We start from the raw sequence: 144179 nt of genomic DNA, 5'->3' as shown, positions 1-144179 counted from the left end.
TATTCATTTCCTGGGGCTGTCATGACAAACTACCACAAACTGGATGGCTTACAACAGCATAAATTTATTCCCTCACAATTCAAGAGATCAGAAGTCTGAAATCAAGAGGCTGTCAGGGTTGGTTCCTCCTGGAGGCTCTGAGGGCGAACCTATTCCATGCCTCTCTCCTGGCTTCTCGTGATGCTGGCAGTCTTTGGTGACCCTTGGCTTCCAGCTGCATCGCTCTAATCTTTGCTTCTGTCATTACATGGCCTTCTTCCCAATATGTGTCTCTGTGTGTCCTCCTCTTCTTATAAGAACACCAGTCATTGCATTTAGGGTCCACCCTAACCCAGTAGGACCTCATCTTAACTTAAGGACTTATATCTGTTAAGACCCTATTCCCAATAAGTTTACATTCTGAGTTCCCAGTGCACATGAATTTTGAGGGAACACTATTCAACCCACTATAGAGGTGGAGGCATGGATATGGAATGTGGCATTCCCTGACTTAATTGATCAGAGATCCCTTTCTTCACAGAAGAGCTCATCGCGCAGACTTAGCTGACTATAGAAACCATCCTAGATGTATGATTATTGACTTTCCTCTGAGAGTTTTCTGAAATGGCACTCTACAAGCTCATTTTGTAGCCCTTTCCAAAGTGACCCCAAGTCTCACGTGTAATTGTTTATCAGAGTGAAAACTTTTAGCCTAAGGCTGAATCTGGCCTCAGATATATTTAATTTGGTTTTCTCATAAGAGTACATGGAGAAGTAGCTCCATTTCCAGGTGAGGATTTGATATGATTATGTATTTGGGATGATTGATATTTTAAAGAAGCTCGAAAAAGGTACTAGTTCCCATTTTTTCTTTGCATGAAAATCTAAACCCTAGGAGTTCACTGTTAATCCACCAATGAGACTGGAATGATATCTAATATAAACCAAAATGACTGGATTAGAGAAAGGCAAGTTTGAATATCTAACATCCGTTTTTTGAAATAGAACAGATGACTGCTTCCCAGATCCAAGGAACTGTGTTCCTAGAGCACTAAGACGTAGTGTTCAGGAACCCTTGAAACTTTTCCTGAGTTAGGAACTGTCTTGGGAATACAAGGTTTATTCTACTTAGTCATCCCCAATCATATAAATTAATAAAATTAATATAAATTAAACATTAATTAAATATAATATAAATTAAATGTAAATTAATAAAAATTTTTATTGGTATAATTGTAGATTCACATGCAGTTGTAAGAAATAATACAGAGAGATTCCCTGTACCCTTTATTCAGTTTCCCCTTAATGTAGCATTTTGCAAAAAACTTTAGTACAATATCACAACCAAGGTATTGACTTTGATAAAATCCACCAATCTTATTCAGGGTTCCCCAGCATTACTTGTACTCATTTGTGTGTGTGTGTACATGTGTATGTATTTAGCTCTATGGAAATTTATTATAAGGGTAGGTTCGTGTATCTATGCCACAGCCAAAACACAGAACAGTTCTATCACCTCAAGAAGCCCTCATATTCCTCATTTTGTACACACACTTTGAATTTAAATTCTCCCAGCAAATTTTCCTAAGTCATCTACGCTCATGGAACCCTGGAAATTATTCTGCTCGCAATGAACAGCTCCTACACGAATTGGCTGGTTAGGAGTGCTAGTCAGCAGTTGTGCAACATCACAAAGTCAAACTGGGCAGCAGACGAGGCAAACCCATGCCCTTGACCTCTTTAGCATCAGGCACTAAGTAACCGAGCTAACAGGCCAGAGACAAGGACTTCATTTCAAATAACAAATTAACAGTTTCCCATAACTCCATTAATGCATGGCTGTGATCCCATGAAATTGCATCTCTGACAAACTGGCTGCACTAAAATTTACTCTATGTAAAATGATTGTGCTAATTACTTTCTCTTTATGCTTTTATAATCGGCTGGCTGGCAATAACATTTGCAATGTAGTCATGCACTAATGAGAAAAGCCATCCAATCTTATGCTGCAGGTCATTAGTAAATGGCTTCAGGGGTCAAAGGCTAACGTCCCTCTTTGGTGCAGTTGAAGAGGCTCGTGGAGCAGACGTGTCTTCTTTTTTTGAAGCCTCAGATGCTAAACAAATCTGGATATTGATAGAAGAGTTTGTCAAGGCCTGGGGCCTTTCATAAGTACTCTTAACCTTTCCTTCTTTAGAAACGGGCTCAGAAACATTATGAAGTTGACAGTTTCTCTTAGTTGTTCTCCATGTTCCATTCCATTCTTCCTCTTCCTCCCCTCAAAACACACACAGACACACACATCACACACACACACACACACCCACCCGTAGAAGAGTACAGTGCTGGCTTGCTATTTTAGATCCTGACTACTTTTTACTAATGATTCTCAACAGGAATGTTATTGTCCAATATAGTATTTGACAACCTTGTTGGGGCATATTTTTGGACTTCACAATGAAAATGGACTAGGGCCAGGGATACCAGACATCCTGCAATGCGTGGGGCAGTGATGCACATCAATCAATTGCTCCCCATCCCTTGATTCTTTCAGATGCCCCACTTGTCATTCATATAGATGAAAAATCTGGTTATAATGATCTGAATCTGGAACTGAACTTCATTAGTCTTAGGAACATGAAGTACTTTTGCCTGGTTTTAATAGATACTGACTTTTCCAGGAACATGATTGCTGTGTATAAGGACAAATGGTTGCATTTTGCCTTGTTTTGGAATTTAGTTGTTCAATGTTTTGGGAAACTCACCTTACAATGACCATGGTTGTTGAGGTATTTAAGTTGGTAACTTAGCACCTTTGTATCAGTCAGCATTTGGAGCTGTCACTCTCACAGTGATTCTGGGCATGTGTGCTGACTACTTCACTACACCTTCTAGTCTAGCAGTGCCTGAGCAGTGAATACATCTCATCTTACTCAAGGTTGCTTTTTCAATTTCTTTTTTCCTAAAGGTGTAGGAAATGTGTGTAGATAGGGTATATTATCATTAAATTTTGTCTTGGGATGGCAAAAGGGGTTTTACAAAATATTTAAAATTAATAAAGGTGTTGGACTTTGTAGCAATAAGAACCACTGCTTTAGAAGGACCATGTAAGAAATGATAATAATAATAATAATGACCTCCTTTTTACCAAGATCTTCTCACTTGGGTTGCTCTGACAGCTGCCAGACAGGTTCTTCAACTTCTAGTCTCATCTCCCTCCAAGCCCCTTCCGCTCAGCTTTCAAGTGCTCTTTCTGAAATGAAAATCAGATCATGTCACCTCCCTGCTTTCTGATACTTCATCACCTTTAAGTGTTCTTAACCCAGGGTCTTCACCAGGATAGAATTATATCGTAATACAATTGGGTTCCTTTGTAATCTTATGTATTGCATTTTACACATACAAAAACATTTTTCTGAACATGGCCACAGATTTCATCAGACTTCCAAAGGGATCCATGGCACACAAAAGGGTAAGCATCTAGATCAAGTTCAATCCTTTGTATGTATAAATGCCCTTAGTAGTCCTGTCTTGCTCAGCTGCCCAACTTCATTTCGCTTCCCTCTTCCTCACTCATCCTCTCCTTCCCCACCATGCACACTTGGATATTACCAGTCGGTCCTTAGGAGACATATTCTTGAAACTTTTACATATTGGTTGGGTTGTAGGCTTTGAAATGCTCTCTTCATTGCCCTCACCTGCCTCAAGTGTCAAGCCTGTGTGACAACACTTGGGGAAGACTTCCCTCACCCGTCTCAAGACTCTAAGAAGCAACTCCCTCCACCCACGCAGCACCTGGTGTAGATTGTGATCAGACTGTGACCACAGTGTTTCATAATCATTGATTTCCAAGGTAGTTTCCCCAACAGACATTCAGCTCCTTGATGTCAGAGTTCATGTCTTCTGACTCTGGTATCCTCTGTGCCTAGGAAACTGCCTGCATGTAGTAGATGCATAATAAAAGGTGGTCAAATGACTGTGTACATACATTAATTTGGGTTAAGATATGCCACAGCTCCTTTGACATAAGGTGAGGCTGATCAGGGAAGGGAGTTTGAGACTGCCGACTACAGACTGTGGGAAAGCCGCAGAAATGCCTCTGCTGCCTGGTAGTGATAATGTCATTTCCAAACTTTAGCTGGTGGATTTCTTTCCTCTGATATTTTGATATTTTATTCCTTCCCCTCCATCCTCTCCTCCTTGGCTGAAACTTTTCTCTGTTCCACCAGGGGAAGGGAAAGGAGGAAGTGTGGGAGGAATCCAGGGAGAAGACTAAGGCCATATAGAACTTCACTGTGTAACGTCGCAAATCTTTACCTGTGGGATTCATGGAGAAGGGTGGCTTTTTACTGGTAATCAGGGGAAGATCTGGGCTTTGTATCTATTGACCTGGGATGAAACCAAGGCAGCGTGCAGTGATGCAGGCACTCAAAAGCTAAGAGAAATGGGGAGAAGAAATCCCCAGGAATCAGCAGAAGCTAAAGTGAGAGTTCTGGGCTTCCATTAACTCTTTGAATTGATGTTTTAGTCAATCTTAACCAGATCTGAAAGGGGTAAGGAATCCTCCTTGACGTCTGGGTTGTACCCTAAAAGATGCACTTATAATAATGTCCTTCAAATGCATGGTCAGAACAAAGGATTGAAGTCTCTTTGGCACTTGTCCTTATACTTTCCTCAAAGGTTTTTACTGCTGATCTCTAAAGAGAAACTCACCAAGTAGACTATTTCCTCACTGGGTTAGTCAGGGAAAGGCTAAGCTGCTCTTACAGAGACTCAACAATAATTCAGTGGCTTAAAAAAGAGAGAAGTTGGGGCCAGCCCCGTGGTCGAGTGGTTAAGTTCTCCTGCTCTAGTTCGGCAGCCCAGGGTTTTGCTGATTCGGATCCTGGGCGCGGACATGGCATTGCTCATCAGGTCATTGTGAGGTGGCGTCCCATATAGCACAACCAGAGGCACTCACAACTAGAAGATACAACTATGTACCAGGGCACTTTGGGAAGAAGAAGATGAAAAAATAATTGGCAACAGATGTTAGCGCAGGTGCCAATCTTTACAAAACAAAAAAGAGCAGTTGATTTTTCTCACATGGAACAGTTTGGGGTGGATGTGTGAGGTTCCTGGGCAGCTCTGTGGCAGAGATCATTCTAAGAAGGAGTCCATAGACTTCTTTTCATCTGGTTTCTCTGACCACGTTGTTCACTGCTCCTCAAACTTCAACAAGCAGGTGGATCGTTGGGGAGCTTGTTAAATGCAATTTCTGATTCTGAGATGAGACCTAAGGCTCTGCATTTCTGGTAAGCTCTGAGAGTAGCAAGGCCAGAAGGCATTGTTCTCTTTACTTGCCCGAGTTTGGGCCTTTAGCTTGTGCTGAGATGGCAGTGTGGAGGCGCCCATGTGCCAGGTTTCAAGGACGGGCCTGAAAGTGGCACATCACACCTCTGCTCATATTTCACCAGTAAGAAGCTGGTTATGTGGCCACACCTGGGCAAGGGAGCCCTGGAAACGTAGCCCTAGGTGGTCATCCATGGGCCCCTATGTTCTGTGACTTGGGAGAAAGGGAGAAGAGATGCTGGTGGGCAACCAGTAGATTCTGTTACATCATCTCTGCTGAATCCTTCCCTCTTAGCCAATTCTGGGGAGTCATTACATAGAGCAACTAGCCTCCATTTTCTCAACTATGGTGTCATAATGTGCTGGTTACTAATAATTGGTAGCATATAAGAGTATCCAAGTTTAAGAACACACCTAAATTCATATATGCAAACCCATGTTTTTTCTTAGAAGAATCATAAGCTATGTCTCTTTAGATAGAAGGAAAATGGGTAGAGTTGGAGGTAGTGTGCCAGCAAAACCATATATGAGCCTTTCCCATTCATTTGACAAATATTTGAACACTTACTACTTGAAAATCTCTGTACTTGGTGCTGGGAATGTAGTGCTGAATGCGACAGGTACAGGAGGCAGGCTTGAGTGGTAGTTGAGGGTGTTTACTCAGTAAACTGTCTGCCTGATTTCAAATTCAATCTCTACCACTTAACTTTGGTCAAATGAGTTGCCCTCACCTCCCCTGTCTATACAATGGTGTCATCCTGGTGTCTCCTTGGTTCTTATGAGGATTCCATGAGATAATGTATTAGTGACTCTTATTATTATGGCTGTCCTTGGGAAGCTTACACTAACATTCTTCGTCATATGTGTCCCTGCAGAAAATAACCTGAGGATCACTGCTCTAGATATTGTAGCGACCTGGACCCAAGAAGTTATGCACCCCCATTAAAGTGAAGAGTGGGAGTGGGTTGGCTCTAAGATACAGCTTGATCTCACTTTCCATTATTTCCATTTAGGGAAAAAGGGTCACTTTAGCAGGAAGAGATTCCGTCTAACCAGTCGCCTTCAACTTTCTTTCTTTGATGAGGTGTAAACATTTTGTCAATCCTTTCACATCCCCTGAGTTTTGTTTCCGATGTTGGAGATTGCTCCATCAACCATACAATAAGCTTACTAGTAGCTGGTGGTCTTTCATTTCTTCTATATCTCTGAAGAATTTCCTCTTATTTACAGGAGCGAAGTGACCTTAACTTGCAGAGGTTTTCACATCCATTAGAGCTCAAGGCTCCTTTATGCCACCCTCTCTCACACTGCCACAGCTCTTACTTAGAATTCTGTACTATACTTCCTTTTATATATTAACTCCAGTGATTTGGAATTGTCATTTGGACTGAAGTTGCAAAATAAGGCATAGTGTCATTACAGGTGGCTTTTAAATGGAATGCTTCAAAATCATGTGTCAATTTTCAGGCTGCTTGGTAATTTTCTGATTTGTTTTTTAACTTACCTAGAAAATAGGAAAAAATGTCAAAGGAGTTTAGAGGTACATGTTGGACACTGTCTTTTATGGACTACTCACTCCTGTGACAATCTGATGGATTTCATGGACTCCTTCCCCAGAAATATATACACATGCAGCAAAATCTATAAATTTACATAAAATTCCAGGGGTTTCACAGATCTCTTTAAGTCTATGCACTCCTGGCCAAGAAAATATCAAAATAGAACATCCTTGGAAATACAACGTTAATGGCAAATACATAAAATATTTGAGCCCATACGTCAAAGGTTTTATTTTAAACAAAACAAGTCAATATGGATTTCATTGAATTAACTGTCAACATTTCTTTCAGTCATATTTTTAAACAGCTCTTCAAAAGCCATTTTTATTAACTGGGCCCCATTAAATACCATTCTGCCATTTTAAATTTCTGTTCAACTATAGGGCCAATCACCAGTGTTGTTGTACAGTATTACACATGATAACATTGCCAGCTCCATTAATAAATGTATTAACAGCTTGCATACTGGCTCATTTAATTGACTCACTCTGTTGCATTTCCTGGATTGTCTTCCCATCATCCGTGCCTTTAATCAAATGGAGAAAGCCTCGTTTACGCAGATCAACACTCAGAAGTCTTTAAGCTTGTGTCAAAACTTATTGACGTTTTGTTTTTATATATTTTCTTGTCCACGCTCAAAGGAGTAGATGTTATTTTGACCTCCTACAGTGGAAGTTGCCTGCAGAGTGTTTTTTCTCGGGTTTTGTGTTCTGAAAGCTGGAGCAAGGGAATTATGTTGGAGGTAGGGGAGGTGAGAGTGTGAGAGCGAGCAAAGCAGTAGAACAGAGATTTCACCAAGAACTAGGGGGGTCTGTATGGCCTTTGGCCCCTGTTGTTACCTCCCTCTCAGTAGCCTGGAGGGGAGACAGGAACTTGGATGCTGAGCGGAGGGGAGTTGGAAGTGCATGGCTGCTTGGTCTGTCTTCCATAAGGATGGGTTTAGGACTCCCAGATGTCTGCCCTGGACACAGTTGGGCTTTAAGGGACCATGTGCATGTTAGCAGTGACTCCCCAGAACCCAAACCAGAGGCCTTGCGAGAACGTCTTCCTCATGCCTGGGACATTCACAGGGCTCTTGGGAGAAAGAGTCCGAATAATGACCACCACTGAATTTCCTGCCAGACCAGCCATGAGGGTAGCATGAGGTGTCAGAATCAGGCATACTGTAATTTCAAGAAAATAAGGTTCTATGGCATACCCTGCACACTTGTCTACGCAGTAAGATTCACATACATTCAGAAGACTCAGATGCCAGTCCTGCCTTCATGGAGCTCACAGTGAGGTGAGAGAAGTAAGACATAAACACAGTGCTGACATAGGCAGCAATGAGGAATTACAGAAATTCAGAAGAAGGAAAATAATTTGTTGGAGGGGATGGGGAAAGGTTTCATGAAAGAAGTGGTTTCTTGAGCATACTTTGAAAAACTGATACAATTTAGATGTGTGAAAAGGAAGAAGACGTCTTTTCAAGTGCAGAGAATAACGGGAGCGAAGCATAAAGAGGGGCATTGTGAAGACTAAGAGAGTAGTTTGGTTAAATTATGAGTTGCAACAAGGGGACAAGTGTACAATATCCTTGGCAAGATAGGCTGGGACCACGCTAAAGATTTTTAGAGGAGATAGAATGCTCTAACAGAAAGACAGATAGGGGATCAATATCTTGTAGTCTATATGGCCTTGGGTAAGTTTCTTAATCTCTTTGAGTCTCAGTTTTCTTTATCTGTGGAGTGGAGATAATATTACCTTGCAGGATTGTGCTTAGATAGCTTCCATTTATTGAGCACCAAGGTACCTGTGTCTGGCATGTACGGGTGCTCAATAAAAGTGGCTGATATTATATTATATTATGTTCTATTATATTGCATTGTATTGTATTGCACTACATTACATCACATTATGTTATACTGTATCACCACTCAGTTGCTCAGCCATTCAGAGTGTGAGGAATCTATAGTACATACTTTACTAGTACTAGACTTTTCTAGGGCTCACCCAAATTTCTACTTCTTTCCTCCTGAGTACATAACTCCCTGAAATTAGGTATGGGCATGTGACTTGCAATTATCAATGAAATATGAGTGAGAATAATGTGCTGCTTATGTATAGAAGCCTTTAAGGGATGGTGCACCAGCCTCTATTCTCTCTGTCTCTGTTGTAGAAAACCATGAAGACTTGTTTTGAGACAGTGGTATCAGATGGTGTTGGAGCTTCTAGCATCTTGAGTCCCTGAGTAATTATTATGAGCAGAGTCCTCTGCTCCTGCTGACCGCTGTAGACATGTAGTACGAGAGAGGTATTGTTTTAAGTCACGGAGATTTCCGCATCTGAAAATCCTGCCTTCATGGACCTCTTTCTATTGCATCAAGCTCATTCTTTAAGCAGTTCTTGTGTTAATTCCAAAACCCACTAGTTTCACCATTCTTCTTTCTTTCTTTTTAGCTATAAACCTAGTCTGTTTCTTTTTTGTCCATTGGTCTGTCCATAGCAAAAACAATTGAACATGAATCCCATATCACTAAGAGAAGTACTATTTATCCAAAACAAAATGATAATAATCATAGCATTTATGGAATGCTTACGACATAGTAGGCATATCTCAACTAAGAACTTCCCATATGTCAGCTTAGTTAATCTTCACAACGCCCTGTGGAAAAGTACAGCTATTCTCCCTATTTTATAGATTTTACAGAAACTGAGGCACAAAACCGATAACACTGTTAGGAAGAGGGGTGGTCAGAACTCAAACCCAGGGATTCTGACTCTGCAGCCCCCACTCTTAAATGCTGCATCGCACTACATCTCTTCAGGGCCCAGCTGTTATTTTATCCAAAGAATTTCTTTATTCGTGCACCCCTCTCAGGATGTCAATACAATCAGTCAAGCGACGAGTATTTGCTGGTTATCTCTCTCCATGTCTTTTTCTCTTTCTTTTCTTCCACAGATATTATTAAGCATCTACCATGGATTCATATATAGGAAGTGATATTTTTAAAGTCTCTAAGAAATCATAATCCAATTGAAGAAACTTCTGTGAAGTTTAATGACATTATTGGAGAGTAATAGAATTCTAAATATACAGTGAAGTGCTAAATTATTTGGTACAGCCTCTCTGAATGAGCTGGAGAAGAGGAGATCCCTGTGGCCTGGAGTAAGCAGGGCATGCTTCCCAGATCTGGGTCTTGAAGGATGGGTGGGAATTGGACAGTAGAAGGGAGAGAGGAGTCATAGGTGGAAATTAAGTTGAATCTGTGATTGATAAATGGATAATCGGAGGAGTTTTTGCTGAGAAAACATGATGGTAGTTAACTCTCTCAGCCAGCAGATGTGCTTGTAGAACTATTTCTTTGAAACTACTTTTCACTGTATCTTAAAATAACAACAAGGCCCCAAATTATAGATACAGAAATTATAGAAATAGAACTCAGGAAGACAGATTTTTATGGGAAAGTATTATTCACAGGGAGTTAAAAGCTTTTATGCTTTATAGAAGCTCTTAGGTTGAAGCAAATCTAGTGTTCATTTATAGCCTAACTCACTTATGCATCACTGGGAGATTTTTGCAAATGTAACCTCGATTCTGCCTTCCCTTGAACTCTGAGAATACCCCAGGCTGTATTTGTTCATAAAGGTGAATTTCTTTTTGAAGAGCAGTTTGATGTAATTTTTGTTTTTCAGGAAGCCTATTACTATGCGTGTATAATTTGCAAGCATCCAGGGCTCTGTTTTCTCCTTCTGTAATGAGAGAACTGTGCAGTCATCTGTGCTTCTCTGACTGCCTCATTCTCAACCACAGTCACGTTTTTGGAAAGAAAAAGCAGCCACAGTTGGAAGCAAAATCTCTTTTTTGCTACCTACCAAGATCTGCTGCCATTTACCACTTAATCCAGTTGTTTCTCATGATCCAAGTGTATTTACTGAATCACCAGCCAGGATCCAGTAAGCCACCTCTTTCAATGCCCTACTTTTATTGAGTTTAGAATGGCGCAGGGTTCCTGGAAACTATCTGATCTAACTGCTTTATTTTATAGGGGGTACTCCAAAGTCAGGGAGAGGTAGGCAACTGCTTGCCCACAGCTAGTAGTGACAGAGATGAGGACCTGGCTCTCGGGCCACCAGCCCAGTCTTGCCTGCGTCACCTGGTGAGACTGTGCTCTGAGAATTGGGGAGGGATTAATGACTGATTGGTTGTTAAAGACTTCCACAGAAAAGATAACACAGAGCAAGCAGATTATGCAGTCAGTAGTTTTCTTTGTCTGATCCTTCTGCAAATCAAGCCTTTTTTCTCTTGATGGCTTCTCTGTGGAGACGCAGGCCCAGGCTCTTAGAGGAATAGATACAGCTTTGCACAAAACAAAATATTAATCAACAAGTGCCTACCAAGCATGGACTCTGTCCCTGGCTCTCTGTCAGGTGCTACGAGTCATGTAGAAGGACAAACCATGGCCCTGGCTCGAAAGTGTGGTATGATGTCATTCAAGGAGGCACAACTAAGCAATAGCAAGGAAGAGCACATGAGTGACAAGGTGGGTGCCTTCAGAGGGGAAGATCGGTGTGGTGGGACTGGAAGCAGCTAGGGAACCTTCATGGAAGGAGTCGGACTTGAGTGGTATCTACTGACAAACATGTGAAGAGAGTACTAGGGTGCCCCACACATTTTCTCTCTCTAGGCTCCATCATCTCCATGTCTACACACACTCATCTATGTTCATAATTTTCCAGAGCAGCCTTGGTTTCAGCTAATTTAAATCCATTAAACTATGTAACTTTTTGTCAACCCAAACATCATTTAATTTTTAATACGATTTAAGACTTTCCATATACAGTCAAAAGAAGAAAATCCTTTGTCAGAACAAATAGGACGTATCCTTTTGTTTAGAGAACATGGTTGCAGTCCTCATTATTTGCTTTTACTATTTTTTAATTCTAATGTCTTAACATTTTTACAGCATTTTATAGTTTGCAGTGTGATTTCTCAAACATTATTTTGTTTGATCATAAAAACAAACTGTAAGGAAGTAGGATGTTGTTCATATTCCTGTTTTAGAGATGAGGAGACTGAGGCTCAGTGAGGCAAAGTGCTTTGCTCACATTTACATCACGAGCAGAAACAACAGGCTGTGACTGTAGACTCTGCGTTCCAGGCTGGGGCTCTTTTTCTCAACCTACTTGGTTAATCGTTTTAGTTGGTGTTTTATTCTGTGGTTCTTATTCTCTATTTCCTTGAAGAATGCCATAAAGGTTGAACCAGCCAACATGGTAGTGTCTTCATAGTACTATTCAATACCCTAGTACTGTATACTACCATGGTACCATAACTATTCAACACTTTTCCAAGTCTAGATGTGCCAATGAAACTTTCAGAATGACAAGAGTTATTATTAGTTCCAGCCCTGATTTTTGGTTGACTTTAGACTACCATGAAATGATCCTTTATTGTAAACTTCTTTTCAGTTATACTGAATCCAAGTATGGATTCCGATTGTAAATTTTCCCATTGTTTCTCATTTTATTGTTTTTACTCAGGCTCCTAGGAAATTGAAAAAATACACATCACTTTTTATATTCATGGCAGATGGTGGAATATTTTTATAGTTTTCAAAAAACATCACCACTGCTACTTTCCGCAATGGTCGACATTACAGAAATGTGATGTCTGAAACGTTTTAAAATTAACATCACAGAAGAATGTGTGCGTTTTCGATGTTCCCTATCATGTTTGATCTCTGAAGGCAATTTTTTCTCTTGTGACAAATTTATGAAATAGATTTCTTGTTTATTTTTCAAGGCCGGTGAGTGCCATAATTCACTTCTTTTATACAGAGCCCTAACCTAGACACTTTTTTGTGTGTGTGGTTTGTGTGTGTGGAGTGAGGGCTAGAAGAGAAATTGAAGACTTGGTCACTATTCTTGGAGAATGGCCATTCTAGTTGGCGCGACAGAATACACCCTTTGGCCAGTGGCATAAGAATCAATAATTGCTACTCTATTCACTTAGGTAGAATTCATTCAGTCTTTCAAAATATAAGACTAAGGCCGTTCTGTGTGACAAAAAGGCATAGACAATGTTTTCTTTGACCTCTTTGTGCCTCCACTCTGGCTGGGGAGACTTCTTGTTCAGTTCACGAATACTTATAATATAAGGCAATGTGGAAGGAGAGAGCAATTCTGACCTCTATTCATGAAGAATTTCTAGGAAAAGCTCAGATTTGAAAAGCGTCTTGAAGAATGGATAGGCTTTTTGATAAGTGGATTTGGAAAAAAATGTGCTGGCATATAGAAAGAATGAATGAATGAGCAAATGCTAGAATATCCAAGTATGCTCTGAGGCCAACGGGACTGAGACACAAGGTGTATGTGAGGGCAGGGGTGGGAGAGAATATCGGATACTAGAACTTTTGCTGCTTAGAGCTTTCTATTACCATTTGTGACTTTGCTGTCATCAAAAAGCAACGACTACATTTATTGTCTGCTTTATTTTTTTTAAATTTTTAATTTTTGGTGAGGAAGATTAGCCTGGAGCTAATGTCTGTTGCCAATTTTCCTCTGTTTGCTTGAGGAAGATTGTTGTTGAGCTAACATCTGTGCCCATCTTCCTCTATGTCGTGTGTGGGATGCCACCATAGCGTGACTTGATGAGCGTTTTGTAGGTCCGTGCCCAGAACCCGAACCGGTGAACCCCAGGCCACTGAAGTGGAGTGCACGAACTTAACCACTATGCCTCTGGGCTGGCCCCTGCCTGCTTTATTTTTTAAGGAAATTGTTGCCCAGATAAGCTGATTAGTTTGAGGATGGGTTGTGAGGGCTTGAATGACGGCTGGCACATATTTTTTGTGCTTACATTTTAGACTCAAATGATTCTCTTCATTTATCCATCTACCTGAAAAAGCTTCCAATATCCCAGAAACATCTCTCTTTATGGCCAAACACAAAAACAAGTTTTAATGTTTCCCTTTGAAAGATTTCCATTCTGGTCAAAGAACAGTGTGCTGGTGACACGCTGGGTTTTAACGATGCGTATGTGAAGGTTAAGTGTCAGCACGAACTTTTACAGGTGAGCAACATCCGGCTAGCATTCTGGATACCTGCAGGCATTGCTTCTGTCCAGTCACTGCCCATACCGGTCAGTTTTAAAATATTTTTAATTTCTCCCTCAAGTATAGGCATAAGTGAAATACTTTCTACTACTCTGGGCCCAAAACGTTCATTTTTTAAAATGCTGGGTTGGTGATATGTACTGTTACAATAAATGAGAATAATTTTTCTTAAAATTCTGATTGCCCTCTGAGTAAATGCATTAGAAATTCATAATGGTGAAATTGTGCCTGACACTTGGACGTTGCAAGCAGATTGTAAATTTCTTTTAGGATAATGTGACTAAGATGAGACAAACTGAAGTAGCCTCTCCCATGTCTATGACCTGGTACATGATGTTTGAGGCCCTGGAACCAGACTGACTGAGTTCAAATTCTGACTCTGCCATTTGTTAGCCATGTGAACTTGGGCAAGTTCCTTAATTGCTCTGTAAAATGAGTATAACAATTGCATATACTTAAAATTGTTCAGAGGATTAAGTAATTTAATATGAGGAAATCCCTTAGAGTACCTTCTGCTACATAGTAAGAGCTCAATAAATGTCAGTAAGTACCATTCTTATGATTACGTTTATTTATTTGGAATACAACTGGGAAGCACATTGCTCTAAAATACACACACATATAGAGGAGGAACAGAGAATATTTGTTTCCTTATGATACCTTTTATAATTACACCATCATTCTTGTTATACTCAAAGATCTTGATTACCAAAAATTGCTTACCTTTTTACTGAAATTCCCTGAATGAAAGTGAAGAGCTGCTTTTCTAATCTCACCCTCTGTCCTCTACTTCCTGTGGGTGATGACAGCTTGATATTGTGCAAGGTTGCTGTCTCACACTCAGGGGCTTAAACTGTCTCCTCGTTGTTGTGTTGTCGCTGCCCAAATGTGACAAGGAGTCTTCCCACCTTGAAGAGAGTAAGCTGTAATGCTGTCTGCCAGCCTGTTGTGACACAGAATGTGGCTGATGAGGGACACACCGGGCTCTGAAGGAAGAGCAAGCTACCGGGCCAAACATCAAGAACCCATTCTGTGGCAATAGGCAAAGGAGGTTTTCAAGTTTTCCTGAATGTATTAGAGCAAAGCCAACCCTCCTTGGAAACCAGGTGATAAAAATTCAGTCTTCAGACTAAGCTTCAGTAAACTCACAGAATTTAAGGTTTCTACTGAAAGGATGAGTATTCTAGGCAGAAAGAACTGATTTTGCAAAGATGCTGAAATGTGGTATGTTTGGGGCCTGCAAGGACTTCAGTGTGGTTGGAGCATAGACTTAAAGACTCAGAGGGAGGCAGGAGCCAGTTTGGAAGGTAGACAGGGGAGGTTCAGGAATAGCAACACTACTAGATATTAACTGAACACCGACTATATGCCAGGGGCTGCATCAGTAAATAAAGGGGGCACAACCTCTTGTTTTCACCAAGCTTATGGACCTTGAAGGACCTTGATAAGCAGGCTCAGCAGTTTGGATTTTGTTTTGCAGATTATGGGGAATGATGGAAGCATTTTAAGTGATGGTATGACATGATTAGAAAAGCATTTTGAAAAATCGCTCTGATGAAGGGGCAGCCAATGGAAGTCTTGTTGGAATGACTCTGCAAATGTCCGCCCAAAAGATGGCAAAGGCCTAAAAAGGCAGTCATGCAAAGCAGAGATATTTAGGAAGCAAAATTGATGGGATTTGATGACCAATTTTAAGTGGGTAGTAAGGTAGAGGGAGAGGGATAAGATAACTCTCAAGATTCTACCTTTGACAACTGATTATATATTGAACAAACATGAAGAATCAGTGACACTTAAAGCTTCTAGAAGCCCAGAACAGAGCCTGTTGAAGAAGATGTACTCAGTAATGCTGGCTGCATTAAACAACTTGTCCACTGCTTGACCCAGAGTAGGTGCCTAATACCTATTAGTAGAGGGAAAGATGATACTCCATGTTTATTACATTTCAGCAGTTCTACTTCAACCAAGGACAAAACCTAAGCACCATATCCCAATATTTAAGAATGAAACAATGCAGTAAGAAGAGAATTTGAAGACATGATCATTATTCTTGAAGAGTGTACAATCCATTTGGAAAGATACAATATACCCATTGGCAAGTGGCATAAGAACCAATGGCCACTACTCTCTATGCACTTGGTAGAATTCAATCGGTCTTGCAAAATATGAGTAAGGTTCTTCCATGTGACAAAAAGCCACAAATACACTGAGTACTTGTAGGAGCTCAGCATCTATTAATTAGATCTACATTTAAATCTACTCAGTATTGCAACTGTTTCATTTTAGACTTTGCCCCAAAGGGTAGCGTTTCAGTCTCGTCTTCTGGGCTGGTATACTTGCTAGTTCCTGGTACTTTTCTTACTTGGACTGTTACACGTCTTCTACCTGGAATGCTAGCCAATATTGCTATCTTGCTTTAGAGTTCACAAAGTCCTTTCAACATTTGCTGGTTACCTTGCCACTCATTTGACAATTTTTCACTGTCTGGTGATATCTTTCCATCATTTTGTTGTGTTTACTTTTCAAAATTTTCTTGTTATTGGCTTTTCACATGTTATCTTCTATTCATACTCAGACAAATCAATTTTCCTTGAAGTCAGGGGCATTCATTATATAAAAGGAATCAATCTTGGGTGCCCAAGATTGAGCAGGTGATTGCTCAATTTCTTCATTTGTCCAAGATTTCTAGAACTTTCTGAACTTTTCTATAATGCTACAGTTTAAATTATAAGCTTCTGTGCTACCAGGCGGCAGAGACTTTATCTCACTCAACTTGGGGTGGGGGGGATGCCCCTGCATCTCAGGTCTACAGGAGCTCATTGGGTCCTCACTGGCGTTTTCCTACAGTGGCATCTTCTGAGGTGTCCACTGTCCTATTTGGTCTTGAGTTTGCCAATTTGCATAGGTCGTTGCTGCCTCTTCTTTCACACTCTTCTTTAAGACCCTCACGTCTGGCAATTGCCCTGAACTGGACGTGGGATCCAAGCTTCTGTCTTTCATCGTGATAGCATTTCTATCAAGCCTCCAGCCTTGCCTATGGGTGGTAATCAAGGCAGATCACGAAACTCCCTTTCTCAGGGACCCAGAATTGGGTAAATACATGTTGCTTTGTTTTTGACTTTTTGTTTTCTCTACTGGGGGAAGCTATATTTAGTCTTTGGGGCTCTAAGCCCTTCTCTGATTTGTCAGCTTTCTGATTTGGATAGTATTTATGCTCTGAGTTCTGTTTGTTTACATTCAAGGGCTTGGCTTTTGAAATTCTACGGAACCAACTCCCTTTTCCTTCCTCCACTTTCTGTAGCATTGTCCACTTCCTGAGGTATGAATTCAGAGGGCTTCAAATTGGGGAAGGGAGCCAGGTGTACTTGGAAATAGAGATTTTAAAAAAGTCTTGATTCATATATCAATACTGTAGTATCTTGCCCACTTATCTTCCTCCTCTCTATTCCAAAAAACACTGGGTTGGTGATTAGGAGGGAATCTAGACACGGTGATGGGTTGATTGTCACACTCCAGCATCTTTATCAAGTTGATCTTTTATAAGACCCACAGAAGTGGTTTTCAAGTGCTGACGATTTTCAGAGACTCTCTAGGAGATCTGACTCAGATTCATGGAGAGGGGCTGGAGATCGAGGAATTTGTTTTTTAAAAACATCTTCCTAGGTCTAGATTAGTCATTCTCAAGCTTTGGCATGCATCAGAATCCTCTAAGGGTTTGTGGAAGCAGATTCCTGGGCCACACCCCCAGGTTTCTGATCCAGTAGACATGGGGTAAAGCCTGAGATTTTGCATTTCCAACCAGTTCCCAGGGATGCTGCAGCTGTTGCTGGTCTGGGGACCCCAATTCAAGAACCGCTGCTCTAACTGAATGGTTCTCACACTTCGCTGAATTTTGGAATGATCTGGTTAGCTTTAAAAAATCTCAGTGCGGAGACTACACCCCATTCCAAGTCTATCACAAACTCTGGGGGTGGGAACCAAGCATCAGTCACAGTCAAAGCTTCCCAGGAGATTCTGATGTTCCCCCAAACCGAGCACCAGTTCTCTAATCCTTTGATCTCAAACTCTAAATCTCAAACTCACATCACCTGGGCATTTAGATCAAATGCAGATTCTGATTTGGTAGGTCTAAGGTGGAGCTGAGATGGGGCATTTCTTTCATTTCTATTTCTTCAGATAAAATTTATGACCAAAAAATGCACTACTTTTAAGTGAAGTTTGATGAATTTTGACAAATGTGTACACCTGTGTCGGCACCACCGCAATCAAGGTATAGAACATTTCTGTTACTCTAAAAAGGCTCCCCATGCCCTTCACAGACAATTCCCCCATTCCTCAGGCAATCACTAATCTGCTTTCTGTCACTACAGATTAATCTTGCCTGTTCTAGAATTTCACATAAAATGGAATTATATGGTATGTATTCTTTTATGTCTAGCTTTTTTTGCTTGCTCAAGAGAGAGTCTTCACTTCTAATAAGTTCTCAGTTATGTAGACCACATTTGCTTCTCCAAAGCAAGGCACTTAAGGATTTTGGTAGGAATTTTTGACTTGCAGCATTTAGTCTAGAGATTTAAGCCTGACTGGTATTTCTCAAATAAGGTGTATTAAAATGACTTTTAAGTTTTAAGATCAAATATTCAACATCAGAGGCTGCGAACAGTAGGATTTCTCAGACCTACTGAATCAGAATCTGCTTTTTAACTAAATGTCCAGGTGGTGTGAGTACTCACTGAAGCTTGAGAATCAAAGAATTAGAGAACTGGTGCTCAGTTTAGGGGCACAATGGAATCATCTGAGAAGCTTTGACCGTGACTGATGCCTGGTTCCCACCCCCAGAGATTGTGATAGGTTTGGTTTGGGTTGTAGTCTCAGCATTGAGATTTAATAAGGAAACCAGTCAGGTGCAGCCTGTCACAGGCATGAGACCCCTGGGAGAAGAGCAGGGAGATGAGTGTTGCAGGAGGGGCCAGAGGGGGCACAGCAGGGGTGTGGTGGGTCAGGAGGTAGAGGTCTGGTGCCCCTGGAGTTACGCAGGCTCTGCACCCTCACATGGCATAGGCTTGCCTTATTTTTGCTTTTATGCCCCTACATCCAAATGATAAGGTGCTTCTTCTCTTGACTTTGACAATTTGGGGAATTGCAAAGCTCAGGAGAAGGTAAGATAAGATGCCCGCAACTGCGTTTTAGAGAAACGATGTGTAATATCCACTTTATGACATCTAAATGAGGTCTTTCTCGGCTGTTCCCCTGGGTTAGCCCACTGCTAACTTTAATGCATCCACAGGCTTGGACTCGTCTTGAATCATGTCACCAAATTTAAAGAATACTTTGTTTGTTTTTATCTATCGTGTCCCTTGTTAGATGAGAGTATATTTTATATTTCTTATTAAATAGCAACAGTTATTTCTGAAGGTTGATAATTTATAGCTTCACTACTAGGAAAAAACTGAAGGGTGTTGGTGGAAGAAATAAGCCTTTTGTTTTATTATGCTCTGGGAACTGATTATGGGTGTAAAAAAATAAAACAACTCATACATCCACCAGAGCTTATTGTATTATCAGGTAATACACCTGCCTCTCTGATAAATAGGACTCAGTAGAACAGTTAATAAAAGCCTAAGAGTTATTTGGTGCAGAAATACACAGTATAAAGCTACTCAAACGGAGTCTACAGTGATTTTTTTCATCATGAGAAGGCCTTGAAATTTGAACAGTAGTTAAAGGTGGTGCTTTCCTCATCACAAAAACAGAGGGAGGACATTACCTCTTCATGTGGACTCTTTCTGGGAATCTAAGTCTAAGGTGTTGTATACTTTTGCAAACACACAAAAATAAAAATCCTCCCCCCCCCCACCCAATCACACTCATGTTCGGCTTTGCATTTTTACAGAGCTCTTCCATGCGTGTGATCTCTGGATTCTCACAATAACTGTGTACATTAGGCTGTACAGGCACCGTCTCCATTTGGCTGATGGAGACGTGAGGCCTGGAGACATGGAGGGACTTACCCAAGCCCACAAGCCACTGTGGGAGAAGCTGGCTCCAGAACTCTACGGCCAGCCAGTATGTCCATAATGTCTGGAAAAAATATGTTTGTGATGAACTCAAAATATGTTTGTGATGTTGTGTTTTATAAAATGGTAGATCGCAGAGTGCTTGACCTGGAAGTAACAACCAAAGATCACTGTGATATTCTCCTTGCCAGCAGGCAATGCCTGTCTACACCACTCAGGATGCCACTGTCGACTCAGCTGTGGAGGAGATGGAGTTCTGGTGATGCTTGGTCTCTTTCAGTGACTCATTTTAGTTTTCACTTCTTTTCTTTTGTTACTAAGATGACAATAAGGCCGCCTTCAGACCTAATGGGTAAGGGACTCCACAGCTCCAAAGGTGCTCCACCTGCCCTGTTGCTTTAATCTACAGTACAGCTCCTCAAAGTGAACACTATTGTTTGTGCCCCTTTGACAGATGTGGAACCCAGAGCTGGAAGAGGTCAAGTGACTTGCCTAGGGTGCGCAGGAAAATGCCTGGTGTTCACCTTGGAGCTTTCTGTCTACAAACCTTATGCTCTTTCCACTTCCAGGCTTTGGTTTCTGTTTTTTTAGTTATTGCTTCCTTTTTACTTCTTTGTTTTGCTTTTAATCTAAACAATGCCAACCTTAAGTTCATTATTTGAGGAATGTCTTTCCTGCTGATGATGTTTTTCTTTCTTCCTGATCTTGTGGCCTACACAGGAACAGTTTCATGGCGTACAAGTGGCAACTGTTACATTAGTCACTAAAGGAAAAATAAAATTTTAATTTGAAGTGTAAACATATGCTTGGAAATGCCAACTAGATCTTTTGAAAAAGAGGCCTGAGTGTGGAAGGGCACACTGTGCCTTCTCAAAGGGCAGGCTGGAGCTGAGCACTTGTGCAACAATGTCACCGTCAGTGTTCTACTCTTACCATGAAAGTAAGTTACCTTGATGTCCTGTGGTATTTAAACACTCAATTCAATTCTGGAAACATATTCTTTTTTTGTTTTTAATTAATTAATTTATTTTCGGATGCACATCATAATGTATTTCAAATTCTGTGTAGATTGCATCATGTTCACCACCTGAAAACTAATTATAATCCATCCCTTCACATGTGAGCCTAATCACCCCTTTTGCCCTCCCCCCTCCCACCTTCCCCCATGGTAACCACCAATCCAATCTCCAATGCTATGTGCTTGTTTGTTATTGTTTTTATCTTCTGCTTATGAGTGAGATCATATGGTATTTGACTTTCTCCGTCTGCCTTATTTCACTCAGCATAATACCCTCAAGGTCCATCCATGTTGTCACAAATGTCTGGATTTCATCATTTCTTATGGCTGAGTAGTATTCCATCGTGTATAAATACCACATCTTGTTTATCCATTCGTCCCTTTGTGGGCACCTAGGTTGCTTCCAAGTCTTGGCTATTGTGTATAATGCTGCAATGAACATAGGGGTGCAAGTTTCTTTATGTCCTTGTGTTTTTCTGAAAATCTTATCATCAGTCTAGAATTCCGTTGGGTAACAGGTGGCACCCAATCTATACATTTCAATCACTTGCACAAATTCCATATAGTAGAAAGAGCGCTGGCTTGGAAGTTGGGAGATCTGGAATCATGTTTGGCTTCTGAAGCTCTGTGATTTTTGATATGTCACTTGCCAGCTTTGGGCCTTAATTTCTGTGAGGTCACTTCATCCCTTAGCAAGTGGTGGTTTGGGATTGCTATTGCCTTAGCCTGTCTTCTGGGCCTAGAAAGGACGTAGGGGCCTGAAGCATGTGCCTCTGGGTGAGTGGAGGGTCAGTTCTGGAAAGAAGTATCATGAGGAAGTGCATGGTTGGAGTCAACATAAATAGTTTACAAACAACCTGCCTATCATGAAAGTTGAGAGGGAGGGAGAGAGAAGCTGAGGAAGGGAGAGAGAGAAAGAGAAAAACTGTATGGAAAGAGCAATTGAAGGGATTCAAATGAAGTTAAGATTAGAATTTTTCCCTGAGATGAGGTGGAAGTGGTTGTGATGGAATTTGTGGCATTATGAAAGCCATTGGTGTGGCAATGAGTTCTTTAAAGGAGATGGAGTTGGCATTTTCCCCATCTGTGAAACAAGAAAGTACACAGCCATTTCATTTGCAAGTACTAAAAGCTCTGATGATACCAACTGTTGGTAACACGTGGAACAAGAGTAACTCATACGCTGCTTGTAGAAGTGTAAATTACTACAGTCACTGACATTGTCTAGTAAAATTGAAAATATGCATGCCCTATGACTAATTCTGCTCCTAAAGAAACTCCTGCAAATGAGCACAGGGCTAGATGTATAAGAATGTTCATTGCAACAGACTGTTCTTAATAGCCATAAATTGGAAAAGAAATGTCTATCATTAGTGGAATGACTGTCATTAGTAGAATGAACGCAGTGCTATAGTCATAGGATGGATTATGCTATAGAGTTATGGAAATGGATGACACGAACGTGCAGAGATCTTATAGACACAACGTTGAACAAAATAAGTAAGATTTGTCTATATTTAGAGTTTGGAGGAAAAGGCAAAACTAAACTATATTTCTTAGAGATGCAAAGCATACAGAGTCAACAAAACCATAAATAAAAGCCAAGAAATAATTATTTATAAAAGTTAGGATATTGATTACCTCTAGAGGGAGGGATTGATGTTCATCAGAGAGGGACATGCCAGATGGCCTCTGGCAGCTGGTAATGCACCTGTTTTGTGGTTACCTGGATATACACATGATATGTTCATAGTCTTTAAGACCTATGTATATGTTTGATGTCTTCTTCTCTGTATTTGGTATACTAACCTTCCAGAGAGAGAGACTAGTAATTGCCTTTAAGTGTGTATATTCATGTGTATGTATATGTATGCACTCATTGACTAGCCAAAGTTCTTTAATGGTCTCAGGGTCATTATTCCCCATATCTACACTTTCTGTACAAGATGAAAGGTGAAGATATAAAATGTGTTAGAGACTGGCTGAAGACACACGGATCCAAAATATTTTGTAGAGGTTTGTTTTTTAATGTCAATGTTTTCAATATACTTTTGTTGCCATTTTCGTTTTCTATAAAGTAGAGAGAAGATAGAAAAGCCTGGATAATGCTAAACTCTGATTATTAGATTACTAGAATCTTAGACTTAGAAGTAGATGACCAAAAAATGTGTTGCTCAAAACTGGACACTTTTAAAAGTGAAGGTGGCACTATGAATTGGGCTTACATCTCAACTAATTATATTATTAATTAATTATGTCTCACAGGGCTGAGACATAAACCAGAACTGTCTGTAGCAAATGGGCTTTTATGCTTACCCCAACTAGAGATTCTATTCTGTGGAGATTCTATTGTCTGAACTCACATGAGGGAAAAGTTCTCTTTAATCAAACAAGAAGAATGATTTTCTCAAAGAATATAGCAGACAGAGCTCCTGAAGGAAGATGCTTGTTTGTCCCCACACTACTCCCAGAATTATCAGCTCTGATTCCCATTGTGATTATTGTGCTAGACTACTTGTATTCGTCTCCTAGAGCTATCGAAACAAAGTACCAGGAACTAGGTGGTTTAAAACAACAGAAATTTATTGTCTTATGGATATGGAGGCTAGAAGTCCGAAATCAAGTTGCTGTCAGGGCTGTGCTCTGTCCGAAGCCTCTAGGGAAGGAACTTTCCTTGCCTCTTCCAGGTTTTGCTGGCCTCAGGTATTCCTTAGCTTGTGACAGCATCACTCCAATCTCTACCTCTGTTTACACATGATCTACTTTCTCTATGTCTCTCTCTCCACATGATACTCTCTTCTTATAAGGACATCAGTCATACTGGATTAGGGCCCCCTCTAATGACCTCATCTTCTGTTGATTACATCTGCAAAGATCTTATTTCCAAATAAGGTCGCATTCACAGGAACTAGGGGATAATACTTCAAGGTATCTTTTGAGGGGACACAATTCAACCTATAACATTATCCTTTCCTGAACAAAAACTTTTTTCTTTTTTGCTCTTTTCTTTTTAGCACAAACTTAGATGGACCAGTATTTCAAAAGGAACTTTAGTGAAATTTAAGTGGGGAAATAACAGCACTATTTCCAAAGAACTATTTTCAGTGAAAGCAGCAAAGAGTCCTTTATGTCAAGATAATCAGATTACCAGGGATAATGTCAGGGATGTTCGCTGCACTCTTGCCACCTGAGCTTCTGTCTGTTTCATAGATGAGACCCGTGGGAGCCATCTTGTTTTTCTAAGACTAGAAGCTCTTGTTCCTTGATGTATCACCCTATTCACAGTCAAATCCCAACTTCCCCAAACTAATTCTTTTTTTCTCTTTCAAATAGTCTTTTCCAACTAAGGACATCCCACTGAGTTCTAGGGGAGAAATCTGTCTAGGTTACCATTAATTGACACACATAAATCCAAAGTGGATGATTTTGCTTTTCCTGACTCAGGTCCTTCTGAAGAATTCTGAGATAATATCCTCTGTTTTTTTTCTCTTCTTTCTTCACCAACCCCGACAGAGAAAAGTTTATAGTATAATATTACAGAACAGTAGGCTCCCTGTTATCTGATGCAATTGGGACTGGTATTTGCAATTCTAAAAAGGGAGTTAGATTATAAAAATTATATACGTATATACACACACATGATTTTAAGATAATTATGCAAATATATGTTAATTTTATAAAATACAGAATTTTACCTTGTTTAGAAGAAGTAACCTAATTTTTATAGTAGAGTTCAATACTTTTTAAAAATTATGATAATGTCAACTCAGATTGTTCAAGATGAAAACTAATTCCTATGTATCTTTATTTATTGTATTAATAATTTTTGGCTGTAATATTGATCCTGCATCTCTTATCCTCCTCCATATTCCTCATCTTTAGATCTATTTGTTCCTGTCATGGACAGTATAATTTCTGTATCATCCATAATTTTACTTTTAAACATATAATCTCCATTAATCATTTGTTGTTTGTTATCTGCCTTCAATAAGTCACATATCAGGTCAACTACTCTCAAATTTCTCCCTCTTAGTGCTGAATAAATGAATGTCATGTCTTTTTTTTTAAACATAAAAGTTACCCATCACTGACTATAAAACTTTTAGTTCTGACAATTTTTTGACATATGAATAGTCTTTTGATTATGTGGCCATGGATTTGCTGGTTGGAGTTCCACTTCATCTTTATTGCATTTAACAGACTCGTAATGCACCTTCATTATTTACAATTTGGATTATAAAGTGGGTCTAGATTAATAATATTGTCAACATCAATTTCCTGGTTTTGACAATGTACCATGATAATGTAAGCTATTATCATTGGGGAATTGGGTGAAGGGTACATGGGAATACTCTGTACTATTTTTGAAACTTCTTGTGAGTCAAACTATTTTAAATAAAAATTAAGAAAGTAGAGGGGCTGGCCCGGTGGTGCAGTGGTTAAGTTTGCACATTCTGCTTCAGGGGCCCTGGATTCACTGGTTTGGATCCCGGGTGTGGACCTATGCACCCCTTGTCAGACCATGCTGTGGCAGGCATCCCACATATAAAGTAGAGGAAGATGAGCACGGATGTTATCTCAGGGCCAGTCTTCCTCAGCAAAAAGAGGAGGATTGGTAGCAGATGTTAGTTCAGGGCTAATCTTCCTCAAAGAAAAAAAAAATTTAAGACAGTGGATTTAGAACTTGAAGCCTCATGTGAAGACATTTGAGTGAAGTATTCTTCTGAGTTTTTATGTTTTACACTAAAACTTTTAGAGTTGTCTAATTATACCTATTTCAACAACACCCTTTAGAATCTCACCTTTATTTTATTGTAGACACTTAACTAAGCATTTAACTTAATTTCTGAGAAAAAACTCTATTTTCCCACTCACTAGAGCAAAATGAAAATTAAAGGCTGTAATTATAGCCATAATCACAACTCGTGTAAATAGGATTACAAACAAGCAGAACTCAGCATATAGCCAAGCATGGGGCTGGAGAACTGAGATCTTCTTGGAATGCTATGGCTTGCTGTAGGAATCCATCCACATTTTTTCTGGAGCTAATAGAGAGTATAAATTTATCCCGCAAGCTGATTACATGAAGACAGTTAAGAACACTTCTACTCTATCACAAGTGCATAATCATTCGATAGCAATTCCCTCATACCCCTCTCACAGACGAGGAAATTAAGGCCTCAAGAGTAATAGTGGCTGCCTACAGACATAGCTACTTAGAGGCAGCACTGAGCTTAGAATAGATTTTTCCAGTCTCCTAGTTCATGAATATTCCCATGCTGGTGTCCTTTTAAGGTCCTGACTGAACATTCAGGCAGGAAGTATGGGACTCTAATTGACTGAATTAGGTTTGTAGACTGGATGACAACACCGATTTCAGCTTGAGGAAATTCGTAAAATTTTTATTTTTTTGGCTCAAAGGCATGGTTTTTCGTGCTTGATCTTAAAAACTGTGTTCAAGTTTGAAAGCTTAGACACTCCAGAAAACTCTTCTCGTCACACTGAGAAAGAATGTTAAGCAGGTTGGAAGTCCTTCCGACCTCCACGTCAGTTACTCTGGTCTCCTTTCCCTGAACATGAAGCTTCTCTTGCAGAAATGAATTACTTCTTGGGAGGTTTTAGTCCCATTTCGTCTTAATAGGCTTTACACACTAGCTTCTCCAAGCTGTCAACTTTCTCTTTCTGAGAGTCTGCAGGAAGAAGAGTGACGGGGCAGGGAATGGGTGAAATCTTGGGGAAGTGTATGAAAAAGTTACAGGCCAATACTTGTGTTTGCAAAACAAGATTTTGCTTTCCCTTCCAGAGGAATTTTGTAAAAACCAATGATATTTTACCCGAGAACAACATACAGAACGTTTTTACCAACAACAGCATATGTAGAGCTTCCTGTTTATTTTTAGCATTGCCCTGACCTGTTTGCACAAGGATTAAACATCATCCAAAAGTGAACAATCCAGCCCATTATCCAGATGGTCTGAGCATCTGGATGGAGAACAGAACACTTTTCCAAGATTTTATGTATTAAACTAGCTTAATACTAAACTAAAACTAGCTTAAACTAGCATCCTACCAGATAAAATTATTCTAGAGAACTACAATTTAAGAAGAATTTAATGGTTCTCTACTGCGAGACTTCTAAACCTTGATGACACCGAGGTTCATTTGGGGTCTGTAAGAAGAGACTGAACTATAAAGACTCCTCAGTTACATACGGTCAGGAAACTCTTTGAAATCAGTGAACATCTCTTAGGATTAATATTGCTCAGAGATTAGTTTAGGAAATGCTGATTTTCAAGCAACTTCAAGGGAAATGTTTTTCCCCCACTCTGACCTGATTCTTTAAGCCAATGCCTCAAACAGAGTTGGAGACCCAAAAACCTTGGAAATTATTTTCACTGTTATTCCTTCAATATCATTCTCAGGAAAAGTAAGTCATTATTTCTCACTAGCCCAAATGCCACCACTACTTTTGTGATCTACTTTTTTGTGACTTCTGGTTAATTAGATACTACACTTAATTTGATGTGGTGGTTCATCAGTCTAATATTTCCCTTTAAAAAATTACCTCTTAAGTGATAATATTTTCATACTCAGAAACTCACCCCACCTTGTAACTTATTTTAAAGATATTGTACATATATTTGCCAGAGTCTTTTAGGAAAAGATAATAAAAGTGTGCCCTAGTAGAAATGGGCTTGAATCTTTATAGTGATACTGGGGGAGGATAGTAATGAGCTCGATCTTGTCTATTAGGTGTTACCTCATGAAGTTATGTTGTGGCAGAGTAGTGGTGGAGCTAGAGGTTATGGTTTGACAGGTCCTACCATAACAGAGCATAATATAAAAAGATCATGCTGCATTTGCTTTTGCTTTGTCGGTTCCCATCATTTCTGAGAGTTACCTATAATAATGTATAGTTGTTGACATTGTAACTCTCTCGCAGTATAGGTGAAATAATGAGAGTGGTGAAACAAATAAAGTGTTTGGCATAGAGTCGACACTAAATAAGATGTTTAGCACCTGAAAAAATTAATACGCTATAAAGAACCAGCAGTACTCTTCTTGTGGTCCAGAGGGTCCTTACTTATATTGGGGAAGTACATTTTAAAAACTGCTGGGTCCACAAGAACAGCTTTGACATGCACTGAGAAAGGTGGTTTTAATTAAGGCTTTGATGCTTCATCATCTGAACTTTGTTTATTGCTTCATGGCTCTGATTTATGAAGAGCCAGGGATAAATAAATTCTTAAATGTAAAGCTTGAGTTGGAAGAATTAGAAGGAAAATTAATTTTAAAGCGGAACCAGGAGCATAAACATATTTGCTTCTGTCTGGAACCAAATATAAACTTGGTTTCCATTTACGAAGAAACCAAGGCTGTTGCTACATAATGCCGACACCATTGCCCGTCTGTCAGCATGACACTAGGACAACTGGACGTCTGGCTAAGCTTAAAACAATTCCGGCTGACTCAGTCCATACATGCGATATGAAGACCACTAGAAGCAAAAGTAGCACTCATTCAATATTACAGGTTATCTTAACAGCTCTGTACCAAAGCTTGTCTGATTTGATTCTCTGTGATGTTTAAAACGTCCAAACTCACTGAGATTTATTAAAAGTTGACTACTTGCTTGTAGCCTATTTCTAGACACTCTCTGAGTCCCAAGAAAAATGCTTATACACTTAAGTTATTCAAGAAAACTAACCCTATATGTTATAACCCTAGAAAAAGATGTGTGTGTGTGTGTGTGTGTGTGTGTGTATGTGTATGTGTGTGTGTTTGTAGGGTAAATGAAGGATAAAGCTCAAGAGGCAGGATCCTTTCTAACAGAATCTGAGTCTAGGCTTTTTCCATGGTTCTGCCTTGAATTCAGCCTCTCTGGTTATCTCTGAGGTGTTTTTCTCTCAACAGCAGAATTTTCCCTTGGTTTCCACAGTGCTTAAAAATTCATTCTCAAGACAAGAGACAATAAGTGTTGGCGAGGATGTGGATTATAGGGAACCCTTGTGCTCTGTTAGTGGGCATGCAAACTGGTGCAGCTAAAATGGAAAACAGTATGGAGGTTCCTCAAAAAAATTAAAAATAGCATTTCCATAAGATCCTGCAATCCCAATTTTGGGTATGTATCCGAAGGAAATGAAAACAGAATATCAAAGAGATATCTGCAGTCCCATGTTCATTGCAGCATTATTCACAATAGCCAAGATATGGAAACAACCTAAGTGTCTGTTAACGATAAATGGATAAAGAAGATATGGTACACACACACACACACACACACGCGCGCGCGCACAATGGAATATTATTCAGTCATGAGAAAGAAGGAAATCTTGACACTTGTGGAACCTAAAAAAAAAGTCAAACTCATAGAAACAGAGATTAGAAAAGTGATTTCCAGGGGCTGAGAGGTGGGGGAATAGGGGAAGGTTGGTAAAGTGGTACAAATTTCAGCTACAAGATGAATAGGGTCTGAGGATCTAACGTATCAGGTGGTGACTATAGTTGATGATACTGGATTGTATAATTGAAGTTTGCCAATAGAGTAGAACTTAAATGTTATCACCAAAAAATCACACAAAAAAAGATAAATATGGGAGGTGATGGGTGTGTTAATTAACTAGATGGGGGGAACACTTTCACAATGTGTACGTGTATCAAACCATCACAATGCAAATATCTAACAATTTTGTCTGTCAATTATACCTCAATAAAACTAAAAAAAAGAATCCTAAGGGAAATCCTGTTAACGTATTTTCTTTCCAGCTGGACTGTTGTCTTAACCAAGGCTGCTGTCTTAACCAGCTTTGTGTCTTCAGTGATGAGCATGCTCCATGTGCTCAACAAACCTTGCTGCATGAATGAACAGGCGGATTGCTGGGCAGTTGGAGAATGGTCACTCCCTTCTATGTGATGACAACTGCTTTCCCCACCGACCCTTTAGACTGATGTTTCTCTAACCTTGCAGTGGTTGGATGGGGCACCTGCATCTGAATCATTTGGGGACTTTCTAAAAATGCGTATTCCAACTGAAACAGAATCTTGGAGGTTGGGCCTCAGAACCCTGCATTTTAGCTTTGGTAAGTTGCCAGGCTATTGTCACACATGTTGAGATTGACAACCACCCAGTGAGATTGACAACCACTGTCTTAGTGGTTACATAGCTCCACAAGACATCTTATGGTCACAAAGCTTTCTTTCATCAATGAAACAACTTGCAGAGTCGGCTTTTTGAGTGTTAAATCTTCTACATTTGCTGCCATCGGAAGAGAGAGGGTGATCTTGTTACTGGCTCTTAGTTAATATCAGCCCTGATATTGACTCCCCTACAGTGAACCCAGCATATATAGGTTAAAACTAAAAGCACGCATGCCCAGGTCCCTGGTTCCTTAGTTACACTCATAGGTAAAGGCTTGTTTCTTTAACCTCTGACCTCCTGAGCTTTACAACCAAATAGCAGTTACAAATTGTTAAAGTCCAGATGGCCTCACACTGGGATCCCACTAAAGTTATGGCTAAAATCCCAGGACCTTTAAGTTCTTTTACAGAGAAAATAATGTCCAGAGGATATCAAGAGACTGAAGCTTCCCAGGCCCAACTCCTCGGCTCCCTGACATCAGAGTCTACCCTCTACTGTGGAGACAAACAGCCAAGGATGTTTGGCTCATCTGAGAAACCCTTTGTCTCCTCCGCTGGAAGCAGCCCCAGACACAGGCTGATGGAAAAATGCTGACCAGGAAGGCCATGGCCCCCTCCTCTACCTAAAAGCCCCAAATAAAAACCCCTATCTGTTTCTTAATGTAAAGAAAGCAATTTTGGGGGTGCTGTTCCTTGCTTTGCTCCCTCTGCCTGGCAAAGTAAAGCGTGTCCTTTTTCTCCCAAGGCTCTATTCTTGTTATTTGGATGGGCATCGGGTTCAGAAACTGAACTTTGAGTAACAATCTCACAGCTGTAATATCCTTCAGTTGGGAATCACAAGCACATGTGATCTGTGATTAAATCCTATGAACAAAGTTCTGGCTTCTATTTTAATACAAAACATTACCAAATAGTTACAAAATGAAATAATTTAAAATCCCAGTGTTTTAAAAAAATTAATGTATTTAACTTAATAAATAGAAAGTCTCTAGTACACATATGCATTTTTCCCTAATTAGTTGACTTCTTTTTATCAAAGTGAAACGTATATGATTTGAAATAGTGCAGAAGAGCTCAATAAAACACTCAACCTCTTCTGTCTCTACACAGTGTCACTTCCCAGAGAACATCCCTTTTAACTATTTCTTCTTTTAGGTCTGATGTTACCTCTACATATTGGCTAGGATGTGTTTATCCACAAGTAACAGAAAACCCAACTAAAGAGTCTTCAACAATTAGATATTTATTATCGCACTTCAAAAAAAGACTGAACACAGGCTGTTCTAAGTCTTATTCAGCAGTTAAACAACTTGAAAAATGATTCCATCTCTTTCTAGTTTCCAGTTTTCTTATGTTTAATTCATTGTTTTTTCTGCATTTTGCATGTTACCTCATGGTCATGAGATAGCTGCTGCTACTCCAATATCATGTATATGTTCCAGGAAGGAAGAAGAACAAAGAATTCTTATCCTACATCTGAGACTTCTATTGGGAAGCCCATTGTTTATTAGGAGAACTTCATTGGACTTCCTCTTCTGTATCATCAGCTAGAACTGACCCAAATGTCCTCCTCTAGCTGGGACAATCTTGACTTCAGAGGGAACTTATTAAAAGGTGATCTTTACAGTAGGCCTCCTCAAGTGCAGAAAAGGGAGGGTTTTATTCAGAGTGGTGAAATCTACCCTAGCTACCTGATTCTCCTTTGGGCAGTTCATTCAAATTACTCAAATTTGGAGAGGAATTCTCTTGTTCTTGGTAGGAAGTATTTCTCATAGGAATACAATGTTAGGTAGAAAGCACAGACAGAGCATTGTGTGTGTGTGTGTGTGTGTGTGCATGCACACACAAGTTTGCGTGCGTGTACAAGGGGATAGATAGTACGGATTGCTGACTAATACTGTGTGGCTGGTAGATAGAGTCTCAGTGTCCCCTCCTCTGGGCAGTCTTTCTCACTCCTTTTCTCCATTGCCCTTGCAACAGATTCAAGGAGAATTTCAAGGCAAACTCAGTGTCTGGAATTGCCATGGGCTTCTGCAGGGTAGATGGGCCCTTTCTCTTGGAAAAGGTCTTCCTGCTCATTCTGGGCTTCCTAGTTACTGTCTGCCCACCCCAAGGTTTCTATCCTCTGTCTGCCTTTTAGGAATTTGTTAACTTGTCTTGTTTGCTGATGGTCTCCCTCTCATTCCAGTTGTGTTTGGTTTTCCATCACTTTCATTTTACTAGAGTCCAAGAGGAAGCCGATATGAAAGCTTTTGTGCTAATTTCACTTTGAAACTTGTATTATTTTTCAACTCTTTATATACATACTTGGCCTTTCCTTCTCTCACAGCAACTTATGGTTTTAGACTAAGAAAAAAGTTTTCTGCTTCTTTCCATAGCCTTGATTTCCTTAACTTTTATTTTCACCCCAGGTAACTTGTCTTTTTCATCTCACCTACTGCAATGTGCTTATGTTACTCCCCACTAGAAATTTCTTCAATGATCTGTGTGGCCTGCTTGACAAAGTCCAGACCACACAGCTGACCTGTGCCCATCTCTCCAGTCTCATCTCTTGTATTTCTGAGCACTCACTCTGCTCTCAGGACAAATTAACTTGATCGTCTTCTCCCCAATGTGCCTTGCTGTCTCTTACTCAGTGTGTTGTCACACTAGCCTTGAAGGGTGCCCACCCTCCTCTCCAGCCTCCCCGTTACCTCCCTGCTGGGTGACTCCATGTCCATTAAGTGCTTGTGAAGGTCTCTTTTCTTTGAGAGTAAGGCCTCTTCTCCTCTATGTACCCATGGCATCTTGTACTTTATAGCATTTGTCATGTTTTGAAAAATTGTTCATGTTTTCCTTCCTGGGGCTATGCCTTCTCTTTCTATTCCTCTTCCTAGCTCAGGGAAAGATACAGCGTGTGCTTCCTAAATGTTCATAGAATAAATTAACGGTTGCATTCAAATTTCCTTCCCAGACAGTTGCATCCCTGCTCAAACTCCAGATATTTCACTCAGCTAAGGGCATATGCCTCAGCGTTTTCTTAGCTCTGCCTCTGAGTTATCTGAAAATACCACCAGTGGAAACCCAGAGCAACCTTACCATTTGTCTTCATTGCTTCCTAGTGACATCTCTCCATCACTGCCGTCATTACACGGGACTTAACCTTTATAGGAGGAACACAGGGTAACCCTCATTCATCTTTAACTCCTTTATTTAATCTGCCTGAACTGATCACATTTGCTTATTAAAGTACAGAAGGAATAATAGGTTTTTGCGGGTCTTAGAGTCATGGACATGTTGAGCTTCATGGTTCCTTAGAAATTAACCAGAATAAGCATTTCATCCAGGGATGAGGAGACTCTGTGTGACCCAAGAGGAGAGGGGCAGTGCTGCTCAGGGTCACGCAGTGGGGTCAGCAGTAGAATTTGAATTAGCATCTGGCTTTCCAGATATACAATTTAGTGAGTGCTTTTCTGGTGTGTCTAAGTGCACACACACACACACACACAGACATACACACACAGAGATAGAGAGGGTTTTCCAGTTATAGAATTCCTTTTACTAAAACAGAAAATTAAACAAAATTTTAACTACTTAGTTCTAACCTGTTTGAATTTATAAAGCTCTTTGACATTTTTTTGTTTGTAGGTCTTCCAACAGGGTTTTTAGAGGGCAGCATTAGCAATGTTCCTGGGGAAATTCTTCATTATGTGGGATTGTCCCAAGCACTGCAGACCATTTGGCATCCTTGGTCCCCTCCCACTAAAATGTCAGTAATGCTCCTTAGATGTTGTGATTACCTAAAAAACGCCTGCCTACATTTCCAAATATCCTGTACGCAGGCAGTATCGCCCAGTTGAGAGACACTTTGTGATTTTCAGAGCATAAGAAGTAGAGAGGGCTGGTTTATGCTGATTTGCCTGGGGTGAAAACTTTTGCCTGGAGAGACCAGTTAACTGTCCTGAACCCATGGACAGGGCTGTTCGTAACACTGGGACCAGACCTTTGTTCTTGTTGCCACTGGTCTATGCTGGTTCCATCAGACAACTGACTTATTTCCAACGTAACCCATACTACCGCCCACTCAGAGATATCCATGCTTGACCAGGAATCATCAGCGTGAGGGAGAGATGAGAGGGGGAATCAAGATGCTGAGGCCCAGAAAGGAAGGACACAGGAGGGAGAGTGGGTCAGGCCGTAAAATCCCACAAGCAAGGAAAGCACAACCTGCAGGAACCTTTCCTGTTGCTAAAATTCCCCGAAGGTCTGAGAAGGGTGGAACATGCCAAATCTGAGTAAGAAACATTTTTTAAAATGCAAATTGAGTGAACCTTGTCAATGTTAACTGATAGGAAAGGCAGGATATGGCTTCTGCAGTGCATTGCTCTGTTCAAATTTTCTTAATGAGTTCTCTTCGTGATTGGGTTGCTGGATTAGAAATGCCAGTCATTTCCATAGGGGTGGAAACCAATGTATCGCTCTCAGTGGAGGTGGGGATCTGTGACTATTTAAACAGGGAATTTGGTGGGGAGCTGGCATAAGGCCTGGGAAGTGCTGTTATTGCTCAAAGAACCTGGAAACTGCAGAAAAAGCCTGGAGTTTGTCCAAGGATAACATGACAGGGCATTTCAGTCCTGTTTGATATACTTGAAAGGGAGGAGGTGGCACACAGCCTGCTACAGGGCAGTACGGTTTGGTGTTGGAGGACACCAGGGTGGGGCTGGATGGGAGGACATTGTTTGGGAGATTCTGCCTTTTTTTAACTCTTTCCTTTACTTGAAGCATCTCATGTCCCCGTGAATCTGTCTCTCTGTCTATCCCATTCCTTTCCTAGGTGAAGCATTTAACTCTTTCAAAGTCAATCGATTAGGGGTATGTGTGTGCGTGTGTGAAAATGGTAACCTTAAAGAGTTGCTGTGAGAATGAAATAAAATAAAAAATATGAAGTGTCTGTCTCTGTTGCCACACAGCCCCTGGACCAGGAAGACAGACTGCCTGGTTTTGAACCCCAGTTCAGCTTTGCCACTTATTAGCTCTCTGACCCCGGGTAAGTTACTGAAACTTTTTGCATTTTAGTTTCCTCACCTGTAAAATGTGAATAATAATAGTAGCATAGGGATGAAGTGAAGATTAAATGAATTAGTATTTAAGAGATCTTAACAATATTTATCAGGTCTTTGTTAAAGGAATTAATACATGATGTACATAGTAAGCATTATATTTAGTATTTGTTAAATACACACAATAAGATAGAGAAAACTTCTCTCTATTCACTTATTTTATTACTTCTCCTTGTTGCAATTCTTCAAACAAAAATTCCATGTTGGGTTCTGTTTAGATGATAACTGTGGCTAAATATCGGAAGAGTGATAAAGGGAAAAAACAAAAAGAAAAAGGATAGAGCAGGAAAGATTGGCCAGCTGTGGCTTGAATCATACCATATGCCTCGAGTCATCTGAGATGATGGAAATAAACTCATGATACACCAGGATTTTAGATATAGATGTTTAGGTCAAGATAGAAGAGCGGGATGAGGCATGCATGGCCAGGAAGTCCAGAGACCAGAGTGGGGACTGAAGGATGTTGGGTTAGGAGAGACCACCTGACTATTTTCTGAAGGGTTTTGGGAAACATGACTGTCTATTTGTAAGGAATTCTACCCAAAGTGCAGGACCCAGTCTGGAAGAACCTAGTAAACATGTTTCTGATGTTCTTTGTCTCACTATTGTTAGGCTTTTGCACATGGAGGAGACACCCATCCTGTCCGGAGAGAGGCCAGGAGCTAATTAAAAATGAGCCAAACAGGTATGGGCTTCAAAGTCTGCACCAGGTGCTTTATAATTATCTTGTACAGGGAGGGAAGAGAATGGACTTGTCCTGGGGCTCAGCTGTGTGGAAACACTTTACTTACACCATGAGGTGGAGTGGATGTGGAATGTTTGTACTAACATTGTGCAAACTGAGGTCCAGAGACGTTAAGTGAAGCGTCTTGCCTAAGGTCTCACAGATGTAAGATGAGACCCAATTCTATCTGACTCAAAAGTCACATGGTTTTTTTAGAGTAAATTTTTTATTTTAGAGTAGTTTTAGAATTCCAGAAAAGTTGAAGATAGCACAGAAAGTTTCCATATACCCCATTCCCAGTTTCCTCTATTATTAACACTTTACTTAGTATAGTACATTGATCACAATTAATGAACCAATATTGATACATTATTACAAAATTCATATTCATTCAATTTCTTTGGTTTTACTTAATGTTCTTTTTCTGTTCCAGGATCCCATCCAGGATATCGTATTTACATTTAGTTGTCATGTCTTCTTAAATTCTTCCTGGCCATGACAGTTTTTTAGACTTTCCTTGTTGATGACCTTGACGGTTTTGAGGAGTACTAGTCAGACATTTTGTAGAATATCCCTCAATTGGGATTTTTCTTACGTGTTTTCTCATGGTTAGACTGGGATTTGGGGGTTTGGGGAGGCAAACTACAGAGGTAAGGTGCCATTCTCATCACCTCTTATCAAGGGTGCATGTTATCAACATGACTTATTACTGTTGAGCTTGCCCTTGATCACCTGACTGAAATAGTGTTTGTCAGGTTTCTCTACTGTAAGGTTACTCTTCCCCCTCCTTTTCATACTGTATTCTTTGGAAGGAAGTCACTACTTACTGGAAGAAAAAAACTCCCATACTTAAAGAGTAGGACTTATGTTCCACCTTCTTGAGAGCCAAGTATGTACATAAATTATTTGGACCTCTGCACAGGAGATTTGTCTGTTCTCCCCAATTATTATTTTACTTAATCACTTATTTTTATCAGTGTAGACTCATGGATATTTATTTTATACTTTGGGTTGTAGGTAAATACTGCTTTATTTCATTGCTTTTTCAGTAGGTTTTATTGCCCTTTTGACATACCTCCATCATTGTGGGGTTTCTTTTTATTTCTTTACTTTCTAGCACTACAAGATGTTCCAGGCTCTTCTTATATATTTTCTGACCCATTCCTAGAATCACCCATTTCTCCAAAAAGCCCTGGTCTTTTTGTTAGGCGATGATATTAGAAACCGAGATCTGGATGCTGGGTGTGCTCATTGCTACTAGGGTTGTGTTGTTTCTAGGTCATCTCAGCTGGCAGAGCAAAGAAATATATGTGTATATACTAACCTATTTATATATACACACACACGTGCATATATATATATACATATATATATATAAATACTTTTGTATGTAATCATCTGTATATATTAAGCCAAATATGAGTTTGCACTAATGTCTCCCACTAATCTATTACCACATGGATCATTCTAGCCTTCTCTCCTTCCTTATCTGAAACCTCCCACTCCAACATGAGAAATCTAGCTCCCACTATGCTCCATTCATTTCCTTAAAGGTTCACTTCCAGTGTGCATGTCTAGTGGTTTCAGAATCGTTAACTTGTATCGCCATGGGAAATAAATTTGTCAACTAGAGTTCGGTGCTTATGGGCAGTTCCTTTTGCCTTTAGTTTGCGTACTCTATTCATTTCCAAAATTTCTTAAGTCAACACCTCTCCTCCATCTCCTTCAGTAAGATTGTTTCACACATTTGTAACACAGTTAGATTTTTTGTCACATCTGCATTCTATCTTTAGATCCCCCATCATCCTAAATTACTATTTTTTTACTTGCATACATTAAAGTTCACTCTTCATATCTTAAAGTTCTATGGCTTTTGATAAAAGCATAGTCATGCATCCACAACTGCAATATCATACAGAATAGTCTCACCATCCTAAAAAATGCCCTGTGCCTCACCTGCTTAACCCTATCCTCCCGCTTGCCCACTGCCTCAAACCCCTGGCAACCACTGATTTGTTTATCATCTGTATGGTTTTGCCTTTTCTAGAATGCCATATAAATGGAATCCTACAGTATGCAGTCATTCAGACTGGCTTCGTTCACTTAGCAGTATGCTTTTAAGATTTGTACACATATTTGTGTGGCTTGATAGCTCATTCTTTGTTATTGCTGAATAGCATTCCTTTGTATGCATGTACCATAGTTTATTTAACCATTCACCTATTGGAGGACATCTTGGTTGCTTCCAGTTTTGGGAAATTATGAATAAAGCTGCTATAAGCATTTGTGTGCTGTTTTTTTGTGTGGATCTAACTCTTCAAATCAGCTGGGTAAGTACCCGGTAGGGCAAATGCTAGATTGTATGATAAGACTATGTTTAGCTTTGTAAGAACTTGGAAAACTACTTTCCAGATTAGCTTTACTATTTTGTGTCTCCACCAGCAATGAAAGAGAGTTCCCATTGCTCTGCATCCTTGCCAGTAATTGGTATTGCCTACTGTTTGGATTTTAGCCATTCTAATAAGTATGTGGTGGTATCTCATTATTGTTTAAATTGGCATTTCCCTAATGACAATTGATATAAAGCATTTTTTCATATGCAGTCTCATGCTTATTTAAACTATGCTTTCTTACTAGGAGTTGGGAAAGGGGCTCTGTGGCCAGGTGGTTGAGCTACATCTAGGATGGTTGGTATCTGGACATTCAGATAAGTTTCCAAAGTTTGCAGGAAGTCATGAGGATGTGTTTCAGAAGCTGGCAACAGGAAGGCATGTGGGCAGAGCAGTGGTTGGGGTAGTTGCACCATCCTGAGTAAAGAGTCAGCACTCAGGTAGGGAACAGGCAGGCATCTTTCAGGGATCCGTTCTGTCTCTTCCTCTTGTACCACATGCACTTTCCTTTTCCTTCTCCTTCTTAGCAGCTTTATGGAAGTATAATTGTCATACAATAAGCTGCTCCAATTTGAAATGCACAATTTAGTAAATTTTGCCATATATATGTCTGTGAAACGATCACCATGATCAAATAATGAATGTATCTATCACTTCCAAAAATTTCCTCATGCTTCTTCTTACATCTCCCTCATACCCCTTCTCTGCCCCTCCACATGGGCACCAGCTTGCCTACTTTCTGTCACTATAGATTAGTTAGTATTTTCCAGAGTTTTATACAAATGGAATTATGCAGTGTGTACTTTTATTTTCTGGCTTCTTTTACTCACTATGATTATTTTGAGAATCAGCTATGTTCTTGCATATATCAATAATTCATCCTTTTTTATTTCCTGTTGTATGGGTCATGCCATAATTTGTTTATCCATTCACAAATTGGCAAACAAATCGATAAACAAATGGATTTGTTTGTCCATTATTGATGGACATTGGGGTTGTCCCAGTTGGAGCTCTTCCAAATAAAGCTTCTGTGAACATTAGTGTATAAGTCTTTATATGAATATGCAGTCATGTGCCGCATAATGTTTCCGTCAATGGCGTATTGTATATACAATGATGGTCCCATAAGATTAGTACCATATATAGCCTATATATGTAGCAGGCTATTTCATTTAGGATCATGTAAGACACGCTGCGATATTCACACAATGACAGTATTGCCTAATTACTCATTTCTCAAAACATATCCTCATCTTTAAGTCACACATGACTGTATGCTTTCATTTCTCTTGTGTAAATACTTAGAAGTGGAATGGCTGAATCATATGGTAGGTATATGCTTAACTTTTTAAGAAACTGCCAAACTGTTTTCTGAAGTGATTGTGACATATTACATCCCCACTAGCAGTGTATGAGACTTGCTGTTCCTCCACACACTTACTAAAGCTTAGAGTAATTATTTGCTTTAAATTTTAGTCATTATGATAGGTGTATCTCATTGTGGTTATAATGTTGAACATCTTTTCATGTGTTTCTTTGCCATCTGTATATCTTTTTTAGTGAAATGTCTGTTCAAACCTTTTGACTAATTTGAAAAATTGCGTTGTTTGCTTTCTTATTAATGAGTTTTGAGGGTTCTTTATATATTCTAGACACAAGTTCTTTATCACAGATATGCTTTTTTGCTTTTTAAGCATTTTCTCCCAGTCTGCGGCTTGTCTTTTCATTATCTTAAAAGATTCTTTTGAAGAGAAAAGTTGAAAATTCTGATGAAGTCAAATTTATCAATTTGTTCTTTTATGGATCATGTTTTTGGCTATGTATCTAAGAAATTTTTGCCTATTCTAAGGCCACAAATATTTTCTTCTGGAAGTATTGTGGTTTTAAGTTTTATATTTAGGTGCACGACTAATCTCAAACTAATTTTTCTATATGATGTGAGGTATGGATCAAAGTTGCTGTTTTTGCACATGGATATTCAATTGTTCCAGCAGCATTTGCTGAATAGATGATCCTTTCTCCACTGAATTGCCTTTGGTCCAAAATCAGTTTGACATTTGTCAAAAATCACTTTTCCATGTTTGTGTGGGTCTAATTCTAGACCATTCTGTTCCATTGAGCCATTTGTCTATCTTTATGCCAATATTACACTGTTGTCATTTCTACAGCTTTGTAATGTCTTGAAATCAGATAGCATTAACCCATCAGCTTTGTTCTTTTCCACACCTCTCTTTTAGCATGTAACCCACTATAGTGCCATCACTCATAGACACAACTATTTCACCTCGTAGACCAGGCCTCCTTGTACGCAGAAAGCAGACTTACTCATTTTTTAAAATATGAACTAGACCATGTCACTCCTTCGCTCAACTTTCCATTGACATCTAGTCACGCTTACACAGGGGCAGATCATAGAGGGACCTATTGGCTAAGGTAAGGACTTTGGATATTATTCTATTTCTTCAATTTCACCTACTACCACTCTCCAGCCACACTAGTTTCTTTACTGCTACTTCACACATACCAAACACGTTCTCATCTCAGAGACTTTGCACTCCCGTCACCCTCTGCCTGGAAAGTTCTTCTCCCAAGAGTCACATGACTCGTCCTTTCTTTTCACTCAAGTCTGCTCAAATGTACCCATGTAACAAAGGCCTATCCTGACTCCGTTCTCTGGAGTGCCTTTTCTGTCATCTCTTTCCCTCACCCTGATTTGATTTTCTTCAGAGCTCTCTTCTCTATCTGACATGACACGTTTTATTACATATGTATTAGTTTTTTTGAAGTCTATTTCCCTCACTAGATAGTGAAATTTCTATGAGGGAAGGACTTTTGTCTGCTTTTTTTTTTTTTCTTTCTTCTCTGTATCCAACATTTGAAACTGTGACTGGACATTGTGGATACTTGAAAAATAAATCTTTGTCGCTCATTTCTTATAGTATAGTGCCTGGTGGACAACAAAGTGTGCAGAAAAGATTTAGATAGTGATTCCGACTGCTATCCTTAGAAAGTTCTGCTTGCAGGGTTGGCCCTCGGCTGGTATCTGGAAATTTGGATTTCAAGAGGGCTCCACCATTCTCAGAACTGATAAGAATGGCTCACTGAGTCTCAACTGTTTATACAAACAATGTGGTTTATGCTGAACACATGCTTTCCTTCTGAGAGTCTGGAATTTTGACACATACTTGGCAGAGGGTACCTGCAGAACCAGCTCATAGTAAAAGCCCTGGACACTGAGACTCCAATGATTTCCCTGGTAGACAACATTTCACATGTGCTCTTGTACCTCAATGCTGGAAGAATTAAGCATGTCCTGTGTGACTCCACAGAAAAAAGACTGTTGGTAGCTTGAGCCTGGTCTCCTCTGGACTTTACCCCATACGCCTTTTCCCTTTCCTGATCTGGCTTGTATCCTTTCACAGTAGTAAATCATAGTCATGGGTACGACTCTCTGCTGAGTACTGTGAGAAGTTCTCCTGCGGACTCACTGAAACTGGGGGTGGCCTTAGGGCCCCCCAACACAGAAAGGAGTTTTTTAAAATAAAAATTGAACAAATGCTCAACATTAAGAAGCTTTTTCAGCAAGAGACAGGCACCCAGTCAGAGACACTGGGGCTCAGGAGCAGCTCTGCTGTCACTGGAAGGTCTCAGGAATGCAAGGTGAGACCCTAGTCTCAGATGATCTAGGACACTTGGCAGGGTGCTGGATGTTCTGGAGTGGTAGTGTAGTGAGCTTGGCTGCTGGTTCCAGATTCTATGCAGCTAAGAGGATGAGTTCACGTGAAATGAGAGTTTTACGTGTGAGCTATCATTTAAGGAGCAGTATGTGAAGGTAGACTGCAAGGTTGACTTTGCAGAGCTGCTGGCCACGTGCTGTGGATTTCGGGTCTTCATGCATCCTTCTCATAGAGGCTAAGTGTTCACTGGAGCCTCACAGGACCAAGTGTCATGTAGGGACTAAGGGTACCAGCTGTGAGATGTGGGTATAGAGGAAGAAACTGAAGTCAGGGCAGCAACCCAACTCTGGGGAAACACTCCAGATAAATAGAAATCTGGGTCTTTCAGGGATGTCAACCATTCCAGGAATCAGTATAGTGACCCATACCTCTTCCACTGGTCCCCAGTATCAGTTGCCCCTTCCTTCTTTACCCTCACGGGGGGCTTAATGAATCACTGTCTTCTCCTTTCTACTGAAATTCAAATGTCCACATATAAAACTTTCACATAGGTTGATCTAACTTTCAGCATTGCAGGAGGAATTCAGGTTGCAGGATCCTGTGTGGTGATGGAGCTGGATCCAAGAAGGGGAGAACTTCTTGGTTAGAAGGCTTGGGGGCCAGTGTGTCTTGGTCTCTCCAAAGTTGTTCTGTGTGATGCTCAGCAATGGCTTATTCCCTACTCCCTCTTTTTCTGCCCTGAGGACTGAGAAATCCTTCTGTTGAGATGGCAGAGCCATCAGATCCAAGCATCCTGGATCACGACGTTGCTGCATGGAGGCCAGATGCCCTAGAAAACATCCCAGTCCTGAAATAGACTTTTGGAGGAGTAAAAAATAATGTTTTGATGGATAGTTGTGGAGTTTGTTACCCAGCATAGCCTATCCTAGCCTGAGTAAAATAACTATTTTTCCCAATCTGTTCTGCTCCCTGTCCTCTCGCCCCTACTTCACTTTCCTAAACCATGCTAAGTACTACCCTACTCTAATTCAATTGTCAAATTTTAGCCATTTTAACTAAGCTTTCCATTAACTCCTTTGTCATGAGGACTTAAGGAAGGGATTTTATTATAGTAGAACGCATCTTTTGCTTAATTAACACTAAAAACTTTTTAAAATCACAAATTAGATTCCTTGAGTCCTGTGAATGACTGCTTAATTAACCCACAAAGCCATTGTACCCTTTCGAGTCAGGAAAAGTCCCCAGGAATGTCATTATGCTACAGAGGACAGCTTACTTTCTCTACCATTTGTCCACATTACTGATCCATCCATCATCTTTTCACATTATCCGTCCATCATCTACCCAAAATGGGGAAAAGTGCCATCACCAAATTTGGTTCCTCTATTTTAATGTCTTTCTTAGCCCATTTTTCAGGGAGCTCCTTTTCAAATGCTAACAACTATAGATTAGCTTTAATAGCCTCTCTCATTAATTGTCTGACCAGAGTGAAAATATGTCTTGAGAGACAGATTTTGCTTCCACACGCCTCTGATAATGTCAAGGCCTTATGCGAGATCTTGAGCACTGCGGCCGACCCCAGAATACAAATTGCTCTTTCCGAGGTATTTGACTCTGTTCTTAGAGTAACTATCATCTCAGTATGTCAATTTTGACATTTCAGTTAGTAGGCACTGCACATTTTTTATAAGGTGGGGAATTATGAATGGTATGTAAGGGGAGACACAGAAATATCACCCAATGTCACTTACGTCTATTCCATCAAAAGGATGGGCAGCAATCTATCATGGAATAGTTAAGTGTCCTCCTGCCAGGGGTGAAAACTGAGACAGCAGGAGCAGTGTTAAACCAGATGACCCCTTGAGGCACTGTTCTCTTCTATAAGCTATAAACTATATTTCAGAGCTGGAAGTACCATTTCAGATAATCTCTTTATATACGAGGAAACCAAGACCCATTGGGGTGATAGCAACTCTTCAGGTGAGGTGAGTTCAGAATCTGGATTTTCATTCACCACTTAGTGACTTTGATCACCTGCCATGCACCAGGCTGGGGCTGCCATGTGAAAAACATAGCATTCCTGACCACATGGAGCCTGTGCCTGGTTTTCCATTCATGTCTCTACTCATATCACAACAAATTGTTTCAATTTTGGAAGTGGCTTCACTTCCAGACTATTCTTAACTCTGACATGCAAGAGTGGCCTAATGTTTTTTGCATTTTGATCTGCTTCCTTCAAAAAAATACACTCCTTTAGATTAAGTATTTTCCCTCCAACTGATCTTATTTATCAATGCAGCTGTTCTTAGGGGAGACAATATATAAAATCCTTACCCCCTTGTCCATTGGTTTCCCATATCATTTTTATAGATGAGAAAACGGAGGCTCAGAGAGCTTAAATTACACACCCATTTCCCAGAACTAGTAAGTGTGTGAGTTGGTCAATGCCTACCTGACTGATTCTAAAGCCTTCACCACTTCTCTTTAAACTACTTTAATATTTTGCTTGCATATTTTTGGATCATACTCTAGAAAATCATACTAAATATAGAATCTGCTTCTTCCCTTAAATTCTTTTTTTCCGAGGCAATTGCATTAGTTCTAGTTAACTTTGGGAAATAGATTCAATGAAATGTTAGAGGTACTAATTCCTCTCCAGGTAGAAAAAGATCGTTTTATGGTAGAAGGCCAGTGAGTGTTGGAAGCCTAGGATTTAAAATCTGTGAGTAAGAGGGATGAACAAGAAGGTCAGATATTTGTTTGAGAACTAGCCTCAGCGAGTGAATTCTGAATGGCACAATGAGGCCTGTTGCTATGACACCAAATAATTCCATATTCAGTGCAATGGAATCCCCATTTGTGTTCTTAAAAAATTAAAGCAGTTTTATGGATATTAAATGTTTAAGTGGCTTCAGCAGCTAGAAAGAAAAATTGTCTTATGAATAAAATAAGCCAATGCCTGATTGCCTGCATGGAAAGTATTTGAAAAACGTGTTTGCAGAGTTCGGGGCTGGGTAGCTTTTGTTTTATGGTGTGCAGAGATAGGAGGCACGGATGAGTGAATGTATAAATGATTGTAGGCAAACCACAGAATGTAAAATTGTGGGAGGGAAATTAAATGTACTTCAACACATTTTTCCGGAGCACTTATGATGAGCCCAGCGACATGCAGGGCTCTTGGAGCGCGCAGAAGCAGCCTCTGGCGTGGTGTCTGGCTGCATTCTTCCTTCATTTGTGTATTAGCTGGGATGACGCTAACATGTTTGGCTACGTATCAAACAAACTCCAAGATTCCAACATTTTAACACAGCAGATTTTTTTTATTAGGTTTATTGAAGAATAATTTATATGCAGTAAAATTCACCTTTTTTAAGTGTACAATTCAACAAGCTTTGATAAATATTTACAGCTATGTACTCGCCATGACAATTAAGATATAGAACATTTCTATCACCCCAAAAAGTTCCCTTGTGGCCCTTTAGAGTTAATCCCTCCACCTCCAGAAACTGACAACTACTGCTCTGACTTCTGGTTCCTATGGTTTTGCCTTTTCCAGAATATTATATTAATATTATATTCAAGTTAATATTACACTAACTAATATTAAGCTAATGGACTCATTCAGTATACAGTAGTCCCCCCTTATCCATGGGGGATAAGTTTCAAGAACCCCAGTGGATGCTTCAGTCCACAGATAGTACTGAACCCTATATAATCTACTATTTTTCCTATACATATATATTTGAGGTGCAATAGCAAAACCAGCATGAATTTCTTTTTCCTTCTTCACAATTTCACGGATAGAAAATTTGTCCTTGCGCTAGATCTTAGCAACCTCAGCCTACAATTGTTTTTCTTTCCTTATTAAGTTGAGAATTTTCACATATTCACTTAAAGAAAGCTCTTTAAGGCTTCTCTTTGGCGTGTTCAAATTGCCAGCATCTCTACTCTTGCACTTTGCGGCCGCTATTAGGGAAATAAAGATTACTTGAATACAAGCACTGCTATACCATGACAGTTGATCTGATAACCAAGATGGCTACTAACTGACTGACAGGCAGGTAGTGCATACAGTGTGGATCTGCTGAATAAAAGGATGATTCATGCTCTGAGCAGGATAGAGCAGGACAGTGTGATATTTCATGTGCAATTTAAAACTTATTAACTGTTTATTTCTGGAATTTTCCATTTAATATTTTCAGACCATGGTTGGCGTCAGGTAACTGAGATAAGGGGGAGTATTGTATAGTTGTTTTGTGTCTGCCTTTCTTACTTAGCATAATGCTTTTTGAGATTCATCCGTGTTGCTGCATATGTCATTAGTACATTTCTTTTCATTGCTGAGTAGTATTCCATTTGATATACCATGATATATTTATCCATATACTAGTTCATGAACATTTGGATTATTTCCAGTTTTTAGCTATTATGAATAACACTCCTATAAACAGTCATATATAAATCTTTGTGTGGATAATAAAGTTTTATTTCTTACGTACGTAGGTGTTCCGTGTGGGTTTCCTGGGTACACAAACAGCTTTTTTTCCCCCTTGTGGAAACTTGGGAATCTAGACTTCTTTCGTCTTGTGGCTCCCTAACCGCCTAAGGCCTTACTTTCTTTGCAGTTGTTGAATGAGGAAGGGAGCTGCTTCTACTACTCCAGCCCGGAAAGAACACACCTTACGTCTGCTTATACTCCACTAGTAAGAAATAGACACGTGGCCGCCGCGGGATGCAAGGGGGCAGAGAACGTTAGTCCCGCGAACAACTCTATATTATGGACAGAGGTGCATATGGTTTTGGTGGACTGATATCTGTTGATAAGACAATTTGTTTGTTCAGTAAATATTTATTGAGAGGCTGCCAAATACCAAGCACTGTGCTAGGTGCTGAAGGTAAAACAATGACAGAACAAATAAGCAAACAAGTAAACAAAACCCCAAAACAATAAATCCAGATAGATCTCAAGGAACTATGATGTGTTTCTATATCCAGAAAAAAGTCAATAGGAATAAAAGTGCCACATCAGAATAATGGGATGTGGGATATGTATGAGAATTATAAGACAACAGATGAAGGAAAAATCATGGCAAGTGGGTCAGGGAAATACCCCTGGAGGAGGTAAGATTTCATCTGGACTTGTAAGGACGTTAGAAATGTGGGTAGGTGGCTGGGTGTGGAGTGGGAACTTTGAAAGAAGTAAATGATCCAAAAAAGGGAATGGAGGAAGAAACATGACTTGGGTATGCCTTGCTTGAGGTGGGTAAAGGCATTTTCCCGAATTCTCTGTTTTGTTAAGATGTCCACATGCTGACCTTTAGGCCACAGTACAAAGCTCATTTAAATTGCTTTCTATGGAAGTGCTACTCAATCTGACTCTTTTAATGGCTGCTGCTCTGTTTTATTGATGGTGATTGAATGTTTAACATGTGGAATTGCATACCCCATGGTGGTGAAGTTTTTCGTAAATTGAATAAGTAGTCCTATTGCCTAGTGGGTGTTTTCTATATATTAATAGAATTAAACAAATTAAGCTAGCAAGAAAGGAAGTTGCTTTTTTTCCTCTTACAGAACAATTTGAAGAGAGATCATGCCGATTACAAATTAGACCATTCACTGTTTAAATCTGGAGATTTATTAGTATGGTTGATCTCATATGTCATCATATTATTCTAGATGCAGTGCGAGAAGCAGAAACCTCTGATAGGTGCTTGAGGCATGACAAGGTTTAATACAGGAAATTAGGTGCTTATAAAATTGTTCAGATGGCTGTAGGAGCAGCAATCTGGGGACATCACTGTAGCCGTGACTTGGAAGTCACGAAACTACTGCTTCTAATGCAGCCTTAGCTGCTGCCCCCATGACTCCAGCAGGTGACAGAAAGTGGACCCTGGAGTTCAGCATCTACTTGCAGCATCCAAAGAATGACGCCATCTTCGTTTGCCTTCCAAATCTTGCATGCGTTTATCTCACTCTCAGAGCCTGTATTTTGTCCACATTCCTGGATCTAAGGGAGTCTAGGAAATGTAAATTTTAGTCTTTCATGCTTGGGATTTAGGGTGGATGCAGACGGGGGTGGCCATCATTGCCAAGCAGCAATAGACAACACTTAGTTCAATTGTCATATGTATTTTTCTCATTGCCTGACTTCTCCTGTGTCTTCCTTTATGGTAATTAAAGAGAAAGATTTTTATACAAAAATATCATTGAAAAAGACATATTAAAGACATTATATTATTACTTTAAGTTTGAAATCTCTTGTATTTATATTTGATTACATTCTTATAAAAACCAGTATTAGGGGCAGGCCTGGTGGCATAGTGGTTAAGTTTGCGTGCTTCGTTTTGGTGGCCCAGGGTTCACAGGTTTTGATCCAGGGCACAGACATAGCACAGCTCGTCAAGCCATGCTATGGCAGCATCCCACATAGAGTAGAGGAAGATTGGCAGATGCTAGCTCAGTGACAATCTTCCTCAAGCAGAAAGAGGAAGATGGGCAACAGATTTTAGCTCAGGACCAATCATCCTCATACACAAAAAATCCCACCCCAAAACCCCAGTATTAAAAGTAATAACTATTCTGAATTTCCCATGGAAAGAATACTGTATAATATCAGATCTTCTGCGTCCTGGACACACTGGTCTTCTCATGCATTGACTCAGTGGGTCTCCTCACACATCTTTGCTGAGTCTTCTCCAAATCATTTTAAATCAACAATTATTAAGATATAGATATTTTACTGAATATTCAGTTGTAAGATGGGGAAGAGGATTCATATTACACGCTATTTAATAAAATTGCTTGTTAAATCTCTGTCTTCCCATCGAGTTCCTCTTCCTAGCCTGCTTCCCTCCTTCCCTGGGGACCTGAGAAATTCTCTCTATTGCGTGATGTAGCCAACACCCTCAGTCTACCTACCTATACCACTCAAGAAAACCTGGATAGTTAACCGAACGGTCATCAATCGTTCCTTGAGCACAGCCTCTTGCCAGGAAGGTGGGCAGATAATGGAGAGAGGTTTCTGTTTACCTTGCACTCTTAAGTGTTCACCCAACAAAGTAGTATATCCTTATAGAGAAAGTCTGTCCTAAGAAAATATATTTTATTTCTTTTATGGCCGATATTATAAGATTTCTTTTCCCCTCTAGAACAAAGATCTCATAGTCAACATTGTGGAGAAATGATCACAAATTATAATTAACAATACACTAAAAATTATATGGCATAAAGCTTTTTAGAGTATACATTAAGTAAGACAATGCAAAAGTAATTAAAATATGGTTTAACTTAGATACTGTGACATATTTATATTTAATGCTTCTCAGGTTTAAAGCATGTTTATGCCCCTGATCCTATTTGGACGCAACAATGGTGTTATAAACTCACAGGTCTTATATTCTTACTAAAATGCTGTGCTTTGGAATTCTGAGTTCTGAGGCTACAAAAATTATGGCCAACTTATTTCCTTTGTTGTTTACTATGGAGTATTACAAGGTACATTCTCTACATATTTCTTCTTTATATATTGTATCTGATAATCTCAACCCCACCCAGTTCCATAAAAATAATGATAATAATAAAAACGCCCAACTATGAGTGCCTACTTTGTGCCCTTTGATTTATAGACATTATTAGAATCCTCAGGATATTACAAGATAGACCATACAGTGTATTTATGTACGTGTGGAGGATTATTTAACTTTTCCCAGACCAGAAAATTAGTAAATATTGGGCATACCATTCAAACCCAGAGTTTTTGCTCTTTCCTTTCTATCTTATTTCTCAGATCCTATAAGCAGAATCCAGACCCACAATGGTTCAGTTTATTTCAAGAAATAGTTATGGGATAGCAGCAAAGCTTACCTAATGTGTGGGGCCCAGTTTGAAATGAAAATGCAGGGCTCTTTGTTAAATTATTAAGATTTCAAGACAGCAGAGCATTAAACCATGTGCAGGGTCCTTCCAAGCACGGAGCCCTGTGTGACGACAGCACAGCCTGTATGCACGCCCATGAGCTGGCCCTGGGTCTTGGCTTACATGACAGCCACTGTGCCAGGTTCTGTGGAAATAAGACGGAAATAAGAAATCATCCTCCTACTTGAGAAGCTTCCAATCAGGGGAGGTTGAGGGGAGTTTCTGTTTTGGAATTGGCTACAGAGTCAGCATCGTATTCTTTTGAATATCCTCAGAGGTGACAAATCTTCTCTTTCTGAGGGCTAAGATTTCTTGAAATAGCAGAACTCACACTGCTCCAAGCCTTGTCAATAACTGGAAAGAACAGCCTGGGTAATTAGTAATGAAGCCTTAGGTTCAAAACAAAATGTGACTCTGAAGAAGGAAGCCTGATTTTCTTCCGAGGCCCTTGAACTAATGCTGGGTATACGTTCGATAAAAAGGCTCCAGAAATATTGGCACATGAGCATTCTCAGAACAGGCAGTCTGTGTTGAAAGCCATGCTGATTTGTCTCTGCTAGTTGGCAGCAGAAGTTAAAAAATATTATCAGTTTCAACACCTTAAAGTCACGCTTTATATGCTGGGGAGATTGTTCCCCTGGTATTTTCCTTTTAGAAAAATTTCCCCTTTACTTAGCACTACGAGTTGTGATAATCAAGCTTCATTAGAGTCTGGTAATATTGCAAACACGAGTTCAGGAACAAAGATCAATGTGTGAATCTTGCGAAATGGTGAAATGATAGAGTTGGATAGCATCCTTCCAAATCATCCGGGCTTTGGAGACTGTCTCTGTCTCACTAACGAGGTCATGAGGATCAAATGAGATGTGTTTGGTGATGTGCCTTGTAAAGTGGAGACCTAGAGAAATATAAGGAATTATGTAGCCTCTTCTCATTTTATGGAGAACAAAACTCATCTCTCTGGGTTTCGTCATCTGTCTTCTGACTCTTTGTTCCTCAAGGTCAAGCTTTTACTGGCTGTGTCCTGCTCAGCAGTAAGGGCTGGGCACTTACTTATAACCCAGACGCTATCTTCTCCCCACTCCAGGAGCGGGGCCCCGTTTGTTTTCTGGGTGATGAATTGGACCTGCCTAATCCCTTGGCTTCCTCACTTTCTTCCCCTGAGTTACAGGCTGGATGACTTACATTTATGGATTGGGTTAGCTATGAACAAGGTGTGTGCTGGGAAAATGAAATGAAGAATGGTCTCAATTATTCCGGTGTTTGTTTTCCCACCCAGGCAAGGGAGAACAGTTCCTCTAAATAGGTAGGGCCATCACCAGTAGCTTGGGCAGCTGTCAATTTTAATCAGTCTGTGATGCAGGGTCTGTCTGTAAACGGCTACAACCTGAGTCTCATGCCAGCCAGGGAATTCCAAAATAATCACTCACCATCACTCCAATGATGTGGTTCTCTCGCTGTCTCTTTCACTCTTGATCTCTTTCTCTCTTTATGTAAACACTTCGTCTAAAACAGTATGGACCAAATGACCAAGACCGTTCTTGTGTTTTCTTTTTGAATGTGTGTGTGCACGTTTGCGTGTGTGTGCATGTGTGTTGCTATGATGTTCATTGTCTGGAGGAATGTTCTATTGCTCAGTCAGTTAAAAGGAAAGAAAAATCTGTTCCCAGCCTCTTGTTATTTGTTTCATCATTAATTTCAGGCTTATTCATTATTGTTAAGACACCAGGATTGGAATTCCTGAGCTGAAAATGCAGTGTCAATGGATTCAACCTCAAACAATTTGAGAATTTATATAATTTTTTTTAACGGGTAAAATCTGGTCTTCAGTAAGTCTTCAGTTTACAGGTTCTCCCAAAACAATTCTATATTTGTACAATTACTCTTCTGTAGTTGGAATCGAGGCTTTAGAATTTTTTTTAAAAAAATAGGATTTAGTTTAGCACCCTTGGTTTTTAAATTTTTCATCTTTGTTATGAAGGATTCAAATAACACCAACTTGGAAATCTTGGCTTTGAGGATTTTATTTTTAATAGAAAACAACTGGCTGAATGATGTCTTCCTTTTTCCAAATAACCTGACCTCTCAGGCTATCTCGAGAGTTTTATTTCTCTTTGATTTCCCTTACCAGTTTCTGTCTTATCTCTCTGGATAATCAAATCCCCATAAATGTAAAAGCCTTCTCGTTTGAAGTGGCTGCCATGGAGAACATGACAGCCTTCTTAGCTCACCTTCCTGAGCTGCTTCCTCAGCTCATGCCAAGGCTCCAATGAAATGTATCTTTCCTCCTTCTGTTATGACTCAACACTGAAGCCAAATTGTGTAATATTTGGGGATATGATGACTGTGTATATTTAACATAAACTTGCACATTTCGATAGACTGAGTTAACAACCTCACTGGTCAGGATTTTACATCAATCAGCCAATCGTTCAAAAATATTTACTTAGCTTCTGATAAGACTAGGGGCTAAGTCACATATTAGGAGGCATGTGTGGTCTTTAGCTACTTTTGAGAAAGGTTTGCAATCTATACAGGCAACTCTAGAGGTTTAAACTGCTGCCCCCAGACCTCCTGGGAAAGGGGACTACTATTTGCTACTTTGCATCCCTTGCTATGCAGACACTATACTTTCCATCTGTTGTGGCATCTTCACACAGTGTGACATGTGCTGATGGTTGGTTCTGCTCCCTATACTGCCAACTCCCGTCTATCTTTGGATGTTTAGCAACAAACTGGCACAGTGCATGAGGCATGCAATACCCGTGTCTAGATGACTGATGGAGGGAATGCATTTCTAAATATTCTGCACATTTCCCTTTTACCCAGTTCTGACCTAATACTTATCACATAAAATCCTGTTAAATTCTACTGCAGCACAGTCCCTGTGAGAGATTAAATTTGCGGTTTTGTCTCTTTTCCAGAAGAGGTGCCAGAGATTTTCTGGGCTGCCTTTAGGTAGAATTCCTCTATCACACCCATCCTTCCCTCCTCCCCAGCCCAAGGGAAACAAATTTCTCCCTTGGAGAAATCCAGTTCTACTGTTCAGAAAAGAGGCTGTCCTGAACTGTTTTGGATTTCAGGGCTAAAGGGGTGGCAAAGGGAAGATGATTAGAGCTGTGTTCCTTATGATGGCATGTTCCTGAGGTCATCAGCTTCTAAGCGTGGTTCGTTACCCAGGAGCTGGTGGGTGTGGGAGAAGGAACACTCTTGCAGTAACAGCATCACACCAGTGCCCGCCCTTCAGGTGAAGGGAAGGCCTCCGCCCACGCTGTGTTCTGGGAAACAGCTCTCTTGCCCTGTGGTTTGAGCCTCATTTATGTCTATGCTTTGAATAAGGTGCCTGCTAATCTTCTGGCCACTTTCCTGTCTGAGGTTTGGTGCAGACATGTGTAGATCTCCCCAGTTACTGACTTTGGGTTCTGCTTTATCAATGCCCTCTTCACTTATTTGAAGATGCTTCTCACCAATTTCATGTTCTGTACATGACTTTGGGACTGAAGTTTAACCTCCTATTCTGTGAATGGAGTGAGGAACAATGGTAAATTTTGAGCTAGAGAGAGACAAGCTAAATGGAAATTCCTATTAAAATATGATGACCTCATTTCAATGGAACTAAAAGGAAGACTTTTTTTACTGTAGCAGAATAAACATGTTTATGAGGACGTAAACTGCTCAGGCCCCAGATGCTTCTAACAGAGGGAGTATTTGCTTTTAATGTCCAGTACCTTCAATGTCATTCTGCAAATATTTGCTGCCCTGTATTGACTCGTCAGCACCTCAGTGTTTTCCTCATTTCTTATTCCTTTTATGGTCAAATCTGCTCACAAGAGAGGGTCTGAAGTTTGTTGCTATCTGTTGATTGATGAAACTTTTAATAGTGGAATCTCTTTCAGGAGTGCCTATATTTTAACAAGCACAGACCTGTAAACCAAAGAATTAGAGCTCGACGGTGAACTTTAAGTGTTGGCCAGTGAAGCCTGAGCTATTTTGGAATCGTTAGACATTTTTGGTTCTCCTGAAACGTGGTGAATCATCTTCCCCATCAGAAGGGTTTGGAGTGTCTTGGTCAGAGCCATCTTGTTTAAAGCTCACATTGACATCAAAATATATTTTACAGGAGTTTATGTCAAGTATACCACTTGATATCAAACTCCACGGTAAAGAATGAGTCTTAAAATGGATCTTCTGGGAAATGGCAGCCATACATCTCCCATCCTCTTTATCACCATGCCCAGTAGTTGGAACTGAAGCCTGGAGAGGTCCCCAAAGTTGCAACCTGATGTTTATGTTTAAACCCAACTTGACTTCATGGGAGTGCATGCTGGCTATAGGGAGGGGGGACTGGGTGGCCCACTGGCTGGCTCATACTTGGATCTCTCAGGTTAGGGACATTAAAATGGTACAAAAGAAGGCAAGGAAGATTAGGAGGAGAAATCCTTGGCTCAATGCTTTAATCAACCACTTTTTTTCCATTGGGCCTGCCAAAAAGGGTCTACTCCTTCTTATTTGTAGGATGTCTCTAGAATTCTCCAGCTGAATCTGTTGGATCTGTTTACTCCATCTGTTCTGTCTTTGTTTACAGACTCTTCCTGGGGATTTGGCTCTTGTTGTTCATGGCCATCCTAATTGGATCTGAAATGTCCAAGTGCCCCTTCCTGCATGAAGACTTCAATTCCCCAGAGCACGCCAGCCCAAGCTCCCAGGCCCTCAGCCTGGATAGAAACCTGGACCAATACTTACCCAAATGAAGAGGTCAGACCAGAGGCAGGATGTAGAGTAAGGCAGTTATTTTAGTTTTCTATTGCTGGGTAACATACAAATTTAGCAGCTTAAGACAACACATTTAATATCTCTGTTTCCATGTGTCAGGAGTTTGGGTGTGGATTATCTGGGTCCTCTGATCAGGATCTCATGGAACCTAAATCAAGGTGTTGGCTGGGGCTGTAATCTCATTTAGGCTCAGAATCAACTTGCAAGGTAACTGGTTATTGGTGGAATTCAGTCCCTTGTGGATATAAGACTCAAGGCTGCTTGCTCCTTCAAGGCCAGCAAGAGAATCCCTCTGACTTCAAGGAGGGATCCAGTCTCTCCTTTAAAGGGCTCAACTGATTGGTTTAGGTCCACCCTGAATAATCTCCCTTTTGGTGAACTCTAAGTCAAAGCTTAATTATATCTGAAAAAATTCCTTTGCCTTATAATGTAACACAATCACAGGAGTCATATTCCATCATATTCACAGGTCCTGCCCACACTCAAGGGCAGGAGATTATGAAGGTCAAGCACATCAGGGAATGCTGGCAATTGTGGGGGCCATCTTAGAATTCAGCCTACCAAAATAGTGAAAAGAGCATGATCCTGGGAGTCAGACAGTCCTGACAGGGTTCAACTTCTGTCCTTGGCCTTTACTATCTCTTAAGTAATGTTGGCTTTCTGATATCTGTCAAATGAGAATAGTCATGCCTACTGTGCAGTCTTATTGTTGAGATTTGAGGCAATGTATGTAAAGATCTAGCACAGTGAGTCCTCTGTCACCAGTGATATTATGATAAGAGGGGAAGTTACTGGTCTTGGTGAGGAGGGAAGGAGGACGGCGGAGTAGAGGAGCAGTAATGCTGATATATTTGGGCTTAATTATTGATGGAAAGATTTGAGGGTTTTAGAATACCGAGCAATATCTGCAAGTCCACACAAGCAGTGAGAACTTGCCAACTGATAACTGGTTAGTTTCATATTAATTTTTATATTTTCACTTAATTCAGCCTAAACCACAAAATTCAAACAAAGAAGATGTAAAAATCTGGCCCAGACCATGCAAATTTTAAGCATTTGGTTACAGGAGTAGATAGAATGAAAATGATTTTCTTGTTTTTCAAATAGAATTTCATTTGTCTATTTATAAAAGTAACATATGCAAATTATAATTTTGGAACTACATATAAATATAAATATAGACTACCAATATTAACATTTGGTTTGTTTCCTTCCAGTCTTTTCTCCTTACACAGTTTATGTCATATTATTAGTATCTTTCCACGCATACAATTACAGATCCTTCTTATTTATCTTAACATTAGGTCCTAGGCAGGTTTCTCCTTTTTTGATGACTCTTAAATTAAAACCATCATTTTAAATGGCTGCACCCTTCAGAGGCTGCAATGTTACATTAGTTTGTGTAATTATTTGATTAATATCTCTCCACCCTAACTGGAATATAAATTCCGTAAGAATAAGAACCAAGTCTCTTTTGCATCGTTGTTGTATCCCCAGCACCTAACAGGACCTGGTACATGGCAGGTAAACAATAAATATTTGTTGAAAGGCTGAGGCAATGAATAAATGACTGTATCTTTTGGATATGCTATAATTTACTTTGCGTTCTATTGTTAAACACTTGTTCATTATTATAAATAAAGCTGCAGAGAGCATTGCAGATAAATCATTTTCCATGTGTAAATTGGTTGTACAGTTTGGAGTGCAAATTGCATACTTTAGTTCCCAAAATGCAATGTGTCAGTATTCACCCATGACTACTATACTATTCTCATTTGCTGTAGTGCTGTCGAGTCAATTTCGACTCCCTTTGAACAGCAGAGCAGAACCCTGCCTGGTCTTTTTGCGCCATCCTCTCATCTTCTGGCGCTATATCAGACAATGATCTGCTGCTATTCATAGAATTTTCATGGTCAATTGTTTTTGGAAATGAGTGGCCAGATCCTTCTTCCTTGTCTATCTTAGTCTGGAAGCTCTGTAGAAACCTGTCCACCATGGATGACCCTGATGGTATTTCAAATAGTGGTGGTATAGCTTTCAGCAACACACAGCCACCACAGTATAACAACCACTAGATAAGTAGTGTGGTTCCCTGACTAGGAAATGAATCTGGACTGTGGTGGTGAGAGGCCATATCTTAACTACTTGACCACCAGGGCTGGCTATACCATTCTTATAGGTGTCGGGAAAATAGGCAGTACCTATAAATTTTTTCATGGTAAAATCTGGTCTCATGGTATTCTGGTGGTTTGTTGATTATAACCTAGGGCACACTGTCTGTTGATTAATAATTGAATTTGACAGATAAGGTCCAAAGTAGGTAATTTGCGAAGATGTTCTGTGTTTCCCTGGTGACTCCCCAGTACCTGGGTAACATCGTCTATAGTAAAAGAGATGTTTTCATGATGAGACTGCAGTAGGCCAAAGTGTAAAAATAGACGCCAAGATCCATGAGTTCATCTCCAGAACCTGTGAATGTCATGAGCCATTACCACCATGATTATGGCATGTTACATGACACTGTTGACTTAAAGATAAGGAGATTATTGGAGTGGACCTGACCTAACTACACGAACCCCTTTAGAAGTGAGAGTTTTCTCTGGTTGGCGGCAGAAGAGGAAATCTGAGAGATCTGAAACATAAGGGACATTTGATGCACTGTTGCTGGCCTAAAGATGGAGGGACCATGCAAGAAGGGATGCAGGTGACATTAAGGAGCTGAGAGAGTCCTCTCGCCGACAGCCAGCAAGGAAATAGGGACCTTAGTTGCACAACTGCAAGGAACTGAATTCTGCCAACACTCTGAGTGAGCTTGGAGGCAATTTCTCTCCAGAACCTCTAGAAGAGGGCCTAGCCTGACCAAAAATTTGATTTCAGCCTATGATACCCTGAACAGAGAACCCCAGTCATGCCATGCTGGACTTCTGACCTACAGACCTGTGAGTTAATCAAGGAGTGCTGTTTTAAATTGCCCAGTTTGTGGTATCCTGTTAAGAAGAAATTGACAACTAATACAAGCACCCACTCTGATGTTAAGCCCAGTGAAGCAGGATCTCAACAGCAGAAATTCTTATGGATACTAGATTTATATCAAAATTATCCATTAATCTGATCTCTGTTTTTAAGTCTTGAAGGTTTGCAACATATCTGACTATTGTGCAGGGAAAAATACTGATTGTTGTCTTCTTGAGATGTTTCCAACCACTAAATGTAAAGACTTAAAATTTTTCCATCTTCTGCAGTGTCTAAAGATGCCACATTCAAAATCAAAAAGAAGTGTTTGAACCAGGATTTTGAGACCTCTTTTTTCAATAATGGAATATTGAAGTGATTGTGCAAACCCATGGCAGATAACACTTATAAACATTGGCTAAACTAAAAATAAAGTGCTGAAAGGCATCCAAAAGCAGAGAGAAACTGAGAAGAATTTTATCTCAAAAAAGAAAAAGCAAACACTAAACAAAGCCATGTGACAGAAAGAAGAAGAAGTGTTATGCATGGTGAGTTCGTGGCTTCCTTGACCACATTGTTGTGTAGCAAAGGGTACCCATGGGGTCCAGGCTCAAAAAACAATGTGGGAGGGCATGAGAACAGGAAATAAATAATAAATAGCTGAATATCCTGCGGGGGAGGGGGGTTAAAATAATGTTTACAGTTACACATCAGGCAACTTAACTATCTAACCACAAAAATGCAATAATTTTCAGAAGAAAATGTCAGAATCCAGAGTGCTACAATGTATTATCTACAATATCCAGTTTCCAATCAAAATTACTAGACATGTATTATCTATTCCTCTGCAATAAATTATAAGACTTAGTGGCTTAAACAAGAACAACAAAATACTTCTTATCACACATAGTAGAATCTGGAAGAGGCTTAGCTATACGGTTCCAGCTCAGGGTCTCATAATGCCCTCAAAATGTTTGCTGGAGCTGCAGTCACCTGAAGGCATGACTGGGGCTGGAGGATTCACTTCCAAGCTTAATCATCTGGTTGTTCACATGTATTGCTTTCATCTAGTTTCTAGTAATTTCAGATGATGGCAGTCTCAGATGACAAAGCACAAATTCCGTACAAAGTCTGTAGACTGGCTATACAAGACCAGAACTCAGAATACTTTGTGAACATCAGAAAGCCTCAGTCCACTCCTTTTTAAAACTTTAACTCATGTGTTGTAACTTTAATAGAGATTAAATTAATATAATGTAGGAAAGTATGTGTGTGTGTGTATATAATGTTAGTTGTGTAACTGCAGGCCCTCCAAGGCCAGTTCAACAGACCTCATCTTATTAAAAGAGTAATTAAGAGTGATTTTACAGGAACAGAGACCCCTTGTCCAGTTCAGGCCAGTTGAGAGCACCAACCCATCAACAGTGCCTTCCCAAATGCTGGATAAGTGACCTTTGGACGTCAAGGAGCTAAAAACTCCACCCTCGGATCATGATAATGCCACCATTCTGTGAACAGGCATCTTGTGAAGCTTGATTATGCTTGCACAGATCATCTGTTACCTCACTTCTCCTTACCTCCAATCATCTATCTACACACTTCAGACTGCCCTGCCCTTCATCCCATAAATTGTGCTCCAAGCCCTGGATTGAGAAGACAGATCAGAGGACACACGCCCCTGGGCTCCCTGCAGATTGATCTCACAGAATAAAGCTGATTTCTTTTCCCAAAAGCTGATGCCACAATAATTGGCTTTTTTATGAGCATCAGGTAGGAGAACCCCATTGGTGCAGTAACAGTTGGAATAGTAGAATATTGTGATGTTATGGTTTTCAAAGATTTAAAAAAAAATAATTATCAGATTAATATATTGGCAACATTTAATCTAGAAATAGATTTGTGAATCATACAGTTTAATTTTTTAATTTGAATTCCAATAATTCTGGCAATTAAGAATTGAGTTTGAGATTATGATCTCATGTTTATTTTAAGCAAGAAACCACCCTCAGCATGTTTTGAAGAGAAGAAGACCTCTGCTGTTTATTGTGTGGCTGTATATAATTTCTCCAAATCACACTTTCCACCTCTGTAATATTGAGACAATAGTATGCACTCTAGGATTGATATAGAGTTTCAATGAGTTATCGTATGAAATAGCAGTGCATATGAAATGTACAGTTGTCCTCCCTTATCTGTGGTTTTGCTTTTTGGGGTTTCACTTACCCATCGTCAACTGTGGTCGGAAAATACTAAATGGAAAATTACAGAAATAAGCAATTCATGTTTTAAATTGTGCTATCCTCTGAGTAGCATGATGAAATCTTGTGCAGTCTCACTCTTTCCTGCCTCAGATGTGAATCATCCCTTTGTCCAGCATATCCACACTGTACACACTACCCACCCATTAGTCACGTAGTAGCTGTTTTGATTATCAGGTTGACTGTTGTGGTATCACAGTGCTTGTGTTCACATAGCCCTTATTTTACTTAGTAATAGCCCCAAAGCACAAGAGAAGCAATGCTGACAATTTGAATATGCCAAAGAGAAGCCAGGAAGTACTTTCTTTAAGTGAAAAGGTTGGAAGCTCTCAACTTAATAAGGAAAGAAAAAAAATCGTATGTTAAGGTTGCTGAGATTTATGGTAACAGTGTATTGTCATATTAATTGTTCTATTTTATTATTAGTTATTATTGTTAACTTTTTACTGAGCCTAATTTATAAATTAAACTTTATCATAGGTATGTATGAATAGGCAAAAGCACAGTATATATACAGTTTGGTATTATCTGTGGTTTCAGATGTCTACTGGGGGTCTTGGAATGTATCCCACTGTGGATAAAGGAGAACTACAGTACCAGCCTGTACAGGGTAATGGCTCAACCAAGGTTAGTCTTATTTTTCAGCTTCTAGACCCTCAGCATGGCCTTTTACCCCTTATAGAGTTTTTCCTGTTTATTCACTGTTACACATCAATACAAAATATTTTTGGAGAATTACTGACCCCTTTATTCCATACCTGTCTAAATTATGTGTCCTTGAAATTTTCCAGGATCTCTCTCCTAGGAAATGGTTGTATTGAAGAGGGTAGGTGAAACTAAGCACAAAGAAGTTAAAAAAAATCTTCCCTACAGCAAAAAGAACTTGGAGATAAGTTTTGCTAACTATAACTGTGCATATTTAGCATAATCAACTGTTGTTTAAAACTAACTGGGTGTTTCTGTCTCTCCTTAGTATGTGAGTGAGCTGTGTTTCTCAGAAAGTCAAGGTTTAGACATCAAGATTCAGCCTCACAAGGCCAAATGCAGGCTGAAGATGAAAACTAACCGGAAAAGTTCAGACAGTCAAGGGAAAAGAAATTCAGTCTTCAAGGGCAAATACAGGCTGGTGGGAAGGTGCCAACTAGCATGGCCACATGCTCCCCCCACCCCCCGACCTGAAACTCCAGCACATGTTCTCCCTTCCCTATCTAAAACCCCAGATAAAAATCCCTACCTTTTTCCCTTCAAGGAGGTGAGTCTGAGTTCTAACTCCCATCTCCTCACTTGGCTGCCTTTCAATAGTAAACCTCTTTCCTTGCCACAAGCCTAACGTTTCAGTTATTGGCCCTACTGTGCAGTGGATAAAAGAATCTGTGTTTGGGTTCGTTAACATAGGTATTAAATACAATAAAGTAGGGAGTATGTATTCATTGGGATATTTAAAGCAGCTTCCAGTAGGAACAAATTGAATGTTGATTGATTAGCTCCTGAAAATAATAGTTTCTCTGCATGGTACCAACAGTCCTGACTACTGCATTTTTGGTACTGTATAACTAATCCCTGAAAAATATTGGTGCTACTAGACTGAACTGCCTTTATTTATTTCTCATTACCAAAATTATTTGATTCGGTTACAATCAGATCAGATTGTCCATCCTCCCTTCCCAACCCACCTACTGAGATGGCTTCCATTCTGTATCTCTTCTCAATTTCCTAAGTCCCATTGTCTCAAGTTTCCTTCCGTGATTAAGACATGGGTGACCAGATGCTTAGGAAAGACATATTTATTTCCTATCACTCAAGGGCCACTCATTTTTCTTCTTTATGGAAAATGCTTTCTTTCTCCACTAACCCTTCTTATATGCATGCACATGCACACACATAATAGCTCTATCTTCTGATCTCCCTCAAAAATTTTTAAGAAGAAAATATAGGGCAAATCCTATATTTTCAAACAAAATTGAATCTCAGCTAGAAGGACAAGAAGCCCTGCAGTTGGCTCCCTGAAACCATTCCCCTGCCCTGAAGATGATGTGAACATGAGAAAAGGAGACCAGGAAAATGCTACCAATGTTCTCCCTGGTACTCAGAATCTTGTGTAAAGATTTAACTGTGAGGCTGAGCCCAGAATTATCTCATGATTGTCTTCCTCTAGTTTCCTTTCTTGTTTGAGTCTTTCAGAAGGACTGATGTGTGGATGTAATTACCTGTCCTAATATTAGAATTGTTCTGGCAAATTTGTCCTCAAAATGTGATCCTGACTGGTTGACTGATGACCGAGGGTGTCCACAGAATGACATTTATCCAGAGGACTTTGCAGTGCTCCTGATCTAACTTCCAGCCCCGACAGTCTTAGAGAGCAGCTTTTGTCTCCACCCTAGGAGGAGTGGGTGGAATGACAATAACCAGTGTGGTGGAAAATGATGGATGAAGTGCATTTGGAAAGGGTTCGTGGGTACAAAAGAAACGTAATTAAAAATGAAAGTGTTGAATTTCAAGGATGAAGACAGAATTCTAAAAGCATCACAGCATTAAAACAATAACACAATCAACTCACCAACAATTAAAACAGGTATTTAAAAAGGAAAAGAAAATCTGAATGGCCCTCTGGCTTCTTTGTAATGTTAAATGCCAGAAGATAATGAAGCAATGATTACAGCAGTTCAATGGAAAAGGTTATGCCCCCAAATTCTATCCTTAGCCAAGTTGTCATTCAACTGAAAGCAACCAAAAAGGATACATGGACATACAAGAATTCAGGACTGTAGCACTTATGCACATTAAAAAAACCAAACATTTTTTAAGAAGAAAGAAAATAAATGAACTAGTCAAAATAAATGGAAAAGAACAGCAAAATAATTACAAAGAAATAAGAAGAATTAATAAAGATTAAAGGGTAATTTTATGTTAGAAAACAGAGTATAATTTATATTAAATTCCAAGAGCTTATTTTGTGAAAAACAATAATTAGTCAAAATATTATGTAATCTAATTTGATTTAAAAATGCATACACTATTAGCAATGACAAATATAAACAAATTAAATCAACTATACAAAAATACTTGCTAAAATTCTAGACTAATAAGCTTCAAAATCTCATCAAAATATACAATTTTTGACAAATTACCAAAACTGGTACATAAAAAGACAGAACATATCAATACATCAATAACACTAAAATAAATCAAAAGATTGTCAGAAGAACTACTTGCAGGAAAAGTGTCAGCCTACGTGATTTCACCAGTGTTTTACGGTCATTCAAGAGATAAATGATACTGATAGTGTTTAAACTTTACAGAACACAGGAAAAGAAATTCTTTCACCAGTTCTATTATTTTTAAGTAGATAGTGTAAGCCCAGTAGCCAGAACTTGAAAGAGATGGCACAGAATAAAAACAAACAAAAAACTCTGACTAACTTCTCATTTATGCATGAAGCAAAGATCTTAATTAATATATTGGAAATACAAATCCAGCAGCATATTCAATGAATAATTCACCATGACTAAGTAGACCTTATTCTAGGATAGTAAGTGTGGCACAAAATTAGGAAATCTATTAATATAATTCATGATATTAGTAGGTTAAAGGGGAAAATTATTTTCATAGTTGTCAAATATGCATTTGATAAAATTGAACACTATTATTTAAAAAACAAAATATTAGTCTTAGGAATAGATGCATTCCTTAACATGAGTCGGGCAGGGGCTAGATCTCAAGGGAACACTAGACCCTGATTTACCAAAGGCACCACGTTAGGTCAGGTCAGATGAAAAAAAACAACATCATCTACTGTCATCCTTATTATGTAGCACAGTTCTGGAAATGCTAGTTTATGCAAATAGAAATGAAAATGACAAGTAAAAAGTATGAAAATTGCAAAGGATGATGTTATTATTTATAGGAAATATAATGAGAAGAATGACTATCTGAAAAACCTAATACAATCAACTGAAACCAGCTATTGGAAATGATGAGTTCAATAATTGTTTCACCAAATAACAGCAATCATTAACTAGAAAGTAAATTGGAAAGCAAATCTCATTTAAAGTAGCACCAAAAAGAACAAATTACCTGGGAAAAAGTTTAACATGTCTTGAAGCCATAGTGGAATTTCACTAGTGGTTGTGTCCAGCTTTGGAGAGAAAGACCAGTTCCAGCTCCAGTTCTTCCCCTTACTAGTGATATGACCAGTTAACTAACCCCAATTTGCCTCTTCCTCTGTTAAAACTCAGAGAATAATATCTCATGAGGTTTTGTGAGGGTCAAATGAGACAACATATCCCAAAATGCTCAGTACAATCCTGGCACATAGATTGTTATTGAGAAAATTCCAAAACTCGAGTGGCACATGGGAAGGTTAATCATCTGCCCAAATACATGTGCATGAAGAGTATACATGAGTATATTCTTAGTGGTTTTGTTACAATAGAGGAAAATCAGAAATCAGAAATAACTACAGCCATGTGTCACTTAATGAGGATACGTTCTGAGAAATGCATTGTTAGGTGATGTTGTCATTGTGCGAACGTCATAGAGTGCGTTTACACAAACATAGATGGTACAGCCTACTACACACCTAGGCCATATGGTACTAATGTTATGGGACCACCATTGTATATGTGGTCCATTGTTGACTGAAATGTTATGCAGCACATGACTGTATACATCAAAAATAGAGGATCGTAACAACAAAAAAACAAACAACCCGATCAAAAAATGGGCAGAGGACATGAACAGACATTTCTCCAAAGAAGATATAAGTATGGCCAATAGACACATGAAAAGATGTTCATCATCACTAATCATCAGGGAAATGCAAATCAAAACTACACTAAGATATCACCTTACACCCGTTAGATTGGCAAAAATATCCAAAACCAAAAGTGACAAATGTTGGAGAGGTTGTGGAGAAAAAGGAACCCTCATACACTGTTGGTGGGAATGCAAACTAGTACAGCCACTATGGAAAACAGTATGGAGATTTCTCAAAAAGTTAAAAATAGAAATACCCTATGACCCAGCTATCCCACTTCTGGGTATCTATCCTAAGAACCTGAAATCAGCAATCCCAAGAATCCCATGCACCCCTATGTTCATCGCAGCATTATTTACAATAGCCAAGACATGGAACCAACCTAAATGCCCAGACACTGACGACTGGATAAAGAAGATATGGTATATATACACAATGGAATACTACTCAGCCATAAAAAAGGACCAAATTGTTCCATTCGCATCAACATGGATGGACCTTGAGGGTATTATGTTAAGCGAAATAAGCCAGACAGAGAAATACGAACTCTATATGACCCCACTTATAGGTGGAAGTTAACATATAGACATGGAGAACTGATCAGTGGTTACCAGGGAAAAGGGGGGTGGGGTGAGGGCACAAAGGGTGAAGTGGTGTACTCACAACATTACTAACAATAGTGTACAACTGAAATCTCACAAGGTTGTAATCTATCATAATCTTAATTAAAAAAAAACTAAAAAAAAGAATAGAGGATCAATGAAATACATTATTATGTATCTGAATCATATAATGTTTACATTCATTTCAAAATATGATATGGTAGCACATTTGTTGATATGTGAAGATTGTCAAAATACATCTGGTGAAGGGATCCTATTTTGGTAAAAATTCTATATATAATCATATGTATTTAACTGCAAAATAAAGAGTACAAAGATATACACATTAGTAAAGATTCTTTATGGATTTTTATATTCCAAGCCATTGATTTTTTTTATTATCTGGGTTTTCCATTAATGCTATAAGAAACATTAATTCCTGGTATTAGTAAAAAAAAGTAGGTAAGAAACAGATTGTTTGAGGGTCCCTTTTATACATCCTCATCTCTTGTCAAATCCTACAGGCTGACATCCTCTCACTTGACAGAGCTAAGGTTAGAATTTACCTCTCAGCCTTTTTTCTTTTTGATCTACATTCTTTGGCAAATTAAACCCCACCCCCATATGATTGACACATTTCTTTTTCTTTTTGGTGAGGAAGATTGGCCCTGAGCTAACATCTGTACCAATCTTCCCATATTTTGTATGTGGGATGCTGCCACAGCATAACTTGGTGAGCGGTGGGTAGCTCTGTGCACAGGAGCTGAACCTGCGAATCCCAGGCCACCAAAGCAGAGCACGTGAACTTAACCACTATGCCACCAGGCTGTCCCTGACACATTCCTTTATATACATCAATATCTTCAGTCACGAATTGCTCTGACTTAGGAACCACTGTCTCTTTGATGTGATTTGTACATCTCAGCTCTCATCATTCACTCAACAAATATCGACTGAGCGTCCAGATATTCTGCTAGATGCTCAGTATGAGCTGTTTACTGGGGTTCCTAGAGGGATCTGCCTCCTACTGTCTGAGTGGGGAGGGAAGGAGAGAGTCCATGTCTCACATGCACAAGAGTGTAGATGGACTAGTTCCTCCCAGTTGAGATCCATGGATAAAAGACTCTATCAAGGGGCCGGCCCAGTGGCACAGCGGTTAAATGCGCATGTTCCGCTTTGGTGGCCTGGCGTTCGCCAGTTTGGATCCTGGGTGTGGACATGGCACCGCTTGGTAAGCCATGCTGTGGTAGGTGTCCTACATATAAAGTAGAGGAAGATGGGCATGGATGATAGCTCAAGGCCAGTCTTCCTCAGCAAAAAGAGGAGGATTGGCAGCAGATGTTAGCTCAGGGCTAATCTTCCTCAAAAACAAACAAACAAAAAAGACTGTCCAGGTGACTTCTTCTGCCTCGCCTGAAGAAGAACAAAGAAAAGGAGTGGAGAGAAACCAGGTGTGTGATGCTAACATGGTGTTTGTCCTGTGGAAGGAAAAGACCAGGAATGTGGACACCCTCCCCAGGGAGGCAGTAATTGCCTAAAAAAAAGTCTGCTTCTAGCCTCAAAGTCATACCCTACTCCTAACCACTATTCTTTTGGGTATCTTCCTGGTGAACAGTGTAGATTTTGCCCCTGGAAGTCTCTGAAATAAGGCAGAAGAATGTATTAATTAAATGAACTCTGAGGCCACTGTATGCTCAAGGCTGAACATTCATTCCCAGTTCTATTACCTATTCCAAATCATGTCTAGCCATGTTTTCCAATATAGCCCACCAGAGATACTACAATAAAATTAAATGACAACATTAAGCTACTCCCAATAATAAAATGTCAAGAACATAGAAATGCCCCAAATTGAATATAAACACCCTTCCATTATCAAATTCCTGGGGAGAAATTAATCCAAAAATTAAATTGCTTTGCAAGTTCAAGTGCAAAGGAATTAAAGTCAGAAATCAAATTTGCTTGCCCTTGTGAATTAGAAGTCTAATGCAATCACAATTCTCCTCCATTCCTTATTTTGTTCACTTTTAGCCAAGGGTGGTCTTTTGGGTGGAATTGAGATTCTTTCAGCAGTGTTCGCAGGAATGATTATAATCTCTTCAGGAGCTCAGAAGATGAATTAGTCCAATGCCAAATCTCTGATGACTCTCACTTTTAAGATAGTACAAGTTAGTAGGACACTGATGATTATTAGCACTGGTCTCACCCCCACCACATTTAGAAGGCAACCCAGACCCCAGCCCTGACATCAGTGATTCCAGGCAAAGCTTTGTTTCCAGAACACAGTACATGGTGCTGCCCAAGTTCATGCAGAGACTTAGTGGTTACTGAGAAGGGCAACCATAAGTCCCAACTTCCTGGGACATTCCCAGTGTATGCCTCTTATCCCAAAGTACTGATCAATAGCAAACACTTTCACTTTCAAAATCTCCTTGTTTGGAAGATAAATTATATGACCATCCTATTTTGAAGGAAACTTAGACTTTAGCTTTATCAGAGAGTCACCCAATTTATGCCAGTTTTCTGGAGTCTATCATGTGTAAATTAAGCTCAACTGGGGGAAAATCTTCAAGCAGGAGGTTACTTTGGGTAATGTGCTCCTACCACATCCAGGGGGAGAAACCTACCTACTTATCCTGTGTCCTCTCCCTGGTTGTTTAGTTTAGACATTTGTCATTATAGTGTATCCAATCACTGGGTCTTATTTGAGCTTCCTTTATTTCTCTTCAAGTATTCTTTTCACTTTTTTAAAAGAAGACTTTTTTACAGCAGTTTTAGGCTTACCACAGAATTGAAACGAAGGTATGGAGATTTCCCATATGTCCCTTGCCCCCACATATGCATAGCCTTCCCCATTATCAACATCACTTAGAAGAATGGTATATTTTTTATCAGGGATGGACCTACATTGACACATTATAATCACCCAAAGTCCACAGTTCACCTTACAGTTTCTTCTTGGTGTTTTACATTCTATAGGTTTGGACAAAGGTCTAATGACATATATCCATCATTATAATATTGCACAGAATATTTTCACTGCCTTAAAAAATCCTCTGTGTTCTGCCCATTCATCTCCCTCTGCTCAACCTCTGGCAACCACTGATCTTTTTATTGTCCCCAATATATTGCCATTTCCATATGTCATATAATTGAAATCATACAACATATAGCCTTTTCAGATTGGCGTCTTGCACTTAGTATCATGCATTTAAGGTTCCGCCATGTCTTTTATAGCTTGGAAGCGCATTTCTTTTTAGTGCTGAATAATATTCCTTTGTCTGGATGTACCACAGTTTATTTACCCATTCAGTTACTGAAGGGCATCTTGGTTGTTTCCAAGTTTTGTCAACTATGAATAAAGCAGCTATAAACGTCCATGTGCAGGTCTTTGTGTGGACATAACTTTTCAGTTCCTTTGGGTAAATACCAAGGAGTACAATTGTTGGGTTTAATGGGAAGAGTATTTTAGTTTTGTAAAAAATCACCAAACTGTCTTCCAAAGTGTCTTTATCATCTCGCATTCCTACCAGCAATGTATGAGAATTCCTATTGCTCCATATTATCATTAGCATTTGGTGTTCTCAGCATTCCGGATTCTGGCCTTTCTAATAGATATGTAGTGGTATCTCATTGTTGTTTTAATTTGCATTTCCCTGATGGTGTATGGTGTGGAGCATGTTTTCATATGCTTACTTGCTATCTGTATGTGTTCTTTGATGAAGCATATGTTAATATCTTTGGCTCATTTCTTTTCTTTTGAGGAAGATTAGCCCTGAGCTAACATCCACTGCCAATCCTCCTTTTTTTGCTGATGAGGACTGGCCCTAAGCCAACATCTGTGCCCATCTTCTTCTACTTTATATGTGGGACACCTGCCACAGCATGGCTTGACAAGCAGTGCCATGTCCACACCCGGGGGCCAAACGGGGGAAACCTGGGATGAACTTAACTGCTGCGCCACCGGGTCGTCCCCCTCTTTGGCTCATTTTTTAATGGAGTTGTTTGTTTTCTTATTGTTGAGTTTTAGGAGTTCTTTGTATATTTTGGGTAATAGTTCTTTACCAGGTGTGTCTTTTGCAAATATTTTCTACCAGCCTGTGACTTGTCTTCTCATTCTCTTGACAACGTCTTTCACAGAACAGAAGTTTTTAATTTTAATGAATCCAGCTCATCAGTTATTTCTTTCATCTCTTTGGTATTGTATCTAAAAAGGCATCACCATAAGCAAGGTCATCTAGATTTTCTCCCATTTCATCTTCCAGGAGTTTGATAGTTTATGTTTTACATTTAGATCTGTGATCCATTTTAAGTTAATTTTTATGAAGGGTGTAAGGTCTATGTCCAAATTCATTGTTTTGCATGTGAATGTCTGGTTGTTCCGGCATCCTTTGGTGGAGACTGTCTTTGCTCCATTGTGTTTCCTTTGCTCCTTTGTCGAAGATCAGTTGACTGTACTTAGGGGGGTCTATTTCTGGCCTCTATTCTGTTCCATTGATCTATTTGTCTATTCTATTGCCAATACTGCACTGTCTTAATGACTGTAGCTTCATAGTTAAGTCTTGAAGTTGGGTGCTGTCAGTCCTCCAACTTTCTTCTTTTCCTTCAATACTGTATTGGCTATTCTGGGTCTTTTGCCTCTCCATATACATTTTAGAATCAGTTTGTCAATATCTATAAAACACCTTGCTGAGATTTTGATTAAGGTTGCATTGAATCTATAGATCAAATTGAGAAGAACCGACCTCTTCACAATATTGAGTCTTCCTATCCATGAACATGGAATATCTCTCCATTTACGTAGTTCTTCTTTGATTTCATTCATCAGAGTTCTGTAGTTTTCCTTATATTGATATTGTACATATTTTGTTAGGGTTATACTTAAGTATTTAATTTTGAGGGGTGTTCTTTTCAGTTTTAAATATTATTTTCCTCATTGCTCTGCATAGTACTAACAATATAAACTTAGAATCTTAGGAATGACACTTTATAAGGCAGAGCATGACTTCTTTGCATTTTAAAAGCAGCAAATATTGTTCACCCCATAATGTCTAAATGGCCTTATTGGAAAAGATTTTTATCTATCATCAACTTTTTGTCTTGTATGTGACTGTGAAGAAAAAGTGGGGCCGGTGTAGCTCAGGAAAATCTATAGCACCTGCACTCTGAGCTGATCGAGACTGCTAAAGGGCCAACACACAGCCTGTTGTTGCTAGGCCCCACATGGCCAGCATCTGTGGAGATCAGCTGTGGGACTAGTGCTTGGATAATACCTCTCTGCTCTCACCTGCGGCTGATGTCTTTACTGAGGCCTGGTATTCTACACCGTTGTTTTTTGAGTCCATCCTGATCCTGCATTTTTGGTAAGCCTTTTGCCAAGCTCTCGAGTTTAAAGCCTTGTTTTAGCAGCTAAGTCCTTCGCCAAATAATTCTCATCTGTCTACCAAGCCACCTTAGCTGCATATACCCAGCAAGGTGGAAATCCCAAGGCCCCTGGCTCCTGGCCCAGCAGAGGTGAGAACAAATGCCCAATGGTGTGCTGGTAAGTGTTTAACGGCTAGCTCTCTGGAGGAAAAAACCCTGAAATCTGATTTATAGTGTTTGCCAATTTCTGTGGCCAATTTTAGGTGACAAACATGAGGTCGTTAAACATAAAGATATGAAAACAATAGGCTCTTCAAACCAATATGAAGGCTCCAGCCACCACTGAAGTTGCCCAACTATAAAATCCGCCTTCATAACCCAGGATGAACTCTATAAACTGATGAAGTTAAAACCATTTATAGCCAGGAGAGTACAAGCAGAGCTTAAACCACCTGCATCCAGACAAACCAGAAGCCACAATTATCCTTTATTTGCTCCTGTAAGTTCCATTTCTTTTTATTTTAGACATGAAGTTTATTGAGATATAATTCACATACAGTAAAATTTTCCCTTTTGAGTGTACAGTTCTGAGTTTTCACAAATATATTTAGTGTGTAATCACTTCCACAATCATAATATAGAACCCAGAAATTTTCCTCCTGCTTCTTTGTAATGAATCCCTTCCCCAGCCCCCAACTCCTGGCAATCATTGACCTAATTTCTGTTCCTATAGTTTTGTCTTTTATAGAGTGCCCCATGTAAATGAGAATATAGAGTACATAGCCTTCTGGATCTAACTTCTTTCACTTAGCATAACATTTTTAAGATTTATTTACACTTTCCTATTATCAGTAATTCATGCCTTTTTATTGCTGAGTAGTGTTCCATTGCATGGATGTACCATTGTTTATCTACTCACCTGCTGATGTGTATTTGACTTGCTTTCAGTTTTTGGTGATTATGAGTAAAGGTGCTATAAACATTCACGTATAGGTCTTTGTGTGGCTTATGTTTTCACGTATCTTGGGTAATCATTTACCTTGGAGTGGGGCAGCTGAGTCTTGTGGGAAATGTGTATTTAACTTCATAAGAAATTGCTGAACTATTTTCCAAAGATACTGTGCCATTTTGCATTTCCATGAGCAATGTAAGAGCATTCCAGTTGTTCTGAACTAGTAATTGATATGTCATTCTTTTCCAAGCCATTTTAATAGATATGTAGTCATATCTCATTATAGTTTTAATTTGTATTTCCCTAATATTTAAAAATATTAAGCATCTTTTCATGTGCTTATTTGTCATCCATATCTCCTTTTTGGTGGACTACTTGTTCAAATAATTTATTTTTTTATTGGATTACTTGTTTTCTTATTATTGAATTTTGAGCGTTCTTTATGTATTTTGGATGCAAGTTCTTTTTTAGATATATATTTTGCAAATATTTTCTCCTGGTCTACACCTTGCTTTTTTTTTTCATTTTCTTACAAGAGTTATTTGAACAGTAGGTATTTTTGATTTTGGTGAATGTATTGGGGGGGGGGGTGAGGAAGATTAGCCTTGAGCCAACATCTGTTGCCAATGCTCTTCCTTTTGCTTAACGAAGACTGTTGCAATGACAGCATTTGTGCCAATCCTCCTCCATTTTATGTGGGATACTTCCACAGCCTGGCTTGGTGAGTGGTGCCAGGTCCATGCCTGGGGATCCGAACCTGTGAACCTGGGGCTGCTGAAGCAGAGGGCACAAACTCAACCACTATGCCACCAGGCTGGCCCAGGTGAATGTATTTTTTTCTGTGTGCAGTTCACACTTTTTGTGGCTTAATAAACCTTTGCTCAGCCCAAGGTAACAAATACTTCTATATTTTCTCTTAGATTTTTATTTTGTAGTGTTTTGTTTTCCTTCTCTCTCTTGCTTTTGGATGTTTAGTTATTCTAGTATCATTTATTCAAAAGACTATTTTTTCTCCCTTGACTTACTTTGCACTTTTCTCAAAGTCAGTTGCCCATGTATGCATGGGTCTACTTCTAGGCACACTATTCTGTACATTGATCTATATGTTTATTCTTATACCAACACCACACTCCTGTGACTACTGTATCTTTATAGTAAATATCGAAATCAAGTAGTATGAGTTCTCTAAATTTGCCCTTCTCTTTAAAAATATTTTAGACTCTTCCAGGTCCTTAGTTTTCCTACATAATTTCAGAATCTACTTGTTTTTCCTCCTTTTTGTTCATTTCCCAGACTCCCAGCTCAACGTTCCAGAAACTGGAGTTTGAATTCATTTCCTCCAAAAATGTCAGACAAGGCCTGGTCTTGTGATTTTTTGCCTGGAAGAGAGTAATTGTGAGCACATGCTCTCCATAGGTACTAAGCTCCCAAGAAAAAAAGAGGGAGAGGCAGGGTTGGTGTGTAGGGCAAACGGACTACTAAAACTAAACCCTAGAATTAGGCAGGTTTTCACCCAAGCCCTGGACCAGGCAGGCCTTCTTCCATAACCAGAACAGAGAGGAATGCATCTTGTTCCAAAGAGACAAGGAAAGAGAAAAGTCTTCAGCTATGCAGGCTCTCTCGCCGTTGATCCCAGACTCACTAGCCACTTATCCCCTGGGAGAATGAGGAATGGGAAAGGAGATGGAGAGAGAACAAGCAAGTATGGTAATGCAGCTGCCACTACATGCAAGTAGTGAGGAAGCTGCGTTCTCCCCACCAGTGCTGACTTAGCCTATTAGCATTGAATGGTAATCTTATTTTCCATTTCCATGTACATAAACTTGGGGGAACCTAGCACTTGTCTTCATGTATCTCATGAAACAAAGACTTGAGTGTGTGAAGGGGATGGGGTAGGGATTGTCCTTTAAGAAACAAATGAGACTGGTCATGGTTTGTTGAAAACAACTGTAGAGAATTGTATTTTATCTGAATTCATTTGTCTGAATTCATGTCACTGCTACACAGAAGGACCTTCACAATTTTAAGGAGTATTTTTAAATAAAGCCAAACTATGAAATACCAGAATTGATTTTTGAAAAAATACACCAACTTCTGCTTATAAAAGTAGTCATGGTAGGTTCACCATTTTATACCAAATTGGTTTCATTTCTCATAACATGGCTCTTCCCCAAAAATATCTTCCCCAGCTATTTCCGGTTTCCGAAGGGTGTCTGGTATGTTTCTACTCTGCCCCACTGATGCCTTACCATGGAGCTGTGGCAGAACTGTCTGTGAAGATGCCCACATTTGGGCCAAGGTGGCCATGCATAATTGCCCCACAGCCAGTCCTCGCAGCAGTGGGTTTGGACAATGTCTTCCCTAAACTTTGTCTTTTGGCCCCAGGAAGAATTTCTCTTGTAGGTTTCCCAAAGTTTTTTGTGAAAGCAGTTCTTTCAATTTCAGAAACTACCTCTCTTTCATTAAAGCTCCGTAAAAACTCTTCCGTCTTCTCTCAGCACTACCCCGCTCCCCTCAGCAAATCCCTGATGGATATGTACGATTCTTGTCATATAGACCCTGGAGAGCTCACAGCCCATCAGTTTCTAAAAAAGACTTGCTCTTTCGGCTTGGATGAGATACTCTACTTTAGGTAATTTCTCTTCTCTTCCTACTCTCAAAATAGGGAACAACTAATGAGCTTTAAGTGTGTTGATTTGTTTACAATTTGTTCTTCTACAACAACTCACTGTCGCTCGGAATGGTTCCTCAACAGGGCATTTGCATTTTAAGCCTCATCATGGATTGAAATGAAAGAACATTTCTTGTTCTTATGTTTTTAAGTGACCCATGGGTATAGCTGCCTGCCAAGAAGCTCTGAAAAGGCCCGTTCCGTTTTGATGTAGGTTTTGGCTTCAGCTTCTTCCTGAAACATAGAAATTTGAGAGAACACAGATAGGAGAGGAAAAATGATAGAAGATAACTTTTTGGGAGATGTTTATTATAGATAGAGAAATGACAACCTATATTTGGTGCTTACCAAGTGCCAGACACTGAGCTAAATTCTTTACATTTAATTTCTCCTTTCCCATTATATTTTTCTCCTTAGAATTTATTGCTCTCTCAAGTAATACTATACATATACATTTACTCATTCATTTTGTTTGTTTTTAGTCTTCCCCCACTATGCTATAAGCTCCATGAGGGTAGAGGTTGTTGTCTTTTTTTTTTTTTAAAGATCTTATTTTTCCTTTTTCTCCCCAAAGCCTCCTAGTACATAGTTGTGCATTTTTAGTTGTGGGTCCTTCCAGTTGTGGCATGTGGGATGCTGCCTCAGCATGGCCCGGTGAGCGGTGCCATGTCTGCGCCCAGGACTCGAGCCGGGAAACCCTGGGCAGCTGAAGCGGAGCGCGTGAACTTAACCACTCGGCCACAGGGCTGGCCCCAAGGTTGTTGTCTTTTTAATTTCCTTCTCTATCCCTAGTTCCTAGATCATGGGCATCACTAAAAAGATAGTTATTGCATTAGTAAGTCCCTCCTATCATGCAGCAGGTACTCTGATTATTTGTATATTACACCTGAGAAAACAGGGTCTTAGACTGGTCATACACCTTGTCCCAGGCCATAAACTTAGAAAGTAGTAGAGCCAAGAATCAAAGCCAGGGTACGACTCTTGAGTCTGTGGTCGAACCACTTGTCTACACTACTTTCTATCTCTCTCAATTCTGACAACAATAGCTCTGTGAGATAGATACTACCTTTATTTTATAGGTGAGACAATCTAAGCCCAGAGATGTGAAGTAATCTGACTCAGGTCACACAGCTGATACATAGGGAAGACAAGTTGTGAACTCAGATAATTTTGCCTCTAAAATCCATGTATTTCTCCCTGTACCATGGTGCACTGGTGAGAGGCTTTAAAAATTAGTATGGTTATGAATTTCAGGCTCAAGTTAGGATGATGTTGAGAATAATAAATATTCTTATATGGCAGAAAACACCAGTGGAACATAGTTCAAATCAAAGATAAGAGGTCCTCATGTTTTATGACTCAGGATCCAGATTCCCTAGGGGTTCACCTCATGCCACGTGGTGTCTCAGGTATTAAAGAGGCTGTAAGCCCTGCTTGTGTGCTCACCACCCCTTGCGACGGAAATAGATCTTTCCTTTTCTAGTTAGTGCCACTAAAGATAGATTTGTTTGCTGTCCATTTACAATGATGCTAAGTCACTGATCCAAGTCCAGCTGGGAAGGCTGTACATTAACCAGCCAGAGTTGTGATGGGTGCCATAAAAATAATGAGGAAGTTACTGAAGGCCCTCTCTGTGCCTGGAGGGTGCTAAGGATGAATGCTCTGTATTCTGTTTTTGTACCATTGTAGGCAGGGGAGGATAAATATCAAGGACTGCTAAAATCCACCTGTCCAGATTCCAGCGGGGAATATGGTGCTTAAGAAGTTAATAACATTCAGAAATTCCTGAGCCTGTCAGAATAATGAATGCGGCTAATAAACATTCTAATTAGTTAACTTGGAGAAAAATCTTGGCCGCTCTAGAGTGGACATTTTCCTATTATCCTGAATGTAAACATTACCTTATCATAGACTGCTGTTTAAATGTTACTCTATATCTTTTCTTGAGTTCAGACACTGTCATTGACTATGCAAAAAGCAGCGGAAAAAGACTTAATAAAAAGCGACAGCAGGCAGCTCTCCCTGCCGGCAGAGATTAAGCGCTTAGCTCTTGGCATTTCAATTACCTAAAACTAATGGAATAAATATTTTACAATATTATTGCCTTTTGGGGGGTAAAACACTCAGAGGAAAAATTATACATGAAATGGGATTTTGTTCTTTTCTTAATGAAATAATTGAAAATGGATTTAGTATCTGAATGTGATCATTAAAAAAATAAAGATACTCGAACTAGTATCAGTGTGTAGAGATCAGCACATAATTTCTTGTATGCATGGCCTTTGCTACTGTCATTTTGCCTTCAGCATAACTTTAAAATAATGCCCTCTAACTATGTCCATAAAATGATTTCGGCTGAGCTCAGATGATTTTACGATGGCATAAATTTATTAGGGTAATTTTTTTCTAAACATGAGGTTAGTCAAGAATTTCCATCGTCAGAGAATATTGCATTTTTGGTGTCATGGGGTTGAGATATGATTAAGTTTCCTCTTTGACTGGGCTCTCAGTGGTCCTGGCTTTGTGCTCTTTTCTTTGTCTCCTGTCTGATTTGAGGCAGGAAACACAAGTAAGCAACAGCTGCCTGGAGAATGTGCTTTTTCAATGAAATGATCCTTCTTTATTGCCTAGTTCAGATCATGCAAAGATAATAATGGATCTTCCCTATTGATGTGGAATATAAGGTCCAAAGATAAATCACACACAGCTAATTTCAGTGTTTGATATCTTTGGAGATAGCGAATTGGTCTATTTTCCCTTTAGCTATGTCATCATCTTCAGTAAAGTCAGTAAAAATAATGTCAAATCTGAATCTGCAAATGGCTGGCATACTCTATAGTGTCACATTATATCTGACGGGGCCCATTAGTTTGTAGCTATTGTTTATAGAATTTATCATATTGTGTGTGTATGTCAGTAGAAAAGTTTTATTATGGAACTAAAATTCAAATATACCATCATCTTTTAATAGATTTCTTTCCCTATTCAATTGACTTGCCCTATGCACACAGCATTCTCAAGAGACATCCTGGCAGAGGCATGGGTTTTGCATGTTTTTATATTCATTTTATCAGTAATAACAGCAGATTATTAGTTTATTGAAATTGCATCTGTATATGTAGCAAAATATCACTTCAAAAGAAGTGTCTTGATATTTTATCCATTTTTTTTTAATCTGAGGATTTATTTATACTGGCCAATATGCATGGAATGAGAATTATCTTTGAAATTAATTACCTGAAAAGATTTTTTGAGCACTTAGGAAAAAATATGTACTTGAAGAAATAAAAGAACTTGTTGGACGCTGGAAAACTGAGCAAAAAATTCTTGCCAAGGGATTTATTAAACTTTGCAAAATAATATAAAGTAAAATTATTACGTAATTTTTATTCTATAGATTAAAAACAAATGCTCCACTTGTGGCCCAGGTAAAGAATCACCTCAGATCAGTACCAGAATCCAGACCTTAATGATCTAGGAGTCTAATCCATCAGCATGTCTGTTGAATTTGCTTCCTAAGTCTGTCCACTTCTCTGCAACTCCACTTCCATCAATTTAACCCAAGCCACCATTATCTCTCTAAGTCACTTCAAGAAATGATCTCAGTTATTGCTCTTCTAGAAGCATTTCTCAACTCAACAGCCAAAGTGATCAATTAAAGCTGTAAATTCAATCCTTTTATTCCCCTGCTCAGATTCTCCAGTGGCTTCTCTTTACTCCAAAAATTAAATCCAACTCCTTATTATCCTATGAGGCCCTGCATGGGCTGGCTCCTGCTATCCCTCCCACCACCTCATCCCCTACCACTCTCCACCTCTAACCATTCTCGACACCTTGTGCCCTCTACCTGTCTCCTACTTTAGACCTTGGAAGGTCCTGCTCCCTCAATTCTCTGTGTTCTCAGTTCAAGGCCCATCTCCTCTTGGAGGTCTTCCCTGACGCACATTATCTTAGCACATTTCTTCAAAGAACTTTTCAATATCTGAAATTTTATCCACTGATATTTTTTATTGTCAGACTTCCGCTACTACATGGAAGCTCTACAAAAGCAAGTACCTCACCTGTTGTATTCACCATTCTACCCTCAGTTTCTAAAATAGTACCTAGCACTCTGTTGGTTCTCAATGAATATTAAATGAATGAATGAATGGCCCTAACATTTCTATTAGAAATTTCTTCCCTGACATGTTGACTTGAAAGCTTAATTGGGAAGCATTTTTATCCAATTTAGAGTGGCTAGCTATAAAATAAAAAAGGATCATGTGAGAACTTTTGTGATATTTAGGATGGATAACATTTGTGTACTCTTAGTGATATGACCAACTGAGAATTCTTCTAAATGTGTTCTGGATTTTCCCAGGTAACAATTGTCCTATTAACAGGGAACTGCTGACGTGTTTTGATTTCAAAACTTCACATTGGACCTCATGGTCATCCACTGGACTCAGAGTTTATTATCTCACATTGTTTTGTCAACTGACAGGATCAAAATTGTGGCCGAGATTCAGTCCCAGCACTACCCAAGGTGCAGGCCCATTGTAGGTGCAGATTCACTGCTCCTAGCTTGCTACTTTTTTCTTGTCCACATTTATAACCCAGGAACTTAGGCAGTGAGACATCTGCCCCTTTTTTCATTTTTGAAAGGTCAAGGCCATCTTCCTAGGACCTTTTTATTTTTTTATTGCAGTAGCATTGGTTTATAACATCATCTAAATTTCAGGTGTACATCATTATATTTTGATTCCTGTGTAGATTACATCATGCTACCAAAAGACTAATTACAATCCATCACCCACACACATGTGCTTAATCACTCCATTTACCCTCCTCCCTCCCCACTTCCCCTCTAGCAACCACCAATCCAATCTCTATCTCTATGTGATTGTTTGTTGTTGTTTTTATCTTCTACTTGTGAGTGAGATCATATGATATTTGACTTTCTCCTTCTGACTTATTTTGCTTATCATAGTACCCTCAAGGTCCACCCGTGCTGTCACAAATGACTGGATTTCATTGTTTTTTATGGCTGAGTTGTGTATATATACCACATCTTCTTGACCTATTCGTCCCTTGATGGGCACCTAGGTTGCTTGCAAGTGTTGGCTATTGTGAATAATGCTTCAGTGAACATAGGGGTGCATGTATCTTTATGCATTTGTGTTTTCACATTCTTTGGATAAATACCGAGCAGCAGAATATCTGGATCATGTGGCAGTTCTATTCTTAATTTTTGGAGGAATCTTCATACTGTTTTCCATAGTGACTGCACCAGTTTGCACTCCCACCAGCAGTGTGTGAGAGTTCCCTTCTCTCCACATTCTCTCCAACACTTGTTATTTCCTGACTTGTTAATTATAGTCATTCTGATGGGAGTGAGGTGATAACTCATTGTAGTTTTGATTTGCCTTTCCCTGATAGTGATGATGGACATCTTTTCGTGTGCCTGTTGGCCATCTGTGTATCTTATTTGGATAAATGTCTGTTCAGATCTTTTGCCCATTTTTTAATTGGGTTGTTAGTTTTCTTTGTTGCTGTTGAGATGTATGTGTTCTTTATATGTTTTGGATATTAACCCCTTGTCAAGTAAATGGTTTGCAAACATCTTCTCCCAATTGTTAGGTTGTCTTTTCATTTTGTTGATGGTTTCCTTTGCTGTGCAGAAGATTTTTGATTTGATGTAGTCTCATTTATTTATTTTTTCTATTGTTTCTCTTGACCAATCAGACATCGTACTTGAAAAGATGCTACTAAAACCAATATTGAAGAGTGTACTGTTTATATTTTCTTCTAGAAGTTTCATGGTTTCAGGTCTTACATTCAAGTCTTTAATCCATTTTGAATTAATTTTTGTGTATGGTGTAAGAAAATGGTCTACTTTCATCCTTTTGCATGTGGCTGTCCAGTTTTCCCAACACCAATTATTGAAGAGACTTTCCTTTCTCTGTTGTATGCTCTTGGCTCCCTTGTTGAAAATTAGCTGTCCATAGGTGTGTGGGTTTTCTGGGCTCTCGATTCTGTTCCACTGAAATGTGTGTCTGTTTTTGTCCCAATAACATGCTCTTTGGTTACTATGGCTTTCTAGTATATTTTAAAATCAGGGAGTGTGATACCTCCAGCTTTGTTCTTTTGTTTCAGGATTCCATTGGCTATTAGGGGTCTTTTGTTATTCCACATAAATTTTAGGATTCTTTGTTCTATTTCTGTGAAAAATGTTGTTGGAACTTGATAAGGATTGCATTGAATCTGTAGATTGATTTAGGAAGTATGGACATTTTGAGGATGTTAATTCTTCCAATTCAAGAGCACAGAAGATCTTTCCATTTCTTTGTGTCTTCTTCAATTTCTTTCAACAATGCTTTATAATTTTCAGTGTACAGATCTTTCAACTATTTGGTTAAGTTTATTCCTAGGTATTTCATTCTTTTTGTTGCAATTGTAAATGGGATTGTATTCTTAATTCCTCTTTCTGTTACTTCATTGTCAGTATATAGAAACACAACTGATTCATTTTTTTTTTTTAGGAAGATTAGCCCAGAGCTAACATCTGCTGCCAATCCTCCTCTTTTTGCTGAGGAAGACGGGCCCTGAGCTAACATCCGTGCCCATCTTCCTCTAGTTTATATGTGGGATGCCTACCACAGCATGGCTTGCCAAACGGTGCCATGTCTGCACCCGGGATCCGAACCAGTGAACCCTGGGCTGCCAAAGTGAACGTGCCAACTGAACCGCTGCGCCACCAGGCCAGCCCCCACAACTGATTTTTGTGTGTTGATTTTGTATTCTCCAACTTTACTGTATTCACTTATTATTTCTAAAAGTCTTTTAGTGGATTCTTTAGAGTTTTCTATATATAAAATCATGTCATCTGCAAATAGTGACAGTTTCACTTCTTTCTTTCCAATTTGGATCCCTTTTATTTCTTTTCCTTGCCTGATTGCGCTGGCTAAGTCTTCCAACACTATGTTAAATAAGAGTGGTGAAAGTGGACATTCTTGTCTGATCCTGTTCTTAGAGGGATAGCTTTCAGCGTTTCTCCATTGAGAATGATATTAGTTGTGGGTTTGTCATATATGACCTTTATTATATTGAGATTCTTTCCTTCTCTACTCATTTTATTCAGAGTTTTTATCATAAATGGATTCTGTATCTTGTCAAATGCTTTCTCTGCATCTGTTGAGTTTTTCATGCGATTGCTGTTTTTCATTTTGTTAATGTGACGTATCATGTTGATTGATTTGCAGATGTTGAACCACTCCTGCATCCCCGGAATAAATCCCACATGATCGTGGTGTATAATCTTTTTAATGTATTGTTGTATTTGATTTGCTGGTATTTTGTTGAGGATTTTTGCATTGATGTTCATCAGTGATATTGGCCTGTAATTTTCTTTTTTTGTGTTGTCTTTGTCTGGTTTTGGTATCAATGTTGGCTTCATAGAATGAGTTAGGAAGCTTCCCCTCCTCTTCAATCTTTTGGAAGAGTTTGAGAAAGATAGGTATTAAGTTTTCTTTGAATGTTTGGTAGAATTCACCAGGGAAGCCATCTGGTCCTGGACTTTTGTCTTTTGGGAGGTTTTTGATTACCATTTTGATCTCCTTACTGGTGATTGGTCTATTCAAATTCTCTATTTCTTCTTGATTCAGTTTTGGAAGTTGTATGATTCTAAGAATTTGTCCATTTCTTCTAGATCATCCAATTTGTTGGTGTATAGCTTCTCATAGTATTCTTTTCACAATCTTTTGTCTTTCTGAAGTGGCCATTGTAATTTCTCCTCTTTCATTTCTGATTTTACTTTTTGAGCCTCCTCTCTTTTTTCCTTGGTGAGTGTAGCTAAAGGTTTGCCAACATTGTTCATCTTTTCAAAGAAACAGCTCTCAGTTTCACTGATTTTTTTCTATTGTTCTTTTAGTGTCTATTTAATTTTATTTCTGCTCTGATTTTTATTATTTCCTTCCTTCTACTGATTTTGACCATTGTTTGTTTTTCTTTCTCCAGTTCCTTTAAGTGTACTGTTACACTGTTTATTTGAAATTTTTCTTGTTTGTTGAGGTAGGCCTGTATTGCTATCAACTTCCCTCTTAGAACCACTTTTGGTGTATCGCATAGATTTTGGCATGTCGTATTTTCATTTTCTTTTGTCTCCAGGTATTTTTTGATTTCTCCTTTGATTTCTTCATTGACTCACTCGTTGTTCAGTAGCATATTGTTTAATCTACACATATTTGTGTCTTTTCTGATTTTCTTCCTGTAGTTGATTTCCAGTTTCATACCATTGTGGTCAGAAAAGATGCTTGGTATTATTTCAATTCTTTGTAAATTTATTGAGATTTGTTTTGTGGCCTAATATGTGATCAATCCTGGAGAATGTTCCATGTGCACTTGAAAAGAATGTGCACTTTGTGGTTTTTGGATGGACAGGAACCTCTTTCTTAGTCTTTGCTCAAGGCTTGAATTATCCCCATTTATTTCCCAAATCTCCATCATATGTGTTTCCACACTTGGAGCAGTTGATAGGTTTTATAACTGGTGCTTTTTATTCAATACTGAGCATGTAGGTCAGATTGTCCTAAAACTTGAGTGTCTGCATTCTTAGAAGTTCTCAGAACTCTTTAATATAAGGCAGAAGCACAGATTCTCTGTGAAGAATGAAGGAAAAAAGGGATCTTACGTAAGAAGTTTTAGGAATAATCTATATTGATGAGGCATTTGAGAAAAATGATGATCTTTAAATAAGACTTTATACCTATGGAAAACCTAAAGATAGCATTAAAATTATGGAAGGATTTTGATCAGAATTGCCTGATGGGTCTCATCACATAGATAGGTTTATTCCAACTGTGTTTATTGATGTTCAAACATATTCTTTAAGATTCTTCCTCAAATTCACTGAATAAGAAATTCTCTCTCTCTTGAGGGCTTGTTTACACAACCATTTGGGTCTGCGGTTTCACTTGGGTGTTATCTGTGTCAATTCATGTCAATAGTCTTCCACTTTCCTGGGTTCATTTCATACCTTTAAGTCTCATAGGACTTGCTAAAATTTCTTGAATATTTACAAAGGACTCATAGATATTAAAACATACTTAAATTATCGGTAATCAAATCATGTGATATTGAAAGAGCAATGAGCTGACAGATAAGTGAAACAAAACACAGATTCTAGAAAATGTTCCAAGAAGCTTTGGAAATTTAGCATTTTAAGTGAGTGGAGAAAAGATGGATTATTCAATAACTAATTATTTAATAATTAATGTTGGAATAAGTGGCTAGACATTGAAAAAAAGCAAAAGACTTAAAATAGTTCTGGGTGAATCAATAGCTTAAATGTATAAACTGCATCATATAAATACTAAATGAAAGTATGGATGTTTTAGTTATTTTGAGGCTTAAGAATGGCTTTTAAAGTATAACATCCCAAGCAGAAAACCACAAAAGAAAAGGATGATAGATCTGACTGCTTAAAATGCTAAGCTTTCATGTGGAAAAAAAAATGTCATGAAACAAAGTTTAAGGATTGAAAAACTGGGAAAAATTTTTGTGCAGTAGATCAGAATTAATATCTCTAAAATATATATATATATATATTTTTTAAAAAAACAAAACTCTTGTAAAGCATTGAAGAAAAGATTACTATCCTCATAGAAAAAATGTGCAAAAGACATAAACAGATAATTCACAACAGGATAAATAAATTTATTTATTCCAATAAACATGGAAAATATGTTCAACATTCCAGATATTCTATAAAACAACAGTGGCTTTCCTCTCCATTTATTAGATTTGCATATAAAAATGATTGTTAACACAACATGAAAGTAGAATATAGGAAAATGGATACTCTCATGCACTATTAGTAGAGTATAAATCAGTACAATATTTTTCCAAGTCTATTAGGTAGAAGGCACCAAAAAGAGAAAATTTGAATCCCTGTTGATCCAACAACTCTACTTCTAAGGAATTGTCTTAAGGAAATAATGAGCAAACATCAAAAGATAAATGTTTAATTATGATAATTATAGCATTGCTTGTAATACTGACAAAGAAAATAAGATTCAAGTTCAGTGTCCATTAATAAGGAAATAGTTAAATAAGTTATGGCTCATTTATTTATCTTAAAATAGTATGCAGCTATTAATAAGGGTATCAGTCTACATTAATTAACATAGAATGACAGCCACAATATAACATTGATTTAAAAAGTTAACCTCTCAATATGATACCGTTTATTTAAAAGTATCCACATATACACATACATGATCAATATGATTCATTTTATGAGCTCGTGGTTTAAAATAAAGTATCACATCTCCTTTTAAATTCTCAAACTGAAAGGTCCAAGTCTCCACTTTGCCTCTAACCAAAAGGTCATTTCCTCTGTCTAGGTCTGCCTCCCCCATGATAGTCTCAGCAAATTACCAAAATGTTTTTTCATGCCCATAGCATCCGTTCAGACTATTTTTGGATCACAGCTGGAGCCATATCTCAGCTGTGTTCCCTTGAGGTTGGAGACCACCTCAAATACCACTAAAAACTGGGTCCTTTGGATAGGGTCATCAGTTAACAAGCTAAAGATTTAGGGGTTGTAGCTTTTTTCTGGATGGTCAATATTGTCTGATCCATAGCTGGAGCTCCTCGTAATTCCCATCAAGTCTGAGTGATATGACCAAGCCTGAGCCTCTAGTTCTGGTCACTGCTCCTGGCCCTAGAGCAGCTTACTTCAAGAAAGCACAAGTGGTCCTCTGATGAGTGAGAAAGGAGTATTCCCACTGACCCAACTCTGGATACCCCCTCAATCTGGGTCCCCACAGCCACTTGGGAGAAAGTAAGATCGGTGAGTTCCAATGTCTGCCAATCACTGGCTCAATCCTTGTGCCTAGAGATGTCATTTGAGGCTTTGTTTTTCTTTGCAGTGATCTTTACAGTTTCCTTTCTTGTTTTCTTTACAGTGATCTTGTTAATCTTGCTGGATCAACACAATAAGTTTCTGTATCTTTCAATCTCAAAGAAAAGTGTTGAGCTTTGAAACTTCCCCTCCAGAAGGCTCCATTTATAGCATTTTTCTTCACATATCTCAGCAATATTCAAACTCTGACATAGTAGACATAGTAGTATGTCTGGCAAAGAAAAAACTATAATTAAAGTTTTACTTGACACCTACACCCTCCAGCGGAAAAGGGGGTTGTTGGAGACAGAGTGAGAGAGAAAGAGAGCTATTTAGGTATGCATTTTCACCCAAGTTTCTATTGTATTATTTCTAGGTGATAAGATTTCAGGTGATTTTTTGGTAATATTTTTTCTACATTTCAGTTTAAAAAATGAGCACGTATAGCATTCTAAAAATAAAGAAACTACATTTATTTTTGGAAAGTATGCAATATCTCAAACCTCTTTGTCCAAGCTTTTGCTATGACAGCTTGGACAAGGCATTCAACGTTTCTGAGCCCCAGTTAACCCACATGTAAAATCGAAAGGTGAGATTACTTGCCTATGGGTCAAAAAATGTTCTCTTATTTTCCTAAGAGAAATAACTCACGGCAGTGTCAATATGGCAGGGAATTCAGAGGTGGACCATATTTTGAAGTGTTCACTTTACCTAGGAGGCAGCAGAGCTCCAGAGAAGGCAAGTAACTTCCTAAAGGTAACAGAGGTCATCAGGGGAGAACTAGGACCACACCCAAGTCTTTCGAATACCCCGCCCATCGCCCAGTTGCCGGGTTGAGTAACTGTATTCTGCAACTCTCTGTCCTTGTGTTTTGCTTTCCACTTTAAAAATAAGAAGTTTGTTAGACACTCTTTAAGGTGTATCTCTGCTTTAAAATATAATGACCTTCAAAAAAATTAATGACTTAGGAGACACATAAGAAAACGACTTGGAATATGTTGGGACTACTAGCTCTATTGAGTTAAATGGCCATATTTAGTCTGAGCTAGTTCATAATAGGGTCTTTTATTTACCACTTGCCGAGATTTATTTCCTTTATTTTTCTGGTTAAAAGGTGTTAGGAAAAATGAGGCTGTTCCCTCACTGTTCAAGGGGCTCTTATTTCCCTCCACTGCCTATTAGACTGAGGATGGTTGCAGGTTTTCTTATTGCTGTCACATAGGATGCATTTGTAAAGTGTATTTTACTTAAATTGCTTCAACAGACTCTTCCACCCTCTCAGCAGTCGTTCGCTAATTCTGCTATCTAGCTTACTTTGTCCTTTTCTACCTTTACCACCTGAGACCACATTTGACTGACGTGGTTTGATTTGTCTGGACTTTCTTTCTCTGTTTCACTCATATGCTCTCCGGGACCTTCTTTTCACGCTGATTTGTTGGGGTATTCTTTTGATTTGTAATCTTCAACAAAAGTCATTCAAGCTGTTTCACCTTAATAGTGGATTTCCCTCTAACATGCATATCATTATAATATTAAAACATATCATCCAAACTTTTCACAAACAAAAGCTTTTGAAAATTCACCACAGTACTCTTAGGATTGGAACTCAGAGGGCAGGTCCCAAGAGGAAACACATGGTTTGGCTAGGACAGTTGGTCACCCGACCAGAATTCAGTCACAGGAAAATCCGGATCCTAATTCTGTGTTCCACTCTCAACCCTCCCTCTCTTCTCCTTCCCTTCTTTCCTTCTTCCTTTAATTTGTTTATTAACTTAAAACATTTTAAACTATACAAGAATAATTAGAATAAATGTGAAGTCTCCCTTCAGAACATCCTCCATATTTCTCTCTCTAGTTGTAGCCGCTAATACTTTGATGCGTATCTCATTAACCGTTTCCCTATTTATCTCCTATATATATATATGGATATAAACTCATAGAGAATTTTTCTTTTTTTGCATTAAAGTGAATTGTGATATATGTACGATTCTATGACTAGTCTTTTTAATAAGCCCTGAATATATTTTGGGGTAAGTAGACATAGATCTACTTCATCCTTTTTAACCCATCCATGACATTGCTGTACAATAATATATTTAACTATTTCCCTAGTAATGGATATTCATCCTCTGTTCAGTTTTTTTGATAAAAATAATGCTACAATAATGTTGTTTAAGCACATGTGTAAGTATTTCCTCACAACTGTGCTGGATCAGGTTTATGTATCTCATCAGATTTGCTTGGCTGTGATTTTCTGATGGATGTTGCTGGGTGACCTTCCAGTTAGCCTGGCACTGACTGTATTCTTATATGCCCCAGAGAGGAGCCTTGATCAATGCCAAACAGGGGACATTAGGGAGCTGGTGGATAAATTACTCCCCTTTCCTCTACCTGTTGGGCTGTTGCCAGATGTAGTGTTTCCATATGCCCGCTCAGGAGATGTGCTGTGCAACTGAACAACCAGGTATGATTTCTGCTGAGGCTGCGGCCAAATTCCTAATACATCACTTTGTATTTGCTTTCACTTCTCCTTATCTCATTTCCTTTTTTCCCTATTCTAGCTTCCTTGGGACAGTGTCCTTGATAAAACATGATTTGTACGTTTTGCCTCATGCTTTGTTTTCTACAAATCTTGAGCTTAGAAGAAGATATATTCTAAAAAAATAGAATTATTAAGTCAAAGGCTGTGTGGGCTTGTGCTCATTTCATCACATCACCTCACTTTTTAATCACATCCATCCAATTATAAATATACAAGTATTTTTACTTTCATTCTTCACTAATTGTTAACATTTCCACCATCAGAAGAATTACGTTATTATTGTTATGTGTATTATAGATTGTAAAGTAATATATTGTTACTTTCTGAGCATTTGGTGGTCGTAAAGAACCTGCCTGTGTGTATATTCAAGTATGATTTTACATGAAATCCCTTAAGTGGTGAGTTCCAGTGCTTTAATTTTGTAGCTAAATAAAACAAAGCCTGAATTAGTTCTTTACTCTTCTCTGAATTACACAATGAAATAGTTACTGCTGTTCACAGAAACCATCTTTCAAAAAATATAAAGTAGTGCAAAAGAGCATCTTTAGGACTCCCTATGTTACATTTTTTGTTCTTCTAAAGATGCTTAGTAGCATAAACTCTCATAATGTCATGATGGAGAGATAACTTGATTAGCCTTTTACCCAAGTTTTAGAGTAATTGCAGAGGGTAGAAGGAGCTAAAGGGTGTTTTTCATCTTATTTAGTGTCCCCAGGTGGCATGGGAGTAGACAAGGCAAGAAGTGGTTAAAATCTAGAATAAATAGAATCTCTCAATACCTGGGCAGCGGAGGCTGATCTCTGACATGTCAACTCTCTGTGGTGTTTTTAGTACCATCACCGGCAATCCTAACCCAAACCCACATTTGTAGCTTCTGGCAACAAGGAACACATAGCTCATTCTACATCTTTCACGTAGTCTAGCAGGGTCTAGCAATCTCTCTATGTATATATTTTCAAATGGGCATGCATTATTCAAAACACCTCATTTTCTTTGAGAATGCTGGGAATAGCAGATAACACTTAAATTATGGATGTGGATCTAAAGTGTGACTTGCTGGGTCAGTTATCCTCCTCATACACTCATCCTGGATATGTCTGCGATTCATATAGAGATATATTCATAAAAGGAATTTCTATTGCACTATTAATGAGGGCTAATTTTATATCCTCTCATCCATTTGCTCTGTGGCTGTTTTTCTGAGTTGACCTCCTTGTCAGAACCCTGAGACTTAGCTGGGAAGAAGGCTGAAGGAAGTACCTGGATTTCCAGGATAGTCTCCAAGGGAGATTTATTTAGATCAGGAGAGTGGGTATTAAATTAGGTGGACATTTGGGAATTATGTTAGATTTCCATATTTGCTTAAACTGGGAAAATGGATGATGTGGTGCTTTGGTTAACTCTTGAAATTAGTGCACTCAGCCAACCATGAATGCAGGGTCTCAACACATGTGGGTGGAAGGGGAATTTTTAATGGAGCGGAAATATGTCAGCAATGCTTATAGTTGCCCATGAGCCAGATACACCTGTGTTGGCTTAGAATGAGGTCTGCATGGATTTGAAAAATGGAAACCTCATTTGAATTCTAACTAGATTAAAGACACTGATAAGCTCAAGTCAGTTTTATCCTGTAACTAGGAAAACTGGTGCTCTCTTCAGTAGTTATCTACTGAAGCACACTCCTTCACAGAACTTTATTGAAGAAGCAGCAGTATTGATCTAACTGATATCATCCTGGAAACCGTGTCTTGAATCTAGAGAGTTGTCACTCCTCAAATTGCAGCTTCCTGCTGGTGACTTGGAAAGCCAGGTCAGATGGCAGAGGAGAGAAAACTAGAAGCCCAGAGCACTCTTTCCATGATTCAGCATTCTCTCTGACCACTTCTTGTTTATGAACTAAACAGAAACTTTATGGTAAAATCTTAGGAAAAAGTGTTTATTTTTCTCAAAATAATTCATGCACGTGGTTACAGAAAATAGGATAGAATAGAAGGTCTTATAATGGAAAATAACATTCTTCCTTGAGATATTAGCGTCTGTAAACTATTCTGGGATAATTACATATGATACATAACTTAAATGTGTATATTTCTGGCATTCTATTTTAGGAAAGGTGAAAAATTAAAGATGACTGCTGATTGACACTTGTCATGGGTCTATGCCTATTGATCTTCCCTTTAAATATGTTGAGCTCTGTGATTACTCTGAACAACTGAATATGGTAGAAATGATTCTGTGCCAGTTTAAGGGCCCAGGTCTTAAAAGACTATAAACTTCTATTTCCTGTCTCTTGGAATACTTTCTCTTGGAACCCAGTTGCCATACTTTGAGGAAACTCAATTATCCCAGTGTGGAGGTACATGTGGAAAAGAACTAAGACCCTCAACTCATGGCCCTAGCTAAGCTCCAGCCAATGGTCAGCACTAGCTTGCAATTGTGTGAGTGAGTCATCTCTAAAGTGGATATTTCACCTCCACATGAACTAATGCCATGCAGAGAAAAAGAATTGCCCAGTTAAATCCTGCACAAATTCCTGACTATAATAAAATGGTGGCATTTTATATATAAATAACATTTATATTTAAATTTCATAAATTTAAATTATAATTTTAATTAAAATTAAAATATTAAAATAAAATAAAATTTGGGGGTAACGTTATGCAGCAAAAGATAGTCTAAATGGGAATTTTGGTATAGCAGAAGAATACAGATCTTGATGACTAAGAGATCTGGTTTCAAATTCTGGCTCCAATATTTAATAGCTATGTGACTTTGGGGACAGCTATTAAGCTCCTCTCAGCCTTAGTTTCCTTATCTGTAAAATGGCAATACTGATATCTCTTTTAAAGGCTGTGATGAGGATTAGAGATATAATATGTAAAATGACTATTACACTTCCTGGAAGATGATAATAATGCAATACAGAAGCAATTACTTGTTATTCATTGAACAGTTAACCCATTTCTTGTACCTTTTTCCTAAGCAGTTTTTCTAGATCAAGGCATTGCTGAAAGAGATGTCACTTTGGAAAATAAAATTTGGTAGTGTGATTCAAAGCTTTAAAATGTTCACATATCTTTCATCAAGTAATTCCATTTTATGATTCTATTCTAAGGAAATATTCCTAAATATTGGCTATAATATATCCATCCATTGAATAAGATGTTTATTCAGTTTTCTGATTTCTGCACAGCACCTAAAAAAGTTAATTCTGTATATACATTCTTTTGAAGTCCGTGGCTGTGTTATGTAGACATAGCAACCAAAGTTTAAGATGGCAACAGCTGAACCTCTCCTCAAGGCAACACCATTCTCAACATATTCATTTAGAAAATACCAACAACTATTAGGAAGGTTAAGTACATATAAAATAATTCAGTAAGGAAGTATGACTTTTAAGAACCACTTTTCATTCAACAAATATTTATTCAATATCAACAAAATGCCAAATTCTAGGTAAGATCCTAGGAGAACAGAGATGAAACCACAGCCTCTACTCTTTCTTAGAGAATCTAATGAGTGGTCATTCTGGGCAGAGTCAATTTTGTTTCTCACACATCCTATAAATGTCTTCACCCTGATGCCTTCATTGTCACAGTCTTCCTACTCAGAACGATTTCTCCATGTTACCAGTGAAAGCATTTTTCATGACTCAATGTGAGCTCTGCCTCCTTGAAGCATTCTTCCCTGGATCTGTGCTACACAATTTCTAGCTCCTATGTATCTCCATAAGCTGACTTGTTGCAGCACTCACTGTTTACTCATCTCTGGCCACTCTGTGTGGTTAGTTTTCTTCTTAAATATCTGTGTACTATTTTCACAAGTGGATTAAAAATTCTTCATCAGTGCATCTCAAATGTAATGTTTCTTGGGTACATACAAGACACCCGGGTATCTTGTTAAAATACAGATTCTGATTCAGTAGTTTGAGGGTGAAATCCTAGATTCTTCATAGCTAGCAAGCTCCCAGGTGACGTCCTTGCTTCTGGACCTCAGCCCACACTTTGAGCAGCAATTAGCAAGGTTGTAGAGGGCAGGGACCATCATATTACTCTGTTTCTCCAGCATCTTGGACAGTGCCTTGGATGTGGGAAAGGTATTCAATAAATGTTTCTGGTGGTGGTGAGGGATAAAGGAAAAAACGTAGATCTTGGAAAAATATTGACATAGGTTACAGTATCAGTTACATCACTTAATGTTCTGAACGACTGACCATGGGCATTTTACTTATTTATAAAGCAAGCTTGCAGATTTTTTATGAACTTAAAATTAAATTATGTATTTTAAAGCACTGGACATAGTAGTAATATATAGCAAGTGATTGAAAAATAAAAGATATTTCTTGTTAATGGCAATGAAGGAAATTTTTACTTTTCTAGACTCAAAAAGATTTCTTCAGTGATGTTGTTCCTGGTGTTGCACAGAAACAAATATCCTAAGGGGAAAGAAGGTACTAATATAAGCTTTGCCTTGATTTTTAAAGATTATTGCATGTCTAGTTTATCAATTCTAATATAAATACCAAGAGATGCAGAGGAAAAAATCATGTCAAGTGAAAATGTGCTGGATGGGTTACCACATGTTCCTTCTAGTCCCTCGAAATATAAAGTTGCCTCAAAGAGAATCAAAGCTAATCAGTAATACCAAAGGAGAAAGCAGTGTCTCTGTCATCTTCCTGTTACATTGGGTTTTGTCCAGCCTATTTGGCAGAGATAGTGTCTAGATACTCTCCAGATGAAGCCATGGCAAATGTCCTCAATAGGATGACTCGGAGGGTGAATATAAGGAGAGCTGGCATGAAACATTTAGTATTCAACTAATTACATTGGAAAATAATTTGCATGCTGAAGAAATGCCCATACTATGCTTCCTGAATCAGCTCCCCTCATCCACTGGCAGAAAAAGTGGTTGCAATACCTCTCAGATTCAGACAATTTGTATTTCAAATAAGAGAGTAAGTTGTCCTTCCTGTATGAATTGTATAACAGAGCAGGAAAATAATTGGTTAAAGAAAGTGATTTTTTTTAAAGAATCATACCTAAAAAAGATGAGAAGAAATGATAGAAATAGAAAACCGCATATATAAACCCTAATGGATCTAGATGATAGTCATCAATAGTTGCTAAAACCATTAGATGAGAAACAATAGATGTGACACTTTATAACAGATCGATCAGGTTGACATGACCTAAATTCACTAATTAATCTTTCCATCAGTAAAAGAGGGGCAAACAGGACAATGGTTTTCTTTTGATGCAAGGCAATAGGAAGCATACAGAAACATGAAGCATTGTTGACAAAAGAAATAACCCATATCTGACCAAGCCTGTAGGTCTACCTTCCAGTTTACAGAAAATAGGGGGATGGAGGTCATGTTAAGCGACTTTAAGAGAAATTAATCAGTCAAATCTAGATATTCTGTAAGACAAATAATTTAATTTTTCAAATAACACATAGCACAAAAAAGGAGAATTGTAGTATATTAAGAAAGATCTATAGTGCACATAATCTAAATACAATGTGTGGACCTTGTTTGGATTCCGATTCAAACAAATCAACTTTAAAAAGATATTTTAAGTAATCAGGAAACATTGAACTTGGAGTAGATCTTAAGATGTTTTTAGGAATTATTAATTTCATGATAATGCTATCAGAGTCATGTTATTAAAAAGTTCCTGCCTCTTGAAATGTCTGCTGGAATATTTATTAATAAATGAAGCCCATCTTTACTAGGAATCAGTGATACTTAAATTTAGAGAAACAAAATACTTCACAGGTTAGATTAGCAAAAATTAGAGTATTTGCATTGCCAAGTAATAGCAAAAATGGGAGTAAATAAAAACTCTTATGCATTTGGTAAGAGTTTAAATAGCAGAATTGTTTGGAAAGCAATTTAGCAAAGTCGAGGTTGAATGTTCTCTGTTTTAGGAACTCTGGGAATTTCCAGAATTTCTCTTTTAGCTCTGTGAGTCAGCTGATTTAGGCTAAATGGCAGCTCTGTTTCCTGCTTTGAATCTGGTTGGGCTTGGTTCTTCATTTAGATTCAGGCTCAGGTGTGTCCCATGTTTTTAATTATTTTTGTTAATACACTTTATTTTTTAGAGCAGTTTTAGATTTACAGAAATAGCATGAGAGTTTCCACATACCACTCCCCTCACAGTTTCCCCTATTTTTAATATCTTATATTAATACAGTAGTCTCCCCTTATCCATGGTTTCATTTTCTTCAGTTTCAGTTACCTGTGGTCAACTGTAGTTCAACATGTTAAATGGAAAATTCCGGAAATAAACAATTCATGAGTTTTAAATCACACAACTTTTTGAGTAGGGTGATGAAATCTCATGCTGTCCTACTCCGTCCCACCTGGGACATGAATCATCCCTTTGTCCAGCGTATCCATGATATATGTGATACCTGCCTGTTAGTCACGTTTGGGTTATCAGATTGACTGCCTCGATATCACAGTGCTTGTGTTCAAATAACCTTTATTTTACTTAATAATGACCCCCAAGCGCAAGAGTGGTGATGTTGCAATTCAGATATGCCAAAGAGAGGTTGTAAACTGCTTCTTTTAAGTGAAGGGTGAAAATTCTTGAGTTAATAAGGAAAGAAAAAAAACTCATATGTTGATGTTGCTAAGATCTACAGTAACAGTATGCTGTTATAATCGTTCTATTTTATTAGTAGTAATTGTTGTTAATCTCTTACTGTGCCTAATTTGTATGTTAAACTTTATCATAGGTGTGTACATATAGGAAAAAAACATAATATATATAGAGAGTTCAGTACCATCTGCAGTTTCAGGCATCCACTTGGGGTCTTTCAATGTACCCCCTGCACATAAGGGAGGACTATTGTATAGACAATTTGTTAAAATTAATGAACCAATACTGACACATTGTTATTAATTGAAGTCCATAGTTTATCCAGATTTCCTCGGTTTCTACCTAGTGTCCATCTTCTGTTCCAGGATCCCGTCTGGGATACCACATTACTTTTAGTTGTTATGACTCTTTAGTCTCCTCTTAGTTGTGCTAGTTTCTTAGACTTTCCTTATTTTCAATGACCTTGACAGTTTTGAGGAGTACTTTTCAGGTGTAATGTAGGACGCCCTTATACTGGATTTTTCTGGTGTTTTTCTTATAATTAAATTGAGGTTATGGGTTCTGGGGAAGGAGTTCACATAAATAAATTGCCATTTTCACTGTTGTTTAAATTGTTCCAGCTTTGGCTGTTGGGAGCTCTTTCACTTGTCTCTTGTGCCCCTTTGATGTACTCCCATCAGTGTGTTTGAGTGTATATATATTTTTTTATTTGAGCACTTCCTTACTTTCTGGACTGCAAGATGCTCCAGGGTCATCTTGTATATTTCCTGTTCCAGTCCTAGAATCAGTTGTTTCTCCAATAAATCCTGGTGCCTTGTTGGAAAATGATATTAGAAACCAAGATCTGAGTGGTAAGTGTGCTCATTTCTACTGTGGTGTCCTTTCTTTCAGGTCTTTTAAGCTGAGAGAGCGAAAATATATGTGTGTATACTAATCCATGTTTGTCCATATACCTATAAATATTTCTACACGTAATAGACTATATCTATATTAAGTTAAACATGAGTTCTTACTAAGGTCTCCAATTCTAATCCATCACCACCTGCATCATTCTAGCCAGTTACCCTTGTTCATCTGTAACCTCCCATTCCAACTGTAAGAAAGCTGACTCCCATCACCCACCTTTCATTTACCCAATTGTCTATTTTCAGCAGACATGCATAGCAGTGGCAGAATTGTTAACTCGTATCTCATGGGAAACAATTTTATCAACTAGAGTTCAGTGCTTATGTGCAGTTTCTTTTGCCTTTAATCTTACATATTACACTCATTTCCAAAGTTACCTAGGTCAACATATTTCCCTCTAACCTTCTTCACTGAGATTGTTTCATGTATTTTTAATACAATTCAATTCTCTTGTCATAGTCTGCATTGTTTCTTGGGACACTCCAACCTCTTAAATAATTTTTAAAAAATTTTCATTCATTTAGGTTCATTCTCTGTGTTGTAAAGTTCCACGGGTTTTGATAAATGAGTAATATCATGTACCACCATTATAGTATTATACAAAATGGATTCACCACCCTTAAAATGCCCAGCACCGTACCTATTCATTCCTCTTTCCCTCTTTAGAAACGAGCTTTTTACTCTTCCTATAGTTTTATGCTTGCCAGAACGTCATATAATTGGAGTCCTATAGGATGTAGCCTTTTTATACTGGCTTCTTTTACTTTGCAATATGCATTTAATGTTTCTCTATGATTTTGTAGCCTGGTAGTTTCTTTCTTTTTATTGCTGAGTAGTATTACATTGTATGACATACCTCAGCTTATTTACACATTCACCTATTGAAGGACATCTTGGTTGTTTCTAGTGTTGGGTGGTTATGAAGAAACCTTCTGTACGCTTTTGTGTGCAAGTGTTTTGTGTAGACATGTATTCAACTCTGAGTGAAAAACTAGGAGCACAGTCGCTGGATTGTATGGTAAGACTATATTTATATTTATAAGAAACTGCCAAACTTGCTTCCAAAGTGACTGTAACATCTTGCATTTCTATAGCAATTAATGAGTTCCAAATGCTCCATGTCTTTGTAAACATTTGGTATTGTTTGTTTCTTGAATCTTAGCCATTTGAATAGATGTATCACATTGCCGTTTTAATTTTCAATTTCCTAATGACCAATGACGTTGAAAATCTTTTTTTGTGTTTATTCGTCATCTGTCTATCTTCATGAGGTGTTTGTTCAGATCTTTTGCTCATTTTAAAATTTGATTGTTTATTTTATTGCTAATAAATGTTAAGAGTTGTTTGTATATTTTGGATACAAGCCCTTTATCAGATACATGTTTTCAAATTTTTTTCCCCAGCCTGTGGCTTATTTTTTCAGTCTCTAGCACACATTTTATTTTTACTTCTGGGGTTATAGATGAGGGTTGATCAGCTACCTATTATTCTTCTAATAGCAATGACAGAGCCTGGAGAGAAGACACCTAACCTCATAATCTCTTTAGAAGCCCCGATTGTGTGAAGTTTGGTAAATTTGCAGTGAGCAAAGGAAGTCACATGGTCAAATCTTGCATTAATAAAATGGGGTAGTATACACAGATGGGAAGGAATGAATACCCTTAACAATAATATAGTCTGTCTCACCGTCCATGAACCTACAATAGCTTTCTATTACCTTATTTTGTGTTTTATTTAATGTTGAATAATTCTTCAATCTTTCTGGAAGATTGTATCTGAGAAAGCAATCAATTCTATTCTTTCTTTTATATAATTTTAATTCCCGGACGTTGTTCACTTTGATCACTGTTATATATATAAGAACTCACCCAACAAATGTCTCCTTGAGTTCAATTGAGTAAAAAAGCTAGTTTCTCTCCTCTACCCCTTGTCAAAGTTTATATGTAATTCTGGTCTATAATAATTTTCACAGTTGTCTAACAATTTTATAATGGATGGGTCGCTTACTACCAGTTTTTTTTTTTTTTTTTTAAATCATGGCTTCTCCAGCCTTTCTGTTTATCAAAACCATTTCATAAAGTGGTTTAGTTCTGGCATATTTGGAAATGATGTCTTTTCCTTTCTACTTGGCAAACAACTTGATTAGATGTAACTTTTTGGGTCACACTCTCTTGCCCTGATAACTTGGTAGCAGATGCTTCATCATCATCATCGTTGTTGTTGTTTTTACTGTTAATGTTATCTTCATGTTCTACTTTAAAAATTAAAACTTTACATTAAACCAAAGTTTTTGACTATCTTCTCAATCGCAGTACATTCTTCAAAGCACATCTGCATACCAGTAGTATCAACTTTGTGTGTTACCGTTCAAGACCATTTTATATGTCTTTAGTTACACATATATAAATTTGTATATATAAATGTGTGCTCCATTTCTGCTAGCATTGGACATCACTATGGAAAACTCTGAGAAAAATTTGACTTTTGAGTGGAACTGATTTTTGCCCAGATGCCTCCACCCCACTTTTCATAGAAAACTTTCTTTAATGTTGAAGTTTGGTAGCATCTTTAAAAGTGTATATCTCATTGTTAATCATTCTCGCATTTTCCTGGAAGATTTTACCCACATATACACACACACATACATGTAACGGTGGAAGAAAATTATTCCAAGACAGAAGAAAACTTTCTGAACAAAGCAATATATTCAACTCTATTTTTAGTTTAGAAAAATGTTTCCATTACTATATCTTGGAATATTTTTTCTTCCACTGTTCTCTTTTTAGTTCAAGAAGACCTGTTATATGTATATTGAATCTCCTTGTATTCTGCATATATCATTCTCCTAATTATTATAGATTATTTTTCCAATTTTATTTTTTTCACTTTAGTTGTCTAAAGCCTACCCTTAATGTCCTGGATGTTATTAGCAGAGTCAATTCTACTTTTCACTGTTTATAATTTGTTTTTCATTTCCTTCATAGTTTTATCATATCTTCCATTTCCTTATTGAACTCTGTCAGCTTAGTATTCATTTTATATTTTATTTTTATACTATTAAAATTCACTTTATATTTCTTTTTCAATTTATTTGTCTTTTATATACTCCCTGATTTCAAAGAAGTCATGCTTTCTTCAATTTGTTTGATATCATAGTCTTTTAAATGTTCTTCTTCCCAGTATAATCCTGAAGAGTAGTCTTTATTTGCTTTTCATTTGCTGTGTTATTTTCCTTCTTTTTATGTTTTCGTCCATATTGGATCCTAGTCAATTATAAATTATATTTGTGTGGCTGTTGGGATTAGTTGTTGTCTAGAATATATATGACAAGAGGCTGGGGAAGTGAACCGGCAGAGGGGGCTGGTTAATTCCACATAGGTTGTTTCTAAAACACCTGCTCATCAACTCAGCTATTTGTTCTGCCCCAAGAGTGTGTCTGCCCTGGGCTCTCACAGCACTGCTAGCACCCGTCTGAGGAAGGAGGGAATCTCTGTGCCACACAGCTCAGTCCCTTATATCGCGGTCTCTCTCTTTAGTGATTTAAGTGTTTATTTTAGTTCAGCTGACTGTAAGAGGCAGCTGCAAATCCGGGAACCTACCCAGCCACACCAGAAGGGGGTCCCTTGAGAAGATAACATGCCTGCTGATTTCTTCACTTCTTTCTCCCTCTCTCCTAACCCTCAGAGGAGTGAGATTTCAGTGTTGCATCCATAGCTTCTCAACCCCTTGACCTTGCTGTCCTAAATGAGAGAACTGGACTTCGGAATCTTTCATGCCTTGCTACTTAACACAGAAAGTGTTCTGTCTTGTGAGAACAAAAAGCACATGTTATATCTGAGTATTTCACATATTTTATAAAAATTTAACCTATTATGGGTTGTGGATATTTTATATCTTTCAGTGAGGATGGGATTTGCTCTCCCACTCGCCATTCCTTTCTCTCTCTCTCATTGTATCATTTTTGCTTGGTGGCAGACATATCTTTATTTGACTATTTCTAACCAGATGTCTCCCTGTTTAAGTTTTATGAACATGTGTTTCTAAATTTTAGGAGTAAAAAAAAAATCTACACAAGAAACTTGGAGAAAACATTAAAGCACAGTGATAAATAAATAAATAAATAAATAAATAAGATGACCCATTACTCACTTCCTAGAGATAACACTGTTTACCAGGTAACTTTTAATACTTTAGTGGCCCCGTAAATCGTAAAGTCCCTGAGGATAGAAAGCCTGTTTAATTTTGTTTAACCAAATACCCAATTGTTGACCTGATGACAAGAAAAACACAAACTAGAGCCAGTTACAAAAGTGATTAGCTAATTGATAAATCAAGAAATATTGGTCTTAAGCCTATTAGTGACATAAAAATTGCTAACAACAACCACAAGACCACACAACTAAGAAAGATAAAATGGTTGCCTCAGGTGTGAGGGTGGGAGGAGTCAGGAGAGGTCAGGCAGGAGATTTATTTTTATCCTAAGCTTTTCTGTATTATTTGATTTTGTAACCATGTAAATGAATTACTTTGATGAGATAAAAATCATTCACTAAAAATAAAAATTCAGAAAAAATTAGATGTTACTGAAAGTAGGTATAGTATTTTTTGTGTGTGTGCAAAATCCTTTACATTTTATTAAATGCTTCCTTTATTAGAGACTTTAATTTTTAAGCATTAAATTGAGTTATATAACAGAGATTAAATAAGGAATAATGCTTAGATCTCTATTTTGGTTATATATTCAAACATCAGCATTTCTTGGCACCTACTGACACACTGTACCTCATTTCCCTAACTCTTTCTGATTCCCTGTGTTCTAGATCATGTACCTTAGATCTAATGTCTTTGATTACGTTAGCTTAAATACAAAAATTTGTCATTAAGGGTATGTACATCTCATTTTCTGTTTCTCATAGAGTTTATTTGGGAACGTTTGTGGACGTCCCTGTCTCTGGATTTGTAGCACTAGGTTTTTCAGGGTCTTCCTACCACTTCTCTCACAGCCCGTAGTCAAGCAGTTCCCTTGCCATACTCCTTGTCACCAGGTGGAGGACTCCTGATTTTTAAAGGAAAATAAACCAGAGGCAAGTGATACACTTTCCAGGTCCAGATATTAGGCAAGCTTTTGAGCCTCCTTAGACAAATTTTGTTCATCTACACATGCAGGGTGTCAAACTGGGTATTTGGTAAGATCCATTAGGAATCTAAAATGCTCAGATTCTACAAAATGGTAAGAACAATGTCATTTATGTCATCCACTCTGAATTACCCAAACGGTGGGGTCAGATCATTTAAGGCCTCTCTCTCACAAATACATGTAGGGATTCACACAGATGTATGTCTACGGAGTGCTTGAAACCAGAGGGGAAAGTGGACATGGGTGTCATCGAAGAGGAAAAATGTATAAGGAAGATGTTTGACTACTATGAATTTCTGAAAAATAAAGACATGAGAGTACTGGGGTGTTGCTGGGGTTTGAAAAATAAATGGTAGATTTATCCCACAAATCCAATCTCTTTAAATATTTGGAGAGACTCCAAGATGCCTAGAAAAAAAAAATAAAACCACTTGCTGAACCTCCCTTTCCTTTCAGGAGGATCATAATTAGAATGTGGTATGAGCAATGAGGAGCTCTGCAAGGCCACATCAATCAGAAAAGCAGGATAAATTTAATCCCTGGGTCCCTGCAAAACCCTGTAACAACAGACTGAGGCATCTCTCCGTAGGTTCAAGAATTCATTTATTCCTTCCATCAGTATTCTAAGTTCAAAGGGTTCCAAAAGTAAAATAAAACAAAGGAATAAAAAACTCTTCGCATTTGGGTTACATTTGTTTTGTATCCCTTACTATCTTGTTCCGTTCTCTCACAAACCATCTGAGATAGGCACAGCAAGAAATATTACTCCCATTTAGTAGATGTGTCACTGAGGCACAGAAAGATTGCATGACTCGCCTAATACCGTGCAGCGATTTTTCACAGAGGTGGGACTAGAACACGAGGCTCCTGATCCATTGGCAATTTCTCCTGTCCGCTCACATTGCTGCTCCTCAAATTTGTTCACACAGGTGCATCCAAAGAGGTATCAAGGGTCTGGTGTAGGGCCTAGTAGAGAGGAGGTGCTCAATAAATCATAGCTAGTCCTTTATTTTCTGCCACTGCTTTTCAGGCCCCACTCTCTGGAGTGCAGGCCCATGTAGGGTGGAATTTTTCTCAATGATCCCTGCGCTGAGATAGAATTAAAAAAGTGACTCACCAGACACTGTATCTGAGAAAATGGAGGCTATGAAGTAAGCAGAATTTTGCAACTGAGGCTAGCAAAACTAACCTCATTCTTATTTTGCCAGCCTTTTGCTCTTAGGTTTCATTTCTTCCTACTTCACTAATGCTCTCTTCAGATATATTCAAACAAGATATGACTATGGGCATTAATGTTAGCAAATGCAAGTTTTGTCTTTCTAAGTAAATGAAAGGACTTCAGCCAGCGTTTGCATTCTTAAACCTTATTATTTGTTATTTTTCAATTAGCTTCCAGCCATGCATTGTCTACATGTATGCCACAGATTTCTTTTATTTTCATTTGTTCCTCAATTATTTTATGTTGGCTTCAAGGCTCAGGAGTCATAACACTATTGTGTGAGGAATTTTGTTCCTCTATTACAACGGCATTTCCACGAAATTAACTCTGCCATTTCCCTCTCAGTAATGTCCTCTGAGGAATATTTTATTTTTCTCAGTGGCTGTGTGGTCAGCCTTGCTTGATATTTTGTGGTATCTTTTCGAATAACAAGATGGACCTGAGACCTTCCAGATCCTCTACCACAGCGGAGCACAGCTCTGTGCCTCCATAGGAAATCCAGAGACCGGCCAAAGCAGCTCTCTTCTCTAAGAGCACAGAAATGCCCAATGTGGGCACCCGCAGGGTGAGAAAACATTCACCTGACCTCCCAACGGTCATTCATTAGAAATCCCTAAGGCATCAGCAGAGAGAAGGAGAAGGAAATGCATTCCACCATCGTGGAGATGTGTTACCAGGCCAATGAAGTCCCATGTCCTGAGACTACGAGGAACTGTAAATATTTCCTATTTATTCTCCCGTGAGCACAGAGATGGCTCTAGAATATTTGCTATAGACTCTCTCCTGGCAGCTCCAAGGGCTGTGTAGCTGCCTGTTTTTCTAAGGTGGTCCTAAATTCAGCATCAAGAAAGACCATAAGAGAGGAGGAGTGACAAGTGCAGGTACAAGGCAAGAGAAATTAAAAAAAAAAAATGTGGAGCCATTACTAATTGCCAGAGACTATGGTTGGTGCTTTAAAAACATTATCTCATTTAATTGTCAAAATTGTCTTGGTATTGGGTTATGATCTCCAGCATACAAATGAGATCTCTGGCTCTCCGTAACTTGTCCAAGGAGCCAACGTCTGGCTTCCAAATATTTGCTGAGTCAATAGTAAATGAATGAATGTTATACAGCCAATACAGGGAACCAGCAAAGGGAGCTCCTCTGATCTCCATTTTATAAGAATAGACATTCTTTGTGGCAGAGGGAAGACAGCAGACTGGGCATGGGAGCTTATGAAAGGAAGTTATTGGCATAAATGTCTGGCAGGATGAGAAGGATGCAGAGTCCCAACTCTCCCAGTTGTGCACTCTGTCGTCTCTCATCTACAAGTCTCCAGTACACAGCTCTGCTCACCTTCCTTCCTACCCCCGCCTTGCTTTGCCAGTGAGCCTCTGGGGGCTTCTCAACATTCGGATGAGATACCTACAGTGGTCCAATTGTGCATAATTCTGTGCCTGGCCAAGAAATGGGGACAGGAATCAAGGTCCTAAATGTTTTCTGTCTTTTGAGGGATCTAGAGGCAAGGTAAGGTAAAGGATTGGGAATTTTAGGGTTGGGTGAGGAACATGGGTTTCATATTTAAATGACATGTATGTGCCTGGCAGGCAGTCCTGCTCAGAAGCTCTCATTTCCTTTTCAGGCCCTGTTTCGGCTAAACCTTGTGTTTTTCCAAATTGTGCAGAAAGCAAATCCCACACCCCTTTGAAATGATTTGGTTTCTGCACCCAAAACTTCTACTGTTGTGCAGATGGTCTGGAGGACAAACTGCTGAAAAAGCTTCTTCCCCTCAATTAAAGGCTCTTGGGCAGGGGAAAAGGGAGGGTGAGAGTGTCGTGCCCGGGGTTGAAAGCAGGCAGGTGTCTCCAGCATCCATCTCAAAGGCTTTGGTGACATTAATAATAAATGACGAGTTTCTTGCCGATTTTCAACTAAGCCCCCTTGCTTTTCCTGTGGTTAGGTCAGTTTCAGCGTGTTTGGCTCTAGGATTTCAGCTGTCTCCTGCCAAAAGAATGCAAAAAGAATTAGCAGTGTGCAAAGCAGTTTGCTTTGCTTACAATAAGCAGTCTTTTAACCTAATAAAATAGATTTTTCAAGTGAATCTTGGCTATGAAAACCTTACCGAGGATTACTCATCCAGGTAACCGCTAGGGTGGTCTGTGTTTTTTCTTTGATATTGACGAGCCTGTTAGATGGAACTGGGTGACAAAAATTGAAATAGATATCCAAGTGGGACTTGGAAGCGGGGGTTGGGTGGGCTTCTTCTCTCTGCCAGAGCAAAGGGCAGTTGAAAAAAGAACTCCCTCTAGTTTCTGTCTATCCCTGCAGCCCTACCCCAGTCCAGGCCACTGTCAGCTCTCATCTGACCACTGCAGAAACCTCATAACTACTTTCTTTGCCTCCACTCTCTCCCTGCTCCAGTTTAGGAAGGCCAGGACAGCCTTATAAACAAATGCCAACCTAAACAATGCACTCCCTTGGTTGAAACCTTTCAGTGGCTTTCTGTTCCATTTGGTTTAAAATCCAAAATCCTGCCATGGCCTACCGAACCCAGCAGATCCCTGGCCTCATGTCCATTGCTCTCTCCCCCTTGCTGTGCTCTGGCTGTGCTGGACTCCTGTCAGATCCCTGGACCTGGTGAGCTTGTTATCCCACAAAGTTGAGGTTCTCCTACCCGATGTGCATAAACAAGTCAGTTAATTGTGGCATCAGCTTTGGGGACAGAAACCAGTTTTATTCTGTGAGATTGGTCTGTAGGGAGATAGAGGGCATATGCCCTAAGATCTGTTTCTGCAGTTCAGGATTTGGGGCAAAATTTAAGAGGTTAGGGAGAACAGGCTGGCATGCAGAAATGCTGGGGGGACAGGTTTCGACTGGTGGCCTTCAAGCATTTTTGGTAAGGTTCTAAACACCTATGATGAGGTTCTGAACTTTTATGGTAAGGTGGGGAAGGAATTTTAACACTTGATATTCCTGAATGACGGACCTCTCACTTCTGATAAGAGTCCGACTTTTAAGTTTCGGTCATGCCCTGGTCCTTTGGTTCCATGGGGAGAAGAATCTTTGGTTCTGCAGTCATTTCAGGTCATGATTTCTTCTTCTGTGCATGCTCTGGATTTGCGACTTTGCAAGTTTTCTGAAAGATAATTTCTTCATTATTCTGTTGATAAGATGTGGTCAATTAAACTGGTCCTGGAGGGCCCACAGGTACAAGTTCTTCCCCTTTCACAGCTCCCATGCAAGTTGTCTCACCTCTGCCTGACTCTCTTCCTCTCTTTGTCTAGCCTCTACTAATCCTTCACGTCTCAGTTCAAAGTTGGTTCCTCAGAAAGTCTTCCCTGATTTCAAAATAAAAATATACATTCATACTGTTTCCTGTATTTTCCCTTCATAGCATTTAAAACTGTTTGTTAGTATATATTTTACATGTGCAATAATATATATTTTTTAAAGTCTGCCTTCCCACTGGTTTACAAACTCAGTAAAGCAAGAACTGAGTTTGTTTTATCCACCACTACGTCCTTAGCATCTAATAGAGAGCCTGACATATAAGAGGTGCCAGAAATATTTATTGAATGAAAAAAATGGCTTCTCATGCCATCAGTCAAGATTACATACCCCCATTTTTAAAAGCACTGGATGAGATGCTTGGTTTCAGCTCTTGGATCAGCAGCCACAGCCTTGTTGGGTCCTTGTTGTGTGACTGCCTCCCCCATGCTGGCATTCCAGGGTGTGCTGCCTGCACCCTCTCTGTTGGGCATCTGCTTCCTGTCTTGATCCATGCTGAACCGTTGGAACCTGACCTCATACGATTGCTCAAAATCTGATATCTGATTATCCCTATCTGGTGGTCTGAGCCTTTGCTCTAAGCCTGTTTAAATGGAACCCTTCAAATCTTTGTATTATATTTGTGAAGCTGTAGCATTCTGATAGATCCCTCTGAGGAGCAGCTCTAACTGTTTGTATACAGCACTATGAGAGTCAGCCCAAGCCTCACTAAACTTCTTGTCTTCGCTTATATAATTAGGACGTCCAAGTAGAAATATTTATAAATTAATCTGCATTGAAAATATTATAGTTGTTACAATTTACAAGAAGTCAGGCTTTTAGGATTCTCCAAAGTCATGAAACTTAAGCATAAAAATGATATGCTTTAGGAATGAAAGTATAAATAGAAGCATAAATACCAACTGTGCATTCACTCAACATTCCTCTTACCACTACTGTTGCTAGAAGCCAAGAGAAATCCTTTATTTTTTTTTGGTGAGGAATATTGGCCCTGAGCTAAAATCTGTTGCCAATTTTCTACTATTTTGTATGCGGGACTTGGCCACAGCATGGCTTGATGAGCAGTGTGTAGGTCCATGCCCAGGATCTGAACCCATGAACCCTGGGCCGCTGAAGCAGAGCACAGAGACTTAACCACTATGTCATCATGCTGTCCCCAAGAAATCCCTTTTTTCACAGAGTCTTTGTGATATTGTGATTTAAGAAATATATTTGGTCATTCAGATGACCAAAATATATTTCTCATATATATTTGGTCTTTGTCCAGGGTTCCTGGCTCACAGCTTCCAAAAGTCTTGGCATTTCCTGAGTGATATGAGCTATGGGAGCATCTTTTGTTATACTATTTGGTTTCTTGTCCTGAAATGGCTGTAGAGTCATAAAGGTGAAACGGGTGTCTTGTTATCCACAACAGACCTCTTTCCACCACAACGGGGTTTTATGTTAATGAGGTGACTTTTGGAAAACACCTAACATTGGGAGCTGGTTGCCAGGGGAATCAACCTGGAGTAGAGGGTTGGAACTTCAGTCCTACTCCCAGATATCCATGGAAAGGGGCTGGAGGTCGAATCAATCACCAAAGGCCCATGATTTAATCAATCATTCCTATGTAACGAAGCTTTCCTAAAAACCCTAAAGGAGGGATTAGGAGAGCTTCCAGGTTAGGGAACCAGAACACTTCCATGTGTCATCATGCTGGGCTCCAAACTCTGTGATGACAGAAGCTCTTTTGTTCAGGGTCTCGCCCTATGTATCTCTTCATCTGGCTGTTGATTCATATCCTTTAACTTTCTTTATAATAAGTTGGTAATCTAGTCAGTTGTTAAAAGGTTTCTCTGAGTTCTGTAAGTCTCACTAGCAATTAAACTGAACCCAAGGATGGGGTTATGGGAACTCCTGATTTATAGCCCATCTGTCAGAAGTACAGGTACCGACCTGGGCTTGTGATTGGCATCAGAAGCGGAGGACACTCTTATCCAACTGAACCCTTAAACTGTAAAATCTGATGCCAACCCTGGGAAGATAGCGTCAGAATTGAGTTATGTTGTAGGACACTCAGCTGGTGTTACCGCACAAAGGGCAGGATCGGCTCACAATGAGAAAAAAGCCAGTTGTCAAGAGGCAAAATGGTGGCAGAGAAAGGGCATTTTATTGCAGCTCTCTAGCAAGAAGGAAGATGGCTGACCAATGTCCAAAAGAACCATCTTAGGGGCAGCACAGAGTCTTGAAGCAGTTATATAAGCCAGTGGGTTATAAGGGAGGGCGTTAGGAATGTTGACTCAGGAGTCACCACACCAGATGTTTCAGTTTTCATTAATGATGGCTATCAGAACAGACTCTCTGTTCAGGGGTCATCACATTCCTAAGGAACTCAAAAGAATGAAGTTATCATCTTACCGTAGCTGGGAGGTTCATGCACAAGCAGAAGTCGTAAAATCTACAGAGCAAGTGGATCTGGAGGGTGCAAATCCAGCTGGGTTAGTTAGTCAGAGGTCATTCAAAGTTATAATATGGTTTCTTTTCTACAATACGTCTTCCCTTATGTCAACCATGTGTTGAGCCTGTATCAGTGGTGTCCAAGTATTGCTTGGAAGTGTTAGAAAGAACCTCTCATGTTGGAATGGGGTTATCAGAACCTTTAGTCCTGATTCCAAATTTTGTGAAACTTAAATTGTTTTACCCTTGACTCTCCACACTTCTCACTTGAAGCTGACTTTATACAGAACCTGACTATATTTATTCCCAAGTATCTTGCAAATACTGAAGTATGTTTAATACCTAAAACACCAAGTAGAATGATTTTGTTGCAAAGAATTCATCATCATCTTAATGCATCATGAAGTAGAGGACAGTGATGCAGAACATTCAAGAATGCTACTTCAATACCTTTTTCATTTTTTAAAACAAAACAATCCTCAACCTCTCATTAATAAATGTTATGTGCCTGTTAGAAAGAAGCTCTCTGGCTATACCTTATCTGATGGCATTTCCTATCACTGTAAACAAAATATTAGTGAAAGGTTGAGCCTGCTTCTGCCTTCCCCCTTGCCAATTTACAAAAGAAACCTTTACTGATTTGGTCATTAGAGTTTAAACTATTGAACTGAAGACAGATGTTCTTTGAGCAAAGACTGAAAGGAGGAGACTGATAAGAAATTCTCACAAGGCCAGAACTTAAAACATTGATGATTATAGCTTCCCTTATCTGTCACCAGAGTCTTTAGGGAGAAAAGATGGCTCCAGATTTTCTGAAGATGCATACGGTGTATGCCAGCCAACAGGCTTTGGAAAACCTTTTTCTTTTGTGTTCTTCCAATTTATTAAAATGAAAATCATTTCTGAGTTTTGCATTCTAAATTGAACTTTGCCAAAGAAGTGTGTCTAAGTGAGGCATAATTGAATGCCTGAGTCCCTATTCATTTTGGGGATTCGGCAAGCATTACTGTGAAAACAAACCAACTCAATCAATGTCAACACCACCCAAAAAGAGATTACGATGACATCAAATTCTTCTTTTTATTTTTTAAAATCTGCATGGAAAAAGAGATGTGATTATTGGGGGGGAGGGAGGAATCAGTGCAGGGAATGGAATTTTTCACTGTAGTCAAGCTCTGAAGACATTGAGAATCTAAGTAAAAATGTAGGATGGGTGGGTGGCAGTTTTCTTCAGGGCTGAGAATCTTACTAAGAACCAGGTTTGGTTGGAGAGGAAGACTGCACACGGTGTGACTGAAGTCATGGCTTTGTGCCTTACCCTCACTAGTTACAAAAAACCAACACAGCACATCAGCACAACATAAAAAATCTCTAGGTGCTTAAAATTCTACCATAAATATCCATTACTTGGGGGAAAGTCGAGTTTCTAGGTAGTCATCTTTGTTTAAAAAGTCTTTCCTAAAAAATCACAAACAACAAGTAGGGACTGTTGAGATAGGGGATGGGAAGAGGGATGGGAGAAAGGGAGATAAAACCAGAGCCATATCAGCCCTGTTTGGGATAGAAGGGGTGGGAAGGAGCAAAGAAGGACCGTGTTAGTGAGTTATCCACTCCTGAGGGGTGAGTTGGAGGATGAGAATGCACCAATCACCAGGCATACCTCCTTCCTGGTTCTGTTGAAACCGAGGACAACTATGTGGGTGGGGCAGGAATATATTGCAATACCTTTGGCCTCCCTAGAAAGGCTCTAGACAACTTGCCTAAAATGTTGGGAGGAGACACAGAGAAGAGGGATTATTCAAAGGCAGAGTAATTGAATTTCTTGTTTAGCAGAGAGGTTTATATGCAATTTTCCCATGTGTTTGATGTGAAATTTACTTTGTGAAATAAGACTTTGCATTGAGGCCAAGTAATTCTTTGGGACATTGTTGGCCTTATGTATAACACCTCCAGAGTACTATAAGAGGCACATTGGGAAGAGGGGGATACAGTCAGACCATAGACCCCAAAAGGGTCCATGCTCACATGCATCATTGTCTGAACTAGATATAGAGAAGACAATTTGGAAAGAAAAGGCGTATCCTAGGAGCTAAGACAAAAGGGGAAGCTTTATGAGTTCCTCCTTTCCTCCTGCTCTTACTCTTTGACTTCTGTGAATATTTACAGAAAATTACAGTCCTGTTCTGTGTATTTTGAGAGAGAATGTAAATCTACTGGTTCCCAACATGTCACAGCCGCCATTTGCCACTGCCAACCACCTATGGATTTCCTATAAGCAGGGTTCACTCATTGTGAAAATTAGATAATTGAAACAATCTATCTGCTTCAGGCTGCTGGCTTCAGGGCTGACGCTCGCCTATTGCCATGACAAGTAATTTTCAGACCGAGATTCTAGCCACAATAACTCATTGAACAATATGTTGTTGCCCTGTCTTGTGTGTCAGGAAGACAGGACCTTTTAAAAGATAAAATTATTTATTTGCTTGTTTATTTATGTATTTGTTTCTTTTTATTGGTTACTGGAGATGATAGAGCAACCTCCTGCCAATTAGTATTCTAGCCAGCCCCCTTTCTTTGGCATTATGATCATCTCCCTTGCTACAATGGGAGATAATGATGAAAAGAGTACAATTCTTTTGGTGGTGGTAATCTGGGATTCCACAGTCATATCTTCTAGATGGCAAGATACTGATTATGGGTCAGATCTTGAAGGGGTGAAATCAGAGCAGATGGGAAATCCATGGCTTGTGTTGCTTCACAAATTTACATGTGGTTTCTTCATCCGGGGGTTAATTATATTTCTGTATCTTTCTAATTGGAAAGAAAAGTCTTAAAGTGACAATTACATAGGCTTGGAACATTCTTTCTCTTAGGTTTCATGAGATTGAAAGCAGTCAGCAAAGCCAGAGGCTCAGAAGAGGATGCGAGCTCTGTAAGTGCTGGGACCCCAGCTGCTTTTGGTCTCGGCCTTGTCCTTTATCTCTGGAAGTGTTCATGGACCATCAGATGCACTAGATAGGTATTTTCTAAACAAATAAGTGAGTGAATGAGTGGAATTGCTCTCTCCCACTTCATTTTAGACACATCGGATTCTAGTGTCCTCCCCCTTTTCCTTCTCATCAAAACCTGCTCTTATAACTCTATGTCTGTTTAACCACAAGTCCCTCAAATCTGCTCCATGAAAAGAGGGTTGCATGTTCACATGAGTTGGGAAATTGTGCATGCTAGATTCTATTCTTGGTGATTGAAAATACCCATTGGAATAGTAAGGGCTCTTTCTCCTGCAGTTAAAAAATCTGATTAACTTCGTTTGACTCAATTTTTCCTAAACTTCATTTCTTCATTTTATTTCATTTGGTAAATATTAATTGAACATCTACTATGTGCCAGAAAATGGTCTAGGCACAGGGAGTGAACACTGAGAAAAAATCTCTGCCTTGTGGAATTGACATTCTAGTGAGGAAGGCAGAGAGAACACAAACAAAATATTTAACCTATTAAATGGAGGTAAGTAAAAAGTTGGATGGAGAAAAATAAAATGAGAAGAGGGATAGGGGATTGCAATTTTAAGCTGAGTGGTTATTACTGAGGAGATATTTGAGCAAAGACCTGAATGAAGTGAGGGAGTAAGTCACTGGCGGCGAAGGCATTCCAAGCAGGGGAAGCAGTAGGTTCCAAGGTCCTGAGAAAGAAACATGTCAGGAGTGTGTAAGAAAACCAAGATGGCCCCCGGGCTGCTGAGTGAGTCTAAGATGGGAAGCAGTAAGAGAAAACATCAGGGAAGTAGGAGGGGTTGAGGTGGAAGCCAGGTTGTATAGGTCATGTATAACCACAAAAGAGTTTCACTGGTTTTTAAGTACTATCTCTTGAAATGCTGACTGAGAAATGTTGCTGTTGCACATTTGGACCAACTCTCCTTGGTCTCGTGACATACAATTAAAAAATAAAATGGAACACACACTCAATTAAAAAGAAAAAGAAAACACCAAGACCTGTTTTCTCATCTGTAAAATGGGGACAATAATATTGCCTTCCTTTCAAAGTTATTTTAAGAATTAAAAATATAAATTATATGTGATTGTAGGCATATAGTTAACACTCAATAAATGTTAGATCTCTGTTTTCTTTCTCTTTCTCACTCCATCTCTCACCAACCATGTTGTCTGCGCACACTGTTATCATGCTGCCATAGTACATAAACAACACACACGCAGTACAGAATCAAAGTCATTGGAGAGTAACCACTGAAGGTGAACACATAGAAACCAAAACCTTAGTGGACAAAATTCAGTAGATTCACTAATGAAAAAGGTGAGGAGAAGCTGAAAGGTCCCATACCAGGGCCTCAAGAAAGCAGACAGGGCAGCAGGGATCAGGATTCTGTGCTGTAAATGTGGCATAGCGTTTGAGAATACACCACAATGGAGCATAGAACACAAGTAGTGAGGATGGCACCTTATATCCACCAGGGAGATTTCTTGGTGAACATTAGGTTTCTAGACGATAAATGAGAAGACGAGTGGGCGTTTTTGACAGCTCATGTTGAACAGAAGTAGATACCCTGGCTGGAAATGTGGGGATACATAGGTTCTGACAAGAAAATATTGGCAAGTCTCTGCTTGAGAGTTAGTTTCTCTATATAATAACCAACACTAGATGTTATCAGACTTTGTCAATCTGATGGATGTGGAAATGTAGCTCACTGATATTGTACTCTGTATTTCCCCAATTATTCCTGTAATTGGGCATCTTGTCACATGTTTGTAGGAAAATAGTGTTTAATTCATTGACACTTCTTGAGATTACTTCTCTGTTTGGTCTTATTTCTTTGCTATAATGTTATCCTTTATTTCATTGTTGCTCTATTGATGGTTATTCATACCGTTGCCAATCTTTGGTATTACGAGCAATGTTTCCTTGTCATCTTGTCATATTTAGGTTTGTTAGATAAACCCCTACAAGTAAAATTGCTGAATCAAAAGTATCTGTGTTTAAAATAATTTGTAGGAAACTTATTTTAATCATTTCTTCAGTAGGTAATACAAGAACATATTACAATTTTTAAAAGAATCAAAGGGGTGAATTGTGAAAAGTATGTTTTCAACTTGTCCCTTCCCACCAACCAGTTCCTTTCCCTGGGGGTAAATATTGCTACCAGCTTATAAGGTAGTATTCCATGCATATATAAACAAGTGTCCACATAGGAGAATTGCTTTTATTTAGGCAGTTTTGTGTTTTCTTCTGCATTGTAGTTTATGGGAAGAAGATAGATCTTTCCAGGACACTGATTAAAACAGAGGCACCAGGCTTTCGTGTAAGCATTCTTGATAGGAACATATTTCTTTATTGTCTTGTCATTTAGACTTAGCCGTACACTGTCACCATGATGGATGTCACCAATAAAAGTGATTGTTCCATTAATTTCAGCCTGCCCAATACTTCATTCTGAAGGAAAAGCTGGCTTTAGATATGGGGCCCTGCACTGGTCCTGGCCACAAATTTTTGAACTTTCTTCAATCTGGATGGGCTGGTGTCCCCATTTGGTATGCAGCAGCTATACTGGGAACCCTCTTCATCATCATCCTGATGGTGGCCTTTGCTTCTCTCTTGTGTTGTATCTCCTGATTCTTAGTCCCATATATATTCTTTCTTAGTTTACTCCCCACTTTTGGTGAAAAACATCTGCTAGCTGCCTGTGAAAGAAATGTATGGGAGGTTAATAGCTTGAGATCTTATCAATTTGAAAATATTTTTATTTATTCTGATTCTTGATTGGTGGTTTGCCTGGATATTGAATTCTACATCGGGGGTTGTTTTTCTTAATAATTTTGAAGGAATTGATACAGTTTCCAGTGCTGCTTTTCAGAACTCTGAAGACCCCTTTCTTTAGCATTAAATAGCTCGAAATGTCTCCAAAAAACAGTTTTCACAATATTACGCTTTGGTCTACTTTTGTCCATTTTGCTGGGCTCTTGTGGGACTTTTTCTCCTGGAAACTATCCTTTAGTTTTGGGAAGTCTTCTTGAACTAGTTCATTCATGATTCCTCCTTCTCCTTTTTTCCTCTTTTCTCTTCCAGGAACTCTTGTAATTTCAACTTGTTCTGGATTGGACTTTCAATTCTCTTTCCTTTACTTTCTTAGTTTCATCTCTTTTTGCTCTATTCTCTGGAGATTTCTTCAAGTTTATATTTTATCTCTATCTCAAGTTTTTTATTTGTAACATGCTTTTAATTTAGGAGTTGGTTTAATTTGTTCCCTGAATTTTCTTCCTTAGAATATCTTGTTCTTTCTTCATGGATAGAATATCTTCTATTATTACTCCGCTGATATTAAAAAAAAAATCATTTTAAGTTTTCTTATCTCAAAGAGATTCTTCTCTATCTCTTCTAGTTACCTTATATTTTTCATTTTTTGTTAGAGGCTTTCCTTAGATGTGAAGTAATCCAGGCTTGTCTGCTCATGATTAAAGATGGGTGTGTAAAAATCTGTTCAGAAGCTCTGAGAGCGCAGCTTAAGGTTGTTGTCTTGGAGCTTCACTATAGGTTGATCTGGATGAACTATTTGAAAGGGAACCCTCAAATGTCAGTATTTTTAGACATTTTCTTTGGGGCTGGTTGTATTTATTCTTTAGAAAAGGATCTTTCAATTTCCTGTCTAGAGGTTAGGAGTCTGCTTGCTATATTTCAGGAGTAGAATGGGGTCCATAGGCTGGAAGTTTCAGTAGTCATCATTCAACACACATACATTCCTTTAATTCCCATGCTTTCAGTGGAGAATCCTCGACCATCTTCACTGTGACTACGGCAGGTGCTCCCTAGTTCAGAGACTCTCTGCCATAGTCAGGGTTCTTCAGAGAATTATATATTATATATCAGTTTTTGTTCTTAAGGCTTTCAATTGATTGGATGAGGCTCAACTACATTATGGAGGGTAAGCTGTTTGCTCAAAGTCTACTGATTTAAATGCTAATCACATCTGAAAAATATCTTCACAGCAACATCTAGACTGAAATATAACCAAAACCCAAGACACCGTAACTTAGCCAAATTGACACACAAAACATTAACCAGCATACTTTCTTTTATCCTCTTCATGGTGAAAACAGTCTCCAAATTTCTACTTGGTTTGCGCAGGGACAATCACAAACCACAGCTGGGGAGAAGATCTAGAAATATGATTTTTTGCACTGATTTTATCAAAACTTCTTCATTTTTAGTGCCCCCTTTTTAACCCCAACTTTATAGTTATCTGGTGCTGCCAGTTCCTAAACCTTTTGAGGATTATCTGATATATATTAAGTTGATTCCTTACTCTCTTCACTGTAGGCTTAGGATTTTGTTGTCTTTCATCAGTTTACTTTCCAGATTCCAAATTATTGTTATTATTTTTTTTTAAAGTTCCAATTCCCTTTTTTTTTAAAGGTTTTATTTTACTTTTTCCTTTTTCTCCCCAAAGCCTCCTGGCACACAGTTGTATATTCTTTGTTGTGGGTCCCTCTAGTTGTGGCATGTGGGACCCTGCCTCAGTGTGGTTTGATGAGCAGTGCCGTGTCTGCACCCAGGATTCGAACAAACGAAACACTGGGCCGCCTGCTGCAGAGCGCGCAAACTCAACCACTCGGCCACGGGGCCAGCCCCTCCAAATTATTTTTGTTCTTTCTCCTTCTCTTGTTCTGTCTTTGTGATTCCATATCTTTTTATGTCTTTATTTTAAATTTAGAGAGGTTTGGTGAGAGTGTTGCGGACAGAATGCTTGTGTTTCCCCAAAATTCGTATGTCAAAAACCTAACACTCAATATGATGATATTTGGAGGTGGGGCCTCAGGAGATTATTAAGTTTAGATGAGGGCATTAGGGTGGGGCCCCCATTATGGTTAGTGTCCTTATGAGAAGAAGAGAGACCAGGTCTCTTTCTCTGTCTTTGCCAAATGAGGATACAGTGAGAAGGCTGGCATCTGCAAGCCAGGAGCGGGGTTTTCATCAGGAAATGAATTTGCGAGAACCTTGATCTTGGACTTTCTAGCCTCTAGAACTGTGTGAAATAAATTTCTGCTGTTTAAGCCACCCAGTCTATGATATTTTGTTACAGCAGCCCAAGCTGACTAGTACAGATTTTGGTACTGGGAAACGGGGTGCTGATGGAACAAATACCTAAAAATGTGGAAGCAGCTTTGGAACTAGGTAATGGGTAGAGGCTGGAGAAATTTTGAGGTGCATGATAAAAATATGGATGTTAGGGCAATTCTGGTGAGGACTCAGAAAGAAAAGAGGAGAGCTAGAGAGAAAGCTTCCAACTTCTTAGAGAATATATAAATAATCATGAACAGAATATAGGTAGGAATATGGATATTAAAGACCATTCTGGTGAAGTCTCAAAGAGAATAAAGAAGATATGATTGGACAAGGGAGAAAAGGAGATCTTTGTTATAAAGAGGCAAATAATTTGGTTGAACTGTATTCTAGTGTTTTGAGGGAGTAGACCTTTTGATCCTTAAAACTGGATATTTAGCTGAGATTTCTAAGCAAAGAGTTGAAGGAGCGACTTGGTTCCTCCTGAGTGCATGTAGTAAAGTGTGAGGAGAGAGGTGAATTGAAGAAGAAATTATTAAACAAAAAGGAATCAGAACCTAAACATTTGGAAAATTTTCAGCATATACCTATTGCAAACAATGAGAAAGCTTGTTCTGAAAAGAACACTGAGGGTGTGGATTTCATAAGAAGATTATTGTGGGTGTGAACCATGAATCTAATGGGCCACCCCAGCAGGAACACTGTCAGTTTGAACTGAAGGGGATGGAGATGGGGCAAAATGAAGGAAGGCTGTCAGATTTCTTAGATCCTACAGGACCAGAACATAGAGCTATTTGGCTGTGAACATGCCCTGTTCTTCGAGACAAAAGGAGAATGACCCTAAAGGCAATTCAGACATCAAGAATGCCTCCTTGATTTCAAAATGGGGGTCATTGCCTCTGTTTCAACAGGCCAGATAGCGGCCATACAGAGCCTGGAGGGCACGATTCCCACTGAGTAGAGCCACAGAGGTGGGACTGTAGCTCCAGTGGGTCTGGAAGGCTGGCATTGAACCAAACAGGACTTTTCTCAAACCTTAGGATCTAATGGTATCTGTCTTGCTAGTTTTTGGACTTATTTGGGACCCATCACCCCTTTCCTCCTTCCAATTTCTCCCTTTTAGGATAGGAATATCTGTCCTATGCCTGTCCTACCATTGTATTTTGAAAGCAAATAATTTATCTGGTTTCACAGGTTCACAGCTGGAAAGGAATTTTGTCTCAAGATGACTCATACCATGAATCCAACCGCTATCTAATTCAGATGATATTTAGATGAGACTTTGGACTTGAGACTTTAAAATTGAGGTTTAAACAAGTTAAGAAATTGAGTGTGTTGGGATGGAATGAATGTATTATGCATTCAAGGGCATCAGCTTTGGGGGGCCAGGAGCAGAATGTTATGGGCTGAATGTTTCTGTCTCCCTTACATTCTTATGTTGAAACCCTAATCCTCAATGCGGTAGTATTCGAAGGAGGACCTTTGGGAGATCATTGGGTTTAGTTGAGTGCGTTAGGGTGGGGCCTCATGATGGGATTATTGTCCTTATAAGAAGAGAAAGAGGGGGGCCAGTCCCTTGGCCGAGTAGTTAAGTTTGCACACTCCACTTTGGCGGCCCAGGGTTTTGCCAGTTCGAATCCTGGGCAAGGACATGGCACTGCTCGGCATGCCATGCTGAGGTGGCATCTCACATGCCACTGCTGGAATGACCCACAACTAAAATATACAACTATGCGCTGGGGAGATTTGGGGAGGAAAAGCAATTAAAAAAAAAAAAAGAAGAGAATGAGAGACCATAGCCTTCCTTTCTCTCCACCATATGAGGATACAGTGAGAAGGCAGTTGACTACAAGTCAGGAAGAGAATCCTCACCAAGAACTGAATCTACCAGAACGTTGATCTTGGGCTTCTCAGCCTCCCAGAGCTGAGAGAAATGACTTTTTGCTATTTAAGCCACCTGGTTCATTATATTTTGTTATAGCATTTCAAGCTGATTAACATAGAGGGTGTAAAATCAGATTTGTGTTTTTAATCCACTATCTTAACCTGTAACTTGCTTCACAGGTCGGTGTTTTGGGAGGAGTAGGAAGTGAGTACGATCCAGAGCATAAGTCGCTGTTGAGAGGAGAAAGCTAAAGCGTGATTAAGGTAGGAGACCCTGGACAGCCTGAGTAAAGCACAATGAGCCTTGGTATCATTCAGGTACTGAAAAAGACAGTGGAACTCATCGAAGGTAAACGTCCCCTGCTTCTTCATTTGATTTGTTAGCATTCCTGAGCCCAGGCAACGCTCAAAACATTCAAAAAACTGAGAGAGACAGGATGTTTTCTTCTGTGAATGAGCATGCACCAAACAAGATTCCACTTTTAAGAGAAAGTGGCTAAATTTAAAATAAGACTTATCCGATGTAGGCCTCGTGCTGGATAATGAATAGTTCGGCATGTAATCTCACAGCTCCTTGTGGCATATTTTTAAGTGCTATACTTGGAGATGACCTTTTACAGAGGTAAATTGCATATAAGAGGCTATAAGTGCCACACTTAATAATGCTCCAGGGATATTAGGAGGAAAGTAACAGTTAGTATTTGATGATAGGGTCCCATTATTAACTTACAGGCTGCTTGCTGAAGAGTGAATCCAGCTTCAGCAATAGATGTCTCTCAAGCTTTAAGAATTGATTCTAACTGGCAGAGCTATGCTCAATAAGTTAAGGGGGGGAAAGTAGGTAAAAACAAAGTATGAAAGAAACAATGCTTGGACTAAGAAAATCTAACTGTTTCACTTAAAAAAAAATGCTGATAGGGGCCTGCCAGGTGGTGTGGTTGAGTTTGCGCGCTTTGCTTGGGTGGCCCAGGGTTCACCAGTTCCGATTCTGGGTGCGGACCTATGCACCACACATCAAGCCATGCTGTGGCAGGCATCCCACACATAAAACATATGAAGATGGGCACAGATGTTAACTCAGGGCTAATCTTCCTAAAAAAAAAAGAAAAATACTGATAAATGGTTACTGAGAAGTAACAATCTTTGAACTGGAAGGGGTTATAAGGGAAAATGTAAGACCTGAGAGCATAAAACTCCTAGAAAAAAATCTTTAATAGGAGTTAAGTTCCTTTTGACATTGGTCTTGGCAATGATTTTTTGGATTTGACATCAAAATCAAAGGCAACAAAAGCAAAATAAATTAGTGGGACTACAGCAACCTGAAAATGTTCTGCAGGGAAAAGGAGACCATCAACAAATTAAAAAGGCAATGTATGGAAAGGGAGAAAATATTTGGGAACCACACATCCAGTAAGAGATTAATATCCCAAACATTCAAGAAATTCATACATGTCAGTAGCAAATAAACAAATAATCTGATTTAAAAATGGGAAGAGGACTTCAGTAGACATTTCTCCGAGGAAGACGTACAGATGACCAACAGGTAGGTGAAAAGGTGCTCAACTTCACCAGTCATCAGGGAAATGCAAATCAAAACCACAAGGAGCTATCATTTCACATCTGTTAAGATGTATGTTATCAAAAAGACAGCAGATAAATGCTGGTGAGTATGTGGAGAAAAGGGAACCCTTGTGCACTGTTGGTGGGAATTTAACCTGAGACAACTCCAATGGAAAACAGTACAGAGGGTCCTCAAGAAGTTAAAAGTGGAACTACTATATTTTCCAGAAATCCTACTTCTGGGTATATATCCCAGGGAAACGAAATCACTATATTGAAGTGATATCTGTATTCCCACGTTCATAGCAGCATTATTCACGTTAGCCAAGGTATGGAAATAATCTAAGTGTTTGTCAACAGATCACTGGACTAAAAAAAATGTAATTTATGTCACATTTTTTCTTAGTTCTCAGCTCAACATTCTTTCCTCACATTAACCACTGAGAGACACAGAAATAGATTCTCCTGGGGTTCCCAAGTTCTGACCCAGAGATCAAGTAAAGGATGGAGGTGGAGAAAAGATTCAGGTAGAAAAATTCTCTCTTCCCCTCATCCTCTTTTAGATAGAAAAAAAATCAACAAAACAAACATAAATATACAAGAAAACCATCAGCAAATCTACTTTTAAAATAATACTTTTGTTTTGTGCTTTCTTCTGTCACCTGAGAGATATAATCCTTGAATCAATGGGTCATTATTGACCAGTAGTAATTACTGTGAATGCATTTAGCCATACCTGGATTCTTTGTGCTTCTGGGGTTCTAAAAAATATTTAGGACTATATTTCTCTGTCTTGATTCTTAGATTCTTATGTGAAATCCTGAGTATTTGGACTCAGATAGTGGCAAATGTTATGTTTGCTGGGAGAGACATTCAATGTGAGTAGTTATTGCTTGGAAAATCTTACTTTTAGATTCTTCCATTTAGAAAGCTCTCCAGATATACTATAAGAACTTACAGAAAATAAATTTCAATCAAGACATACACACTGAACGAAATTTAAAAACATAAAGTATAAACATATGAAAGTCAAAATGATTTATGCATCATTTTAGCTATTAGATAAAACATGAATGTGAAATTAGCAAATTAAGTTAGATTGATACCTCATCTGGTTAGTAACATAGTATTAATAGCTCAGTTAAGTCCATTAATTATTTTTACACCCCATGTGACGAGTTCTTGTTTATAAGACAGCCTCTAAGGGAAGGAAATACAGAGCCATCCATTACCGATAGGCAGAGATTCTGTGACTTTTTAAGCACCAAATGGAGTCGATGAGCCACATTAACATCTGATCAGGAGAATTTCGGGTCATAATTAAAGTCCCTGAAACAGGGGCGCTCCACAAGAAGGGCGGCCTGCTATAATAATAGTTAGAACAAAGCATAAAACTCCCTCATCTGACTTCCTCCTGGGTGTTTTCTATCAAAACTCCCACCTGCTGCCTCCCTTTTTATCATGTCATTACTCAGAAAAATGATTGTAGTGTGACTTGAGGTTAAGCCTTCTGAATTTTCATTAAGAGAAAAAAATTCTTATGGAAGAAAAAAAATCACTATATTGTCAGTAATGCTTTTCTCACTTTTTCTTACTTGAAAAGGATCTGAATAATTTGGGAGAAATGGACTGATTGTGTCATACTGGGATTTCAAGATTAAATTACATCACCTTGAAACCATATAGAATTGTCATTTTTGACAGTCAAAAAGAGTAGAATACCAGCAATTTTATATGGTTCATCTTAATAACGAGCACAGCTATTCATCGATTTTTTTATATGTCAGACATTCTGCTATGTAAAATCCATATTTTCTTATTAATCCTCGTAATAATCATATGAGTAGTGGTAGCAGATCTCCATCAGCTCCCACCTCCTACTTTTGACAAAGCCACCTCAAATGGACCTTTCTAGGGAAATGAAGTCTCAAGATCAATCTCTTATCCCACTCCCCTACCCTGTGCTTCCTACCAGATTGTCTTTCCTATGCTCTTTCACAGAAACATTTACAATCATACTGCTTAATATATAGGCATTGTGTCATCATACACATTTGACAGATGGGGAAATGGAAGCTCAGGAATTTGAGGCAGGGAAAGACAGGAACATAACAGAGGTAGGATTTGAACCTGGGTCTTTTGACTCAAAATGCTGAGCTCCTTCGCTGACATCATAGTATCTCTATATTATGTGACTCAGATATAAAGCATAAAGAAGGCGACCTAACCCATTTGGGCCAAATTACTTGAATTTACCTTGTTCGTGTAGTTGACTGAGGTGCATAGAGATGATTGCTCTATCATTGTCTTCATGTGATGTCAAAGATAAAACAGACTTCAGAAACTGCCTGGCATAAGTGGTTCTCAAATGTTAGTATGTTTCAGTGTCACTGGGGGAATTTGCTACGTGTAAAGTATTCTGGGTTTCTTCCCCAGAGATTCTGAGTCTAAGTCTGGGATGGGTCCAGAAAGGTTCACTTTTTAATAAGCAACTAGGTGAGGCAAGTGAGAAACTTCAGGAAAAAACTTGGACAAATGTTATTCTAGTCCAATTGCCTTATTTTGTTTATAGATGAAGAAAAGAAGTCACTCCAGAGATGTGAAGCTACTAAACTTCTCTGCTAGAAGCATCAATGCCAGGACGAGAACCTGCGTCTCTCGGCTCCTAGTCAAATGGAATGATTCTTAAACTTTAGCTGCAGATCCCAGAGATACATATATGCACAAGGCATTATTATAGATTAAATAAATAACATGGTCTCACACATGTAGTATTTATCAATATGCACATGCATGCTTTTTAGTCCAATACGTTTATTTAAAAGTGTTACTGAATTCAGAGTAGTGTTTTCATTATATGCTTTCTCCATCATCAATCTACAGAATTTCTTTTAAGTGTTAAATGAGGGTCCTCATGTATGACCAGAGTGGGAGCCATGGTCCAACGCCTGTTTTCCTAGCTCCTTTATGGTGGTCAGGAGTAAATGCTGTAATTCGGCCTGCACTTGCCAGCTTGCTTAGGTCAGCTGGGGACATTAGCAATCAGCCAAGGCCTGAAAACACTCAAACTGAAGATTGGATGAAACTTCTAATGATATCTTCAAACAGAACATTCCCCAAAGGTCACCATTTCCAGACTAGCCTCGGTTGGAAAGCCCAACTTCAGCTGGTCGGAATAAACATGTACAACATGTCCTCTGCAGGAATGGACCTAAAACAAGCCTGATTCTTGGACCTCTAAGGATATGCTCTATGTCTGAAAAGGTCTTGAATTCACCCAATCAAATGCATACGTCGTTTTGTAGCAATTCATTGTATGTGGTGAATAGGCAGACTGAGAAAGACTCTCCAGATAAGGAATATGGAAAGAGAGATATGGAGATTGAACGGAAGAGTATAATAAACCCTCTCCCCCCACACCCACACCAACACCATGTGAGTGGCAAGTGAGCCCTCCTTGTACTTGGTGAAATGTTCATACCATGTGTAGTGCAGTACCGGCACCTACACAGGAGACTTGATGACCTGCAGCACTTGTTTCTCCATCTGGGAACATGCTGTGTTGTCCTCTGTAACGTAATCATCTCCATCAGGTTTCATATGCTAGTTCATAAAGGATATTTGCATCCTTTAACTGTGACCCTGTTGGCGTCTTTCCGTCAATCATGTCTCACAGTCTTCTCGTGACAACCATGTACCCACATTCCTCAGGTCATACCATGCAGGATAAAATTAAAGGGAGGGAGTAACAAGAAACGTTAATGGTAATAATAATGTTCATTGGGATATGTCATTTCTGCCTATTTCTGCAAGTCTCTGTAAATCCAAGGCAAGGTCTTAAGATGCTTACTGGTGCCCTGCAGAATTCTCTTTTGAAGTCAGTTCTTTATTCTCCAAATATGTTTAATCGCTATTTCCTTGTGCTCTGTTCTCTTGATGCCCACATTCTTTATCGCCGTGGATTTGTTAGTCTTTTTGATGGGCGTGTATTGTTTAAGTTTCTTAGCTTATCTGGAAAGCTCTCCCCTTTCAATTTTGCCTGAATGGGTAAGGTCACCTTCATAATGCTTTCTATGAGCTAATTGAGTCATAAAATACAGAGATACTGTAACATCAGTAAAGGAGTTCAGCGTTTTGAGTTAAGATGATCCGGGTTCAAATCCTGTCTCAGTTACGTTCCAACTCTCTTCCTTCCTCAAATCCTTAAGCTTCCATTACTCATGTGTCAAGTCTTAAAGACGAGCACGCCCCTCCCCCACCATTTACCTCCCCCCAACCCTCACCTGCCCCCAGTGCTGTAGCTTTGGTCTATCTGGTGCCCTTCTTCACTGCTTCCTTGGTTAATTGTGCTCAGTGGCCCAGCGAGGCAGAGCTCCAGCCTGCCCTGACATCCTCAAATTCCCTTTCAGCGAAGGCTTCAACACAGCATGAGGAGTTTCGAGGTGCAGTCATAACCAGAAAGAAAAATTACAGGTGCTCATGGAATGGACTGACAAGGTTTCACACAAAAAACTGCCTTTTTCAATCCTCATATGTTGTATTTCTAGGCAAACCAGTTATTTCTTCGGAAATGAATGACTACGTTTTGGTAGGACCTCAGAAATGACGCTGATTTCCAGGTGGAAATTGCCTTAAAGCCTGAACTAACTGCTTACCGCGAACCACATCTCAAAACTCTAATTCAGAAATACCATGTTATCCACTTTTTAAAAATCTCTCTGTGGTGCTTAGTACTTGGGTTGCTTCTGATCACCAATATAGAGAAATAAAACACTTTTTTTTAAGGCCGATCATCTTCTTTTCCTCAACCTTGTTCTTAATCACCATATCTCCCTCTGCCACTCTGAGATCTTTTTAGGACACTTTCTAAGTCTTTGGATTTTTCCTGGTCCTGACTCTACTGTGTCCTTATGTGCCTACCTAAAAGGAAAAGAAAACCTAATTCATATTAAAGCATATTAAGAACAAATGACTGACGTGGATACCAGAAGATTCTTATTAAACCAAATCAAATAGATAAACATAAAACACTCAGATCTAATAGTCTTGGAGGGATTATAAGGCATGATTTTGATTTTAAGTAGCCTTAAAAGATTAGTATAAGCATTAATGACTATTTTTGTAATATTGGGTGACAACATGATTGCTTGATTTTGTTGTATGCACCCTAGATAGACCCTTTAAAAAGCAAAACCATGCACTGACAAAGTGAGTCAGATAGTTTTCAAGTACGAAAATAAAGAAACATCTACGTGGCTGGAAATATCCCAACTAAAGAGCCTATTTCTGAGAGATGGGTAAGAATTTTTGAGAACAAGATTCTCTGGAAAACAAAATCGTGCTAGGGAGGAGAGATGTGAGATCCTCTTGAATTTTTGGACTCAGATATAAATTGACTGATCTAAATATAGGGAAAGTTGCCTTGTAAATTGAAAATGCATTGAGATCTTTTACTCTCATTCCCATGGGAATGCATTGTTTGGGAGACATGTGTCTGGGGCCATATTTTGTTTAGTTTGAAAGGCGCATGAAGACTGAAGGGCAGAACTGGTTCTGCTTTGATTATTGTAATGTCAACTTACTTTTATTCCGTGCAAGCCCAGTGACTCCTAGTCAGGAGGGAAATGTGCTTGTGTTATGAGAGATTTTCTGGATGAAGGAAGGAACACATGGTAGCCTCAGGTTTTCTGCCATATTCTGAAACTATTGTAAAAATATGTGTTTGTCCTTTCTAGGGTGCTACATTTGATTCTAGGTATTCAGATGCAGCTTAGAGAAGACCCTGCAAATGTCAGTGAACTTCCAGAATGCGTTACATTTTGATTTAGTGCAATACCAGCAGGCAGGGAGCAAAAAACAAATGGGTTTACAAAATGATCCAACTGGATGACTGTGATCCTGAAGGGGGCTTTTCCTTTATTGTAATATAAAGAGAGGCACTTTGATCTGAGCTAATGACACATTCCAGTTCCATGGCTCTATAAATACCATTTGATTTCCTCAGAGGATGAGTTAAGGTTTCCCAACAAGAAATGAAAAGATTTTGAAGCTTATCACGGAGAAAGAATTATGTAATTTCAAGAACAGAAGGTAAAAGGGGAGAAACACATTTATTAGGAACCTAGCATAGATCAGGAAGCAAGCTATGTGCTCAAAACCAATTCTTCTATTTAATTCTCACAACCACCTTACCAGCTCCGTGTTGTTATCCTCATTTTACTGATGAGTTTGAAGATCAGAGTAGACGTCCCAAAGTCACACAGCTAATAGGCATGTCAGAAGACCCTTCACTCCTTACTACCTCTGTCTGACAGGGCACAGAAAGAAGTCAGACTCCCAGGATCGGGGTCAGTGGTTCAACCAGGACTGCTGAGAGCTTTGATTTTCCCTCTTGACAAACACACTGGGTTTTCATGCCCAATCAGGCCTTGTATTCAGAGCTCAGAGATGAGTTCTTGGTATCTGTGTGTCCCAAGCACTTGGCTTCTCTGGGTGGTGCACTCTGTAGGACAAAGCTTCCAGTGAGGTCCCTCCCTTTTAGTTAATTAACTTGTGTAGTACTCCAGTCCTTCTCTGTGGAGTATTGATGAGATTCTGGTTCCCCGTCCAGCTCTTTCCCCTATCCCATCTCCTAGCTATCCTAGTGTCTATTCTGCTTGTTCCCAATAACTCCAGTTTTCCACTTAAAACCTCTTAATATCTTGAGCCCTTGCCTTAGAACCTCCAAAATCTGAATAATTCCCACAGAAAATCTCTACTTTCCAACTCTGCTACACACATGAAAACCTCCAGTAACCGATTCTCTCTGGAAAACAAGACCATTTGTGTTTGAGCACTCTGATCTTTGGAAATTGCTTCTTTATACTGAGCCCAAATATATTGAGTTTCCTATAGCTTTTACTCAGTAATCCTGGTCCTTGGAGAAATTAACTGATTTTTTTTTTTCAAAGACTCATAGTCATTAGGTGACAGAGTTAACCACCATTCCTCATTGTTGCAAATGAGAAGGCTTGGAATTGGCTCAAGTTCCCAGGCTCAGACTGACATTCATTCATTCATTCATTCAAAAATATACTTTTTGAGCTCCTAACAGGTGCTGGGCACAGTTCTAATTGCTTGATATGCATCAGTGGACAGAAACCATGAAGAATAAGTCTAAGCTTTATTCTATAAGGGAAGCCTTTAAATCTTTGAAGTTTGTTATCTTTTTACCATTGAGTCATCTCCAGGCTTACAGGCTTAATATGTCTGGTTCCTTCTGTATATGATATGTCATCTTCCTTTACAGGAAGCCTCATTAGACTATAAACACCAAGAGGATGTGGACATGTTTTTGCTCATCATTACATCCCCAGTGTCTAACAAATAGTAACACTCAATAAATAGTTGTTAAAAAATAATATGAAAACATCTTGCTTATTTCTAGAACTCTTCTAATTTGGGCTAGAGTTTGAACTAAGCCTCTTTTAGCTTGAATTTGTAAATTTACTTCCTGAATAATGATGGAAATCTTTCTATGTTCCAGGAAAAGATTGATCATAAGGTGTTGCTTTAAGGAAACTATACAGAATAAGAGTATAAGTGGACCAGTCAGGTCAAAAGTGGGCACGTCAAGAAAAATTAAGTTTACAACTACAGGCAAATCAGAAATCCTGGAACCAGTGAAAATGAGCCCTCAACACATCAGAGAAGGGGTGGGGATATTTGGAACGTTAGGTTTATTTGGCCATGTGAAGAATTTCCCAGAAGGACAAAACCCATTATGGATGATTTTATTATTATCTGCAGCATATCTTGAACTGTAGCTCTCACCAGCAGAACCCACCATTTCTGCAAGGATATATTTTAAATAAATATCTATGTGTTCTCCTTTGAACTCCTAGCATTTAGTGCCAACACCAATTATTTGTTAATTTACTCTTGTACTGTCCTCTGGCATCTCTTAAAATATTATATTGTTACATATTTTTGTGTTATTTTACTTTTCTGCATATATTCGTTGTTTCTTTAACCAGGGAAAAGTTACTTTTTGTAAGAATACAGTTTTTCACTTCTTTATGGGTTTCACAAAGCCTACAAGAATGCTATTATATTAGTTGGAGTGAACCAAAAAGCTGTAACAAATAGACCCACAGATACGGAACAGCTTAAATGCAGTCTAACTTAGATCTTACATCTTACTCATTTCACCAGGCCTGGTGTTCCTGTTCGTGAACATGTGAATTCAGGTCCAGCAACTTTCAACGTTTAGTTTCTCTCTCCCTAGGATTTTGTTGTCTCCTACACCAAGCTTGCAGAAGCTGAAAGAACTTAGAGGAGACACATCCCATTCTTTAAACTTGGCTCATAAACACAACATAATTTCCAGTTAGTATTACTGGAGAGATGAGTCATGTGGCCACAGCAGAGGCTTAGGGGATGGAGAATGGTCCTTTCCTGAGCAGCCACTTTCCAGATAGAAGTCTGTCCTGTAGAAGGCAAAAAATGGATTTTGATGGACAGCTAGCTGTCTCTGCGAAGCACAAAGTGGGGTTTAACAAATATTTGTTGAGGTATTTATATCAGCAGTAAAGATTAAATTGCTTTTATTTCTCCTTGGAATAGTGCTATTAAACATCTCTTAGAAATTTTAGAAAGTTCTGTAGTGGTGTGCACTAGATTATGCATTTCTTCAGCAATAATTTGAAAGATTGCTGATGTTTGTCTAGGGAGATGTGAAGCAATTTAATGTTATTAATTGCTAACAAACGGATAAGATTTACAAGAATTGTCAAAGCTTAAAGCTCCAAATAATCATTCCTCACACAAGAAAATTTATTATGCCATTATGCTTATTTCTATCAGGGTTCCTATAGTGCAATCACTGTTCGCTATTAAACTTTTATTGCACATTTAATTTATCTTTCCCTCTAGTGGGGGAAATGTATTAGAGAATTCATCTGACACTAGTATCATCTCTCCTTCTCTTTTTCTCACTTTTACTCCCCCTGAAATGGATAGGAATATATTTGTATCTTGGTATTAATTATAGAGAAGCTGTGGAGAACAATGCTCGCTGCTGCCTGAGGGGAATTATCCAGCCAGAATTAGCTTTGTGGAGAACCAAGTGGACTTCCATTATAAACATCCATTTTCAGTGGTTTATAAAAAAATCTGGAAAAAATCCATTTATAAGTTAAAGCTTGCTTTTCATCGATTAAAATAGAAAGTAATTTTGGTTTTTGAATCTTTAAGGCAGACTGCTTGTTAATGGTTGGGGTTGGGGTGGGGGATCTTTAGTTTATTAAGTGCTGTGTTGACAATGAAGGTTCGTGTTTCTGAAGGTGTACCTTTTATGTGCAAAGCTTGACAACCTTGTTTCCTACCCCGAGAGTTATATTTAGTTAGATCAAAAGGAAAACAATGATACAGGACACAGAAAACACCTTTTCCATCACCAGTGCTTTCTTCTTAACAGGGCCAGAGTCAGTGGAAAAAGCCTCAACTTTGGTTCAGTGGAATCATTCTCTTGACTTTCAGAAAGACTTCTAGCTCTTGTGCCTAATTCACGAGGACAGAAGTCAGCTTGTACTATTGGTTTATCCAAAGCTTTGACCTCTCATAGCATTTGATAACACCCCACAACTATTTTTCTCACACTGAACAACTACCAAAATTTTGTTTGTATTTTGAGTAAGAGGCTAAACATTATAAAATATCGGCGATCCCATTTCTAGTGTCTGAGTAAGGTTATATATTTTTTCCTTTGACTTAACAATACTGAGGCCTGCTGAACGCAAGAGGGAATGTGTAGCTGTCCTACTTCTCCTGGCAAGAATCTGCGAACCCTCCAAAGGCTGGTGGTTATGACTTCAATATGCCTTCATTCCCACTCCACGGAGAGCACTTTCCGCCAGATCATGCTGAATATATTTAACCTACATATTTGCCAGTGACTGTATTTGTCTGCTTCATTATAGACTTTGACATTAATGCCCTGAAGGACAGTGTAATTAGTACTCTGGAAGAAATAGGATTTAGATCTGACATTTACAGCATTTTAGTACTGGACAGTAGCTTGGGGCTTAATAGTTTCTGAGTAATTTTTCCATCTTTCCCTTATTACCTGAATGTAACAGCCAGTCAAGAAGGACTGAGCACCCCACCAAAACGGAACTGCCTTCCCCGTTCATCTTCTGCGGGCGCTGTTGTGGAACTTCACAATTATGTTCAGCCTTACGCACAATCCAGCAGGGCTTCCCCTCTGGTCATAGCATCTTCCGGTAGCCCTCCTCTCTAGAGTCTTCTTATCAGCCTCAGGACCACCTGGAGCAAACTCTTCCTTTCACTGCTGATGACTGTTAGGTACAACACCAGGGCTGGGGCGTCACTGGCCCGAAGGGACGGCACCTTTCCCTGAGCGCCAACCAGCACACAGTACGCAGCAGATGCTCAATAAATGTCTTCTCTGTGTAGCTTAACACTTTGACTGATTTGTCCCAAAGACTTAGGAGACCCATCTGATGATTTTTCCTTGAATTGATTCCCTGGCTCCCTCCCCTAGCACACACACACACACACACACACACACACACGTAGACACAGACACACACGCACACATACTCACACACACACTCGCCCCAAACTGGTCTTAACACTGTTCACTGGTTATAAGTAATTGAAGCCTACTCAAGCTAGTCCAAGGTGAAGAAGGTGATAGTTTTAGAAATAGAAGAGGCTGCAGAGGTGCAGGAAATGGCAAGTCGTAGTTGAGGCTGCTCCTCTCATCTTTCGTGGGCTTCTGGGAACTCCCGCCTCAGGCTTTCTCCACATATTTGCTTCACTTTCTTAGGTTTTTTTGCAGAACAACATTTTCTTTCAAACTCACCTTCTCTCCTTCCAAAGTCATTTAGCTCACAAGTAAGTTGGTTTGCATGGCTCTGACTGCAGCCCCGACTCTACATGAATGTTTGGTCTAATCACACACGGTCAACTGAGTTCAATCTTTATGTGCGTTTGTTCAGATCCTTCAGTTCAGGCGGTGCCAGGAATCTGAGCTTGCCAACTGACAGCCTTCTGCAGTCAGGGTCAGTTCAAGGGGATGGAAACTCTGAACCCTGTAATGGTGTCATTTACTAGGGTTGGGTGATTTACTTTATTATAGAATTTTAAGCCATTAACTGTTTCACTATTTGAGGATTTATAAAAGAAAAAATAAGAACTACAGAAAAACAGGAAAGGTTTTGCCAAAAGTCTTCAGGTAGAAAAGCAATAAAGGAGGATTTTTTCTTTTCTGTTTCTCATGTTCTGAGAAATTTCCCTGGATAGAATCTAATTTATATTCTGAATTTAAATTAGTGATACAATTTGTATATTAGAAAACTGATTTTTTCCTCTTTCCCTAAATAAGTGTTGAATAAGTATCTAAAGAACATTGGTTTGAAAGGCTGTCGAATGACGTCTGCTGGGGGCTCCTGTATCTTTCAGGCTGGCTGTGGGTGCATCTGGCACTCATAGCAAGCTCTGACTTCAGGTTATCTCTAAAAGCTGTATATAGGCATCTGACCGGGTTCCTGTGTAAGGGAATTTAACTCTGGCTTCTGAAATGCTGGCCGAGTCCCTCCCCTGGTCAAGGGAAGCCCTGGATGGAAGGGAAGCTATCAAGAAGAGAGGTGGGAGAAACGGGGAGAGGCAGCAGCAGAACGCCCTTTGTCTCTGCCAGGGTCAGAACTGTCACCTCCTACAGTCACAGGGGGAAATAGGCCCTGGACTGAGGAGAGGCTGATCCTTTGCCAGGCTGTTCTGCTTTTTATTTTGATTTCCTCTCAGCATGCTCCCTCCTTGCAGAGCCACAGAATGCCTTTCTGATTTGGTTTGGGAGCATTAATCTAAAGAACACATTTAATAGCCTGGACGTGGTTATTTGCATGGATTTTTATTTATTTATTTATTTTTGGTAGCTGCTGACCTTTGTTGACACTGGAGGCCCTGAGTTTGCTAAGGCCTGGCTTCAGCCTGGAGCCCAGATTCTCCTCTGTTTCTGCAGTTGCTGCCCACCCAGCATTGTGCTCTCTGAGGCATTCTGACTCAGGACCACTGCCTGCTGTCAGCGTGGAATTAACGCCTGTGGCGCCGGAGCGGAAGGCGGCAGCACCTCCAGGCCAGCAGTGTCCCTTGCTAAGTCATCACTGCCTTATGGGGTCAGACTTCTCTGTCCCCAGGGCGGTGACTCTCTGGGAGGGGCAATCTCAGTGTATGAGTGATAGAGTGCATTTTTGGGGAATTCCTGGCTCAAGCTGCTGTCAAGTGTGCTGAGACCAACTGTCGGCTGTGGAGGGAGAGTGAGCAAAGGGCTCACCTTAGAAGCCGTGTGTGTTCCTTTCCAGGTCTGGTGTCTCTTGCTATTAGAGCTTTTGCTTCTGCTGACTTCCCTAGTTCTTTAGAGGCTACCCAAGTTCTTCTTCCAGGTGGCAGTGCAGACTTGGAGTCTCGATGCCCTCTTTGATTCCTCCTTTTCCCACAAGCTTAATACCCACAGTCACTCTCATATCTTCTGACACAGCATTACTTTCTGCACAACATCCTTCTCCCTACCCAAGGCCCTCCTCACTCCACCCAGCAAGGACTGAAAAGCAACAGTGAGGAGCCAGTGAGAGGAGATTTTTATATAAAGAGCAGATCTCCACCCTTAATTCAGAAGTGACTATGAAATAAGGCTTTTTACCTAAGAGAAGTAGGTCAAAACACTGTTAATTTTGGCCCCAAACTGATTTCTCTCTCTGACGATTTGCATGATGGTTCCCTGGGGCACTGCTGCCTGCTGCAGAAGTTCTTATCACTTGTACTTCCCCCCAAACTTGAAAGGTTTTCGATGAGAAATTGAGTAAAGCAAAAGAAAGTAAAACAGACAACACAAAGATCATCATTAAAATGCAAATTCAAGCCACTCTACAAGATTCATTTTGTCTAGTCTTCACGAAGCCATCACTTCTCTAGCTCTTCACACAGATATTGTCTTCTCTAATATCCGTAGATCCTAAAATTGTTCTGTGAAACATGTGGCTTCAATTACTGTACAGCCTTAAGTTGGTTTCCAGGTCTTTAAAAACTGCAAACCTTTCTTCTCTAAATTGAAGTGTAAGGGCTTTGGGGGCAGAGGTGGTATCTTACCTGGAGCAACCTAAGAACGGAGCGGATTGAGCCTTCAGCAGTTTTTCAGAGGTTCAACTACAAACTCTAAAGCAAGCATGAGGAAAAGCATATTATTGGAGTGAGCGTTATTGATGCTGTGATGAAAAGCATTATTGATTTATTTATGCCTCCAAATCATTCTAGAATGTGATTTGAGACAGCTTATCTCTATCTATCTTTCTATCTGCATGCATGCAATGGGATAAATTTTAAAAAGAAAGGTAAGGAAATGTCAGCAGAGGGAAAATGAAATCAGCAAAATAGGATAAACAGAGAAAATGTTTGATAACACATAATGAATATCCTAAGACACTATTCAATTTCTGGAGATGAGCCTTAAATTTGGTTGTAAATTTACCAGCAACCACAACAAAGGGGAAACACAATCTCTTGCAGAAATTATGGTACCCACAAAATGAAAACTAAGCAAAGGCAGGAAAAGCCTGCTATTTCTGGTTCTGAGATCCCAGTGACCTACACAACTCATGATTCCTGACAAGAAACGCTGACTTGATGCTGTCGTTGCCAACATCTTGTCAATGCCAAAACTTTGAAAAAGAAGCATGTTTCTCAACATCCACCAATGATTTTAGCAGCATGTAGTTCAATAGAAGTTCTGTGGGGGTTCAAACAGTGCATTCATGCAGTGGTATTTTTCTTGCTGAAACCAAGAATACAGAAATTTTATATGATTTATATGTTAATAAGCACTGGTAACCGGCCCAGTGGAGAGAGGTTTTGACAAACTATCACTAAAGTTATGAATGTATGCTTGAGTAAAAGGTCATGAAAGCTCCCCCAAGAGGAAGCCTGAATAGGCATTTAAATATATAGGTAGGGAAGGTATCTTATTTGAAACAACTACAAAGTAATTATAATGTAATGATTCATGACCGTGTGTTCCATACTAGTAAAAAGGATCAAATCTTATCTATAACTGCACAGCTAAACTCATCTCAAGGGGAAGAATCAAAAGCAGAAAATGTTGGTTTGTGGTTCTCCATGAATCCACACTTAGGAAATTGGATTGATAGTTTTAGTTGCTTGTTTGGTGTTTCATAATATCTCAGCAGTGGCAGCACTGGGTGGTCTCATAAGCTTTCAGAATGTGGGCATGGTGGGGAGCTGGGCAGAGAAGGACATAACATGGAGAATATTTACTGAATGATGGCGGGCTAAGGGAAATCACATATTTGTTAAAGAGACAGGGGAATAAACCTGATGACAGGAGAGAGAAAGAGAAGGAAGGAGGAGAAAAGAAGGAAGAACACAAGGCAAGGAGAGAGGAAAAGAGATGGACACAAGAGGGGCAGAGAGAGAGAAAATGGGGAAGAAAAAAAGGCATTCTAAACCTTAAATGGTGGTCAGCAACTTGACTTTCATGGAGGAAGATGTCAAGAATAAAAAGCTTCCTCTTGGGAGAATAGGAGGTAAGGAGAAATGAGAGGGACTCTTCCTTCTCTCTCTCTATCAATCTTCGTGTTTCTGCCTTACAGGTTTTTCCACGCCCCTGTACTACAGTGGCATGCTATGGGAGGAGGATAGTCCTCTGCAGAGGGATAACAGGAGACAGGAATTTGTGTTCCAGAGTAATGGCAACAAGGCCCAGAGGTGCTAGATTACTCTGAGTAGAGTTTGGATTTTGTTTCATAGCCTGTGTGGCACCATTGCAGAGTTTTACATACGTGAGCAGTGGGATCAGACATTTATTCTAGAAATACTACTTTGCAGCATTATTGAGGATTGACTAGAGAGAGCAGTCACTTTAACTCTGCCTCTAAAATTTTTGTGTTGAGCCCACTGATTCCTAGTATTTCTTGCCACCCCAAAGTGGTGAGCATTCTTGCTCTGTCCACTGTTTGTTTAAGAACTGTTTTACAAAAGGTCAAGAGTACACTGTGACAGACACTGAAGAACACGCCAGGCTACTTTTTCTAAAATGCTATTTGTAGTGAGTCATTCCCTACTCAAAAATTTTTTAAGTTCCTCCTTCCTAAGAGGAGAAGGCTAACTCATTAGCCACCATCTATGGACTTCTCCCTCTGATGTCACCCTGGACGCAAGGTATTTCCCATCCGTTTTTCTCTAAATCTCCTCTCTAGTGAAATTGGTCCACTTATTCCCAAAATAGGCCAATTATTGATGCTGTTTTCTTTTCTTGGGAGGCTCTGTCCACTTCTCTCTTCTGAACCAATAACCACCCAAACCTCGAGGTCCGGATCAAATGTGTTCACCTGTAAGGAGGCAAAATGGATTAGGAATAGCATGGTCCCTGGAAAGAAATGTGTCTGGGTTCAACAACGACTTTTCTGTTTGTTGGCTAACTTTTAGTACAACGTCACAACCAGGATGTTGACATTGATACAGTCAACCTACAGACCATTTCTGTCACCACAGGGGTCTCCTATCGCCATTTTATGGCCACATCCACTTCCTTCTCACTCCAATCCCCTTCTTCAGCCCCGGCTACTAATAATCTGTTCTGTATTTCTATAATTTTGTGGTTTTAAGAATGTTGTTTAAATGGGCTTAGACAGTATGTAACATTTTGGGATTAACTTTTCCTCCCTCAGCATAATCCTCTGGAGATTCTTCCAGATCATTGCATGTGTCAAGAGTTCATTCCTTTTTACTGCTGAATATGTGTTCCATGGTCTGAATGTAACAAAGTTTGTTTAACTTTTCACCCATTGAAGGACATCTGAGTTGTTTCCAGTTTTGGCTATTACAAATACAGCTGCTATGAACGTTTGTTTACAGGTTTTTCATGAACATATGTCTTCATGTCTCTGGGATAAATACTCAAGAGTGCAATTGCTGGGTTGTATGGTAGTTGTCTAATTTTTTTTTTTTAAGAAAATGTCAAACTCATTTCTATAGTGGTTATATCATTTTTCATTTCTATAAACAACGTGTGAGTGATCTCATTTCTCCACATTGTCATCAGTATTTAGTGTTGTCGCTATTTTTTATTTTAGCCTTTCTGATAGGTATATAGTGAGACCTCATTGTGATTTTAATTTATGTTTAGCAAATGGCTAATGATGTTGAACATTTTGGCACGTGCTTATTTTCCATCTCTATATCCTAGGTAGTGAGATATCTCTTCGTGTCTTTTGCTCATTTTCTAATTGGATTCTTTGCTTTTTTTTGTTGAGTTTTGAGAGTTTTTAAAATATATTCTAGTCCTTCATTAGATATGTGGTTTACAAACATTTTCTCCCATTCCATAGTTTGTCTTTTTATCTTCTTAACAGGATCTTTCAGAAAGCAAAAGTTTTTTTTTATTTTGATGAAGTACCAATTTATCAATCATTCTTTTTACTGATTGTAATTTTGGTAATTACAAGTCTAAGAACTAGCCCTAGAACCTAAGGATGCTGAAGATGTTCTCTGACTTTTTTTGAAAAGACTTCTGGTGTTGCATTTTATGTTGAAATCTGTATTCCATTTTGAGTTAGGTTTTATATACTGTGTGATACCTAAGGTGAGGTTCATATTTTTGCTGTGGTTGTCCACTTGTTCCAGTACTCTTTGCTGAAAAGGTTCTCCTTCTTCCATTAAATTGTTTTTGTAGTTTTGTCAAAAATCAGTCATGCTTATTTGTTTGCATCTGGGTCCATTTCTGAGTTCTCTTGTCTGTTCCATTGATCTATGTGTCTATCCCTCCATCAACACCATGTAGTCTTGATAGCTGGAACTGTACAATAAGTTGTGAAATCAAGTAGACTGATTATTGCCACTTTATTCTTATTTGTATTTGTTTTAGCTATCCTAGTTCCTTTCCCATTCGATATAAATTTTGAGATAATCTTGTCTGTATCTCCTTTATTGTTTCCTTTCTTCTACTTGCTTTATGTCTATTTTGCTTTCCTTTTTCTGTTTTTTTTTTAAGGTAAGAATTCATATTATTTATTTGAGATGAAAGGAAACTAAGAGAATTTGTCATCAGCAACCTACCCTAAAAGAATGACTAAAGGAAGTTTTCTAAATAAAAAGGAAACAATAAAAGAAGGAAACTTGGAAGGAAGGTAAAAAGAACATAAGCAAAAACGCTGGTAAATACAGTAATTTTTTCTTCTCTTAAGTTTTCTAAATTACATTTGACAGTTCAAGCAAAAATTATAACACTGTCTCATGTAGCTCTAAATGTATGTAAAGGAAATATTTAGGACAATCATACTACAAATGAGGGAAGGTAAAAGGACATAAACTGAGGAAAGGTTTCTATAGTCTGCTATAAAATTTGTATAGTGATATTAATGGATTGTGATAAATTATGTAACATAACATCTATAGTAACAACTAAAAATGCTATACGAAGTGATAGACTCAAAAATACTTAGAGAAATCAAAAGGGAATTCTAAAAAATGTTCAAGTAACCTACAGGAAAGCAGGAAAATAAAACAGATGGGAAAAATAGAAAAAACAGAAAACAAAAAATAAAATGGCAGACGTAAGCCTTAAGAAATCAATAATTACATTAAATATCAACCAACAAGATCTAATTGACATTTATAAAACATTCAGCACCTGAAAAATATTGAGCCACTTCTTTCTCACCCCCATGTTTTCTCATGAGAAATCTTGCTATTTGAATTAATTTTTCTTGGTAAGTAAAGTGTCATTTACTCTGACTATTTTCAAGACTTTTTTCTTTGTCTTTAGTTTTTAGAAGTTTAGTTATAATGTTTCTCATTTGGATTTCTTTGGGTTTATCTTTTCTGTGTTTTGTTCAGTGTCTTGCATCTGTGAAATTATGTCTCTTGCTAAATTTGAGAAGTTTTCAGCCATTATTTGTCCAAGTTCTCTTACAACTCTGCCTTCCAAGACTTCCAGTCCTTCCAGGACTCAGATGATATGAATGTTAGATTTTCTGCTATAGCCCTAGAGGTCTCTAAGTCTATAGAACTTTTTTTCTTCATTGTTTAGATTGGATAATTTCTAAGCTCTATCTTCTAGTTCATTGGTTATTTCCTCTGTCTCTCCATACTGCTGAGTCCAATCCCTAAACATTTTTCTTCAGTTATTTTATTTATTCTTGATTTAACTTGTTTTAAATTAGAAAATTTGTTGCTCTTTTAGAGTTATAGAAGAGCTGTAGGCATAAATGTTGATAGCTAATTGTGTGTGCATATAAATACACTTTTTTCATTATTAATAAACTTTATTTTCAGCACAGTTTTAGGTTCACAAAAAAATTGCATGGAAAGTATAGAGAGTTTCCATATACTCCTGTCACCACACGTGCACAACCTCCCCCCATCAATATCCCACAAAGGGTAACAGATTTGTTAAAACTGATGAACAACATTAACACATTGTTATCACCCAACGTCCATAGTTTACATCAGGATTCACTCATGTTGTACATTCTGTGAGTTTGGACATGTAGATAATGACAAATATTCAACATTGCAATATCACACAGAATAGTTTTACTGCTCTAAAATTCCTCTGTGCTCTGACTATTCATCTTTGCCTCCTCCCAATACCTGGCAACCACTTTCTCCATAGTTCTATCTTCTCCAGAATGTCATATAACTGAAGTCATATAATATGTAGCTTTTTCAGATTGGCTTTTTTTTATGTAGTAATTTACATTTAAGTTTCCTTCATATCTTTTCATGACTTGTTATCTCATTGCTTTTTAGCACTGAATAATATTCCATTGTCTGGATGTATCACAGTGTATTTATTCATTCATCTACTGAAGAACATCTTGCTTGCTTCTAAGTTTTGGCAATTATGAGAAAACTTGCCATCAACATCCATTATGCAGGTTTTTGTGTCAACATAAATTTTCACTTCCTGTGGGCCAATATCAAGGAGTGCAATTGCTAGATTGTGTGATAAGAGTATGCTTAGTTTTGTAAGAAACTGCCAAACTGTCTTCCAAAGTGGCTGTGCCATTTTTCGTTCCCACCAGCAATGAATGAGAGTTCCCGTTGCTCCTTGCCAGCATTTGGTGGTGTCAATGTTCTGGATTTTGGCCATTCTAATAGGTGTGTATTTTGTCCATTTTTTAACTGAGTTGTTTGCTCTCTTATTCTTGAGTTTTAAAAGTTCTTTGCATCTCTTGTATTATAGCCCTTTATCATATGTGTCTTTTACCAATATTTTCTCACAATCTGTGTCTTGTCTTCTGATTCTCTTGCCGTTGTCTTTTACAGAGTAGAAGTCTCTAATTTAAATGAAGTCCAGCTTATCAATTATATGTTCCATGGATTGTACCTTTGGCATTGTATCTGAAAATTTATCACCATACCCAAGATCATCTATGTCTTCTCCTAAGTTATTGCATTTTTCTAATCTAAAATTTCCATTTGGTTCTTCTTTTATATCTTTTATTTCTTTGTGGGGAATCTTTTTTTTGCTAAAAGTTTCTATCTTATTCATTTGTTTGAAGCGTATTTGTAATAGCTCACTGAAGCATTTCTATCATGGCTGCTCTAAAATCTTTGCTGGATAATACTAACACATGTCATCTCAATGTTATCATCTATTGATTTCCTTTTGTCATTCAGTTTGAGATCTACCTAGTTCTTGGTGTGATAAGTGATTTTTGATTGAAATCTGAACGTTTTTATATTTTGTTATGAGACTTTGTGTATTTTATTTAAACCATCGGTTTTAGCTTGCTTTCTTCTACGATATTCTTTCAGGAAAAGGGAATGGTCCTGCCTCATTACTGCTACCTGGAGGTGGAAGTCCAGGTTCCCTACTTATTTCCAATTATACCTCAGAGGCTAGAATCCTTGCTACTACTGGGCAGGAATAGGAGTTCTGACTCTCCACTTAGTCTCCACCATCAGGTCAGTGGGGCAGCCTTGTTCCTATCGGGTGATGGTGAAGGAGCTGATTCTCCAGGAGGCCTCCTCTGAAACCGACTCAACACTGCCAGGTGGAGATGGAAGTTCAGGCTCCCCACAAGGTCTGCACTGACACCATCGCGGGGGTGACTTAATACTGACTGGTGGGGATAAAAGTCTAGGCTCCTACCTGGCCTTCCCTGCCTTCACCCTTGGGATATCAGAGTGCTTTGTTATCATCTTGTGAGTGTGGAAGTCTAGGCTTCCCATTTGGCCTTTGTTGTAGTGTGTGGGAAAGGCCACAGTTTTTTCTGTGGTGTTTGGCTGGAATAGAGTGGTTATTGTCTAAAACTTTGCTGTCTTGCTAGGCTGCCTTTTACCACATGATTTGGTTAGGGATTTTTATTTGTTGGTTCATCCAAGTCTGTTGGTATTTCTGGGTTGCTGACTTCTTCTGCTCTGTCTGGGATATAAGAAACCTGAATAAAACTCAGAGAACTCACCACGGTGATGATCCTTGCATCCCAAAGTCCCTCAGTGGTCCGCCTAGTTCCCTCCACTCTCTAGTGTCTTATGTTTGGTTTATATAAAATATGTAGGTTTTTAGTTATACTTAGTGGGAAGACGAGGGAAAAGTATGCCTATTCCACTTTCCTGGAAGGGCAAGTGTTCTATGATAATACATGTGTCTATCAAATAGCAGGAACTAAATAAAAATGTTGCAAGATTATTGACTAAAATATCCACTTATATTTCTCCTTCTTGGATTTCTTTATCATCCTGATTGCAACCTGATTCCCTTTGTCAGATCATTGAGGGCCTCCCAACCTTTATATTTTATGAATGAACAGTAGTGTTAGATTAAGGGCGGAGTCCATCGAAGAGTTTACCCAGAATCTGAAGAATCTGAAGATCAATAGCAAAGGACTAGAGCCAATGATCAGAATGTATCTTGACTTGGGTAGTCACATTTTTAAAAATAAGCAGGTTTATTTGAACAATGGAAGTTGGGGAGAACTGGCCAGTGGTTTGCTTGCTCAATTTTTTTTTATAATTGCCAATTTGTCCCCTTTCTTCTGTTTACACAGATTCTCCTGCCAGCCTCTCTGAAGTTTTAGAAAGTGCTGTTTTTTAAATTTATCTGAGATAAATATCACTTTTACTGCTGCTAAGGAGAAGATATCATTTTCTGTCACGGTATTATAATTCAAAATTAATCTACCAATCTGATTATTGAAACTAGAAGTTGTCAAATTCTTAGAAATATGTCAGAAAAGAGATAAAAAGTACAAGTCAGGTAATAGTGGGGCATTTTTTATTTTGCTTGTTTTTGTTGAAAAGTTTTTTCAGTGGAACAGATACAATTATGCAAGGCTTTACTTACATTAAAAATCATATAACTTACATTAAAAAATCATATAACTGGCATGTATTTTTGTACATTTTGATTCTAATTCAGTACCTGCAAATTAAAAAGAATACTTATTATTATTTCTTTTAAACTTATAGATATTTTATATGTCCTTGTGGAGGATATGAAAAGCATACAAATGTACAAAACGAAAAAATATTAAGAACCCAGATAATTTCACCAACATAAATAACAAATGTCAGGGCTGGCCTCGTGTCTGAGTGGTTAAGTTTGTGCACTTTGCTGAGGTGGCCCAGGGTTTCACAGGTTCGGATCCTGGGTGTGGACATGGCACCACTCATCAGACCACATTGAGGCGGCATCCCACATGCCTCAACTAGAAGAAGGACCTGCAACTAAGATGTACAACTATGTACAGGGGAGATTTGGGGAGATAAAGCAGAAAAAAAAAGAAATAATAAATGTTCTTTCTTTCTATTTTTAAATCTCTGTGTGTATATGTGTATGCACATACTCATACATATTTTATAATCCAATTTCTGTCAAATTGGCACACATACACACACACACATGCAATTTTATACTGTAGGCACTGTCCTATGTCTGTAAGCATTTTTTAAAATAATAGTAAATATACTTTTTATTCAATTATTTTCCTAATATAAACAACAATTTAACAAATTTATTTATCACCCAATTCTTTGTTAAAGTTTTTGATTATTTGCCTAAGATAGATTTTTTCTTTAAAAATCATCATTTGGAATGCAAGCTTTTAAACCGCTAATGCCATATTACACAATTTATTGGCAGAAAAGTTGTATCACTTTGCAAACTCATTAAAAAGATTTAGGGTACCTGTTTTATTGCACCCTCACTAACATTTAGTAGTAGTTTTTTAATTTTTGTTTCGAGATATACTGCTAATATGTGTAAAAATCTTCCTTTTTAATTTACTTTTTAAATTATTATTGAGATGGGACATTTATTAGCAATTTCCTTTTCTGCTTATGTGACTTTTGCTTCATACCCATTTTTCAATTTGTTTTAATATTTTTATCTTTTTGATTTTTAAGACATTTGTATATATTGAGGACATCAAACTTTTGTTACATTTATTATAAACATATTGTTGTTTATTACTTCTAAGGTTGTTTTTACATTTTTGATATTCAAATGTTTTAAAATTTTAGTGAAGTTTCTCTACCTTGTTATTTCATGAATTTCTACTACGATTAGTAAGTTTCTACTCTGATTAGAAAACAAATATCATCTGGTCTTCTTTTACATTTAAATGACTATAGTGTTTATATTTAAACCTTATCCTGCTGATGTTCATTTTGGTGTAGAGTATTAGATAAGATCGTTTTATTTTTTCAAATAGTAAATCAGTTGCTTTTTTTGTAAATAATATTTCCTTTCCATATTTATTTGAAGTGGCACAGTTAAAACTTACCAAATTCAGACATATAGTAGTTTCTCAGTTTTTATTCTTCCTTCTTTCCATCCATGTTTACAAAAGGACAATTCCAAATGTAGCATTTTAACGTATTCTATTATATTAATAGATAATACTAAAAGTCTCCTTCTATTTCATTTTCAAAATTGTATTAGCCCTTCCCAGTTGTCTATTCTTTCAGATGAAATTTAAAAATTACTTTATCAATTCTCTCTCCCTCCTATACAAGATAAAACAAAAATTAAAGTAAGCAAGCAAACAAACAAAATGCCCTGGGTGTATCTCTTATCATTTTGCTAAACACATACATTGTTTGGAGGGATTAGTTGGCATTGTGATAATACTTAGACTTCACATCCAAGACTATGACATGTACTGCTATTTCTTCAGGTCTTCCTTTATTTCTTTCAGCAATGTTGTTGCCCCACAGACAGAAGGAGAAGTTTGCGTGAGGAAAAGAAGGCACATGACACTACGGGTCTAATATGGGCCAAAGAGTCTAGCTGTCAGCCCTGAAATTACAGGCATCTGGTTTTGGTAACACACTTGGAATGGGTCGGTCCCTAGGGAAAGATTTAAATGAAATGTTTCCAGAAAACTGATGTATAAAATCAGAATGTCACTTGACTGGTTTACAAAAAAGAAAGAAATGTAGAGGAAACTGTACACTTACGCACTCCAACCAGGATGTCTCCTGGTTTGTTCTCTCTAGTGGGAAGCAGCACATGGGCAGACTGCTTTGTGATCCTGGAGTCAGAACAAAGGATTTGAGTTACATGATTTAAATACTAAGTGAAATCAGGCTACACCAGTGTGACAAATCCATGATGGATCAAGAGGTCAATCCACTTTTGAAAGAATTTAACGAATTGCTTGAAGACAGAAAACAAATGAAAGAGTGTTGTCTGATGATGAAGTGGAGAAAGATGCAGACAATATATTTAGGAGTTTGCCCCAGAGAAAAGCGTCTTTTTGCCTGGCAGAATTCCAAGAAAGTACCAGGGTTTGAGATTTGGGAGGTGGAGAGGAGTGAGACATTGGCTGACAACAGTGGGCTTGGAGGTCAGTATATAGAATTTTAAAATTGGCATTCCTCATTCCTATCTGGTGTTCAGAGTGGAGGCAACCCTGGCATTTCCCCAGGAAATCCTTCTCCAGTGGCCAAATGACGTGCTTCCCACCCTCTCACTATGAAGCTATTTCTGCTGACTCACAAGTGTGTGCTGAACACCAGTCCACCTACTTCCTCATTTGTGAGCACAGATCACAAGGATGGAAGACAATTGAAGAATGCTTAAAGCCTGAAGAAAAAAGGGAGACAAGACTTTAGAGTATCCTGTGAATTAGCTAAATTCTTCTCTTTCACAGAGTGGAGTTAGCAAATGATATCAAATGTTGAAGAATTAAGCAATAAAAGTATAAGTATTTAGAGGCTGGCCCTGTGGCCGAGTAGTTAAGGTTGTATGTGCCTGGCTTTGGCTGCCTGGGTTCAGATCCAGGCCGTGGACCTGCTCCATTCCTAGGCCATGTTGTAGAGGGATCCCTTTACAAAGTAAAGGAAGACTGGCATGAATGCTAGCTCAGGGCTAATCTTCCTCAAATGAAAAAAGAAGAGGAAGATTGGCAATGGATGTTAGCTTAGGGTGAGTCTTCCTCACCAAAACAAAAAAAAAAGGATAAGCATTTAGATTGAAAATATGTAGACTAAAAACTAGGAAAATGAAACCAAAATAATTAAAAATAAGGGCTCCTAGATATTAAGATTAGGGTGAGTTGAGGTAATGAGATGTTATTTTTGATTAAAATCCTTCTGTACCTCTTGATTTTTTTAAAAAAACGTATTTTAAACAAAAACTAAAATATTTAATCTGTGAGAAAAATTTATAAACAAAAGGATGCCAGAATAAAACATATTTTCACTTATATTTCACTAAGTTTTAAAATTTAAAGATAAGTCATGCTTTTTAAGAGGAGCATCTAACAAAATATCTGGCACCTGGTAGAGGCTCAAAAAAGTTTTTGTTGAATAAATAAAGTTAAGATTTTTAAACTTTTTTCTCTTATTCATATATTTCTTAGTTCCTGTTTAAATAATTTGGGATTTTACAAATGTATTGTTATTTGTATTTTTATTATTATTCTATTTTATTTACATCTTGTAAACTCAGTGGTTAACTCATTTCAGTGATCATAGCCTGTCCTTTTAAAGCCACTATAAAAAACACAACTTCATTCTTGAGTGTTTAATTTTGAGTAACTTTTCCACTGGCTGGTCTGCATCTTCCAGTAATTTTCTCAGAAAAGACATTTGGGTGTTGGACTTTTTGTGCCCTTATACATCTGAAAATAAAAATCTATGGCCTTTCCACACAAAGGGCAACTTGAATGGATACAGAAATCTTTAGTTAACAACTTTTTACCTAAAACTCTGCACTATTTTGTTTTTCTGTTGTGAAAGGGCAGTCTGAATTCAGTTAGAATTTGGTTCTTTTGTGGTCTGTTGATCCTTGGATACCTCTGGGATTCTTTCTCTAGATTGGAAATTTAAAACTTTTCTCAGGAAGTTTCTATTTTCATTAAATTTCACAA

Source organism: Equus przewalskii, chromosome 17 (genome assembly GCF_037783145.1).
Source record: "Equus przewalskii isolate Varuska chromosome 17, EquPr2, whole genome shotgun sequence".
Classification (NCBI taxonomy): domain Eukaryota; kingdom Metazoa; phylum Chordata; class Mammalia; order Perissodactyla; family Equidae; genus Equus; species Equus przewalskii.
The sequence above is the reverse complement of the archived record's forward strand: the minus strand, read 5'-3'. Positions refer to the sequence as shown.